We start from the raw sequence: 142777 nt of genomic DNA on the forward strand, positions 1-142777 counted from the left end.
GAAAAACAAGCTACAAATCTCTCATACTGAGAGATTTCTAGTGGTGAGGTCGTACTACAACAGACATTTTATCCAGTCATGGCCACAGTTGTAAAGAGAGAATTCAAGTTGTTTCAAACACATTGTGGTCTGGCACGACCACACAACACTTTGAGTGTTGGTGGCATTGTCTCTTCCTGATATGGTATGAATTCTGGGGCTCAAAAGCTTCATCAATGGCACATGAGAAATGGTGTGAAATGGATGGATCATACAGAATGATGTACATTTGTGCTAAAGTGTCATTTATAGTTCAGTCTCTAATTGACATGAGAAAAACCGCCCCCTCTTTCTTAACATATTAGCTGCATTTTGGTCAGAGCATCTTTGCATCCTTCCATCCCTGTGTCCTTCATAGCATACTGTGCAAATTGTTCATTACCAAATTAGGTAGTTTTGACAATCCTATATTCGTAAGTACCTTAAAGAGGGTCTTTCTTTCTTATCCTCATAGCATCAGCAGCAGAGAAGCCTACCTAAGTCACGTCCTACAGAAAGAGCTATTAACGGTTGTCTTCAAACCTAGCCTACAGGCTAACAAGCACATGTCTATTACATTTATCACTGAGCACTGTGCGTGACAATGCTCAGCTTGGTGGATGGTGTACGTTTTAACTCCAAACAATGGAAAACATGTTGAATGAGCAATGAGCGGATAGATTCCATGCAAGCATGACATCCACATACACCATGCAAATTATCCTCAAATAATACATTTGTTTTCTTTTCTTGCTGGCCTTAAATCTCATTTAAATGGCTACATTAATCCACTTTTGAGAGTGAAACTCGACCAGGAAGTTGTTACGCAGAGGTGATTGGACCACAGTCAAACCACTGATGCTGCGGCTGTGGTCAGCGCAATTGTGCAAGTGGCAAGTTAAGCAGACATTGTGCTTATGAACTCCATTTTTTGTAAAGCGATTTGAAATAATGGCTCAGCAAGACACTGTCATATACTATTATTTATTTTGGCGGCTTTGCTATACCTGCAAACTGTGCTTCCTTACTAAAGTATTATATGAAGAATAATTTTATTTGTATTGCATAAGTGGATGCAGAAAGAGTAGCTGACACCAGTTGATGTGTTTTGAATCTTTTGTTCCTTAAATACACACAGTAACACTCGCACACACATGCTTCCATTGGAATGTGTTGAGGGTATCTCACAGTTTGTGGTTTTAGTGAATGACCAGAGTTATCTTCTATTGTGTTTCAGTATCACATATTGATGTAACATGAGTCCAAAGTGTGAATATTATATTTCAAAATACCATACTTCTGTAAGAGATGCTACCTAAGTGCTTCTTATTGTCTGATACTGAGTGTGTGAAAGAGAGAGAACAGATGTACCGTGGTTTTGTATGGGGTGATGGTTACAGTAGAGTTATAATGGATTTCCTTTGGGGAACACATGTGGGGGACGAATGGGAGGAGGAAGAATAAACCCACATAAAACAAACATCCAGATCCCATACTCTACACACTCGTGGACATCCCAACACACACCAATTCAGATAGAAACCATGACGATTTTATGATGCTCGTTACAAGATTGCAAAGGCAGATCTATCATTTAAGATCCCCACAAGTGTTTAAGCATAAAGGCTCAGGGTTTGTTTTAGGATGGGAAATGAAGAGAGGTTAGGGTTTGCAGGGAAGAAGGTGAAGCTTCAGGGGTTCAAAAACAGGCTTACAGTAGGCTCTTAGTTTTTCTGATTGGTGGGAATATCGCTGGCGTCTTGCTGCTTCTCCATCTTCTTGGTGGTGACCACTGTTTCCTCATAAACTTCACGCTGGGACACCTTGGCTCCAGACTTGATCTGCTGCTGCTGCTGCTGCTCCTCGTCTTTGCCCTCCTTCTTGGAGCCCCTGCTGGAGCTGGTGTAAATGCGGGATTGGTAGTTGTAGCCTTGTCCAGCACCTGCAGTGGGGCCAGGATAGGTGATCCCGGTCCCTATGCGGGTCTCCTCGCCTTCCAGTAGTTTCCTGCAGAGGAGCAGCAGGATCAGGGGAATGGTTAAGAGAGGATGAGGTATAGGGGAGGAAATAAATGGTAATGGACAGGAACAGCAATTAAACAAGGCCCATGTGAAATCCTTCCCACTAGGAATCTGTATTCTAGTGATTTTAAATTCTGCTCTTTCTTTTCCATTATACAGAGGTTATCATAACTGAATGTGCATGAGTTATCTTTAGGGGAGGAGCTTACCTGTAAGCTGCAATTTCAATATCCAGTGCCATCTTGACATTCAGCAGGTCCTGGTATTCCCTCAGGTGACGAGCCATCTCACTCTTAGTGGTCCTCAGCTCATTCTCTAGCTCTGCCATGCTGTCCTAAAAAAAAAAAAAACAAGGAAACAATACTAGAAAAGTAGGCCAAGGTTCGAGATTTACAAAATGAGAAAATAAGTTAGAAATAGTAGTCTGTGACCACACTGCTTGCAGAAGAATAATGGCAGTGCCCAAACAAAGACCTCTGTCAGTCCTGTTCTTAACCTGTGCAATGTGTAGCTGGAGATTTGAGTGACTTATGAGCAGCACAGATTGTAATGTTTGTCCCCAAAGCATATTCTCGTGTGAGAGCTGAATCAAAAAGACCAGATGTATGAAACTACTCATTTACAGCCCATATACACTCCATGGGCGTTGTCAGATGCAGCTGCTGAGCGGACTGTCCCAGGGGAGTGAGTTTCAGCACCACGGACAGAGCCTGACACACAGCAGCTCCTGCTGATATTAATGCTGCTCTGGCATTAAAAAAAACACTGTACAGTGAATTCATTTCAGTGTATGGTTGATGAACTTCTATGAAATTATTTTCTCATATTCTATTCGTCTGCAACCCTTTTGCTAAGCAATTGACGATCATTAAAATGTGATTACCTGGTAGTTTCCAATCTCCACATTGTGCCTGTCCTCCATCTCCCTGAGCTGCTTTTCCAGGGACTCGTTGGTTCCCCTCAGACTCTCTATCTCAATGGTCTTGGACTGCAGCTGCCTCCTGAACTCATTCATCTCCTCCCTGCTGGCGCGGATGGCCTCATTACTCCGGTTGGCTTGCTCGGACAAGTCGGCAAACTTGGACTTGTACCAGTCTTCGGCGGACTGCAGGTTCTTGGACGCCATGGACTCGTACTGGCTTCGAATCTCCTTGAGGGCGGAGGTGAGGTCCGGCTTGGACACCTCCAACTCCACAGACACCTGTGCAGCCTGGATCATCTCCATCAGCTCGGCCACCTCCTCCTCGTGCACCTTCCTGAGGAAGTTGATCTCGTCCAGCAGAGATTCCACCTTTTTCTCCAGGTCCAGGCGCACCATGGTGGCATCATCCACATCTTTCTTAAAAGCCTTGAGGGTGGCCTCCGCCTCCTCCCGGGCACGGAATTCCTCTTCGTATTTCCCCCTGAGCTTCTGCAGGTCGTCTTCAATATTATCCCTCTCGATTAGTAGCTGAGACTTCTCTCCGTTGAGCTCGTCGAGTTGGGAGCGCAATTCGCGGATCTCTTGTTGGTAAAGCTCGGCCAGGCGGGACGGCTCAGTCTGCCGTTGGCGTAGCGCATTTAGCTCCGTCTCCAGCACTTTGTTGTGCTGCTCCAAGTTGCGCACTTTCTCGATAAACATCGCAAAGCGGTCATTGAGACCCTGCATTTGTTCCTTCTCATTAGTACGGATGATTTTGAACTCATTGTTGAGGACGCTGCTCTGTGTCAGGTCGAAGTTCTCCAGTGGCATGGACGAAAAGGAGCGGCCGGACTTCCTGCTGTACGAGCCCAGAGATGAAATGTTGCTCCGGGATACGGAGGAGTGCCGGTAACCTCCCCGGGAGGACATGCTCCCCGCAGTCCGCGATGGAGAGGTAGCATAGCGGGGAGAGTCCCCGAAAATTTTCCGATAGGAGGAGGAGGAAAACACTTCAGATCCGTAGCTCATCTTGGCTGGTATGGAGACAGAGCAGAGCAATGGGCGCGTCCCCTTTATATACGGGGACTAAGCCAATCACTAATTAATGCCCGGTGGCAACATCCGGAAAACATCATTCGCTCCACATGCTTTAGGTCGAGAATCAATAATGAATCTTAGATTCCTAGATTAATTTTTCTTTTCTCATAGCTGGTCCGTAATAATCCTGACATCAGTCCAGATGTGTGCAGTTGACACTGTGTGGAGCAGATGGAACTGTCCTTTTTGGCGCAGCGGTGATGCGTCAGTGTGTAATCGCTTGAGGCACATTTACACTTAAATCAGAAACTAACACTGACAGGTTCTTTCAGAAAGAAATCTTTGGTTTTTGATACTAAGGTGACCTTCAGCTACACTTCAGTGTTTCTGTAGCTGAGAGAAAACACTGTGAACTGACCTCCACCCGAAATCCAAATTCACACCAAGTGCAAAATGGTGATTTGTAGGAAGAAGGATGATGGTGTACTTTACTTCAAAACCTTTAACGCTTACATACCTACGACTGCTAGCTGAAAACTAACAGCGTAACTTTAAAACATTGCAGTGATATTGTCCACAAAATCTCTTCTACATCTGCAGATGTACTGATGAATTTAACCCATCAACCTATGTCCTGTAAACCACGTACCTTAAGTCCTCAAGTGTCCGGTTAAATTGGAACAAATCCATATGGATTAAACTGATGTGATTCTGAAGGAACATGTGTGTTCCCCTCATCTTCTTCTCAAACAGTCAAAGTTCAAACGTAGCCACAATAAACTGACAGAGAGACACTGAAAAACGCTCAGAATCAAAGGCAGACACACCAGATTCGCTTTCACTGTTGGATCTGTTTACCTACTGAGCTACCGAATGTGTAGTTTCCATTTAAAGATAGACTTGTTCATACGGATAAGTAATAAACTGTATCTTATATATCTGTTGAAGAGTTTGAAAAAGTTTTAGATTTAAAAATGACACTCAGAATTAGTCTTTTGAAGTGGTTTGATAATAATTTGTTTAGTTTAGCGTGTATTTTGTTCAACAGCTCTTGAAGACAGTATCAGACAGACAGGTCTTTGCTGCCCTCTGTTGTCAAATTAAACTACAAGCAAACAAATATTTCAAATACACTGTATAGACAAAAGTATTGGGCCACCTGGGCGTTACACAAACGGGGACTATAATTACATTACATTCGGCAGTTATAACAGCTTCCACTCTTCTGGAAAGGCTTTCTGCGGGACTTTGAAGTGTTTCTGTTTCGGGATTATTGCCCATTCATGCATTAGACCATTTGTGAGTTCAGGCACTGATATTGAACCAAGAGGCCTGGCTCACAGTCTCTGTTCCAGTTCATCCCAAAGGTGTTGGATGGGGTTGAGGTCAGGATTCTGTGTGGGCCAGTCAAGTTCTTCCACACCAAACTCATCCAACATGTCTTAATGGACTTTGGACTTGCTTTGTGCACTGGGACACAGTCATGCTGGAATAGAAAAGGACCTTCCCCAAACTGTTGCCACAAAGCTGGAAGCATAGCATTGTCCAAAATGTGTTGGTATGCTGAAGTATTAAGATTTTCCTTCATAGGAAGTAAGGGGCCGAGCCCAGCCCCTGAAAAACAGCCCCATACCAGACCTGAATTCAATAATAAAAAGGTTTGTTCCAATACTTTTGTCTATATAGTGTACAAGTTAGGATCACTTGGTGTTAAGTTGTTTGAGTGTATAAACTATAATAGTGAATGCAGCCTACTGGCTTCTGAATGTTCAGGTGAACTAATGATGGATGAATGCCCTGGAGATTATTTTTTCCCATTTTTATGAAATCTGTGCTGACGTCAAACAATGTTGTAAAGTGTGTGATAATAAAACCTGTGTGAATAAATACATCCTGTAAACCAAAGTAAACCAGCTTGTAGCTGGAGAGGCATATAGTTATAACAATGACAATGCCAATAGAAAAGCTCTCAAGTTATCTGGAGAAATGCATTTTTACTTTGTGTTGTGGGGAGGAACTGTGTGATTCTCCTCCTCCTGTTGGTCTGCGTCAAATCTTACAAAGTTAGGTTGTGCAGTTGAATTAAAAACTGCAGAAACCTTCATGCTAACCCAGATGGATGGGAGTAAAATACATTTTGCATGTCATCCTGTTATTGTATTGGTACATTTTTCTACATTTTTTTGTAATTGAATTTGGGGTATTTTTCAAAAATCCTCAGATGAGATGATACTGTTAGCTGAATGCAGCTATAAATGCCACTTTGACCTCAGAGTCATTGTTTCATTTCAGTCCCACACCAAAGAAGTGTGCTATTGTGCAAATACTCTTGGGCTTCACTGTGAATAGTCATATTCAGTTGGCTTAATGTTAGGTTACTGTTTAAGATTCAGTGGTGCAAAATATTTTTCTCAAGTAGTGTACAGAAGTACAACTTTGAAGTACTTGTTTTCCCAATCTACAGTGGTGGTCAAAAGTTTACATACACTTGTAAAGAACATAATGTCATGGCTGTCTTGAGTTTCCAGTTATTTCAACAACTCTGATTTTTCTCTGATATAGTGATTGGAACAGATCCTTCTTTGTCACAAAAAACATTCATGAAGTTTGATTCTTTTATGACTTTATTATGGGTAAACTGAAAATGTGACGAAATCAGCTGGGTCAAAAATATACATACAGCAATGCTAATATTTGGTTACATGTCCTTTGGCCATTTTTACTTCAATTAGGCGCTTTTGGTAGCCATCCACAAGCTTCTGGCAAGTTTCTGGTTGAATCTTTGACCACTCCTCTTGACAGAATTGGTGCAGTTCAGTAAAATTTGTTGGCTTTCTGACATGGACTTGTTTCTTCAGCATTATCCACATGTTCTCAATGGGACTTAAGTCAGGACTTTGGGAAGGCCATTCTAAAACCTTAATTCTAGCCTGATTTAGCCATTCCATTACCACTTTTGATGTGTGTTTGGGGTCATTGTCCTGTTGGAACACCCAACTGCGCCCAAGACCCAACCTTCGGGCTGATGACTTCAGGTTTTCTTGAAGAATTTGAAGGTAATCCTCCTTCTTCATTGTCCCATTGACTCTCTGTAAAGCACCAGTTCCATTGGCAGCAAAACAGGCCCACAGCATAATACTACCACCACCGTGCTTGATGGTAGGCATGGTGTTCTTGGGGTTAAAGGCCTCACCTTTTCTCCTCCAAACATATTGCTGGGCATTGTGGCCAAACAGCTCTATTTTTGTTTCATCTGACCACAGAACTTTCCTCCAGAAGGTCTTATCTTTGTCCATGTGATCAGCAGCAAACTTTAGTCGAGCCTTAAGGTGCCGCTTTTGGAGCAAGGGCTTCCTTCTTGCACGGCAACCTCTCAGTCCATGGCGATGCAAAACACGCTTGACTGTGGACACTGACACCTGTGTTCCAGCAGCTTCTAATTCTTGGCAGATCTGCTTTTTGGTGCTCCTGGGTTGACTCTTCACCCTCCTGACCAGTTTTCTCTCAGCAGCAGGTGACAGCTTGCATTTTCTTCCTGATCGTGGCAGTGACAAAACAGTGCCATGCACTTTATACTTACAAACAATTGTTTGCACTGTTGCTCTTGGAACCTGCAGCTGCTTTGAAATGGCTCCAAGTGACTTTCCTGACTTGTTCAAGTCAATGATTCTCTTTTTCAAATCTGTGCTGAGCTCCTTTGACTTTCCCATTGTAGCGTTTGTGGGTGTTTTTATCCAATGAGCCCTTTTTAAATGGCCTCAGAGAAGTCACCAGCTATAGTCACTCATAATCACTCACAAGAAGTTAAGAGGTCATGCTATGAAGCTCATGTCATTGACACAACTTTCTAAGTCTCCAAAATTGCTCATTCATGTTGCTGTATGTATATTTTTGACCCAGCTGATTTCGTCACATTTTCAGTTTACCCATAATAAAGTCATAAAAGAATCAAACTTCATGAATGTTTTTTGTGACAAAGAAGGATCTGTTCCAATCACTATATCAGAGAAAAATCAGAGTTGTTGAAATAACTGGAAACTCAAGACAGCCATGACATTATGTTCTTTACAAGTGTATGTAAACTTTTGACCACCACTGTATGTTACTGCTATTCCATTACATTCCAGACAGTAATATTGTACTTGTTACTTTACATTACACATTACACTTCATTTAGCAGACACTTTTATCCAAAGCGACTTACATGCCGATACTTGTTTCACAGCTCTATTTGATACTTTTTTTTTTAGAATTGACATAAAAAATTATAAACATAAAATAATTATAAGCTTGTCACAGATACAACCAGACTGTTTAAAAAAGGAGGTTACCACGTGCAGTTTGGCTTTTCATATGCCACATGGTTCCAATTAAATGTCTGAGGCCCAAAGATGTAAAACGCAACATTATTTCCCTAAAATACAAAGATTAGAGAGATTGATATAAATTTGAGCAACAGAACTTTGTTTATCCCTCATTCGGGCCCCATCAACCATCTCATGGCCCTTCAGATTTATCTGGTGACCCTTTGTAGAGGTCTGCCTCGGAGGCTGGGAACCATTGGAGCAATCCACCCAACTGTATCTGAAGTAGATAAACTAGTTCTACCTCAATCAGCTACAGCAGTGCAATATTACTTTGTGGCATCAGAACTGAGTACAAGTGTTGTCAGGTGTATCTGCACATGTGAATGCGTTTAAGTAACCAGCAAACGACACTACTTTGTGCACTTGCAATTTTCGCTGTTTTAGGTAATCCAAATGCATCAAATGCAGGTGATGTATGTCAGCCTGAATGGATCACTGAAGTACTCTTTCCACTGCTGCAGGCCGACCATAAGCAAATCAATTCGTGCTAAAACACAAATAGGTGGAATCGTGCCTCCATGAACCTCGATGCAGTCCACTGATAATAACAGATTCGGGAATCACGTGTCTTTGCCACGACGCCACATTGTCCCACCTCCATTTGATAGACAAGACTTAACGCCGCCCCCTAAATGTCTCATAACAACAGCTGGCAGCATACAGAGAGAGAGAGAGAGAGAGTGTAGCACAGAGCAGGCAGAACACGGACACTTATCTGCTGCCTGGCTTTACAGTGTAGACATCACCGCTTTGACTGCTGCTTTCTGTTAGAAAATACACACTAGCGATTTGTGCGACTTTTGCACCGCTCAAGGCGCATGCTCAGACTAAGGGACGGTGCAGTTGTTTTATCCAGGAACTCATAGGTGAGTACAGTAACGGCAGTCACAGCTAAACGCAGTGAAATCTGCTCCGGTACTTTGTGGCTTTTGTTTTTTTGCATCAGAGCAAGCTAACGCGTTAGCTTTGCCCCGAACATTTTCTGCTGTCCTTCTCATCAATGTCAGATAGGAAAAAAGCAGCAGGACAGAGGCTGTTTGTGCTGACTGTTAGCTAGCTTTTACAGTTTTAGCAAACAACAGGATATTGTTTGGTAGGCTAACCCAGCCAACAAGGCTTTTCTTTGCTCTTAGCTCGTAAAGACACTTTTACAAGAACTTAAGATAATCTCTCTCGTTGAATCGCAGTTTACGTGTTTACAGTCTTCGATGTAAGTATGGCAGTAAACGTAACGTGTGGTATTACTTAAATAAACCTCGACCCACTCCCTTAAGACTGAGCCGAGGCAACAAAGCCTGTTAGGAGTTATGTTTAGCCTTGTTTTTGTTGTGCGGGGTTGCTTATTACTTGGCTGTGAATCTGACCAAGCCAGAGCTCCCTTCAGACCCCACCGGACCGAGTTGTCACTGTGGGCCGAAGTGTCACAAAGGCATTAGCTGAAAAAAAGACATGCATTGGGATGACTGAAAAGAGGATACAGTAAGATATGTTATTTCTAACTAATTTCACTAAACTATAGCCTGCTCATACCCCCCCCAAGTCAACAGTGATGACAGTGTTTTGATACTGTAATGCAGTGTTTGTAGTCCTGTTGACAGTTTTCCTCTGCCTCAATGTGTGTGTCTCATTTGCATTTGTGCTGGCACCAAGAGCAAGAAAGCTGACCTCTGCCTTTCCTTCCTGCAGCCCAGCCTCTCCAGTGACAGTAGAATGATATGAGTGTCAGCGTGTTAGGAAAGAAACATACAGCGCTGACTATTAAAAAGACAAGGCCAAGACTAATTCTGTGTTGTTTCTGTAAATATAGCCCACAAACATGAACCCATGTTAAATCATTTTAGGGGTCTTGGACTCTCTTTGACAGTGCCTTGTGAGTGAGACAGGATGTTTGTTTGCTGGGCTGTGTGACCTGGTGCATTAGACAGACTGTATTTGATATCGTTCTTTGTTTTTTTTTTGGTCTCTTAAATGAGGACCCCATGGGTCTGACCTGTTATATAAGCCCCCTCTGTCTCATCCTCTGCTGCCTTACCATGCCATCCGTATGCAGTTTTAAAGGCCCTCATTGATTGGTGATAATCAAACTGTAAACTGATCTGTTGTGTTGTGGTTTACTTAACAGCTGCCCTTACCGTCAGTGTTGAGGACAGCACACACGTGTTTAAATTATAGGTGTAATCTCTTTGAAGTTATAAAACAGTACATAATATCACTTCAGTCACTAAAAGTGACCCTGAATTAAAATACATTATGTGTCTGACCTTATATTTTTCAATTGAGCCTCTGCATATGTGTTTTTGTGCTCCTCCTCAGACACCAGAAGACTTTAAAGATGACAACTTCATGGAGTGACAGACTGCAGAACTATGCCGACTTGCCTGCCAACATGGATGGCCTGACAATGAAAAAATACAGAAGAGAGCCATACCACAGGTAAGTGACACGTCTCTGTCACTTACCTGTAAGTGAGTGGACCCTTTGGCACCACAGCTTAAACAAAAAAACCTAATAGCTGGTATTCATGATGCAATTGTCATGCAGAGAACGAGTTTATCTAAAGCGCAACCTAAGAAAACATAACCTGGAGTAAAGGCATTAAGTAAGATCCCTAAGGAAAAAGTTGTTTGATTTGAGCAGTCCTCTTTCCATTGATACCTGGATGGAGTCAGGTCCTCTGCTCTCTGTGGCTTCCCTGATCGCTGATCCAACCATCACTGAGCAGTTCGACGTGGGAAGCCCCCTGTGTATAATTTAGTTTAACACGAAGAAGTACGTCATATGTCACATTCAGTGGGACACTATCTAAAGTGTAACAGTCAAATCCACGCTCGGGTCAGATATATGCTGGATGGTCAAATAGGCCTGTTACGATGACTGCTTTTGTCTGATGATATACTACCTCAGATCTAATTGTGGTAAATTATATTATGGTCATGTTAATACTATGCTATGCCTCTAATATAATGTTAATATAATCTAATTATAATACAGGAAAACCCATGCAAAAATCAATGAACTTTAAATTGTTAAGAATATTCAGACATTAGAGTTGGAATATGAATGACCAACCACACAACCAGAGCAAAAAATAACATGGCCTGTAGGTAATATACTGGCAGTTCAATTTTTGCCACTTTGTTGTTGCCACTGTTTCACAAAGTTGACATGCTGCCTCTTTCACATTGGAAATGTGGCACACAACCAAATCCAAAGAATTAGTCTTTCACACTTTCTGGCCAGAATTGTGAAGTCATGTGGGTGTGTGTGTATATGTGTGTGGGTTAGGGTGCGGGAGCTCTGCCCATGGTGAAACTTCAACACAGAGATCTGACGACGAGGGGACAGAAGCTGCGGTATTCTTGTGTTAAAAAAAAAAACAGGCACATAAATGAGCAATATTGAGGTCAGCAAAAATGATTTAAGTTTTGTCTTATATGGAACAATAAGTCAATAACAGAATTATTGTGACAGGCCTATGGCCAACAGAGTCGTTTCCAGTTTTAGCTCGTGCAGGTTATAAAGGATTTCTGTGACCGTGCAGTTGTGTTTACCCATTTATTTGCTGCCTTATGTCTCACATTGCGTGTGGAGCACAACCCTTACCAGGCCACGTCATATGGGTTTGTTTGTGAGCTTGAAGTGGGAGATAAATCAAGTTTTGCTTGCTTAGATTTCACATGCAAGCGTGTCTTGGGTGTGGTTTTCTGGCTATGATGTAAAATTCCTCTCTGTCTCATGACAAAATGTCCCCAGGCTGTTGAGGTCCTGGGAGTGAGTGCATGAATCTAAAGCCTATAGTTGGCTTAAGGGCAAATTATACCCACCACATTTAGTGTAAATCAGTTGTATTGTTCTGACACTAAGTTAGTTTTATTGACAGGAAGCACGCTATAGTCATACTGGCTGAAAGGCTGATGTAAGGAGGAGTTTATTCCTCGTCAGAGTAATAAAATTGTTTAACTCTGACCAAAGCAGGTGTGTCCAATGGGCACCACTGTTCTTTCACACCGTTATATAATATGCAATGCTCACAGGGTTTATGAAACCATCACTCATCTGTTATCACCGTGTGTGCTGTGCTGACTTTAAGGCCACACAGTCTGCGATCACCCCCCTTCCCTTCACCTTGTCCATGCACACACAGCAAAAAACAATCACATGCGCAAAGACAAGAAACATAACAAAGATGTTGTTGTCACCCACTAAAACAATGTGCTTGTGATAATAGATCTGTTTAATTAAATTCACCCAAGCTGCTTTGTCTGTTGAATCCTTTTTTTTTTCACTTAAGTGACCACTTCAGGACAGCTTCTGTTTATCTCACAGACAGACAAAGACCATTCCTTCAAAGCAAGAGCTCAGCTGAAATAATGCAGCCCGATAGTGCGCTGTGTGTCACATAGCAGTGGACTGACGACTCTGCCCAGTATAGATAAACTTTCTGTCTCGGGCAGTTGAATCACTGTCTTTGCGAGATTAAAGGGCAGTGGAAAAAATCTGGCAGATTGTCGCACAGCTGCGCTCAGAGTAGAAGATGTGTAGTGTTGTGGGCGTGGTGTGGCCCATGCGGGCTCTTTGAGGCAATAGATTTGTCAGCAGGGCCAAAGTCGAGGCTGACTCTCATAATCAAGCCTCCCACCCCCACCCAGTGTCAATAAGACTTATCATTCATGGCTGTCTTTTACAACACTCACCGGAAAAGGTTTCTGTTCATTCAGTGCTGATAAATACTGACAGTAATGCAGAACATATCCAGTGTACTGTGGAGGCAGATAAGGCCATAACAATTAGAGTTTTATAGTTAGCACTGAATACTTAATTTATTCAGTGTATTTTCAGTACTAGTGAAATGATAGCATGGAAATATTTCAGTATTTAAGTTGTGATATTTTTAAAACTGCATTCCTGCTGGGTATGTGAATTCAGACAGAAAATGAGACAGAAAGTGTTGAGGGTTTAAAGTGGCTCATCTGAACTTATTTTTCTTGGATCGTATGACTGACAGAACGTAACACTGTTTCTGAGCCAGACGGGATTAGTTTTTGACTTGATATTACCAAATGAATTTGAGCAACATGAAAATATTTGTTTTGTTTTTTTAATGTAGGGCACCTTTTCACTTAAATGATCTGAATTTATAAAATCTTTGGTAGTGATGATCAGATGTTCGGTTTCCTCTTTCATTCCATAGAATGCATCGATGTATCATAGAATAAGAAAAGAAAGTGAGAAAAATCTGCTGTCCAAAAATCATCTCATTCTGTGTTTACATGGGACCACATCTCAGCATGTCGCTGCTGTCCGGGGGGGTTTGCCTGATTCTGCCTGACTTGTGATTGTTCTGGATGTCTTTGAGGGCGCACAAACATCACGCTGCACAACAACAACCCTGACTCACAGCTCACAACAACAACAACAACAACAACAACAGAGAATAACGCGGAATAGCCACAATCATTTTTGCAACAAGTCAGAAAATGTCTGAATGGCAAGAAAGCAAAGAGAGAGAGAAAGAGAGAAAGAGAGAGAGAGAGAGAGGAGGGGTGGGGGTGTCATTGTTTGTGGGCCACAGCTGCCCTGTGTTACTGGAGCAGGACACATCAACAGAGAGTCAAACTAGGATTTTTTCACAGAATGCATCGCCAGTCATCTGCTGGAATAAGATCTAAATGGGAACTTGTTCACTATGGATCTGCTGCCAGGTATCTCACAAGTGATTTGATGAAGAGATGGTCATTGTCTTAGGTTAATGCCAAGATAGGTTGCCTTGCCCAGTCAATTTTTAGCTTGTGTATGAGATTAATGTGCCAGAGCGATGTGACCTAGTTTACAATTCAGTGGGATATTTTTGACTTTCCCTTTAGCTGATCGTATTTCTAGCATGACTAAGTATTGACTTGGTGTGGACATGTCTAGGAACACAGCTACACAGTGAGTTCAGATGTTGAAGATGATCTGTGTAGGTCGGTGCCAGCAGTCAGAGTTAAGTTTGTAGTTTCTGTGGAAGCTGTGTCAGCCAGGCTATGTCAACACTGTCTATCATTGTGGCCACTGTGCCCCCCCACCCATTCTACAGGCTGATTTATGAGCCACCACAGTAGAGCTGTTTCCTGGAAGATTGTCATGCTCAGTGCTAAGTGTGTAGAGTTTTATCACCCCCTGGTTTATAGTTTTGTTAACTTCCTGTTGGCCAGTCAAATATGGGGAGCCGCTTCTTGTTACCAATGGTCAGTCTTTTCTGCACTGTTGTGTGATCATATGGTGCAGTTTTAGTTTGAATTCATATTTACTGATACGTGATTCATGGAAATATTTTACTTAGAATGTGGTTACTGTATGTTGATGTAAAATGCAAAAAATATTTTGTCTGTTGAGTTGTAAAAGTACCATTGTGTCTTGTTGTATTTATTGTTTCACAGTCCTTTACGTACTAGTATTTTCAGATATTGTCATGGCTGGAGAACTTTGCCGCTATGTCTATATCTATATCATTTCACATCATGCAGGTGTCCATTCCCTAAGAGTAGGACTAAAGTTAACTGAGCTCTCTTTGTTGCTGTGAACGTTTTTACAGTGGCAAACAACCACCTTTTCTTTCTGTTTAGTGTAAAGTAGAAACGCAAAAATGCTGCCGTGTATGTTGTTCAAAAATAATGTTACAGTTAAAACATGACGAGCAAACTTTGCTTACTTGATGAAATTTGTGCAAGATGATTAATAATGTTAACATGACCTGGCAGCTTGTTGGGTTCATGTGGGCTTAACTTGTGACACATTCACACACAGTGAACATCGCTGTTTTTGTTGTTAGCAGAAAGGCGACTTGTAGACATTATTGACAAAAGCACTTAATGCTAATATTAACAGATGAATGTAAATGAGACATAGCTTGAGAACTGTTTTCACATGTCATGAGGACAACACTGTATGCACACTCAAAGTGTAGGCTCATTAATTTGCTTACCTTTACTTAAGGTACTTTTGCAACCCAAAGCCAAAATGATCAAAATTAAAAAAATAAAAAAACAAAACTTTTTTCTTTACATTTGGTTCTCATTATGTGTGCGTGTATTTGAATTATTGAGTTTTAAAAGTATTTTGGTAGATTTTCTCTGGACCCTGAATAGACCTACTACAGCCCACAGTCAGATTTATTCAGAGAGTGTAACAGCACACATTAATATTTTCAGCAGAGAATAGCGTCTTCCTTTGAGTCTGCCAGGACAAATGCTAATCGTATTATTGAATATCGCCTCCCAACTAAAACATTTCCTTTAACTTTCTTCTCTAGAGTGTTTGTCAACAGAAGTTTGGCGATGGAGAAGATTAAGTGTTTTGGCTTTGATATGGATTACACTTTAGCAGGTAAGTTGAATACACATGCAACTAATCACCACACTGAAACAAAACATTTGCTCAGTTGTTTAACTGATCTTTTTATGGAAATCAGGATTGAGGAAAAATACAAATCATTTATTGTTTACAGTGAATGTGCAGATTTAATTACTTGCTCACTTAAACTTTGTTGATTAAATGTCTGGGTTTTCAGGTTGGGCTCTGACATTTTGACAGACATTTGACAATATTTCTAATATTTAGTAGCTTTAACATTTATGTGAACCAAAAAGACAATTGACACGTTGATTGATAATTAAAATAATCATTATTGGTACTTTTAATTAGTAGTCCAAGTTGGCTAGGGGGTTGCAGCAGATCCTCAGTTTACATGGATTGTCCTTCCTGTTGTCATATTAATAATTTAACTAGTCCAAATGAGCAACTGTCACTTGATAAATCCAGACTGACAAAACACACGAAAGTTGGTCAAAAAACTGAACACTGAACAGAAAGAGAACAAAAAAACACTGTTCATGCCAGGCTAGGTTTAGTTTTTGGGGAGTATGATATGCCTTTCATGAAGAGTCATCTTTTGAATCTGAAAACAAATCCCTCAGTGTTCAATCTCATTCGGTCTTGTATGTAGGGTTTAAGGTCTACAGTATCGCCTCTTTTCATCCCCACGTTTGACTGCCTGCACCCCTCCACATCTGCATCTTGTTGTCCACATAAATATGTGGTGACAAACACTTGGTAACAGAATGTTAAACGTCGCTTCCCACAGAGGTGGTTGTGTGGAGATGTTCTTTTTCCTACTGACCAGTAACTGCGCCAAAAATATCCCACTTTTTCATGCCACTTTGTTCAGTGACTCAGCTCCAGTTTTTGGTCTCTCTGCCTCTATAAATAAACCCTCAATGACTTTGAAAAGCAGGTCACGTTCGTTTGTCGAGTTCACCAGTGATGGCTCCCTTGAGAACGGGGATCACTCGTAGTCCTTCTCTGGCTCTGTACCCCGATCCCTGTTCAGAGTGCTGGACATTTTACGGACGCTCAGCTGTTGACATGACTCTCTTTATGGGAGCCCATAACCAAGTGTTAATGTTTGCTAGAAGCTTGGCTATCATGTATCTTTGGAGGGTGTTCAGGTTTTAACCACAGACGTACTTCATCAACTCCAGGAAGCCAGTGGTGTTGCAGAACGGCTGCTACTTAACCGCAGCACCCAGGCCACCTGGAGAGTTTGTTTTCAGGGGGTGTTAAAGGCAGTTCAAATGTGCAAAGTACTTACAGTATGTGCTTTTTTGGAAAAATGTTTCCCTTCTGGAGGATACTGTCATTATTAAATGTTCACAGAGCTCCTACAAAGTCAGATGATCTGATGATTCAGTATGTTTGAAAAGTTGTGTGAGGTATAATGAAAATTCATCAGGCTGGAGTCCAAGTCGGTCATGCATCAGGACACCTCAAACGTTAAAGAACCTTTAAATGGTTAAAGAACCGCTGTAAATCAATACTCGTGTCATTTTGACCTATATTGGACTATAGGATCAATGCTAACGCTCTATGCCCTGCTGGTGCTCATGCCCGGTACGCAGTAATTCAATTCAAATTCAGTTCAAAAATACTCACTGTATTAGTCAAAAGAAAAGTTTCTCTGTGTTCCTTTGTTTCCATTGGTAACTGGTCGTGATAGAAGCATGATTATACACAAGTCCCGATAGAGAAAAATATGTGCCACATTTATTTATTTTTCACAGTATTTGTGGACATGTTGTTCAGTGGATTTGGGTAATATTATGCTAAATACTGTAAGACATGTGCCTTTTCCTTTAAAATATTGTTTTGGTTCTATTACCTTAAATCTTTATGACTGAATAAGCAACGACTTGGAAAAATTCTACTGCTCTGCCAACTGAGCTCTGGCCAGTTCAGATCCTCTTCTTCAGTTGTGATACACAGTTCATGCAGTTTTTGTCCTCATGATGAAGGTGCAATGCACACACAAAAGCAAACAAATGCGAGAGGTGAAGCTTGATAACCGTGTGGTTTCTGGTGCTGTGATACACTTCCAGTAAAATTATTGATTCAAAAGCCAAATACCTTCCCATTGTAAGTCCTCCAACTTTTACAGTGTGTGCATACACGTTGGACATTTTGCAACATCCTTCAAGGCTTTGTAAACTAAATCAGCATTGTATGAGACAGCATTGCCTCATCTGGTCTTTGTGTCCCATGTCCTCTTCTTTGAGCATGTAATAGCCTGCAGAAAATGTTGTTCAAACACACATTTGGGTCCAGATTGCACTGAGATACACGCAGTTTTGTCCCACTTTTCCAACCGACTTTTGGCTGGAAAGTAGACCCCCGAGGCTGTACTTTCTCTTTTCTTTTTTCCACAGTATGCCTTATAGTGTCGTAAATCTGTGACAAAGGCCTACATTCGTGTATTAGTGGCAGCAGATTAAGGCAGTTAAGGTGCTGGCTTCTCATATTGCTGCATGACATGGTTCTGATGAAGTCTCTGTGTGGCGCACTTTGTGTGATTGGGATTAGAGGTCTATTAGTAGAAGGGTGCAGGTTGTTTACCTTGTTTTTGAAGGGTGTAGATTACATGTAGGCCTGAGGTGACCTGGCCTATAAACTGTGGAGAGACACCACATACCACAGCAACTGGAGCAGGAATATAACTATCTGGCAACAATCTCATCAGAGACACAAAGTAACAGATCCCTAGCTAAGCTAAAGCCACTTCTCGCCTTTGCTCTTAAATAGATTGTCGTATGTGCGTGCGTCTGTGCATGTGTGTACACATGTGCATACTGACAGCATGAGAAATGTGAGATGGGGCTTTCAGCAGGGGAGCAAGGACCCCAATAAAACAGAAATGCAAGAGAGTCAAGGGAACTGCAATCAACATTAACACAACTGGTGGTCTGCACACAAATGCTGTAAACACGAGGGAATAACATCTGTTTTCTCTGGTGCTCCTTTTATCAAAATAACTTTGCATGAGTGTAGCCTCGAGTGTGCCTTTCATGGAAAAACAGATCTACAAATCATTTCACAGACTAATGCTCAAGCCTTCAAACATGTAAAGTAAGCAGGGTGTCTAGAATTACTTTTGAAAAGGATATCATGTAGGCTGTGGGTGTGGTGTGGGGTTTTAAGTGGGCACTTGTTGTTTGGATGTCATTAAAGTCACCTCTGAAGGCGTGTTTTTCTTAAAGCATGTGTTTTTAGCCTGTGGTTTTCTCACTGGTCTGAAGTGGGTGGGCCGGCGGGCGGGGCTCGGATGGAAAAAGTTAATGTTAATAATTGTGCACCAGTCAGAGTTAGAAACATTTGAATCAAAATTTGATGACATCTGGTAGGTGATTTACTGTGTAAATGAAAGCTGAAAAGGATGTGCAAAACAAAGTATTAAATGCGTAATACTTTGAAAATCTTAATAAACAACACCTAACAATTAAAAAAACTTAAACTTAAAAATATGTAGTAATATTTAATACTACTACCTAGATTTCAGGGGCTTTAATGGCTTAAGCCTACACTGTTATACTGCACTACAGTAGTGTTTTTAACAGTGGCAATCAAAGCCTGACAACTTTGTCATCCTACATGACTAGCCTGCATGACTCACCTTTATATGACCTAGACTGAGATGTGTCAAAGTAACATGCCAGTGTTTCAAGGTCGACATGTGAAAAGTGCCATCCGGTGAACTGGAGAAAGAGAGAGTGGTGATAGCAAAGGTGACAGAGGGTGACAAGTAAGCAAGGAAGAAGAGGAGGAGGAGGAGGAGGAGGAGGAGGAGCAGGAAAGGCATTTTAGTTGGTGTATGCTTCTCCTCTGGGCAGAGGGCCCAAACCCTCAGTTTGCTGGGAGACGGGAGACAGTGGGACGGGTGCACTGCAAGAGGTTACGTGATTATAATGCAGAAGCAGCCTCGTGCATACAGAGAAGGATTGTCAACAAAAGCACAAAAGCTTAACTGAACCCAAGATTTTTATGTAAGTCAGTGCATGCTCATTATGTGTAGCCCAGCATTAGGCACAGGCACACACTCATACGTTTTGCAGAGTAGGACACAGATGTTTTCCTGCTTTGTCCACTAACTGTCCTCCGGCCCAAGCATCATCACCCAATAATTCCTCCCCTCCAGGGGCCTCGCAGCGCCCCACTGTGAGTTCAGGCAACAACACAAGTACATTCTCCGTTTCGTATTTATAACATCTGACATATTCTTTTCCCAGTGTCAGATAGCATTGTAATCCTCTGCCAGCCTTTTCTTAGCCTAGCATCAATCTGTGTTTTTATTTTCAGAGCTCTCCACTCCCTAGGTTTAGGTTTGGCCCTGGGGTGAATATCTGGTGGTGACAGGGTGGTGGTGGTGGGGAGGTGTGCCTGTCGGTCTCAGCAGAGCTGCTGCTGAAAGTTGTGTGACTTTTTTTAATTCTCTCACCTGATCCTGTTTCTGTGTGGATTTGTGTGCAGAACGTGGAGGCCCTTGTTAACAAGGAGGGAGAAGGGCAATGAGTGTGTGTGAAGGAGGGGGTTTACTGCAGGTTGAGAACATGTTGTTATCAAAATGCTGAGACAACACCACAGTGGACGAGGCAGCCTCAGAAAAGTCACATGCATGTGTTGTGTAACATGAGTAAGCACCACTGACTATGTGTCGCCTCTGATGAAATGTTGCTTACTGTGTAATCACAGCTTCACCCATAGGTCAGACTCTTCAACTGTATACATACCACAGTGTTTTCTGTAAACTCTACGTGTGCGCCGCACACTTTACGAGCACTCCTGTCGGCCCCATACCGGTTTCATAGTTGATTATATTGATTATATATTATCTTCTACAGAACAAGACAGTGTGTCACTGTGGATGTGAGTTTAACTTTTGCATAAGAAGTTCAGCTGTCTGAAAAAAAAATCTGGACATATTTAGTTTGTCACGTCGACATGTATTGAATTATTTAATTATTATTGTATGTGAAAATAAATTTGCTGTTACCACAGTCTAGAGTCAAATGATGTGTGATGTTTTTTCTGAACAACAGTACAAATTTAAATATTCATTCATTCATATTCATCCATTCATAATTTTGTCTGTAAAATGTCAGAAGAGCAGAAGATGAAGTCTTCAAGCTGTTTTGTCTGACTAATAGTCTAAAGCCCAGTAACATAAACATTAAAGCAGAGGTTGGTATCACAGAATGTTTAGCACTTTTGCTTATAAATGGTCAAATTGTTGTCAAATAATTTCCGGACAATTGACTTGTCAATTAATCTGACTGTTCGAATTCAGCTTAAACCGACTTAATAACTAAGGACTCGTTGGAATTAGTCTCATTTCATTTTCTGTCATTCAACTAACTGATTCGTTGTTTCGTCACTCGTTATGAACAAACATTGACGTTGTAGGCTTATTAAGACAGGTCTAAAACAATTTAAGATCTGCACATAGCATTGTACAGTTGTTGTACAGTTGACACCACACTGCATGATGGCATCATGTGTATGGTGCTCTTTTACCTAAACTGTGTGTGTGTGTGTGTTTCATTTCCAGTGTACAAGTCACCTGAGTACGAGTCACTAGGTTTTGAGCTCACGGTGGAGAGGCTGGTTTCCATTGGTTACCCTCAGGAGCTGCTCAGCTTCGTCTATGACCCCTCTTTTCCCACCAGGTCAGACCAATCACAAACCAATACGATGATGATGATGGGTGTCAGGGTACTGGTCTATTAACTGAAACAATTAAAATGCCAGATGATATTATTTAGTTACAAACATTAATTCAGTGTTGTAGATTCACAGAAGCTTTAATTTCCTCCTGCTTTCAGAGGCCTTGTGTTTGACACTATGTATGGAAACCTGCTGAAAGTTGACGCCTATGGTAACATCCTGGTCTGTGTCCATGGATTCAACTTCCTCCGAGGGTGAGTTTTTCCAGCACTCTCCCCCCTATGATGCATGTGATCTCTGGTAAAAGATTGCATGTTATGCTGTATGTCAAAGTAGTATATTTTTCTGACATTGTCTATGTGTGAGTACAAGAAAGAAGTAATATTTGGGCGTGTGTTTTCTCTTTTCCCAGCCCTGAAATCCGTGAACGGTACCCAAACAAGTTCATCCAGAGAGATGACACAGAGCGCTTTTATATCCTTAACACACTCTTCAACCTGCCAGGTAAGATTGCTGGACACAGAAGATGACATGATGGGACTGTTGAAAATAAATAAAATGAGCAAGAAAGAGCTTGATTTTGATTTAACACTGAATATTTTTGGGGGAGGGGGGGGTCAAGCAGATGCCTTTCTGTGCAGGTTGAAGACAAGTTCGGTCAAGCTGCTTCATTGCTGATGACTTGTCGCTGTCTTTCTGTTTTTCTGCACAGAGACCTACCTCTTTGCTTGCCTCGTGGATTTCTTTTCCAACTGTGACAGATACACAAGGTAAAGAGCTGTTAGTTACATTGTCTGTCATGCAACAAGGTTCTGGGCACCACACGGTGAAACAAAGACAGTTGCAAGCCAAACTGGTTCAAGGACAGCCCTACAGCATGGGAGGGTCAAGGTGTCCCAAATGCTAATCTAAGCTAATTATCTTGAAAATGGAAATCGATTCAGTCAAAGAAGTTTTTTTTTCTTTAACAATGGTTTATTAATCACTTCTACTAATTGTAGAAAAGCATGTACTGAGATAGGAATGAAAAAAGTTCTCAACTATTACTAACTATTTACAGAGAATTAAATCTTAATATAACTACAAGATAATCTTTTTTAATGTTACTGTAAGGAGATAGAATGGCCTGTGAAAATTTGTTGAGAATGTAATCTGGAATGGCTGCATGTCCTTTGTCCTCTGAAACCTGGTTGTTGGTCTTTTAGGGGGAGAATGCTTTCCTGTTTGGCTGGGGACCCCTCCAACAAGGGAAGGCTATCCCATTTAAAAGCAAACAAAAAAAAAAAAAAGTCATGTATTTGAAAACCTTCTATAAAGATGTGGCCTGTCCGACGGCTGTGTACGTGTGTGTCTCTGCTCCTCTCCTCCAGCTGTGAAACTGGCTTCAAAAATGGCGACCTCTTCATGTCCTATAAGAGTATGTTCCAGGATGTCCGCGACGCTGTCGACTGGGTCCACTTCAAGGTAAGACACCTTTGATTTGGTTGTGATTTCAATTTCAGTTGCTTCAACTTCAGTGTGCTTTACATTCACACCTGGGCGAAACGCTCAGGTGTGAACGTAGCTCACGTCATGGGCAAACACAGCAGTTTGATGGAACTAAACCAAACAGGTGAGGTGTGAAAACACACAAGGATTTATCTGCTGAGAATGGGAATCGATTGGCTATATTTGGTGGAAATTCAGCCAATATCAAGACAAATTGTCAAGGGGAAAACTAAGCGGATGCTGGCAATACACCAAATGTCACAAAGCCATTAATAGTTGCCCTCTGGGACTGTTAACATCCATGATGCTCAAAACAGCGCTGCAAAAAATAGCTATACAAAACATCTGTCGTGGACATGTACAACAGGTTGTCACACACACATGCATGAATTCACATATGCACATACACAAATATAGTTTCCCAAATACTTCAAGTTCATGTACATATGCATACACACTCGACTAAGTAATATTAAAAACAAATAAAAAAAAATAAATTAGAAAAGGAAAGAAATGCACTAAATTTAAGAAAACAGGAAACGGGGAGAAAAATCCTGAGCTATTTCCACATGTCCTGGAGTTACACATTTTTTTCTTGCAATGAACGAAAGGTTGTGTTTAGAGTGTTCTTCTTGGTATCACAGCTGTTATCAGCGCTGTTCTTTCCAAGCACATTCTGCATGACCCTCAGCTTCAGGCCACACGTCCTCACAGGCTTTGTGTGGTGACTGTTCTCAAACTGTTACTAACTGAAGTGACTGGTATTGAGCTTGCTAATATTTGTGCAGATTGTGTACTTTTACCCATTGTGCTTTAAATCCAGTTCTCCTGCGTTTGGTCTGAACCTTGTGACTCACATTGCAGGGTACTCTGAAGGAGAAGACAGTTGAAAACCTGGAGAAGTATGTAGTGAAAGATGTAAGTAGTTGGTATTCATCAAGGGCGTTACATGCGTTCACACACACACACACAAAGCGTCCCACATTTTTGTTTTACTCTGTGAAGAGGCTGTTTGTAAAGACGCTTAGAGCTTTAGTCTCTTTCTCTCTCTGTTCCCACACCAGGGGAAGCTGCCTCTTCTCCTCAGCCGAATGAATGAAGTCGCCAAGGTTTTCTTGGCTACCAACAGTGACTACAAATACACTGATGTGAGTATAGGCATGCAGCTATGGTAGCTGCTTCATTCCCTAGGGAAAAGATAATAGAATGTTTAAAAAATTGCATTGGTGAGACAGATGATCGTGACTTATTCCTTTTCTTACAATGTCTACCGGCCTCTTGGCTACGCTTGCAGCTGTATTCACTCTAAGCACTGCTGCATTTGGTTTGACCATCTGTGTGTTGTGTTCTCACAGAAAATCATGACCTACCTGTTTGACTTCCCTCATGGCCCAAAGGTAAAATATGGCTTTTCTTTCCCTTTCCCTTTAGAATAGGAGGTGGAAGAAGAGCTTTATGTTCATATGTGTATACATGTGACCTTTTGCTTGTGTGAATCTATTGGTCTGGAGTAAAATGTTGTTCTCACTTCACCTGGTTCGCCGTCACTGTGTGTGTGTGTGTGTGTGTGTGTGTGTGTGTGTATCCACCACAGGCTGGTTCCTCCCACCGGCCCTGGCAGTCATACTTTGATCTGATCCTGGTGGACGCCAGGAAGCCGCTGTTCTTTGGCGAGGGTACGGTGCTCAGACAAGTTGATACGGTGAGTGGACGCAGAGCACACAGCTGGGGCGGAGAAGACGTTACAGATAGGTGAATGCTGATATGACTGGACATAATGCAGCCCAGCAGCACGTCAGTTTTCACTGCTGGCAGACATATGCGTACATGTAGAAGAATCAGTTTATTATGTGCACCTAAGGTGAAAAACGTAACAAGACGATGATTGTTGTAATCAGAGGACGTAGTCATCAGCACGATGTATGGCAATGGCCAAACAGGATTGCTGTTGTCTCGAAAATAAGATTGTCTGTAAATTGTGGGAACGACAGCTCTATGACTGAAACATTCACACTTTTCACATTATTTATTTATTATCGCATTTTGTAATAAAGTGATTCTTTTTTGCATTTTGTACAGACATTTTTCCTTGTGTTGTGGATCTGTTAATGTTGGCCACATAAACTTGACACCTCTTATGGAAAAGTTTGGATTCAAGACTGCACTTCACATTTGTTGGTCTTGACATATAGTTCAAATGCATATATAATAATAGCTGCCAAACCTCTTCTGTCTGACATTCAGATTTTGAGAATTCCTGCTCTGATTCAGCTTCACTTGTGATTTGATTCAGAGTGAAGAAGACTGAATTGATGTAAAATGTCAAACAATGGTTTGTTTCAAAAACATGTATGAATCATTATGGTTTGTCTTTGTTTGCAAGGACAGCACATATTTTTTAGCTTCATTGTATTTTAAAAATGACAAGAGTTTGTATTGTAAAATAATTGAATGTGGCAGGGACTAATGGACTGATACAGATGGGTTTTGACTTAATGAGAGGTGTCCTTTTAAATTAAAGATTAGCATAATTGCAGGCAGAACAGCTACACAGATTATAACCATTTGGAAAAAAACACAAAGTTTACACTGTTGACGCAGCCTTTAAGGTTTACCAAAGCAATAAACGTAAAAATGTGTTCCAGCATATGACTTTATTTATGCTCATGAAGCCTACTCTGTTAGCGGATTAGCGGTGTGAAGGTTCCAATGTGTTTTCTTAATTTCAGACAACAGGCCGTTTAAAGATAGGAACATACACAGGACCTCTGCAGCATGGCATAGTCTACTCTGGAGGTAAGATTTCTTTCAGTCATTTGACCGAGTGTTTAATTGTCTCTAGTGCCTCTAGTGTCTGTCTCTTGTTAAAATTAAGACTTTTAGGATATTTAGTCACTGTGATGCATTCATTCTCCTTTAGGTTCTTCGGACATTGTGTGTGACCTGCTGGGGGCCAAGGGGAAGGACATAGTCTACATCGGGGACCATATCTTTGGAGACATCCTCAAGTCCAAGAAACGTCAAGGCTGGAGGACGTTCCTGGTTATACCTGAGCTGGCCCAGGAGCTGCATGTGTGGACTGACAAGAGCTGTAAGTCTCCTGTATGGACACTTTTTGTGTGTAGTTGCAGTTCTCAACTGCAGTCCTACTCACATTAGGAAGCAGTCTCAACAGGGACCTAGCCTAGAACAGCAGCTGCAAAGTCAGACCTGGAAGTTTTAGTTAAAGACATGAGTAGTACCCAGTGCAGACTTGATTTTCCGCTTGGAGATTGTTGACAAAAGCCCCAGATCAGAGGCAAATCGTTGCTTGTTCACATGAGCAGCAATTGCTATGAGTGAACTGTAAAAAGATGCGATATGGGACCTCACTGTAGTCTAGCAGACAGCCAAAAGCAGGCACGTCTGGGACACTTCCTGGTGACTTAAGGTGACTTTAAGATTCCTGATTACAAGATCAATAAGCTGTGCAGTGTGAACAGTACGGCGACCCGACGACTTTGAAAGTCATGTTGTGTTATCAAGACATAAGCTAAATGTGGTAAAGATCATAATGTCAGTAGGTGCAAAGTCAACACTGTGCATAAGCACATTCCTACATTCTTACTCCAGCTGATGCTAATACAGTGGATATGTTCTGTAAATCTTGCAACGATATGCATATAAGTAGCGAGGTGACTGAGATTCACCCTCCTCTCCTGTTTTCCAGCGTTATTCGAGGAGCTGCAGGGCCTGGACGTTTTCTTGGCAGAACTCTATAAGTAAGTTATGACCTTTAGCCTCTTTTTTCACTCCTCAAACCACCACACCTCACCTCCATGAGCAGTTCTGCTGCTCTTTGCACTAATGGGGTCTGTTTGCATGTATATGAGCTTGTGTTTGAGGGGAACAAACAGGGTTAAAGTCCAAAGGGTGGGCTCTCCCTGGCTGCCTGATAACCATATTTCTTGTTATTTATAGCCTGGCACAATCTCGCTGTTGCAACCACCTCACATTACCTTTTAGCAGACTGATATCAGTATCTTCTCCTCCCTCATGTTTTCTCGTCTTCATTGTCTTTCTCCTCATCCTTCCTCAGACATCTGGACAGCAGCAGCAATGAGAGGCCAGACATCAGCACTATTCAGAGAAGAGTCAAGGTACGGTCTTCGTCACCTCCATTTATATGATAACAAGAGTCCTGTCCACGTGTGGTGTGCCACAATGCATTTACACACTGTTGGATACAGTGTCTACTATAGAGTCCATTAACAAAAGTCCTCCTCCTCATTGCACCTTCATTTTGTGGTGATCTAATGGCTGACTCGTGTCAATGAACAACCATGCCAACACCCCTGGTAAAGGTTCTTTCTAGGTTCAGGATCACAAATCTTTGTCGAAGTGGGTAAATCGTTTTTGCTGAGCATCATTGTGCAGACTCACCTGTGTCTTATCTTCTTCTTGCCTTTTAGAAAGTGACACACGACATGGACATGTGCTATGGCATGATGGGCAGCCTCTTCCGCAGTGGCTCCAGACAGACCTTGTTTGCCTCTCAAGTGATGCGTTACGCCGACTTGTATGCAGCCTCCTTCATCAACCTGCTGTACTATCCCTTCAGCTACCTCTTCAGAGCTGCACACGTGCTGGTGAGCGTCTGCATGTAATCAACAATAATTCTCTAGTAACACACCAGGATTAAACTCCATGATGACAGTAACAATGTTCAAGGCATGGCTCCTTCACTTATTTCATTCCTCTGCTTGTCCTTCCGTCTCAGATTATAGAACATTAGACTTCCCTTAAAGGGGAACTTCACTGATTTTACACATCATAGTGAAGCTCACATCTGAGGGGAGTCAATTATTTATTGTGTTCAGAAACCCACATTTTGTCCCTCCTCTTGTCCAGATGCCCCACGAGTCAACGGTTGAACACACCCATGTGGACATTGACACAGAGTCTCCACTAGCCACACGCAACCGCACCCATTGCAGCGACTGCAAGGACCTGGAGTGCAAACGCAACCAGCTGACCCGCTCTTTCAGTGAAATCAAACCTCCCAACCTGTTCCCCCAGACTCCGCAGGAGATCACTCACTGTCACGATGAGGATGACGATGAGGAAGAGGAAGAGGAGGAGGAGGAGTAATAATAAGCTGAGTCCTGCCTTTTTATGGTTCCCAGTACAGTCAAGTAGTTATTGGTCTCAAAGTGAGGCAGGGAGGAAAAACATCTCCAGTGTGTGTGTGTGGGCGTGTGTGTGTGTGTGTGTGTGTGTGTATATCAATATTATGTATACACACACACACACACACACACACACATATCTGAAGATTTCTGAGGAAAGTAAAAAAGGAACTGTTATGAGATAGATCTTATGACTGTCAGAAGACTGTGTGCATGCTCGGTCCTCTAAAACCCTGCTTTCCCTAGCTTCATTATTAATGAAAACACTTAGATTGATTTGATTTGATTTCTGTATTATTTTCACTCTTGGACACATAGAGCATCACATGTCACTCTGTGAGTTATATAAGCTGACTTTTAAGACCTGCTGATGGAGGAAATAGCTTACAATTACAGTGAAATCCATCAGATCTGGTCAGTAAACTAATCCTCACAGACGAGCCTCGCTGACACAGTATGCAAATTATAATCAAATGAAAAACACTTAGCTTTCACTGTGTCGAAAAAAGATGCACTTACAGTCCTAAAAAGCTGACAGTTTTTATGCAACATGGGATCAATATTCAGTTTTTCATCTGTTTCGTTTTGTTTGTTTTCTTGTGCTTATGGAGGAGTGCTTTGTTCTAACTTGTACGTAAGGGTTTGTGTTTCTGTGTGTCCATCTCCCAAAGTAGCATCCTGAGTGACAGTAAGCTAAGAATCCATGACTAAAATGAAGCACAGGAGCACTGGAGCACAAGTTGGCGTTTAACCAATCAATAACCAGATGCATTTTTTTCATTTGGGTTTGACTTGGAGAACGTGGTTGTGGTACACGAGTGTCTCTCGAACTGATGTCTTGTTACCAAGCAACAATGAGGACAAAGCACTGTAAACATATTTTATGCTGACAGACTCTATGACAACCCTGAACTACAGTAGTGTTTCTGTAAATAGCCATCAGGTGAATGGTTTAACACCGTAAGCAGCTAACATGCAGTATTTTCTCCACGTAATTATTTTAGAAGGTACGAGTGTTTTATTTGACTGTTTCAAAGGGTGTTTCAGAGAAGATGCACAATACAAAACAGTTTTGAGAGTTTGAGTTCAAGCAACTTGTAGATGTGTGAAATGGTCTTTGTCAAGAGTGTAACAGGAGCTCGAAAGTGGCCTCAGTATGAGATGAAATGATGCTTTTAAGGATATACGGTGTAAAGCTCAGATCAGTAAGTCAGCCTGGCTTCAAACTGTGATCAACTTGCTTTGTTTATCTTCTCGTTTTCTTTCTTTCTTTCTTTTTTTTAAATCTGCTGATCTTCAATTATTGCCGTGATCCTCTGGGGGAATGGTATCAATGGAGTGCGTATGCAGTATTCTTCTGTCGGACCTCTGAACACTGTGAAGCGACCCTTTCATCATTGTGTCGGCTGTAGGTGTGATTACTAGTTCAGAATTTAAAACTGGATGAAAATCTCTGCGTTTGTTTTGAACATTTCAGGTCAACAAAATTCTAGCTTGTTGAACTTAAAAAGCTGAAACGTTGAAGGTGACATTAATTAAGAGCTTAACTCAACTCAACAAAGCACAATGTAAACAGAAATCGAATGTGTATGAAATCACGATGTGTATGAAGCATGTGACTTACACATCCATGGGAGGCAAAAACATCAGATCTGTGTGACTGTAGTCCTCATTAAATTAATACATAAAACAGATGCAAATGCAAAAGTGTAAACGTGGGTAGAAACTTGACAAGTGACCAAACAACCCGTCGGCTGTCATCACATTTTGATTCAAATGTTGCTAAATCCTGATTGGTAAACAAAAGTATGTGACATCAGCTTTTTCCCTTGGCGCCCCGCCCACTACAAACTAGTGAGAAGAACACGGAGAAAACCAGAAATTCAGATCTCAGACCTGTTGAACACGTGTGTCGAAACACATCAGCGTTAGTATGCACAACAAGAAGAGAGCTGCTTGAATTTCAAACATGGTGACTTGATCTTTTCTTAACCTTTTTGACATGTATCCGTTATGCTAACTTTCCTCACCTTTATGTTTAGTCTTGACATGTTGTATCAATCATGCACGTGTTGGATCGGCCTGTTGACTTAGGCCACAAAAGGGAAGGAAATGCCGTCGACTTTTTGCAGTATTTGTGGTTTGGCTTGATGTGGTGTGGAGAAAGGTGGATGTGTTTAACTGCAACTTTATGTGATGATTCTTTGGTGAAACCTTGTAGGATTTTAAGAAACATATAACAGCTGTTTATCTTTTTTTCTATTCGTTTTTTTTTTTTTTCTTTTCTTTTCTTTTTACAAATGAAATATTTGTATTCACAATTTCAATTTTGTTTTGACCAGAGAATAACTGGATATGCTACTGGAGGCAGCTGCGTTGCTAGTAGGAAATAGATGACTGTCTTTTTTTGCATAATATGCATATGCATGTGAACATAACAAGCATATCCATTCTGCCAGGGTGGTTATGGTCGCATTGGTTTTATTTCTAGGTTGAACTGCATCATTTTAGGAAAAAGCTTTTTTGCCTTTTGTCATTGTAGTTTACACAGGGACAAAAACACCTGAAAACCTGTAAAAAAGGAAAACTTACAATGAAGGAAATGTGAACAGCATGTTAAGTACCATAACAAAAATGTTCCTTGTATTCAGTACCATGGGGTTATTTTTATTTTTCTAAGCTAGTGTTTTTAAATGGTCCTGGTTTACAGAACTGTAAATATACATTTCCATCTCCTTTTCTTATTGTTTTTTCCAAATAACTTTTTTTGGTTAACTTTTATACAGTACCACGTAAGTCTGTCGATCTGACTTTGAGCTAACTAAAACTACAGAGTTTTAGAAGATTTTTATCCATTGCTGTGATGCCCACAGTGCATCCACATTAAAAACAGGTGCCAAAACAGTCACCTTTCATTTTCTAAACTATAGAAATCTTTTAATGCATATCAGTTCTCGTTCTCCCAGTGTTTTGTTTGTTTTCAAAAATGGTCCTACAGACTGTACATTGAGTTAAATTACATAAAAATGTAGAATAAAGATAGTTTTTCATAATTTTCTGTTTGTACTGTTGTTTATATCTTACTAGTATGCAGGCACCTGGTTCACTTTGTGGCAGTTTGTGATAATTTAATTAACAGTCTATTTGTTTATTCACTGCTAAGACACAATATGAACTAACAAGTTATATGCTTCAGTAAATGTATGCTTGATCAAGAAACCACAAAGTGCTACTTTCTAATACATACCACATAGAAGTAGTGAGGAAACAGGGGGTCAGTGGGGGCCCACAGCTCCTTTCTACCCCACGGTTAATCCGGCCCTGCGACCATGGATTGCAAAACATTTGTAATATGGTAAAGCAGTCCAACCAAAGAAAAAAGACACGTTGTAGTCTGTGGAAATGTCTAAAAGCTGATGTTTGCATTGTCCTAAGACTAATGATTTAAGGTATACGGTACATCATTGTACATTATCGCACACCAGATGAGCTCAAGGACATTAACGACAAATCACTGCAACTCATAACAAATTTGTGCTGTGATCGTAGTACCTTTTCTTCTTCTTTTTTTCTGCAAGACACTGCAGATGTTTTAAAGCTTAAAGCTTTTTAAGTAGAAACCTGCAGATGAGTATAGGACTATGTTACTTTTTTTACCTTGTCACTGTATTAGCAATTCACGGTAAGAGGAAAGTGGTTTGCAAAAACAGATTGCTAATATGTAGCTTTACAGTGGCATCAGTGGAGTATTGAAAAGTTTTGAATATTGTCTCATGGTGTTATATGGCAACATCTGCACTATATAGTCAAAAGTATTGGAACAACTGACCATTACACCAACAGGGACTTCAATGACATCACATTCTAAATAGTTTGCTAACCACAGCCAGTACAAGCTGTAGCAGTAAAACCCACGAGGGAGTTGTGCTCAACAAGCCTCTTTTCTATCGCTTATGAGTTCGACTTCTTGTTTGTAAGAAGAACAATGTGTTATTTTTTTCTCTCAAAAGTTATATGGTGCAACTTAAAGCTGTAAGTGCTACAGCCCGCTGATTGGATCATTAGGCAGCGAGTCACAAACAAAGTGATCAGTCCCCTGGGTTCTATGTTCAGTCACTAATGTTCATGCACTACCATCAGAGCTGAAGACGTTATTGTGTAATGGTTTGTCACACTTGTCACACTACATTAACAGACCATGTTTACACATGAGGAGAGGGTGTGTGCTGCTGCAGCATTTCCTGACTCAGCAGTTTGCCTCAGTCAGTACAACAAAGTTGCTCATCTCAGTAAATGATGACCAACAAATTATAAGAAAATATACTTAGATACATGGTCTTTATATTGCATACATGGATGTTTGATTAAAAATAAGTTGATACTAGTAAATAACAGCATAAGCTATTTATATTCTCTGGCACATCAGCAGCATATTTTTGACATGGTTCACTGTGCTGTTCCTTTTTTGCATGTTTAAAGCCACACTATGGTTTAACTGAAAATCGGCCACTGTATCCAAAAGTAACAATTATTGCATTGTAATGAGTGTTTAAACATAACAGTAGCACAAGTAGAGAAGAGTCATAAAGTAAGCAAATTGATTCAGCAATAGCTATACCACAATTTGCTAATGTTAGTTAAAACCAGAATTACCACCTGTGTGCAACAGTCACGTTGCAGCTCACATCCATGTCTGTTCAGGCTCATATAATGTATGTATCGACAGAGAGAGAGCTTCATCAAATAGTGCAGCGACGATCACCTGAAGCTCAATATCATCAAAACCAGTGAGGCTGTGGTGGACTACAATACTTCAAATATAGATGTTGCTGCAAAGAAGCTACAAATTCTAAAAAGTGTCTGCTTCACACACATCTTCAACCAGCACGGAAGCACAGTTTCCAGGTGGACACCCAAGATTAGTGTCACCAGTTCAGTATCTGACCAAAAGTGAAATATGGTCACAGTCTCCCCATGTGTTCCACAGTCATGATGCTGAATAATGGACAGAAAACATTATGATGTCTCAGTGAAGTTGACCTTTGACCTTTTGTATCATTTAATCATTTTATCCATTCAGACATTTGTGTGAAATTTTGTCATAATTAAAGGATGCATTTTTGAAGCATGGCTAAAAATGTGTCTTATGAGGTCACACTGACCTTTGGGACCAAAGGGACACTTGTGCTAAATATGAAGAAATTCCCTGAAGGCGTTCCTGAGCTATCGCACTCACAAGAATGGGACAATAGATAACCCGAAAACAAAATGCCTCAGGCTGTCACCCGTGCAGAAGCACACACAGCCATCAGAAGCAGCTGGTCACACCAGGCCAAGTAAGGCTGTGGTAGCCAAACCCCTGTATATACAGTTATTTCTTCATTCAAAAGTTACAGAGTCTGTAATTACATTACTCTGGTGTGAGTAACAATAAAAAATGTGCGTACATTATTCAGAACAAACTTATATTTTGTGGAAAACATTTAGAAGCAATAGGTTGAGTACATTGAGCCAAAAACTGTCTGTCTGTTAATCATTCACTTTTTTTATTAAACCACCTGCTGGTGGAGACAGTGGGAATGTTGTCTTCAGGTAGAAGAAGCATTATGGACAGCATATGGTACAGTAGCAGCATTGGAATGGACATGACCAGTTAAACACAGGCCCGCAAAGCATTCACAAAATGGAACGATAATAATCTGTGTTCAGCAGAGGATGAAGAGTAGAAAAAAGTTGTAAGTGGTGCATCAGGGAATACTAAAATAGCGGCGTCCCAGCTGATTCTCCCACACTGTTTCCTGATGTGCGTTTGGACTTTTGCTTCTCATTCTCCTGTCAGGCACTGAGATCCACTGGCTTGTAAAGCAAAGCAGAGTATGAATGTCACAAGCACAATCATCATTTTTTGCTTTATCTGTGGGGTGATTGTCCCTGCAGGGCAGAGCAGGCCTGCTGCATAGGAGCACTTTCAAGTAAACAAAAAAAAAAACAACAGAAAACATAGCTGCAAATGATGCAGACATACTGTGTCTGGTTGTACAACCAACACACCCCTTGTGGCTGAACAGATGGAATGGCTGTCCGTGTGCTGTTTCAAGAGGCTGTTACATGTGGAAAGAGTGACCACCAGTGGTTGCAAACGGAAACTGAATATCAAAAGAAAGGCATTCAGCTTTTGGACGCTGATGCTTCCTGTAAGACGGCAAGAAAAATGCCAGCATACATTACACATAATGTTAATGAACAGGCCTGGAGGTGAAATGAAAGTAATTCCATAGTTACAAAGTTAAAATCTACACCCCTACAGATATGAAGTAAACAGAATTATTCTACACTATGACTTAAGAAGGAAAAATTTCAAGCACACGTACAGTATCTTAAAACTCATTCCTGTCTTCATGAGGTAAAACAATAAGGGCAAGAAGATACTAAAACAAAAAAGGACAAAACAAAACAAAAAAAGACATCAAGGAATAGTTCAACATTTACACTTATTTGTTTTCTTGCCGAGACAGATTTGATATCATTCTCATAAACATATGTTAAATATGAAGCTGGAGGCAGGAGACCTTAGCTTAGCTTTGTGTAAAAACTGACAGACTGCATGAAAACAGAGGGTACAGTTAGCCTTGCTCTGTCCAGAGTTAAAAAACAACATAGTGTGATCTGTAAAATCCATGAAGCAGTCACATAAATTGTTTTCTGTATGAATGTAACAAATAAATTATACTGTGCTAACTGGTATAAAGTGTAAGGTTGTGGTTTTACTGGGGCTGCATGCCAGACTATTTAGCAACTTCCAGGAATAATTAATGAGCCCTGGAGGTGGTGGCAGGCATATTTTTAACCTGGGGACAGGCTTCCAGTTTTTATGCTAGGCTAAGCGAACCAGTGTGGTTGTGGCTACGTATTTAATGTAGAGATATGAGAGTGACACAATTAGCCTTCTTGTTGACCTCGGAGCAAGGATGCAAATTAGCAAATTTCCCCAAAATGTTAAACTATTCTTTAATTCTGTGTCCTTGAAACTGTGAAAGAAATACACACATATGGCTACAGTGTTTTTAAGATAAAATCAATATAAATATCTCCTTTAATAGCAGCCACCTTGGGTGAAGTTTAGAATTTGATCTGAAATACCACAAAAATGATTAAACTTGGATTATCATCTACATTGTGTGGGGAGCCATACTAAGTCAGTCTAGCCTCTTTCACATTCACTGCTGTCATGAACTGAACCACCAGGCTGTGTTCTGTAGACTCAAGCATGCAAATACCACACATGCCAAAAAAAAAAAAAAAAATCTCATACACACACATAAACAGTGGAAAAGCATAGGTGTGTATCATTTATGGACATGTTTAATGTCGAGGTTACTTTTGTGACGTTGATGATGCTCAACATGTTAGATGAGGTCATTAATACTGTGCAATTATCAAGTTTGATTATGCATAAAATTGGCCCAAAAAAAAAAAAAAAAAAAAAAAAGACACATAACTTCTCCAGCACTGTGGTGAAGGCGTCTAGGCATCACGACTCCCATATGAACGTACAGCAGACGTTGTGTTTGAGGTCAACGGATGCAAAAACGTGAAAGAGACAAAAAGAAAGAGAGATTGACTAAGGACAGTTTTGCTTGTGGATGGCTGCAGTTTAGCATTTTTCAAAAACAAATATACATATACATACAGTACATACATACAAATATATCTGTCAATTTATAATACAGTGATTTTTTTTTTAATTCATAATCATCTCTTAAATAAATTGCGGTTCATTGCACTTTGTTAAAATAATTAATTATATGATTTCTCTTAAAGGCAATAGCGTGATTCTTTTTTAAAGGTGAAAAAGATAGAGTACCATAAGCCTGATTTAAGATAATAGTAAAAATAACAAGATCTGTAATATACATACTGTATCTGTAAAAGACCCTCACCTCCTCATATACATGAATGGATGTTCGTTTCCATATATGTAGCATGTCCTTTTTGATATGACACATGTGCCTCACGCACACTTTTGTGTACATGCTTGTACATGCTTGTATGACAATTTATGTCATATCATGTCTCCACGCATACATATATACATACAATATTATAAAATAAATAAATACAGGAAAACATTCTTGGTTCGTGGTTTAACGGTTTCTTTCAAAGCAGTTTTTGGTGCAGTCTTTGACCAACCGTTGCTCTCTGCTTGTTTGGGTTTGAATCCTTGCTGATGGGATCAACAGTCGACTGAGCCTCCCTGAAAGATGCACAGGTGGGGGAGTTGTGTGTGTGTGTGTGTGTGTGTGTGTGTGTGTGTGTGTGTACAAAAAAAACAGTCTGTCCAGTGTAATAAGGGTGGACCAAAGTCTTTGGCCTGAGGAAAAAATACACCGAGTGTTCTGTTATGTTTTATGTGTGTGTGTGTGTGTGTGTGTGTGTGTGTGTTCATGTGTGTGTGTTTGTAGGGGAAAAGAGGGATGGGGTTTGCATGCACGCTGTCATCCCCTGGTCAGAGTCATAAAAGTATCAGATTGTCCCAAAAAAGAAGCTCAGTCACAGGTACTGTCCGAGTGCACCCTCTGTTAGAAGGTGTAGCACAGCAGGGATTCTGACAGCTTTCAGGTGGGGGCATTCAGGGTGATGCAGCACCCGTCTTCCCCACTGCCCCTCCATGAAAGGGTCTGACTGACTGACTGACTGACCGACTGACTGACTGACTGACTGACTGGGGGCTACTGGTTGGAGCAGAACCCTCACTCCACCCGCCTCCATTTCCCCACTTTCCCTCATCTCCATCTACGTCACGACTGTGTGTGTGTCCACGAGACAGGGTGGAGGGTCTGGGGCTCCACCGGGCTCGGCAGGGGCTAGATGGGTCCCTCGTTGTGGGCGCTGTGGTTGCTCCTGGTGAGGCCCACACAGTTCTGCTGCTGGTTGAGCAGGTGGGACGTCTCGTTGGCCACAACTACGGACATGGCAGGGGTGGTGCTGGTGGTGCTGGCTGTGGTGGTGACGGTGGGGGTCTCCACTCCGTCATGGAGCTCCGTTAGTGTGAGCTCGATCTTGGTGAACTCGCTGTCTGTTGACTGGGGTGTTTTGTCCATCCTTGATGCCATTACAGCGTTCTGGTACTGTTGGCGTGTTACCTAGGAACCAGAAACACGATTAGGTTACAGAGGAGTGAAATACATATGTAGCATGTATGTTATTAATGTTATTAGGTCAGTCCGTAAACAATTTCATCTATTGCTAAAATATAATGAGTGACCTGATCAATTTCGTACTCCCTGAACATACCTACATAAAATATTTTTTAGAAACTGAAACTGAAATTTTAATTTGTAAAGAATTTAACTGCAATTACCAAACTGCTTTCAAAAGTCAATCTGTTCTCCGTCTTTATTTCAGTCCTCCTATTTCACATTTTCCCCTTTTCAACGGTCTAATTAATCTGTTAGTAACTGGCCTAATACCTATTTGCAACAATCTTGAACACCTCAATAACCGGTATCTTCAATACCAGCTTCTATGTGTTGCGATAAAAATACATATTGGTCAAACTAATGAGATTATACGTCCATATAAGAGCTTCGGTGTCCCTTTCTTGCTCACCAGTGCCTATTCTCACCTTTATAAACTGCAGGTCTGAGCGTGCTCTGACTGAGTAGTCAGGTACGTAGATCTGCAGGAAGGAATTGAGCTGGTTGTTGCTGCTGCCGAGGGTTGGGGTGATGGCGTCTATACGATCACTTCTGTTCAGAGAGTCTGAGTGGTTGAGTCCAAATGGTCTTGGAGGAGATTTATTTTCTGTAAGGAGGTGATGTGAAAGGAAAATACATTTAAATAAACCAAAGCTGTGAAAAAACACCTGAACGTCTGACTAAAGAGCAACTTCAGATATCCTGCATAGTGTTACTCCTTGAAGAGAAACCAAAGGGAAATGAAAAATGAAATTAAATGTAACACACAAAATTCCACAGATATTTTTAACCTGTCTTGCTGCCGTTTATTTCTCTTTATTTCTCTAAATGAAATGAATAACATGAGTTAACTGTAAGAACTCTTTCTTGCACTATCGTCAGGTCTGAATTTCCATGTGTTCAGTTTGGTTTATGATCAAATACCTGTGAAACTAATAAAATCAGTCTCAGTTGTACTTTGAGTTTAGTGCTAATTAACTAATGTTAGTATGCTAACGTGCTAAAAGTCCATCACCACAGTCGTACGGAAAGTAAGCACAGAAAATTGTCTGTTTGGACACATTTTGCAGATTTTTGTAGCTAAAATACAAAAACTTTTGTGATGTACCTGCTCTAACTCTGTTTTCTGAAACTACTTGAGCTGCTCAGGAGCTTCACCAGCACGTAGGATCCTGTTTACTGGTGACGTTTTTCCAGGTCAAGTGTTAGATGTTAGCACAGATGCTTGTTGTGATGTTTGGAAATCTAACTTCTACATAAGTCTTTAGGTGAGGGGAGTTTCATACAGCAGGTATTGTGTCGGTGGTCTCCAGTGATGCTGCTCCCTTCTATGTGCCAACACACCTTGACTTGTTCTGTTTTTTTCTTCTTATTTATTTATTTTTTTTTTAAATTTAATTAAAGCCAGATTATGTTTTCCACTTCTTAAAGAAGCCTAGTGAAAATCACACACAACAAAGTGGAAACGGCTTGGCCAACGCTAATGCTACTACGCTGACTGGAATGTATGTAATCCCATGTAGGAATATGTGTGTGTGTGTGTGTGTGTGTGTGTGTGTGTGTGTGTATGTGTGGGTGCGCGCAGGCAGACCAAGCACAGTGGGCCAAAAACCTGGCATGTGAACCTCTGTGGATTAGTACTCCACTTTTTAGGGGCAGCAGGGGCCAGGTCAATACAGAAAAGGGCAGTGTGTGTGTGTGTGTGTGTGTGTCAAGAATACACACACAGTGCATTTACATATGTTCAGACACATTCAAACGTGTGTGTAGCAAGGTGCCAAACTGGGTGAAAAAAACGTGTTAAGAGGTGCACTATAGGTCACCGCTTAAGAGAGGAAGAGAGCGTATGAGAGTGTATTTGTTCAACTGCATTTCCGGATGTGGGTGTGTTTGTGTTCCCGGCAACGTGTCCATAGTTATGCGTAGTGTGTGTGTGCGCTCTGTGTACATGTGCCTGTGCATGTGAACATATGTGTGCGTGCATGTCTTTGTATGTGTGCTCAGTGCAGTCCGGCAGGGGGCTATAGCTGTAGGTCTTGTTTATGTAGTTGGAAGGTTAAAGGTTAGGGGCGAGCGGGGCGGAGCCTGGGTCCGCTCTGGGGCCTCCAGTCTCCAACACCATTCAGCCACTTGACTAATGGCTCAAGGGATGAGGGTGTTAAGATTCAATCTGAATCTGTTTTCCTCACTCCTTCTAACTCTTTCACTTATACAGTACATGTGTCATTCAGACGCCCATGGGGTTCTAACAGCCCTCTATGCCATCACATCTAATTGGTTGACAGGATGATAACACAGTGGTGTTAGAAGCGAAGATGTGTTTATGTGTAGACAGAAAAGACCACTGTACCTGGAGATCCTGCTAGTGATTCAGCCCTACTGACCACAAATGTACGGGACAGGGACAGAGGCACTTGGGGGAGAGAGAGGAAAGATAGAAGAGAAGAGAAAACGTAGAAGAAAAGAAAGACGAGAGAGTGTCAAAGTTAAGCTTTAATCATTGCATATACAACAACAGTAATTAAACAGATTAAACAGGAGCTAACTAACAGCAACAACTAACCATGGTGTCTAATCATAAAGTTTCTGATTTCTCACTGCTCGGCGTCTGCACACATGCCAAGAAGGTTATTCTGCTACTTCACCAGTAGATGTCTCTCAGATCCCACTACCCATGTGGATCAAATTAATTGGAAAAGACAGAGAATAGTACTGAAGTTTATGAATGAACTGAGAGGACTTAGCAGATCGGTAGGTGACACTTTCTCACGATGTCACTGCAGGACAGCCTCATCAGTCTTACAATAAGTTCATAAACATTTATCGAAGGAAATCTTAAAATGACCTGTACTTAGGTTATGAGCCTGAGCAAGAGTTCAACATCAGCTTTTAGTACTTGGTGACACATTTGACACAAATGACACATTTCAGTCATTTAAAGTTCGGTGCCCAGTCCTATTTGTGACTAATATTTATTGGATATAAACTGCAGTAGATCCTGAATGGCCTAAATAAGAAAAATACCTGCACAAAAAGACACATTTTTAGAGTTTTTATTTTACTTTGGACAAAGATGCGTCGGTCAGAGATCTTACCTGGCGAAGCTGTCAGAGCCATCATCCCATAGAAGGAGAATGGTCCCGCTTCGAACTTCATCCCCTCTTTTCCCGCCTCCACCTCCACTTTCCCCTGAGAAGGTAAAAGATGACAAAGTGTTACTTCGACAAACTACAATGCATCATATTTCAAATATAGCTTCGCCCGCATGTTATACCAAGCATGACAAGTTTGGCTCCTCATCTTAGACTGTTCGCATATGTTACTACACTTATTTGCAACTGACTCTAACTTGCACATTTTCTGTACAGAGGATTAGTGCTTTCAGTTTCCCTTTCTATCAAGGATTTCTGCTGCAGCTTTGAAGTTATACTTCGACGCTATTCAAAACCGGCCACTTTCCTGCTCAAATATTTTTATTCACCCTGCCTTAGTTTTGAACAAATCCACCTCCCTCTTTCTTTTTTTTTCTACTTATAGAAAATGCATGCCCTGTGTAAACCGTCCCAATCTGCTCCTAAAACACAGTCTCAAGGGCAGTGACCCCACACCTGTCCTACCTGAAACTCATTCTATCCATTACTAATACACATACTGAATTAGTGGGCTAATAGAGGAAAAATACAAAGTGTCAATATTGATATGTATGAATGTTAACTACATGTTTTACTTTCACAGTGAAAAAGGGCTCCACTTTAGCACCTGTGATTTGGGACGTCACTTGATCAATTCTCTGCCTAACACTGAAGAGGAAGACTTTATGTTGACACCAGCGACATATTCACAGACACAGCAGACTGTATGACTGACTGAAGGTCAGCAGCACTTGATTTGATCTGCTTTTGAATAAATAATTGTAACAAAAGAGGAGGATTTCCTTTAGGCAGCTTGGCAAAGAGAAAAGAAGAGGGATGTCTAAGCAGTACTACTACCAATTTACTGCAGTAGCATGACCTCTGGCTCATTTATGACTAGAAAATTTGTTTCTACATCAGTGTTCAGACAATACAATATATAATCTTCCTCCTACTTTTTACTATGCTTTAAAGTGTTGTATCTCTTAGGCCAGACATTTGTACTACTAATGAGCTGTTTATCTATGGTATTTTTTACTGCTTTAGTGCCCAAAGTGCCCTGCAGTACAATCATACCATGCATACCTTTTTAAAATGCATGGCCCCTGTGGGAACAAACCTGCAGCACAACTCCGTTAGATGGATGGCTATACTGTGAAAGAGGACCAGGGAAAACAATAGCTTGTAGTCCTAACGGCAGCAAGTCCCTGTATTAAATGTGTTCATTGTCATGTGTAGTGTACTTTGGTTAGGCTACAAACACCGCCCTTATTGCTCTTTAGTAAGTGATATAAAATAATAGTAATATACAATATGTGCTGTAAACCGTTATAAATGTTGGCAGCAGAGTCGAGTAGTGGGTCCACACACCTGCAGTATGAGGATGAAATAATCCACGGGCTTGTTCCTGTGGAAGAGGTAGTGCTCTGCCGCCCGCTTGTTCTTCTCATCATATTTCAGCTCCTGGATGACATTGGGGTGCTTCAGCAAGCGCAACAGAATCTTTTCAGACATTTGCACTGGTCCAAAAGGCTCGACCTCTGAAGAAACAGAGAGAGACAGACAGGGAGACGTAAGTTGCGGTTTGAAAAAGTCCAATGATATATTGACCTAAAATCATTTTATAGATTTTATAGACCTAAAATTATTTTATAGACTAAATATATAATCAACTAAAATATACCTCATGCACTTGTACAAACAGATTTGTTCTTAAGTGTCACATATGAGCCAAACTAAGTTCTAACTTTTAAACAGTGTACCCAGATCGTGAGTGGTCTGCTTCAGCAACCCAGTGGGCCAATCAGCTCCTTCAACTCAGTGGCGGTGATATGTGTCAGCTGGCTGCTGGCTCCACCACCAGGAACTAAACTCCCTAATAGCCTTTAGAGGAACTTAATCAATGCTTAGCTGCTAGGTCAAAGTTCTAAAGCAAATCCATCTGCAGTGAGGCTACAGTCAACTGCTGCTGCTGTAGTAGTACTTGGATATTTTGCAGCCTGTTCAGAAATCCATTTCCCAAGGGAAAGCGGGTGAAATATTTCACATTTTACACTAAGTATGCCGACTTGTGTGAGAACCCCGATCACAGGCCAAAAATGCTGGACGTGATGTCACTGAGGAACGCGTGTAAGCAAACAGGGTGGTGTTTTTAAAGCTGTGAGCTAAGATCCCAACACGTAACCTTCAGTGCATGACACGCAAGCAAATAGATGCCTGCACTCTTTTTTTTCTTTTTTTTGGATGGGTGCACAGTCTGCACAGACATCCCGTGCCGCGCTGCCGAGAGGCCTTCCACCTCTTCACAAACACACACACACCCAAACCGACATCCTTGTTGTGAGTCCTCACACAACTCATTCCCTCACACACACAAACAACAGATACTCATTCTATACACATACTCACTCCTCCCTACACCCACTTGCCCAAAACTCAAAGCCTGTACGGGCACATGCACACACAAACAGCTCCCACACACATGCACGCACGCACGCACACACACACACTTTACCCACAGTGAGGGGCTGAGGGCACACTGGGGGAAGTCAAGCAGCAACGCAGCCCACTTGCCTGTTGCTAGGAAACGCAGGGTAGCCAGCAGAAGCTGAGGTGATATTTTAACCTTCATTTCATTGTCGGTAGGCTTGAAGGCCGAGAAATCCTGCTTCCTTTCCCGATGGGTGATTTTCTTCTTCGTCTTGTTGTCAGCTGAGGAGGTAAAATGTAAAGCTGAGCGTAAGGCACAAACTGAAACTTTATGTGCAACAGGAAGAGGATGATCCACGCCCCTCCACAGATACTGAGCGAGTTCTCCCGGGTCATAGGGTGACTAAACTTGAGTTACCCAAAGCTTATTGCTTTTTCCCGAAATGTAGCTGCGGCGTTCTTCTCAGAACTAAAAGGGAGCTATAGGGGGCTACATTGTTAGCTTACCACATTCTTTGCATTACTTAAAGCCATATGCATTAGGGCAACAAATAGACTGGCAGGTACTCCATGTCTGCAGGCCTTTACTGATACCATTAGTGGTTTAACAGTACAGTCAGCTCATGGTTTCGTAGGCTTACAGTTTGACAGGGAAGAAACCTTTAAGAAAACTGGAAGCAAAACAATTCCTCATTAGATGTAAAATGTGAACAGTTTGTGAACATGAAATTTAAACCACTGTAATGTTTTTTGAAATAGCATTATGTTGTAGGTTATGGTGCACAACTCAAATAAGATCTTTTAAATGAAAAACATAAAGCAGTTCTTTTCTTTTCTAAATACAACTGAAAAAAAATCATCATCAAGATTTTGAGCTTAGCTGGAACGTTATTTTTAGCTGACCTCAAACCATTCCTGTGGCAGGATGATTTTTAAAATTTCCCCACTAAAGATTTTTACATCAAAAATGATCTACATGTAATGTCAAAGAGGTCAGTCGTAGTGACAAACCAAGTGTCCCCTTAAGCTCTTCTTCTCCTCATTTAGCATCTTTCAGCTCTTTGTTTTGTTTCTTCAGTCTAGTAACTTTACTGTTTTGGTTCACTCTCACAGCAGGTGGCTGTTTTCAGTGACAAATCTAGAAAAACCAACTGTACGCTACGTGCTCAGTTCCAAACAGCAGACGGGCAAAGTTAGCGACCAGTTGGTGAACATTTAGTTGCTAAAGAGGCAAATATTTTCTCAGCAGCTGGTGGAGGGAAGAGGAGAGCTACAAAAAGATAACATTGGTGGACACAAACTCAAAATGAATGCTAATATCTCAGGGGGGGTTCAAAGACAATAAGCACAATTTAAACTAGCATTTATTGATGGTCTTTTTGCATACTTTGGGCAACGGAACACCCTTAAAATGTAAGTTATTAATGCCCATGTGTTAGCAGTTGGTTTTCTTTTTACACTTCCAACAGACTCAAAGCAACACTAACAGTAATTTGCTAAACGCTACACTATGTTTACCAGCTAGTTGTAAACTTTGTCTGCTGTTTGGTGCTGATTCTGTAATATACAGTTTTTTTCTCTGAAAACAGCTGTGCGATGCAGCTAGAAATGGACACTAATGAAGGCAAAATTTGAGAGCAGTAAAACCAAAAAATGTCCTGAAAGAAGCTAAAAAAAACCAAAAGTCCACAGAGCTCAGGGAAACTACGGACTTCATCACTACGAGCAACACCTTTCCCATTTTGTGCAGACATTTCATCCTTTGCTAATGTAAAAATATTGATTTGTGCAGCTTTAATTTGCATTTTATATGTGCAAACATCACTCAGAATAAAAAACAGATCAAAGTAAAATTTAGATACATCAACAGTCTTTTTTTCACATTTTTGTATCATAATACATTGTGCCATAATATACTGTTATCCTGCTACATCCCCTCAATGGCAAGTGTGTTAATGGCCTAGTAACACTAATGCTTATTGTGAAAGCCCATGCATGTTTACAAAATGTATATTCAGAAAGTAATGCTGCAAGAGTTGGACCCAAATTAAGTTGGTTTAAATGGTAACAGTGTAACAGAACCATTAAATAAACCCTAACTGCTGGGTGCTCTTCCTGTAACAGGCAGGAGAATGGAACCTACTGTACAAGTCTGTTTCGTCCAGGATCTCTGACTTGATGATTTCTTCAATAACGTCCTCCAGGGTGACAATACCCAGAACCTCGTAGAAAGGGTCTCCCTCACCCTCATTGTTCACCCTCTGAACTATGGCCAGGTGGGATTTTCCTAACAAAACATACACAAACACAGGTGGTAAAGTTAGGGTTCTATACTAATAAATAAAGTTAAAAATAGGTCAGGCAGTGATCAAACAGACATGGACAAACATGTCTACTTCAAACATGTCAGGTGGTGTTGTAGGCTGTTGTAAGACTGAGGCTGCAGCACCAATTACAGCAGTCTGACGATTAAAATTATACACAGAGCAGGTGACACAAAATGATATGAAGGAGTAACTGTTCTGCAGATCCGGCAGAGAATCAAACAGTCAGAGACAGACAGACAGACAGACAGTCAAACAATCCGAAATTTCATCATGAGTCCCATTAGCCCTCCCTCCCTCCTGTGTTCCCAGGACCCTCCTGTGAGATGTACCATCTGAAAAAAAAAAAAAAGAAACAAACCGTGCCGTGTATGCAGAGAATACTGTCAAGCAAAACGCTAAACAAATTCTTTGCCTTTTCTCAGCTTGTGATCATTTAAAAGGAATTTTCCAGAGGCCCAGGCTAATATTAGCCCCTGCAAAATGAAGTTTCCATTCCGCCCCAGCGATATTCTCACCGAGCAAAGGAACAGACCGGGCGAAGCCTCCGCTGTGTGATCAGATTGTCTCAAAATGGGCCATTTACATGCAGATACACCTGGGTGTAAATAATGGAGGACATCAGTGTGCTTGTGTGAACATGTGCACGCTCGTTTGTTAGAGTGCACAGGTGTATGGGTGCACGAGTGTGTGTGTGTGTGTATGTTCGTTTCTGAACAAGACTGGTGCATCACTGAGTCAGTGCTCTGATGCTGTTTCAGCTAATGTTGTTTGGTGCAGGCAAGCACAGACTGAAAGGACTGAGGGCTAATCACCAAGAGTGTTTTATTGCACTGCAGCTCATTGCTTCCTCGCAACGCTATGACAGCAAAATGATGTGAAGCGTACAGAGCCACAGAGTCTCAATGTGAGAATGTTGTGAGCATTAGATGCAGAATTGATGCTTTCAAGAAATATACTCAGGTTACACCTAAAAGGCTGGCAGGGTAAGATCCCCAAAGAGAGGTATTAATAATGTAAACACCAGAACTCCATGGTTACAGAGTCTTGAAAATGACAAGCAATTTTTTTCAGTGATATTTTTTTAAGTTAAACAGCAGAGTCTTCATATTACTAATTAAGGTGTCAACGATGTCTTAAGCATGTCTTTTTTATCACTGAGGGATGGGTTTAACTAGGACAAACAAGACAATCAGGTCTCAGAAGTCCTTGAGCAAGCAATTATTCTGAACTGGCCAGAGGGGGAAAGGCAAATAGAATGGCTAACACAGCACAGTGAAACAGATCAATGCTCCCTTCCTTTTCTTTAATGGCATCCGGTGCACTCGTGTCAGATTTCTAAACCAAATTTAAGTTTCTAGGAGAATAATGTCAGTGCAAATGTTGCTTTATTATTGAAAATGTGAACTGAAACGAGCTGACAATGAAAACTCAGGAAATGGGTCAGTGAAGTGAAATTGAATTTATTTTAAAATGATTTCATTTCACTCACAAGTCTACTTATTTTAAGATTATCATTACTTTTCATTAATTTTGCATTTTGCGAAATTCAAAAATTATCTTTCCTATCTAGATCAGATCTATATCACTTTCATTCCAGCACAATAGCTAATGTCAGATGCTGGTTAGCTTAGTTTAGCATAAAGACAGTCTTTATGCTAAACCAAACTAACCAGCTAAGCATCTGGGAGGGAGAATTAACAAAATCCACCTATTAGCTCCTCGCTAACTCGCTTAATGTTACATTATGTTTCTTTGTTTCCAGGCAGCCAGGCAGGCTGATCTCCACTGTTTCATGTCTTTATTCTAAGCTAAGTTAACCAGCTGCTGGCGGCAGATGTGAGAGTGGTGTCGATTATCTCATTAAACTCAGCAGACACATAAAGTTAACATTTTGTCCAATCAATCTTAAAACAAGGTCAATTACTTCATTAGGAGTTTTCACTCTCATCCATGTACATATTATGAATATTACTTCTAGTTAGGATCTCCCTCCATATACACCCACATGCTATGAGTGAAGTCTCAGACTTTGGTTATGGGATGACAAGTAAGCAACTATTATGAGATGTGATTGAAAGCTCCAAGAAGAGCTAGTAAGTAGACCCTGGGTAATCCAAGGTCAAGAACGAGCTTTCACACTCAAGAAAGAAGCATTTTTAAACAATGTCTATATTATGTCCAAGAGATTTCATAAATTAATATAAAAACTGTAATGGTCCAAACAAAAAGTGACGTTATTTAAGTATTTCTTTGAGCAGATGTATTATACAGGAATGTATGCGTCCAACCCACGTGTATGGGAATGACAGGTTCGGTTTTATCAGAGGAAAGGGACTGACCAATGGGAATGTGTGTCAACATAACCTCACCTTTCTGACACTTAAATGAGCTCCAACCTCCGACCTTTATGTGAGCCAATTGATAAGAGGCGGAGGACATTGCTGAGATCAACAGGCAATCTGTTCTGCTCTTCAAGCCACCATGCGCTTGCACACACTAAACACACAAATGTAACGGCACAATTCGCTTGTTTGACAAGCTAAACTAATCCCATCACCATGTTTGCTCACATCAAGAACACTTTCCACCACCACCATCTACAGAGGAGTTTGCTTGGGGTTAACTATTAGAGATGCCCCATTGTAAGAGCTTTAACAGAGGCTACATAGGTCATGAGTTAAAAAAAAAAAGAAAAGAAAAAAAGAAGGCATGTTTATGTAAGTTTAATAGTTTATTCTAGTGTCCCATGGGCTACAATGTAAGGAGAAAGAAATTTCATCAGTTCCACAGAATAGATGGAAAGAGAAAAACTTAAAACCACTGCTCCCTTATTCTGTTTATTTTTTATAAAAATGGTTAGGCTACACGTACATATTTAACTAGTGAGCAGAGATGTTCTGAGTATGTTGCTACACTAGTGCTGTGACTCCACGGATAGCAACGTCAGCCTCTTAGTTGGTTAAACGACCACACTGTTCCAGAGTGAAATATCTTAACAATCATTAAATAGATTAAATTATATCATTCCTTTTTGTACAGACATTCCTTCATAATGTCCAGAGGATCAAGCTTATGAACTTAGTTGATTCCTTGACTTTTCTTCTAGCACCACCATGAGGTCAAATGTATTACTTTCTGTGGAGTATATTCACAGTTTCTACACGGATTGGCACATTCGGTGCAGACATTCAAGGCTACCTTATGATGAGTCCTAATCTCTAACAAGAGGTTCTTTCATTTTCTGTATGGCGTCGATTGTAATCACTTTAGTGATCAACTGAGACTGGCACAAAAATTTGTACAGACATTCATGTTTACCAGAGGATGAATCCTAATGACGCTGGTGATCCCCTCACTTTTTCCCTGGTGCCTTGGTGAGGTTGGCACTTTATTCAGAGTGCAATGGCGAAAACAACTATTGGATGGATCTCTGTGAAATATTTTACACATCATGTCCTTTTTCATCTAATGCCATCATCACGTCAAACGTTAGCCAAAAACCTGCAATTTTTCTTATGCTAAACTAAGATGGTAAACATAGGAAATATTACCTGCTTACCATCACCATGTTAACACTGTCATTGTGAACATGCTGGCAAGCTGACATTAACATTTAATTCAAAGTGCCACAGACACTCTTGTTCATAGTAAGAGCTCACAGCCATGCTTGCTAGCAGCTCTGTGATTCATTCTCTGGGGACTACAAATGTCTGTACAAAATTTCATGGAAATCCATTCAACAGTCGTTCAGACATTTCAGTCTGAAACAAAGTGGTGCACTGATTGACAAAAATGCCATCCCCAGAGCCATACTACTAGCATGAGTAAGTACATGCAGACTGAAAGATAGGCAAACATCCAAATACATAAACAACTTCTGTAACTGATTTGTCCATTTCTGTTTTTATGTTATGACTGGACTGTGTAAATGATCTAATAGAGGGCAATTAAAAATGTTGTACCCACTTCTGTCTATCTAAAGTCTATTTCTCTCTGTCAATGTTACACACATGCACACACACATACACACACACGTCTGTCGCACAGTAGCTTCTCTCCACATCGTTTTGTCTTGCTGTCCCACAAGATGAGTGCATATTTTCCACTTTCCCACAAAGACAAAATACCACACAAGCGACAGAAAAAAATGCAGCTTCTGTCTTCCATAAATATATTACGAGACAATGACAGCCTGTTTATTCATAGCTCTTTAGCTGCTGTTATGGCAGTGGGTTTTGTGGGGGGAGGCTGGAGGTAGAGTGGGGAGGCTGACCCTCTGGAGCCTGGAACTTGGAAACGGGCCACGTGGAGAGCGTGTCCTTGCGAAGACCAGTCGTCTGGGGTCCTATGAGCCACCACTGCAGCCTGACATCTGGGGCTGTCTAGCTGGGCTGAGGCTGAATGCATGCTGGGTAGTGCAGCACACAGACACACTGCACACATCAGGGTCAAGGGTCAATTCACTTTCAAATCCATCCTTTAAGGGAGCATGTTTTCTCGAGTCAAACACTGAAATGGTTTAGTCACTAAAATGCTCGTGTGTAATTTCTAAAACATTTCTGAGAATGGTGGTTGTGTCATTAGACCTGTAAATGCCAGTTTTAGTTTACATTTGTAATTAGGTGAAGTAAACAAACTCACACACACACGCACACACACACAGGATTATTTTGTTTCCCTGAACAACAAAGCAGCAGATGACTAAGGTACCAGGAAGTGCTTAATCTCACTGAGGAGAGAGTCAGGAACTACGGCACATTTGTTCAGTTGTGTGCATTAAAACACTGGCTGTGAAAGCATGAAGATACACGGCAATAGATCTACTCCACAGGGCCATAACCCTTTTAGTTTGATGTTCTGTTTTTGATTTATTAAAAACTGCATGTCCCAGAGTTTCCCTGTATGATTCCTTCAGCCAGGATAGATTTTAGTGGGGATATTTCTGGAATTGTTTTGTTGATTCCTTTGCGCATCTCTTTATTTTCTTTTTGTAATTACTTTTTTGGGCATTTGTGCCTTTATTAGATAGGATAACTGAAGGTGTGACAGGAAAGGGAGTGAGAGAGGGTGACACAGCAAAGGGCTGTGAGTCAGAAACATGGGGGACACACACCTTTCCCGGTAAGCAACAAGGGCATTCTTCTTTAATATGTCTTGGCCTGAAAATGATGCTGGTCGCTGTGTGAGGCTGTACCTAATCCCAGTGGTGCAACATGTCTACGTGCTCCCAGTGACAATGATAAAATACTGGTGTTAACCAGATATAATGTTTACTATGTTCATCATCTTAATCTAAAATGTCAGCATGCTAACCCTACTTAAGATTTAACAAAAAGGAGAACTGAGTTTTCAGGGAATGTCAGTAGTTTATAAGCTGTAAAGTGAATTTCTGAACTGATAATGGTGAAAAAGGTAAGGGTTCAACACTTCATAATGTGGGGAACACAACATGACATGTGTCCCAAGTTTTATGGAAATCTATTCGATGATCGTTGATACGTTTCACCAAAAATCATAAATCTAAACCTGCTGGTGGTGCCACATGAAACCTTAGGGGGTGTCTTCCACTGGGGAACATGAATATCTGTACAAAATTTCATGGAAATGGCTAAAAATATAGGTGTAATATAGGTGTAACTTTAAAGTCCTGCGATGTATAACCAAATTATTAAATTTAAACTAAACTAAGAAAAAAAAAGATCTTACTATAGTCCTCCTACTCCGGTTTAGGAAGCACACAGCATACAGACACATGCTGATACAGATTTAATATGTGGCACCTTATTGTTGCAGAAGAAATAAGAACCAAGGGCAAATAATACCAAATGAGCATAACTACTTTTAACAACCAGTGTGCCAAAGAATCGAATCATCAAAGTTATAACTAATGTGGAAAATACTCAACTGAGTAGACTGACAAAGGTGCAAATTAAAAGCACTCCAACCTTTGTTAGCTGCACCAGGCCAAACCAACAATCAATCAATCAACCAATCATGTATATCTATCTGTCTCTGTCTGTCTATCTATTCAGCTATCTATCTATAATCCAAAGCCAAGCCTGAGAACCTCAACTCAGGCCTTCAGAGACCAAGCTGTGTGCTCTTTTCCACCATTCCCAGCTTATTTATGGAATGCAGCTTTGTCATATTTTTCCATAGCGCAATTTTCCTCTATAAATAGGCATGTAAGGCTCAGAGAGTTGGGTGGGAGTATGAGGGGTCAGTATCTGTTGTGGACACTCATCATTGCCCCCCTCCCTGTCTTACTCTCCCCTATTTTTCCAAATATTTGAGCACTGACAAATATAGTGCAATGTTAGGGTGATGGGAACCCATTGGATAGTTTTCCTTCTAAATCTACCTCCGGTGAAAGTTTCCAGCCATTTTGACCCATTTTTCCATTGACATGAACAAAACTTTTAGCCTGATGCAGATAGCATATTGACTATTTAAAGCTTCATTTACATAAACATTTAGTCTGAATACACATGATTCTCGCCATGTATTATCTGGAGACATGAGTGGAATGTTTGTCTGTCTGTATGTTTGTGTGTTTAAGTGTCTGTATTTCCTCCACATGTACTGTAGATGACACAGATAAATGAAATGCCTTGAGAGACGTACACAGTATTAATAGAAATAAGAGAATAAAATCATCTTTATCAGGCACTTAAAGGGGAAGTACAGCTACTACTATGTAGAGGTTTTGTAAAATTCTGAGGAAATCCTAACAGTGACGTCACTCAAACAATTTAAGGGATTTAAAGGATTCTTTGGTTCCCTTTTGGTCACAGTTTTTAAGCCTTAATTGTGTGTGAGAATTGTGTTGAAACTGCTACCTTTAGAGATTACATCTATGATGGAAAAAGCCCAAATATTCAATGGAGTCCAGGGTTTAGGAGAAGTGGTGGTGTTTACCTGTCTGACTGCTCCAAGTACTCATTCAAACACAGGTAGCTAATGTCTGAATATGCTAATGAAAATACTGCCTGACATATATTTAAACATTACAATTCAGCTTAATTTAGAAATCTTACAAAATATTTTTCAAACACATTAATACTGAAACATGACTCTGCACAACTCTGTCTTCCTGCAAGCAAACATAAGGCCCAAATGTTGTTCACATTGCTGTTTGTAATTTTACATTGCATTTTTAAGTGAAATGAACCATTCAGCGTGTTTGACATAGCATGCCAACACACGTGTATGTGAGTGTTTACATATGGTTGCGCATATCTATAAATCCTATCTTAGTTGTTTGTTGGCATCCCTCAAAAACACTGCATGATAGCAACATGATGTGCATTAACAGCAGCTTAGCAGCAACAGATGGCATTATTCTGACAGCACTACACAGAAGAGGAAATCGGACAACAATCTCAGCATCGTCTCACCGGATCCCTTTAAAAATGCAAAGACACACCTCATGAAATCACCTGATTCCAAGATATCAGCATATTTAAGGTCAGAAAAACGAACAACAAAATATTCTTCCTGTTTCCCTAAGTTTGTATTCAAAGGTTTTTGGTTTGATGTTTGATGTACAATAATTTACCACATGTGTGAATGTACAGCGTGGACACTGAAATAACTTATAACAGTCTGAGAGGTCTTGTCTGTGAATCTGAAATGGTCTATGCCCTAAGTGTTGTAACGACAAGCCAAAATCATATTACATTTAGCAAAGATTTAAACAGTGTACTACCATAAACAAGGAACACTGATATTAGATAGTCAGGTTTCTATAAGACAATTCAGCTGCAGTTATTAATGTCAAAAAGGAAGTTTGCTTCATGGCACAAAAGTAAGCATTGTTTTTAAAGAGAGGGGTTATGGGAAATGTAGCCTGTTGCATATAGTGAGACATGGTGATCGAGTGGATACAGACACTGTCCTATGCACATAAAGTCATAAGTTTTATAAACTCAGAGAGAACAGAAATCATCTAGCTCACAGTGTGTGGTCCCTGCTCATTTATTTTAACCTGTTCATTTTAACTCTGGGCAGCTGAAATACACTATAAAACATAATGCAGGCTTATTTCTGTGTAGCCTGTGGTTTGAGTTCAGTCACTCACGCTTTGGTCCCTTTGCCTTGGTTGGCCTCTGGGTCAAACCATACAGTTAGCAAGAAATGGACTAATCAGGGTAATGCAGAGAAGTTAAGTCTGCTCACAGCTCCCAACCATAATTAAGGGGCCTTGGTCACAAGATCACTCTCCTGCTACTAGCCAGTGGTGTACCAATACACACACAAACACACATACAGTACAGTCACACACACACACACATGCACACTGCTGGAATGACATTGTTGTTCATTCAGAGAAGCAGCTTGCTGTCGTAGCTGGCTGCGTTTGTTGTTAAAAGGTCCCCTGGGTGGAGATTCCTTTGGGCCTCAGTCATAAGGAGAGGCATCAATGGGAAAGCAGTGGGGATAAATGAATGGGCCTGTGGTCAGGTGCTGCTCTGTTATGTGAGTGTTGCAACTGCTGAATGGTCAGCACATCACACAACGATGACAAGAACTGGGGGTGTTTTAAAGTAGCAAAACACATTGAAGTAGAACTGTGTCCATCAGATTTTTTTTTTAATTTTAAGATTCTGAGTAAAACAAAATTCTGTTCTTAAAATAAATATTGGATTTGGATTTGGACTAGTTTGCCAGAGCTAAAATCAACAAACAAAATGTTTAAATTACTAGGTTTTATCAGAAGATTGATTTCCAGTTCTTTCATTTGGTCCAGGTTAAGAACACAAGTTTGGCTGCTCACATGTTATTTAGGATCTATCTCTACTAGCAGACGTTAGCATGCTTTCTTTGTCAGTGACATATTTACAGCTCTCTTCACTAACTTGGTCCAACAGCCCAGACAGCCTGGAAGCTCAATTACGCTGCATTGTGAATAACAAATCTGTGTTGAAGTGGGAGGGAGGATAGTTAGTTAGGTGCTAGCTGTTAGCAGCCAGTGGGCAACAGAGTCCTGCAGTGTGGTTAATGGAACTAACAGCTACTAGAGCTAAGTGCTTAGCGCTAACAGAGCTAATAGAGCTAACAGTTAATAAAGCCAAACACACAGCCGAAAAGAGAATTTCTGATCAGAAGAACATGACACATTATAGTGAGCTATAGTATAATGTGACAACTTAGCTTAGTTAGAATTAATTAATGTATCTAAAATGTACTTCAGCTGAGTACAGCTTGGAGGTAAAAGTACATACAGTTAACAATATCTGCATAAAATAATTATGATCAAAGAAGGAAACAACAGTTTGAGTTTTGAGTGGTTTATATTCACATTCTGGATGGTTATTTATTTATTTATTTAATTTTTTTTGGAAAAGTTCAAGGACAGTTGAAAAAAAGTTATCTTGGAGCATGACTAACAAATTTTTGAAAGAAGAAATAAAATAGAATAAAGCAAATATCAGTGCTGTAACCTCATTATCTGAATGAAACTAAGCACAGTCTTCAAAATGTTTAACTATTTCTTTAAAGACATGAAATACAATAAATACTGTACAGCTGCAATCCTGTGTCCCATGTAATAATGATCTTTTTTTGCCCTGGAAAATATTAAAATATTTCTGATGACCCATGAATGAGAGACAATTTTTAAAACGCTTCTTCACAAAAAAGCTATAGAAAATGCAACCATTAACTGTATAACTAAAGTCACTTCTTCACAAGCTGATACACTAAGGCATGATGTATGAAAACAAGGGTACAATAAACCATTGCCATGTTCTGTTTTTTTAAACACATCCAAAAATAAACTTTAAGAGTGTATATAAACAAAATCAGCAGCAATAATATGTCACATAGCACCCTCACTACTGGGACCGAATCACTTGATGAACTTCTCACTTGTGACACAGAAAGAGCGAACCAATTAAACACCTGAAAACGCGCATTTTTGGCACAGAGTACTTGGAGCTTTAAAACTCATAATTAATACCTCAATAAAAACAATTAGCCAGTGCGAAATCCTTAAAGCTACATTGAGCTAAGTACTCAATAAAAAGCTCCTGCGCTTTGTGCAATAAGCTTTGAGAATGTGGGTTGTTGAAGAAAACATGGAACCTGCAAGAATGTAATGCATCCTGAGTTGTTATTACATGACCCATCCACACAGAATCATCAGTCTGTAGCCAACACAGATTATTGACATTTATTCTCAAATCTTCAGGATAAGAACAATATATCCATTTGTTTTTAGAAATATGCACTCCAGTGGAAGGTTCTAACAATTGATTTCAGCTCTGGTTAATAGTATCCTGGTTAGATCCCTTGCTCTCCCTGATCAAATGATGACTCAGTTATGACATTTAACAACTACAGCTTAAAGCCATATTCATGCTCAAATTGAGAGCTACAGGAACATGAACATTGTTTCTCTAAAAATTAAGTCCCTACTGATTCCTAATTTACTATTTCTCACAAAAATAACATGTTGCCTCAAATGTAGTACAATTCTTTTCCCCAAAGGGTAAATCCACCCCAGAATAAAACTGCTATAACAATGACTTTGAACAGCAAAGTGAATATCTACCAAAACTGATGTCTCCTGAAGCAAGAAATCAGAGCATTGAGAATTTAATTCACAAAAAGCCTACAAAAGCAAAATCACACAGCAAAACCACCATCTGCAGTGGATGCAAACAGGACAGGAATAATAATTCAAGCTGCAAGGTCAGCTGTGCTTCGATCTGGGTCGTCTGGAGGGTCAGCTGGAGCAGTGGCAGGGGCCTACAGAGTGCAGACCGTAGTGGGGCTCTACTAGCAGTTTCAGCCCCCTTACTGTTAGTTGGGAGACACCAGAGAGGGAAAAAGTGCAGGCATACTAAGAAAACAGAATGACTGAATGACAACAAAGCTGACAGGTATCTGGTTTCTATCTGGTTTATTTTCTTTTTTTACACTAATACCTGTCACATCTGTGTCATATCACATGGAAGACAAGCATCTTGGGTCTTTTTTTGACCAGGTGTTATAAAAGATGCTATGGTCACACTAAACACCAGTTTTACATGGTGACTGATGTCCTGCGCCACAGTTTTCACATGAGCTGATACATCCAAATTGGCTTAATGTAAAACAAGTGCAGAAATCAAGATCAAGATGTGTGAAAGGTGTGTTGCAGGGGTGTTTATTTTTAATATAAAGATGTTTTAATTGTCACTTGTGGCCTGTTTTAACTAGATTTTTTCCTTTAATATTAGTTTGCGTGCGAGGAAACGAAATGGTCACATGCACTTTTGAGAATGGCACTTCATGGCCCATTGGTTTTGCTCATAAATGCCTACAGGTGGCTGGTGCCAATTTCTCAGAAACCAGAACAGTGCTGTCACAATTTCCCTCAAAGTCCCCCACAGTGACTTTGATTAGGTTCTCATAGACAACTAAAATCCATAAACTTTCATGAATAATTAAATCATAAGACATCATACAAGAGTAAGTATAAAGTCTAGATGCTCAATCCTTTTTGTTGTTTTATTCATTATTAATGTGTTTTACATGGCCAGCTGAAATGAAACACTACCGCTACTGAAGTAGCAGAGAGGTAGGTTCCATCAGCTGATTGTAAAAAGTGCTGGTGTCTTTCGGGCCTGTGAAGGGCCTGTCTTGGGCTTTTCCTCCTGCCAGCAAATGGAGAGATGGACAGTGTGCCCGGTGTTATCAATGAAGCCAGCCTCTTGGCTCTCCAAAAAGTGCAGCTTGGAAGGCGTCCATGGCAGGGCATTAGGCCTGGAGGTTTGTGTCGTTTGTAATTTATAACACTGAGGGAAATGGGCAAGAGGACAATATGGAGAGAAGAGGGAGAGAGGGAATGTGGGAGGAGGGGGATGGGACTTGCTGCAGAAAGCAAGTGGCTCTGCTTCCCTGAGTGTGCTGCACAGATCCTGGTTACTAGGCTGACCAAGCTGGAGGGCTTTCTCTCTCGCTCTCTGAGGCACAACTTGAATGGGCCTTATTTTTCCTTTTGCTCAATTCAAAGTTAGACAGCATAAACAATAAATGACATAAAGATGTAGTTGTTCATATATGCATATAAGTGCAAATACGGAGACAGCTAACTGTGGGAGGAGATAAGTACTTGGTTTAAAAAGAGAAATGAAATATGGACAGCTCTGAACTGTACAAGACACGATGTGTTTGACAGCAGCGAGCGGCAGCTTTACTGCTCGGTGGATGTGAAAGAGAAGCCAGTAAATCAAAATGGATGACTCTGATTAAGTATGACTATCGCACTCTGGAGCTCAGTAGCTTAACCAATGCAACAGACTGCTACTGGGGGGAAATGGGCCTGATCCTCACAGCTTACAGATCTTAACATTTCAGCCTCTGCTAACAAGACAAGATGATCGCTTCAACACATCATCATTCATCTCCTCCTCCAAATAGCAGCAATTTCCCTTCATTTCATCAGAATGACATAACGCACAACACCCAAATTACCATGATAATATCTTAAAGACATAACTGCAGTCAAAACAAACATGATGTCTATGATGTTTTCTTCTCGCCAGAGACAAAAAGAACATAACTTTTTACTTGGGACAACATCAAAGATTTCCAAAAACAATCCAAATTACTTTTTTATTTTATTTCCTCTAGCAAGATGAGATCTGAATGCAAAATGAGCATCGCCTGTCTTGTTTTGATGACATAATCAACTTTGAGAGAGGATTTTTGGTTTTCACAACATTGATTGAATGCTCTTCAATTCACTCACAAACACTGCACCCATCAATGAATCAGACCACAAAACCGAGAACTGAATCTGTACCGTGATGATCAAAATGGACCACTCACGCTCATTAAATTAGACACTGGTAGGATAAGTGAGTCTTTTACTTTAAAATGCAGTTACTTGTCTCAAATTTAGCTCTAACCTGTTGCACTGCAAGCATATGCAGGGTTTCTCAGTCTTAGCTTGTTCTCCTATCATGTCAGTTCTAAAATAATCTGATAACATCTCGGCCCTTCAAAATGAAAAAACACACACAGGTCTCTGTTTTGGGAAAGAGCTTATTAAAAGGAACGTGGGGGTGGCTGCATTCTGAATTGCGTAATAACAAATTTTCCTCAGTAGTGCATGGATACAGATCCCTGGTAACGTGCAGGAAGCAGACTCAGCTCCTTAACTACATCCACAACACAAAACTCCCAAAGCCTTTCTGCAGAAAACAGCCATCTATCAGAAGTGACATATTCTAGATTTTAGGAAGAAAAAATACCACCTGAAGCCTTTCAAATTTGTGCTGTGTCCACATGTTGATTACTTGTTACGATTTTGAGGGAAAGAATTCTTACCAATACAGACAGTAATAATACTGTACTCATTGCCCAAGTGGAACACAGGACTTGTTCTTTAACTGGCTCTATCTTAGTAGACAGTCATAATATCCCATTGTCCCACAGCTTTAAGCTGTCTTTTGATACATCACATAAATCAGTCATCTAGAAGTGAGGAGGCCAGATCACAGAGGTTTAGATCAAAAGTCTTCCATAAAAGAAATTCACACAATTTGCTCTTCAAAGTGAGGTTTCATAAAAGGTCATCTTCAAGGCAACGAGGTGCTCGTTGTAATTTTTTTTTTTTTTAAGAAAAGCACCTTCAACTTTCTATTTCAGCTTTCATAGGTTCCACATGTTTGCCAAGTGGGGCGAATTTGAAGGCTGAAGCATTTTCCAACTAATGCCAAATATAGAGCAGCAAGCAGACGCTGCCATAGGTGTTTGTTTGCTGAACAACAACAACAACAGGAGTTGTGGGGCAGTATAGCAAAACAGCATAGCCTACGTGAAGACTTAACTACAGGCAAAGCAAACATTTTACCTTCTCCCCTTACGATACACATCTTTGAGCAGCCAATCCACACTGCTGCAGACAGACTGCACTGGAGCTTTTGTGTTAAACACGTAGTATGGAGTGCCCAGTCAAAAATAAATGTAAAGTAAAAGTCATAATGCCAGATCAGACAGGCTTTGGGAATGCACTGCGCCCAGATTCACACTCCTCAACTCTTGTACTAATCGGGTCTTAAAGGCCTACACCCCTTGTTGTACCAGAATCTGAAGAATGTAGGCCATTTCAAAAGCCAGTCTTTTAACACAACAGACTCAAAAGTTCAATCCAGACAATGTCTAAATCACCAGAAGTCAATTGTGTATTCATTCATTTACATTTTACATTGCAATTAACAACTCACATTATCAAGCAAATATTACATCACATGTGGAATTTTTATAATGTCGCTATGTTCAACACATCTGCATGCTATTGCCCTACTGTATTAATGGAATTCGTTGATTAAACACCGTCAGCATATCCTTCGCATTCTACAAATGCACCAGTGGTACCATTCCCTTGAGTATAAAAATGACAAAATCTATCACAGTAAACGTTTTATATTGTTTTGTCAAAATTATGTTATTGTTGGGTTCAAATTAACTTTGCTAAATAATTCTGAAATCCAGGAACACCCAGCACATGCTTAAAGCTCAGCTTTTCAATACATTATTATATAAATGATCAATCAAATGACTTTTAGCAACTTGTTTTGATTTTCTAGACTGCAAACTCAGCCCTCATCAGCTGACAGATGACTGGTTTTAGGGGAAAAGCTCAGATAAAGCCAACATTAAAGAGCAGACAGACAATGTTAGTGACTATCTGGAGAACATAGTGGAGCATTTAGCAGGTAAAGAGCCAGATATTTTCTTCAGGGTTTGGTGGAGACAAAAGAGTTTCAGAAGAGCGACTGAATATCGACTTACATTTGCCAGGTGGCTGAAAAACTGACTCCAGATGAATTCTAATGTCACTACATGTTTTTGGATGTGTAAAGAGGAAACCTTTTGCTAATACAGTTGGCCAAACAGCTTTATAGGGTGATTATATGTCCAGCTGCTTTCAACTGGTTTAACTACTGCCAAGGAACAAATACATTACCATATGAAGTTAGTTCAACAGCGACAAAAAGTGAAGACAATGAAATGTTGAAACCGTGATGGATCACCAACAAGTCTCTGCAAAACTCTGCCTTTTAGAAACTGTTGGCAGTAATATAGAGTCTTCATGAGTTGTGGAATAATTAGTTGAAACATGCAAAACAGCTCATGGTTCCTCAAACTTAAAGAGAAAATTGTAACAGAGAAAAAGTTACCATTCGGCTGGTCTCTACAACAGCAGTTTTCACTTTCAGTTTTAAAGTGTTGCCAGCCGGGTTGAATTAGTGCATATGAAAACTCACACTTCCTTAAACAATAAGAAAGATAAGAAAACAAAACTTTTCTAACTGCTATGGACAAATGAGCAGGAAACATTACAGTATTTATATAAACATATAATGTTATGCCTTTTAAATTAACAACATGGCAATGTGCTAACTCACTATGCTATACTGCTTGTAACATATACTTGGCACGTGCATGTCCAAAACTTTACATGAAAATTACATTCCATGCAAGAAAAAAAATCTGCTACTAATGCCGTCCCCAGTAACACAAAGTCTTGTGAAATGCAGACAACCTTTGATTCGAGGTAATTAGTACTGATAAAGTGAGCGGCTGGCTGGAGAAGTCTTGCTGAGTTCAAAGGGGTGTCCCTCATCAGGAAACATTAAGTGTTCTTACCAACATGATGCCATTTAATCCCAACACTTGGTGCAGCATTAACACCAAGGGTTACCAAGCAAACACACACTTTTCCTGGACATTTGCTATGATACACTCCACACAAACACCCAGGAAGAATAAAAGCATGTGAAGCAACCTACAAAACTCCCGTCAGTTTTTCAACAAGTCCAACAGAGAGAGTGAGAGAGAGAATAGAAAGAGTTTCACTTCAAGACAAAGTAGGGAGCGAATAGACGGCGAAGGCTTCTGAATCTGAATTAAGCATAGATTGGCCTATATTGCAGCAATCGGGGACCTAGTGCAAGACGTGCCAGGCCTCATGTAGGCTCCGTCACATTGGGGAAGCATATACACCCAGAGCTATGAAACATTATGGGATAACAAAGCAGACAGAGGGCTGAAATACTGATCACTTACCATTATGATACTCAATGAGAGGTTTTCAAATGTAGTGGGAGCATATCAGATATATGCAAAATTTATAGCTTTAACAGAAAAACTATGGGGAATTTTCTTCACTATATCAATGATAAGCAGTGGAATAAGTAAATAAAAATGTTCAGGTCAGATATTAGAAGAACTGGGAGCAAGTGTGCTGCCTTCCCCAGGGGCAGAAGGCACAGTGCGGTGGAGTCAAATACCTGTGAATAACCTGAACTGAGCTTTTCAAACATCCATACAGTAGATCCCCTCCTTGTCTCGCAAGACTGGTTACACTGCATATGAGCAAGTGAAAAACTTTCGGGAATATCACACGCAACTCAAAAGTCAGAAGGGCAGCTAAATTCCTGTTTCTGACTCAACTACTTGGTTTGGTCCCAAATGGCACACAGTGACCCACTCATTAGCCGGTAAACCTGCAGCTTGACAAGCAGCCTCTGGATGACAGTAATTGTTGCAATCGCAGACGGAGAGCAATTAATGAAAGGGTCAGGAGTTTCCAGAGGGGTGTCTGCCTGAATTAAAAAGCTTCCACATGAATCTGACAGTAACCCTTAACCTCGGGAGCCTGGATCGAGGCGGGTAAAACATGAGCATGTGCGCATGGGACTTTAGGTTCACCACCAAGAAAAGCAAAGTTAGTATTTAAAGCAATAGCTTCACCATTCTTATCAGGATTCTTTCACATTTGGTTGTTTTTAGAGAAGCATTAATTCACTACAACCTGTAAGTAAGAAAAATGATTATGACAGAGAGAAGGTGAGCAAAAAGGCATCTCATCCAAATGCACAACTGCAAAGAGAAAGCACTCGGCCACAAAGTTTATATCCAATGCTGTAACACAGTCTCTAATATGAGCGTGTTTTTTTTTTTTTGTTCTCGTAACAGACTTCAGACGACTATGCAGCTCTGCAAGCGGCTTCAAATTAATTAACAATGACTTACAATACAAAGCATTTTGAACTGAGTGTGCGCTGAGAACAGAGCCAGATTGACGGGAAACTTTGACCTTGCAGCTCTCCCTACAACAGTTTCTTATGACTTCTATGCAGGGCCGAAGGCAAATTCCCTCTGGCGCAGGGCCAGGTGCAGAAACATAGCCACGAGCCACCAGAACAGGACCTATATGATGAACATAAAGCAAGCATGCTGTGTTTGGTCTTTTAGTGGGTGGAAACAAACGCAATTCACTAAAAGACCAAAAACCAGAGGCAGCAACAGAAGCTATAAAATACATTCCTGTAGTATTACTACATGTACTATGCGTTTTACATGAACAAAATGCAGATTTATACCAATTTCAGCTATTTTTCAAAAAGTGACGGACTACTATTAGAGATAAAATGTTAGATCAAAACTGATTTGACATTTCTGAGTGTCAGTGATTCTGGCCAAAGAAGCTGATTGTTGAGTCTCATTTCCAGATCATCAGATACTGAGGTTTTGGACTGAATATTTGCCAACACGGTCAAAAATAATGCTAAACTCCCGAATCTCACATCACAGAAGTGATGATGATGATTTGATTTCAAACATGAGTTCACAAAGTGGGTTGAATGATAACATTAACTCTAATTTAGACATGTAACACATGCCTGAATTACTTCATCCTGTGCCAGCCATGCCAACTAAAGGAAATATCAATGTCAGGAATGTAGCTGGCTAAAGGGGACAGGATCTGAATGCACCTGCCGCATGGTGAGGACAGAAGGAGCACATACATCAAACCAAAACAACAACTTGGATACAAACTGAGGACCATGCCTAAAACACTGATACTGTCAATGAAGTTTATTACATAGGTGAGTGGTAGTACTAGTTTTACCCCAAAGTCTATGTGACTATTCTCAGATATTAATCATTATACATTACCCTACTTTATTTAATATTTAATTTAATAAAAAGCCTATTAATTCAGAAAACAGAACTACGTATGGTGGCAGATCTTTTAAGGATAATTAAGTTAAACTTCAATATTGATGTGTCACCACAATACAATTCTATACCAGTATCAGGTGACGAAGATGTAGCAAACCGTGGTCACTGATCAGTACAGCAAAGCACTGATTTTGATTTATGTGAGAGCAGCACACTGCAACACTGCAGCTGACATACAGTCATCATTCAATTCGGTGACGTTGGATTTCAGTTGCTGGGTGTCTGCTGATACATGCAACATAATTCCTGTTTGTCGTACCCACTTTAGTCCATACACAGAGTCACAGGTAAAGAACAATCCCAATACTTTAAAAAGAACATCAAATGTTCACAGTCCAATTGGACTAGGGTAGTAAGAGAAGGTGAGAGATACTGGGAAGGTTATTATTATCTGGTGCTAATGTTATGGTAATGAAGCAGAACATGGCATGATGCTACACTGACACTTGTGCTCTGCTGAAACTCACATTTACAGAAAAATGATCATCAAGGTCAAGGGAACTGATGTTTTCTGCTGTTAGTCCACGTCTGCAAATAGTGAGCAGTGATGAAAACAAACAAACCCCCCCTCCACCACCACCACCTACTCTATTATGTAATGCTAATTTGGCATGGAAAGCTACACCTAATTTCTGGTAATGGAGCTCAATGATTTGTTCTGTTTTTCCTCCCAATTAATCCTCTTAAAGTAAAGTGAATACTCTAATGAGCACGCAATACATCAATTACACTTTTTTCACATTTGAAGAATTCATAAATCAGTTGCTTAACAGACGTGCCCATGTATCACTTGGTCACTCGTATACCTGCAGATTTGGGCATAAAGAAGGAACAGACTAGTACCAAATCTACAAATAGTGACAAGGATATCTTAGTCAGGAGGCAACAACAGAGAGCGGGGTGGCTATGCAAAACAGGTAAACAGGTAAACTGCAGGTGAGGTAAACATCTTTCTTAAATGCCATGCGCATACACACACACGCACACAAAACGCATGGGGGGCTCGAGGGTGTTAGAAGCTGTTATTCATTATCCACACGACTGCATTCCAGGGCTGGACAAAAGGAGTTATCGCCACCATCATTCAGAGGCAAGCACACGAGAGGTAGAGAGGGTTTTAAGCAGGTTCTCAAACAAGATGCCCCCACCTGATAACCTTAGTACTGCCGTTGCACCATTCCCACATGTCCTAATGCATTCACAAATCAGAGAGAAAAAGAGAGAGAGGGAGGGGAAGGAGTGAAAAAAAAACTGAATGAGAGGGCAAGGTAAGAGGAAGAAAGCAAGACAAAGAGCTGGAGGAGAGAGAGAGAGAGAGAGAGAGAAAGAAACCGTGTGAACATTAACAGTGAATGGAAGCGATGGAGAAAGATAAGGACACCTCCTCCTCCTCCTCCTCCCCTTTACAGGAAGTGACCAGTGAAGCTGTGGCAAGTGCACCTCACTACTGATGTGGCTGCTTCAATGTTTGGTGGGCAGTAAGAAGTATCAAACCAGCCCCATCCCCTTCCTCCCGCTTTACCTTACTCCTTCCACTGGCTGGAAGTTCTTGTGAAATCTTTTAGGGGGGGAAACATTCGTCCCACCCTGGTTCCTGAAAATCAGGTTTTAAACATAGGATTCACCCACACACATTGACCTAATGGACAGAGCAGCACAGGGATTGTGCTGTGGCTCCTTGTATTACGCTACCTGACATTATACTATTACATAACTCACCTGTACTCCCTCCCTTGTCCTAGAGGCGTGGGGTGGAGGGGAGACAGGTGAAAGACCAACCTACTTGTGCTGTGACCTTTGTCACTTAAGGGTCAAGAGAGACTAAAGTGAAAATGAAGAAGCTCTTTGACACATTTTATCTAATGTGATTTTCATTTGGCATCAGAATAAGTTAGAAATAAGTTGTTAAGTGCTTAATCTTTCAAGCCATCTCACCTTTTTTAAACTCCTCCAGCATTGCGTCCAGCTTGGTGTCATTGAACACAAAATGTAATGGGTGGCTGTAAAACTTTGTGATTGTTTTGAGTGGGGTGCAATCATCCGGGTCCACAAACGCCAGGTCCTTGACAAAGAGCAGATCCACTATGTTGGACCTCTCGCCCTCGTAGACCGGGATGCGGGTGTAGCCGCTCTTCATGATCTCGGACATGGTGTTGAAGTCGAGGGTAGCATCCCCGGGGATCATAAAGCAATCTCTCAGCGGCGTCATCACGTCCTCCACGGTCTTAGTCCTGAGCTCCAGCGCACCCTGGATGATGTTCAGCTCCTCCTTCACCAGGTCGTTGTAGGGGTCCGTGACGCGCAGCATCTCCAGAAGCTTCTCCCGGTTGTACACAGTTCCTATCTCCTGGCCCAACAGGTAGTCCAGCAGCTTGCTCACCGGGTAGGATGCAGGGAAGGTGAGCAGCATGAAGAACTTGGTGAGGAATATGGTGTTGGCGCCCACAGCGAGGCCGTGTCGAGAGCAGATAGCCTGCGGCACGATTTCTCCAAAAATGACTATTCCAATGGTGGACATGACCACCGCGATCAACCCCGAGCCGGCGATATCATCCAGGAGGATGGTCAGCGTGGTGTTCACCAACACGTTCCCGAGCAGAAGCGAGCAAAGCAAGTAATTCCCTTGGCTCCTGACCGGCTCTATTTTTTTGGCATAATTCTTTTCCTTTTCTGTGCCGCAGTTCTGGACTATCTGGAGCTCCATGGGGTCCAGAGCCATGAGCCCCAGGTTCAACCCGCTGAACATACCCGACAGGCAAAGCAGCATGGAGATGAAGATGACCTGGAGCCAGAAAGGCAGCAGAAACTTTTTCTCCTCCACCACTATCACTTTGGTGTCATCCCCATCGTGGTAGATCCAGGTGTTCTCCGTCCACGGGTCGTGCATCCCGGGCACCGCCGGTGTCGCCGTGGCGATGCAAAGGTAATACGCCTTACTCCTCTCCGTCTTTCGCAGAGGTTTGACCTCAATTTCAACTATTCCAGACGTCTTTCGATTCAGGATGATGTTGGGTAATATAATTATATCCGAAGTCCTGATACCGCAGGGATGCAAGCCGGACGAGTCTTCTTGACTCTGGTTATCCCCCGAGGAGCTGTCAAGGCTCCCTACCGTCCGGCTCCGCTCGTGTTCCGTGAAAGCAATTTTGGACCACGTCTCGTTGTTGATGTTCTGCCCGTACACCCTTAATTTCACCCGAGACCGTTCACTCACCCGCAGGTAGCCCTTATCCATGAAGGAAATGTCGTCCGTGTCCTCCAGTCGGAGCCCTATGATGACGGTCTCCTCGGACCCTTCCTTGCCACTTGTCGGGGTGACACAACAGCCAGTGACAGTTAAAAAAATCATCGCCAAAGCTCGGACCCGGTTAAGTGACGCCATTTTTGCAGCGGTGGGTGCTTGGGATAACGGCTCTGCCATATTGATAACCATTGGCAACCAACCTCCTGAATGAAAAAGGCTTTTAAAAGTCAGAGCCAGTCGGAGTCCGCCTTCATCTCCGCCGAGGGTTGCCGTGACTTGTGCATCGGGACCTGCTCGTTCCCACTACGTGTCCGACACTGATGACTCGCGAGCGCAGGCTTATGGGCCAACTCGTGCCTCCCCTGATGTCCCCGAGACAGGCGACGGCGGCGACCAATCAAGAGGGGCCGCTGGCCGAGGGGCGGGGCGTCCGCAGCCTCCTTGGCGAATCGCATTCCAAAACAAGTGTACCTCATGTTAAGAGACAGACAGGACTCTACTCGTGACTTTTTTAACATATATCTTACTACAGGAGGATATCCTACTGCGTGTGATTAAATGGATTTGTTAAAAATGACCTATCGATAACGAAATATAAACAACGGCAGTAATATAAAGCAAAGCAATATAACAGAAATAAATACTTTACCATGTTCAATTGATACTGAGATTGCCACAGGTGTTGAGTCGTCACCACGGTCAGTTTTGAGGTACTTTATTTGTACAGCATCGTATTACAGTTTTTATATCGAGCAGTGCTGATGTCTCTTATTTCCTACAGTAGTGGCTTCCAAACTTTTTGAAGAGTGTTGCCTTACAATGAAACACTATTGGTGACCTTCCATTAGATCTTTAATTTAGATGTTTGTTGCAGGCAGGTCAGCTAAAGTATAGGTTTTCCTCCTCAGATTGATTTATTTGAAAGTGAAGTTCTGTTCTTTATTCAACAGGAAAAAGAAAAATGAGAGAAATGCTGTAAAAAAAAAAAAAAAAAACAAAAACACAATTTTGTGCATTGGACTTGTGCATGCATTTTTTCCTCTTCTCCTTTTGATCCCTCAGATTAGACCTCATGAAGTGTTACGAGATTTGTTTCATTGATGACCCTGTTTTAAAGGCTGATATCAAATCAATTGTGCACCTTTCATTCCTTTAATGACTTCTTCCTGGCTTAATAGCACCTCATGCTGGTGTAATGAACCCAATGTGATATGTGCAAAAATGAAAATAGGACACAAATTGATTTAAATGCCAGTATTTATTGATCTATGGCAGAAATAACACATGACCACTAACATAATGATACTTGTTATGATAATGTTACTGATTAATACTATTCAAAACTCACTGGTGCAAAAACTCTCAACGAGTTCAACAAGTTAACTGTCAAAGAAAACAATAAACTCAGAGGAACTAAAACAAAAGTAGTACCCTTTGTTAAGACAAAGGAGGGAAAAGATCTGATGAAGGTGTGAGTGGCAGGGGTATGAAATCTGGAACTGGACAAATGGCAAATAGCCTTGCAAGAACTGACTGAATGAAATAAATGTGGGCAATAACATCAACACGGCAAATGTTGTTGTACAATGTGGAATTAAGGATTGATTTGCAGGAAATCTCATCTAAAACATTAAAAAGAGACAAATAATAACACAGCATAAGGCACAATCAAGTAAGCAAATTTGAATATGCATACACAGTGTGATGCTGGATCTGCATTTTGCAGTGCTTTCATCATTATTTGCAGCAGGAAGCAGACTGTGTGCTGCAGCATCCCCCAGTGGTTGAACCTGGACCTTGTTTCTCCAGCTGAAGGGCTAGCTCAATAGGATCCACAACGCCTGCCTGCAGAGTTTGAAGTGTTGGAAATCATTACAATGTACAACCAGTTCCATTTAGGTATGACATAAAACTGTTTTTCGTGCAAGACAACTGAAAGGAATGTAAGAAAGTTTGAAAAATTCATTCTCAACTTTCATACTTTTCTAGCAGTGAACACTAATTACTATGCTGTACATTCTGTACAACAGCAGAATTAAACGCTGCTGTACACTGAGCTTTGAAATACGTGTTAACTAATGGCATGTGATGCAGTGTCTCTTTTATCAGACACTGGTTGTTCATTAAATCAACATTTCACAGTAGCTGTGCTTTCAAGAACAAGACCAAAGGGTTTTTATTACTATTATCACCAACTAGCTGACTAGTTGATTAGAGAAAAGTATTTTGGACACAATTTCACTTCAGAGGGCCAGTCCAAAGGTTAAACCAAGGGACAGCGTTTTCAATAAAACACTGAGATGTTCAATTTAATTTTTTACTGCTCAAAAACAAAAACCTAAATAACTCAAAAGCAGAATTAAATGTGTAAAGTGAGTGATCAAAGGATTAGGGTAGTCATTTAAAAAAATGTATAAAGGTATTTGTATGTGAGTGTGTGTGTTCACAGAATGACCATGTGAGCTGATAAGATGGTATTCCATTAGCTGAGAAGAGAACATTCCTTCCTGTTCAAGGTTCCCCAGCATGAGTCCACAGTCTGGTTATGACTCAAAGACAGCTGCTTGACCTTGTGCGTGTGAACGTGTGCGTATGTATGTCTGCGTGTGAATGTGAGAGTGTGTGTGTAAAAGAACTTGTGTCCTAGTGCACACATGCATGTGTGACTATGTACACTGCTGGGGCCCTCAGGGTGTGTCACACACTTGAAACTGATGTCACAAACATACTGACCTCTAGTGCCCAAAGACAAAAGAGACAAAGACAGCTACACATCCAGGACTTTAGTTGTGACGCTGACCTTCGGTTTGACTCCACAGGGTTCACATGGGCCTCCTGGTTGCTGAAAGGTGAAGTCTTCTGAAAATCTGGAATGAGTCAGGATGGCGGCCACCTCTCCATCAACCTCCATCGCTTCATTGGCCTGTGAAATACATCACCACCTGACATCATTTCCATACTCAGCATGAACAGGACACACTGAGCTGTTCCTGTACTGCAGCATCTACGGACCTTGAATGTGTAGTGACAGTCAAACTGGAAGCTGTCCTCTACTCCAGTAATGCCCCCATTATACATGACCCGACAGGGCTTAGTGTTGCCTTTAGGCACCTTGAACAGGCGGTAAGTGGCAGAGACAAACTTGAAGTCACCTATATCATCAGAGCAGGTAAGAGAGAGTCAGTAAACACATCGCAATAAACCTGATATCCAACAATATAATGTCTTGTGTAATGTATAATTTGACCTATTAACAACTGACCCTTGAGTTGCCATAGCCATAACAACACTGCTGGTTAAATATTAACCAGAGCTGCGCAACACAAATTAAATCCTCCCCTCGCATTGTAAATTTAAATTATGAAACCCTAAATCACTAGCACAGTCACTAACTTAATAAGTTAAAGACACCAACAAACCTAACACGATTTAGTATTTTGTATTATTTTTTCAATACACTGAAAAAAGTTTTTAAAAGATATTAAAAATATCGGAAAGAATACTGAAATTGCATAATTTTTGCATCTAATGCTGACAATGCCGTCCCATAATCCAGCAAACAATACAAATGTTATGATTATATCTGCCTTTGAAAAATGCCTTTGAAATGCATTATACTGCTGGGGCAACAGGATTCATTTCATACAGTTTGAAAATTACTGTAATAAATGTTCATGCAACTCAAGTCGAATCATATTTTAGAAACAAATAAACAAGGCAATACATAAAAAGAAATAAATAACAATGAAAAAAACAGTCTCAAACCCAGAACATCCTGCAGTTCTTTGTTGTCAACAGTGATGATCGTGGCTGTAACCAGTCGTGGTGTGGTGAAACCCACTTCTTCAGCCAAGTGCACCAGATCCTTCCACCAGAGTGCTCCGCCAAGACACTCACCTGCCAAGGTAAACTATAATGTGATATTCCGGCACGTGTCTGTGAGATTTTAAGGCAAGAGGATATCAATTTGACGCACCCCACAGGACTTTATGATTTTTAATTTCCTCTGTTAGTCTTGCACTGCTGTAGACGTCACTGAAGTACAGCTCACCACCATCCTAAAATCAATAGCCAAGCCATATGTAGTGAATATTAGTGCAAATCCCACAAACTAATAGGATTAAGCTTAAATTTATGTGTTTTTGTTCAAGTATTTTGTCATGTTTTGTAATTGGAAAGTAGGGTCAACTCGAAATTAGCGTACCTTGAGCACACCATAGGCTTCAGCCAGTACTTGCTTCTTGTCTGGAGAGAGATTCACCACACAGTTGGAACTATGGCAGAAAATCAACATTTCAACACAGTTTTTACAGAATTCCAAAGCATTTAAATACAAAACAAGAGAGAGAGAGAGAGGAAGATTTCTTACATGATTATATCAAATGAGTTCTTTTCCAGACCTGCTTCTGTTAGGGTCTCAATGAAACCCTGGACAAAATTGACATTGGGCTTTTTGTAGCCAAACTCTTTCATGTGATAGTTCACATGTTGCCTGGCCACTTCAAGCTGGAAGAGAGCACAGACCGGCATTCAATCTTACTCTCAGGTGCTCCTTTCACTTAGTCAACAGTGCTCGAAGCTGATTTCGCAGTATGAGTCTTAAGCTGTACATAAAAACTGGTGGGCAGAATGTGACACTGTGAGCCTCATGTACAGTACCTGGTCCTCAGTCATGTCAATGCCAGTGACATGACCCTTCTCGCCCACCAGCTGACTCAGCATATAGCAGTCTCTGCCACTTCCACTGCCCAGGTCCAGTATCCTGCAGCCCTCCAAGCTCTCAGGTACCACCAGGCCACAGCCATAGTACCTGAGGGACGAGGACACCAGCACTGTGAGTATCTCTCTGCCAGTTTAAGTACATCTGAAGCAACAACGGAAAGTAACAAAAACAACAACTAGTGACCTGGCACTGACTTCAGGGTGCACTTTCTTCAGAGCCTGGCGGATGAAGGCAGGGTAGGGCTTGGCTGGAGTCACACAGGCATTGGTATTCAGGTCTGAGGACTTCTTCAGCACATTGCCATAATATTCCTGTTTGAGCGCAGAAAAGCTGGTTGCAGTCGCTTCACGTCATACAACACATTGTTCTCCGTAAATACATGGTGGGCTGGTAAACAGTGACTGTCGACTACAGGCCACGTCAGCTCCACTTTGAACCTTGAGACTGAAGCATTGCTGAAGAACAGCACTGAACGACTAAACTGTGTTCAGTGAAGCATTTTCGGTGTTTCGGCAAATAAACGCAGTTTGGCGAAACCATAACGGCTAACCGACAGTATACGGGAAGCACGTTTTATTACCTTGACATCCACGTGAATGGCGGTCTCGTGGAAGCCTTTGGCACAGGCACTTAAAAAAGGAGATTTTTTTTTACACGTTAACGATTGTGTTTAATAGTCACTAACTTATTATGTAAAATAACTGTTGACTCAAATAGCTAGTTAGCTACTACAAATTAAGTCATATTACACAAGTTTAGAGTTAGCTACAAGTTATTATTAATATTAATATTAATATTAATGGGACTAGGCTATATGTTATGAATATTACGTAGGTTAATTTTTGTTACAATAAAACTACTGTGGTGATATGTCATTTTTACTTTCTATGTAAAGGCCCAAATCTGACACATGCCACTCGCTCAGTTCATGGCGCTACATGAATATGAGAGAAGATACAAGGCTTGTTCTTACCTCTTCTCTTCAGCCATTGTCTCAGGTGTTACAGTCCAGATGTCCACTATCTGAAGAGCGAAAGCTTCTGCAGTCTCTGAACAAAAACAGCACGACGGTGTGTACAGTGGACTTCCGGCTCAACAGCACACCCTGTCCCTCACTGCCTGGAACTACAGCTGAACCCTAAAGCACTCAGTCAAGTCCAAAATATACGTTGTATGTCGTGTTTCCTGTTTGTTTGTTTATTTATCTAAAGTCTTGAGAGGTACAAGTATAGTTTTCCAACAACAAAAGAGGCAGACTGGATTTAAGCGGACATGTTTATTGAACATACATCCATTTCGGTTGTTGTAATAAATGGCTTATGATCAGAACATTCAAATGTGTACCAAACCTCCTGGCACACATTGGTGAACAAACAAACGTGTCTTTGGCGAGAGGGCCCCGATGTTGACAAGCTGTCTACTGTCAAACGTACCCTTCATACAACTATAGGATAAGTCAAAGCAAAAGTTAAATCCTTTCTCAACAGAAAAAATAATACCCATAATGAGAACAACATAAAGCCAATGATTTCATAAAAATTATGAAAGCAAATCTTGGTTCACAAACATGCTACAGAAGATTATACACAATTTGAAAAGTGGTTCTGAAAATGTATACATTACCAATAATTTTTTAAAGGATTCACCTGATATGAAAAATAACTCATATTGGTACTACATGTACCACCATTACACAATATTACTTTCTAGCTCACAAAAAGTATAAGCATATAAAGCTCTTTAGAGTATCTTTAGGCATTGGTAGTTAAGAATCGTTAGTACGGAAACTCCACGTTACAATTTAACTTGTGCTAGAAATTTTGGGAGACATCTTTGATTAAATTGTTTCCAGGGGCAAATATAAATCCGTAAGACTGAAACATTTGTGCTTTGCAAACAATGCAGTGTGCGCATGTTTGAGGAAGCTCCAAGGAAAACCTGGGAAAAAAAATAATAAAAATAGAATTTACATGACACAATGACATCACCGGTTCCAGTTCATTACAGAGTGTGGGCAAACAAAAAAAAATGACTGAACTCAATTTGGAAAGGTTTTACACAGCATGTTCATTATATAATCAGTGGCATTTTTCAATTTCATCATCAGTCAATCTCTGTATTACTGCTTGATTACTGCTAGATTTGGACTCAAAGCTCAGATTTAAAACATTCAAACTCTTAAAGGCAGTTCAAACCCATGAATTTTCCAGAGAAGATAGATTAACAGAACTGATAACTCGCCTGTTGGGTACTTGTACTACAAATACTTTGTGTGCAGACTCTTGCTGTTTGTCCACAACCATGACAATAATGGGTTTTATTGACTTTATATGAAGTTGAGTAAGGGAGGAATTCTCAATTTACTTTACACAGAATTTTTTTTGTTTGTTTTTTTCCCTAAAAGAAGCATTTCCTCTCAAATAGCACAAACGGATTTTCAGCATCAAGCCATATGAAAATCACATTAAGTCCAGTTGAATGAAACCAACATTAACAGATAATTCAAGAAGCTGTAATAAATGTTTAATCAATGAATATCACAGCAAATGCACTGTGCTAATACGAAAATCCAATACAAAGGGCATTTGTAGCTGGTGATGATGGTGATCTACCGAAGTGACTGACAAAAAAGTTTGAGGTCTAGCATTTCCCATCTCAGCTGTAATCTCAGAGAAGCTTAATATTCTTTTCTTGTTTTTTGGTACCTGCTTTCTCATGGTCTCTCAGCTTCACTGAAGCTTATCATTGTTCATCGAAAAAAATGACTGTGTACAAAGTGAATCTGTTGCATTCCCTACTAGTAATTCACAAAGGTCCATTTCTTACAGATGTTGCAACAAAATCCTACAAAATTAATCACGTATTGCAATTTAAGACTGAATTACTGAAACTAAGCATTTCTGTTTTGATTTTTTTTTGGGCTAAAAGCTTCATTTATAAAGATAAATACATTTTGTGCAAAATAGAAACTGCTCACATGAAGATTTATTAATGCACTTATACTTCTCTATCACTAGTTAGAGCAGATAGAGAGCAACACAAACAGACACAAGGCAGAGCGGTTTTCAATGGCTGAAAAAGTACTTTGAAGCTAATGAATCTAATGGAACGTCCAACACAGTCAGTCTTGTTCTAGCGTCCCTGTACAGTATCAGTTTAACAAGCACACGCTGTGGTAATTCCACATTGCACATACAAAATGCTCCTGGTGTGTTGTTTTGTTTTTTTGTTTTTGTTTTGTCTTCACTACGTGGTGTCCTGCCTGCAGAGAACAGCTTTGCACAATTGTTGCAAGCACCTGGTGAGGAGAGCTGCGTTCATCCTGGGCAGTGAATCTGTCCATCTATCAAGTCTTTGATTGTGTGTCAGTAGCTTCTGTTGGACAACTGAAGAACTGTGTGCGTGTGTGTGCACGTGCATGTGTGTGTGAGAAGTCTCACTTGCCACAGGCTGTTAAAAGGGCTTGTACTGCCCAAATATATCCCAAAATACACAGGTTAAGGCCACTGTTCCAGTGTTGGGAGGAGCAGGCTTTCTCAACCTTGGGATGTCAATCACTGGTCGTTGAGATTGCACTTCCTGCTCCCACACTTGTTTTTATCTAATATGCACACATTCATAAAAATACTAGATACCTAGAAAATATTTAGACATAAAACACGTCGTCTGTTACAAACACACATGCCTCCATGCTCTGTATCAAGTGCTCTCTCTCCTTCCCTCTATGACACAAATATGTGTTAAACGGGTTTCAGCCCTGCGGCTCAGTGCTGGTGCTGTGGTGCGGCCCCTCCTGCTCATTTATGGTGTGGAGGAGGAGGCACACTGGTGGGTGGACTGAGGCACTGCCTATCTGGCTAGCCGGCTGAGGAGGTCCTGACGGCCCATGCGTCGCTCGCCTCTCCAGCCCACCCAGCGTCTGCTCCTCCTCCACACTAAAGGAGGCTTGATGACCGCAGCTGTCGCAGAAGTCACCCACTTCTACCTCTACTTCCTGCTCGTCACCTCCATCGCGCCCCAGCAGGCTCTCCAGCTCCCTAAACTCCTTGCCCTCCTGGCCTGTCCCTCCAGCTCCACTAAAACCACTACTCCCACGTGTGCCACACACACACACTTCAATCCCAGAGTCCCCTGTGAATCGCCTCCTCCTTCCATTGGGGAGTCGGTCTTTGTCATCAGCACAACACTCTGATAGGTCCTTCAGCAGGGGGTCCTTGCAGGAGTCATCTCCACATTCACTTCGTTTCTCCTCGCTGTTAAGTTCCTCGCCATTTAGCCCATCTGACAGCAGTATCACGCTTGACTCTTGTGCAGTGTGCATTGGTTTGTTATCAGGCTTTGGCCTAATGTCTAAAATGGCGGGTTGTGATTCTTCTATGCTGGGTCTGCAACACAGACTGTCAGAGGGCAGGGGCACCGGAGCAGGCTGGATGGTTGGACAGCGTCCCTCCTGCTGCTCAGGAGTCAGTGGACTAGCAGCCTCTGAGGTTGGGCCTGTGTGTAAGGCACTGTAGGGAGGTGGAGGAGTTGGTGGCCGGTTGACCACCTCTTCATAGTCAGGCAAGAGGTAGTTTGGCAGAAACCCTGAAGAGAAGAAGTTAAAGAAGAAAAACAATTTTGAGTAGAATAAAGCACAAATTAGCAAATGCACTGAACAAAGCAGCACACTCAGGTAAGTTTTTCCTTTAAATAAGAAAAAAAAGACACCGTCTGACCCCTTAACATTTCAGTGTGACCTTGGTGTACTTCCCACATTACTATTCAAGCAATCCAAAAGCAGTAGGGAGAGGAATGTGACTAAACAAGCTAATTTCTGGGTCAATTCTGTGCTGAGGGCTGTTGCAACACTGGCAAGGCACCAAGAGAGCAATGTTGGCCATTTCCTGAAAACTGGGACATGTAAACAGAGAGGGTTCTGAAGCTGTGTGAAACCAGGGATACTTCTCAGTGCAAACATTACATCTGAGCACACAGTGGGTTTATCAGAACTCTTTGCTTGCTGCAGCTGGAAACACAGCAGATGAGAAAGGTGAGACTGAACCAACTCAGTAAAGTTATGGGCTTCCAAACCAAAACAATGAACTGTAAGTCATTAGCAAAGCAGCAATGCAGATTAGAGAGATAATTGTCCGTGGGTGTGTCACTCCGAACAACTGTGAAACACCATGTATTGTTCATATGAAAACAATGCAGCGTGAAGTACTGTTCGAATGAGAGCTCTTACTGAAGTAGAAGGGCACAGAGGGGTAGTTGTGTGCTTCACGGTAAGCGATGAGGTTGATCTCATGCTGCCGTTGTTGCTGCTGCAGCCGGTGTTTGGTGCGGCGGTGGTGACACACGCAGCAGCAGCTCAAAATGAAGATGATCGCCCAAACCAGCCAAAACCCTACAGTGAGAAGAAGATTGACTCTGTCATGTTAATTTTACAGTGGGACTTCAACAAAATCAGTTGATTGCTTGGTATTATCAAACAAAATTGCATTGTGTTGCACTATAAATTGTATGGCACAGTCTCAATTCAGTCATCGTTGAGATGTCCAAGTCTGTTCTTATTTCTATGACAAAGCACTGACCCATGTCAAAGTCTTTCTCAATTCAAACCCATATGTGACACCACAGCTGTATCACATACTGAACTCTAACTTCAGCGGTTTCTGACTTTGAGCAGAAACCAGGCAGACATATTTGTACATGATGCCTGAAATGGTCCAACCTTGTAGAAAAAGGCAAATCTCATTTGTTCTTCTATGGCATAAACACTGTGACAAAACAAAACAACAACAGCCTCTTTTCAGCTTTGTGACAGTCCATTTTCCAGCTGATCCAAGATTTCAAGTAGCTTTTAGCGAAGGTAGGAGCATTTTCTTACCACATGGACAATAAAAAGTAACTAAAAAGCTTTTTGACAAACATAGTTGGATAAAAGGTACAATATCTGACCCTGAGAGGTGGAGCAGAAGCATAAAACGGCATAAACAGGGAATAGTTGACTAAAGTACAAGTAGCTCAAATTTGTACTGAATAACAGTATTAATACACCAGTGCACACTGTACATAAGCTGTTCATTACCAGTCTTTTTCAGGTCAAGATGCCTACATATATTCCTATCTGAATATGGACTGATATGAAAGATTTATTTTTCTCTTCTAGACCCTTAATAATTTTAGTTGATTTTTGCAACATTTCTTGGCCACGAGGTTTCCCTTCTACCACTGTACAAATCCTGAAAAACCAGCATTCCATCTGAACCAGAAGTAAAGACAGCAGTGTTGTGTTCTTAATTAGGTTATCAATCTACAGTTAATATTGTACTGTGAATCCATGTATGTTGATCAAGGGTAGTACCACAGCTAGACCGATCAATCATCCCATATTTGTTTAATGCAGATTTTGTATTGTCAATAAATGACAGAAAAGCCAAACTACGTTCTAAGATATTTAGAAACCCTATTAGACAGTTATTTTAAAAAATGTTTGTGTATATTATTTGATCAGCCAATATACTAATAGCAGATTTTTTTAAAATCTCACACATTGCTATCAGCATGAACCTCAAAAACCTTCTATTGATCAACCTATACTTTGTACAAAGTGTAGTGCTCAGAAACTGGCAACAGGCAAGTTTTCTGCTTTACTGTATCATTATGAAGTAAATGCAGATTGACTATATAATAATGACATCATCTAGGTTTAGATCTAGGTTCCCTATAAACCTGGCCTTCCCTATATAATAAAGGTTGACTGGAAATCCATTCAGCCTGGCACCGTTTTTATTTCCGTTCATGTCTCAATTATAGACCAAATGAAAGAATAAGTTCACATTTCTGTCTTCTGTTGTTGGTAGTTGCTACTCTGAGGAAAATGGAAAGCGAATCTCAACTGTCTCTGTGATAGCAGTGCGAGCATATAATAGCATTTGAAAATGCCTCTTCTTCAGAAAACCCCATTATATTGAAACAGATCTTCAACAAGCTAATACAGGTGGTAACTAATCACATTATCACTTACTGACTTGTTGGAGCAACTGGAATTTATTAGGCACACTTTCTGCATTAAATCATCCCAAATTTCACATCTCTTAAGTTTGTGTTTTGCACCCTTATTTTAAAGTACTACCTTATAAGGTAAGTAAGCTTATCTGCGTGTTGAAAAAGCCTAAGAAAACGTACCACTGGAGTTTCATTTATCCACCAAATCTTTGATAAACAGTCACAGAAAATTAAGATAAAATACTTATCATTAAAACTACAGAGCTGGCCGTTCAATCAAACAATTTTAAACCAAAGCTGTGATAATACAATTTCTGCCAATGTTAACTGTGCTTGATGTGACTGATGTAAGCAAAGATACAAAAACCTACTGCTGCTAAAGCAACGTGGTTGAAGCCAAGAAAGGCAGGGCCACAACAACTCCGGTCAAACACATGTAGCACAGCTACTGCACTATGTTCACACCCTGTTGCAGACAGCTTTTTGGAAAATGATACACACTTCCTCTTGTTGTTATACTGAGATTCCACACCATGACTTAAACAGGCTTGTTTCCATTGTGTCCTGTTTTTCAGAAAGCCAGAGAATCACCAGCAATACACCTCCAAATATTCTGTGGCAATTTCTACCTCTGGAATCATAGTGTTCATTTTAGATACTTTGGTGATAAGTGTAATGACAGGTACATTAGACAGAACTCTACTTTCTGGACTATCTGCATGTTGGAGGTGAAGTGATGGGCCTTCACAGTTTAAAATTCTTGCTCAAGAGGAGTAAGGTAAACTTCATCATGCCAGATGACCAATAAGAAGGTCACTCACACACAGGGCATGGTTCACATCCACATTCATGTCGCACAGTAATAAGACACCTGAAGATGTACAAGACTCTTTATCAAGCAGTGCCATTAGCTTAGTCCCAGAGATTTATAAGATCTGTGCTGGTTTAGTGAAATTAAGAGGTGAACATACAGCAACTCAAGGGAAAAGTAAGACACTATATATGTATATATACAATATTACACTTAAAATTTTGTGTTTAAAAGTGGGAACGAGCATATACAGAAAGTAACTGTACTATATGGATCCTTAAACATGTAAACAAGTCCCCCTCCACTAAAAAGTGATTGATTTGAACATTTTCAAAGACTAGAATGAGGTCACTTAACTGTTAACAAGTTAAGTGGTGTGTTTAGTTTTACAGCAGAGATGTAGTTTGTTTTCTGAGGTGAAAAAGCCTCTGTAGTGGTATTTAAACCACCGTTAAACAGTGACTGGGTCACTAAGAACTCAGCAAAATGCATCATAGCTCAACGAGGCCTACAAACACTCCAGAGGATGATTAAAATTACGGGATTTGTTGCATTTCATGTTTAAGGCTTATTTTTAACCAATTCAGAAAAGGAAATAAGTGTGGAGCAGAGCTTCATCCTCACTGCAACAAAATCATTCGCTCATCTAGAAGGCATTCATTCAAAATAAACTTAATGAAGATGTTTCATGCATAAAATGTACACAATCCTTGTAAAATAAAATGTCCAGTCATGGTGCTCAGATGATGTGCAGATGACCAGCTTGCAGTTCAGCTGGATCTGAAAAAAAACAAGAGATGTAAGATGACATGGTTTGCATTTGGCTTAAATTGAGGTTGATAAAAAAAATGTCGCAATGGTTCAAATACTACTACTTTATGAAACTACATATTTCTCACCCACCTGGAAGTAGTACCCAGTCTGCATGCTGGAAAACGTGACATAGTGCCCATCACTCCCAAGTGTCTTACATCAGCATTTGGATGCCCAAGAAACTCTTCAGCTGACATTGCTCCCTTGATTGGTTTAAATTCCTCTAAGTGCAAGTTTTAGAAATATTTGAAAAATATTTGTGGGTTAGTAGTGCAGGTCCTTGTTGCTGTGCTGGCAGTCAGTGGCTGTTTCGTGCATCATGTCGCAGCTGTGATGCAATTTCCATCACAGTATCCTCAGTCAACCTGGACAGGACTTGGTTTAACACAGGTCTCAGTCAGACACTTCCTACTGGTTAGTTAGAGTTCTGTGTGGAATACAAAATCATCTGACATAACATCTGACAAATTCTGTGCAATCTGCCCCGCCCCGTCTGATTGCATTCTTAACCTATTTAAAAAACTGTCAATCATAAACTACACTCAGTAGTTGAATGGATGAATATGAAACAAAAACAAACACAGAATCGAAAGAGACACCATTTCTACCTTCCACAAGGCAAGGCACGTTTATTTATAAAGCCCCATTTGAACACAAGGCAACTCTACAGGGGCATAGAAATCCATCTTACAAAACTGCATTTAAAAAACAATAAAAACCAGCAGATACATAACATTAAAAAAATACATAAAAAAACAAATTAGATTAAAAATTAGTTCTGTACAAGACAAGACTGCAGCAGTCTTGGCAGCAAGACTCTTGTGGTCCTGCAATACACAAGCACCCTACCTGCCTGTACTTCACCTCATACTGAAACTAAAACCCATGTCCCATGATGAGGGACAATGTGAGCTTTTATACAGGCAAGGTTGTTTCCCATCTCCTTCAAGAAAACATATCCAGTTTCATTATATATAAGTAAGTACTGATAAGGATCAGAGCTTTTCAGATGTTCATCCTCCCATCCTTACACAATAGAAGGCAGAGGCAGGGTGACAATATCCCCTTTAATGTAGTGTTTTCACTTCATTTACTTTCAAACAGTTTCGAAGAAAACAGAACAAAGCTGTAGTACACTTTTATGGGGCTATGAATATTGTGGAAACACAGAAAACAAGAAGGGCTAAAGAGAAAAGAAAAATGAAGGAAAAGCAAAGTACTTACACCAGAGCTCATAGTAGTAGCTGCAGCACTGAGACTCCCCGCAGCAGTGTCCAGTCTCACAGATGTAGCTCTGGTTGTTGACGCCTTCACAGTGCAGTAGGCTCTGCAAGAAAGGAGCGGGGAAACTTTCAAAGGAATGTATTTTCAACATCTCAGCTTTCAAAAAAACAAAACACCATCTTGAGGCATCTGGTCAGGCTGTACAGTGCCAATGAAAAAAACACAATGGAGCCCCCCTCCGCCATCATGTTTCATGTTTTATTTTTTGACTCACACGGTGAAATTACACGAGTTCAGCGTTTTTTAACAGAATTTTTATTTTAGTGCAACTACTCAACAAGATACATTAAGATCACCATTGTGTAATGAATGAGTGAAAAGTGATTTTAGGTTAAATACAGCACATGACATTACTTTCAGTTACTAACTATGCATACCAGTCAATCATTCAGAGTGCCAGTAAACAATAAAGCTCTCTGAAGAAATTGGGGGTGTGAAGGGGATGATGAGGGGATGATGATGCTTAAGGTTAACAATCCAATAATGTATGACAGAAGCTGAATATTTTTATGTTGAAAAGCATTGAAAAGCTGATGCTGAGATGAACTGCTGTCTTTGACTTGCATTTTTTTTATATTGCCTTGTATATATATTTTATATTGCCACTTTTATTTAGCTATTTTTAACATTTTGTTTAGCTTGTTGTGTGTATTGCTGCTGCTACACTGCAAGTTCCCACCCTGGGTTCAATAAAGTACATCTATCTATGTATCTATCTATCTATCTATCTATCTATCTATCTATCTCTGAAGAAACAGCTGAATGACTGAATAGCTGGAAAGGTGGGAATAGTCTAATTAGCATGAACAGGATTTCAAAGTTGAATAACTCTCATAATGTTTCAAATATGTGGAGCATTGTAAGGTCTGGAAGCAGTTTTTGGTTTTTGAATGTGAGGAGATAACAGTTGTGCGCAAGTTGGGTTGTTTTTATTAGACATGAATGCTCTCAGCTTACACATTCAGTTTTGTTGATCCTGTTAACAAGCTGTTGTCACTTTAGCAGAGCACCATTAAGCATACCTGTGTTGCACTGGATGCCACACTAGATGCCCTTAGGATTTACAAACTTTTGCAATTTGTCTACCAGGGTCTCACAAGTGGGGATAAAAGTGCAGCCAAATCTTGTTAAAAGAAATCTCACAAATCCTGGCAGTTTCGTCAGTCATTTCTAGATTGCCCCCTCTTTTGCTAGCATTTTGTCATAGTACAAAGAGCACGTTATTGATAACATTGCCAATGGCTATTTTTTTCTTCTGACAGTATGAAAGAGAGTCAGTATACTCAATACCAAAGGACACCCTAAAAATGACATGCATTGAGTCCCATTTCCATACATAAAAGCAATTTCTAAACAGGTTTCCAGAAGCATGGTATGCAGCAGGGTTGGGCACTGTACTCAATAACTTCAGGGTTTGGACCAAAATAATCCAGCACCAAGTAGTACTGAGCCTTCTACCTGCATTCAATTATTTTTGTACACAGAGCTTTGAAAAAAAAGACTATATGTACTGTTTTCATTTCAAGCATTCTTCTTACTAACACAACCATGACTGGTCCACTATTGCAGCAGCTGTGACCCAGTCTGTATTGTTCAGTAAGCTGCTAGACTTTCATCAGTAGTTAAGGAACATATCAAGCCCAGATTTTTGTAACGCAGCTGGCATAAAACCACTCAGTGTATCACCCAAGATCTATTTCAGCTGGAAAGTTTAGCTGAGGCCGAGTCAGAACTTGGAAAATCTCTGGTGCTTGACACAACAGTCTACTTTCATCCAAAATGTTGATGTTTGTCTCCACTGCAACAGCCTGTTGCATATTTAGACTGTCAATGTCACAAAATAACAGTTTTGCCTGATCAAAATTGAAGCTAAGCATATCCATCTCAATGGTGAAAAGTTAAGTTGTGAAAGGACAAACACAATGATAATCACATCAGATAAAACCAAAAGACAAGGGGGGACTGTAATCAAAATCCTCTCATGAGAAAGGTCTATGGATTTTTCCAGGAATTATCCCTCAGATGTTTTCTTCTAGATTAGCTTAATGATTAGCTAGTCAAAGGACAGTTTTTCTCTCTATAGTTTACTGGTGCAGGTCCCAGATTTCAAGGCATGACGATCCAGGGTTCAAAAATCCCAGACATGTCCCTCCACCTCATGGGTCATTATCCCACAGAAGATAAAAAGATAAAAAGTCAAACATACTCTCACTCTCTTTCTCTGTCCACTCTCTCTCTCTCTCTCTCTCTCTCACCCCACTCCAATCCAGGCCCAAACAGTGAACAAGGATTGCTCTACGGAAATTTCCAAGCAGCAGCATAGAGTGAGCTCCTAGTTGGGTCGCTGCATGATAATAACGCATATAGAAGGGGAAGAGGTGTGCTTGCATGTGTGTGTGTGTGTGTGTGCGTCAGGGAGAGAATGGCCAGAAAAGCACTGAGAAAGCCAGTAACACAGGAATGATTGGTGACACACAACACACCAGATCAGCACAAACCAAACTGTTGACATTAAAATGTGACCTCAAACACATGATGTCCTGTTCCTCCACTTTGTCTCTGATAACTTCAGCTGCATTAACTGACTCACAAACTATGCCCCAATAAATGCTGTCCACTTGGCAGGCTGAGCACTTTTTGCAACTCGATACCAATAACCACTAGCCTTGAGTCTGTGCTGCATAAAGATACATTATATAGACAAAAGTATTGGGCCACATGACCATTACACCAACAGGGGCTCCACACCAAACTCATCCAACATGTCTTTATGGACTTTGCTTTGTGCACTGGGGCACAGTCATGCTGGGATAGAAAAGGGCCTTCCTCAAACTGTTGCCACAAAGTGAAAGCAAAACATTGTCCAAAATGTTTTGGCATGCTAAAGCATTAAGATTTACTTTCACTGGAAGTAAGCAGCCGAGCCAAACCCTGAAAAACAGCCCCCATCAAAATACTTCTGCCTATATAATGTAGATACTATTGAAGGGGGTCGGGATATCACAAACAGGCCTTTATGAAAAAAACATGCTTCATCTAATCTTTGACATACATTCAAACTCCACCAATTAAAACAAAATTTTGTGACAAGAAAAATGAGGTGATGTCAATCAAACCAGCTTAACAAGTAATTGAAAATCGAGGTCACAACATTCCTGAGTAAATATTGTTTATCACCGATTCTGTGAGGCAGACAGTGAGCAAGCACAGAATCTGTACAGACTAGATCCCTCTGTCCTCCATTGGAGCAGGCAACAAACAATCTAACTCTCTCATGCTGTACCACCAGATTAAAGGGGGATTTGGTTACCGTCCTAGAAATTATTGCTGCATTGGAAAAAAATCAACCTTAATAATGAGAAGCTGCTGAAATGAGCAGACAACGAGAACTGTTCAAAAAAATCCCCTATGAATATCAAATGCTGCTCCTGGAGATAAGTGGCTGCTGTTCTTAGGTAATTCTTGACTGCACAGTCAGAGCTGATCCCCTATCACAGGCCTGAAGGACTTGGCAGGTCTGCCAATGCACGTTAAGACCTTGCTGACCCCTTATTCATTATTCTGTCTTGCAACAAAGAAAAGTGCTCTTTCATAGTCATCAAGGTTATGCAGAACCGAACGATGCTGACGCATTTCTATCAACTATTACCACCAAACATTCCCCCAAAGATCACTTCCAAATTTCAACAGCTAAGGAGACTCAGTTCAACAAACTTTAGATACCTGGTTTTATCTGAGTCAGACCAGGCGGTATGTTTGCCAGTACTTATACATACAAGATGCAGACAAACTCTGTTACTGTTTAATAATTACCACCAAGCTTTGATACAGAACTGTTAAATGCTAAGTAAAATTTAAAGGGGAATATTTGTGATTAATTTATTATCAATACTTAAATTTCACAAATGCAAATATTGTTTTTGTCACTGATGTATTATGAACATTGAGTTTTGATGCATTTAACATGCTGATACTTGAAGAAGGTTTCTACGATGAAGGGAGACTTTCTGAACTTTTTTACGACTGCACTAAGGAGCACTGTATAAAAGTACAGATGTATAAACATGAAATTTTGAAATGGCTGGATACTATTACTGTGAGGAAACAATAGCCCAAAACACAGCATTACTGCATTTACAGTCTGTGTGTATGTATGAGGGTGCGTGCGTGAGTGGTGGAGGGTGACCAGGGTTCCTGGCTTTCAACCTATCTTTATTTTATCCCATGATGTCATGTGATTGTGGTAGTTAACTCAGCTTTACAAGCGCTTAGTCAAAGTATTAAGTAAAAAGACAAACCATCAAGTATTTACCTTTATAGTCTTTTGGTTCTTACTGCTACTGAAAGGAACTGTGTAAAGAAAACAAAGAAGCCGCAAAAGTCTTGTATGTATATATACTGTGAACTGCTGATAGGGTCAATAAAAAAAAGAAAAGAAAAAAAGTTAAATCATGTCAGTAAATATAAGTCCGTGTTGTATGAGGAGTTAGAATACAAAAAATATAACTCAGGGTCAATAACCACAGGGCATCAACTTCGCATGCAACAACAAAAGACATGCTGCTGTTCCCACACACTATATTACCACTTAAGTTCTTGAAATAATATGAATGACATAATATTAAATAACTGCCTGCACGTGTCATAACTCTATGGTTTATGCACACGTGTGCACAGATAACAGATACAGACACTGCACATGATACCACATGTGATAACAATAGTACGGTAAATGGACTTTTATTGTGCAGAAAAAAAAGCAGAAACCCAACTAAGTCCATTAGTTTGTGACCCCTGTACTTTGATGTATTAGCAGGATCCTCACACAGCAGAGTACTTAAACTTTCAGCACTTATGTGAACCTTCTGAGATATTTTAGCACATTACCAGCTGTTAAAATAAAGAGGCTGATATCTTACATGAAAGGAATGGCCAGAGCCTGATATGTGTCATAATGACACATTTTCCATGCAACAGATAGAATTAAAAATGGCTAATATTTACAGTATGACAACACAAGGTCCATAGCATATTGATCAGTGCTTTGCATACATACTCTCTGTTGGTCAAACAAAAGCAGCAGCAATAGAAATACCAATGGTTGTCTAAATCCCAGCAATTTTAAAAATCCTAAAGTTTATTTCATCAGATGAAAAATCTTGAAGCATTCCATTCTTTACTCAAACTACTGTTAAATCAAAAGCGACTGATGAAATATACAAGAAAAGGAAAAAAAAAAGTCACAGCGATGAAGTCGCTCTATTCTTTGTTTTGTATTTTCAATAAAGGCATCAAGCACCATTAGTACATCAAAAAAGCAATATACCTAATTTTTAACACATCTCAGTGCACTGTGCTTCATCTTAAATGTTTCACCTCACAAGAACACTGGACACATCTCCTAAACATGTAGCATCAAATGAACAATACTGTCTAGAGTATTAAAAATCCTCTTTGAATGTGCAGTTATTGTTGAGAATGTACATTTTTTAAGCAGACTTATCATTTCTATCTCCTCGGAGGTATTCATACAAATTGGAACAATGAATTAAACGGTGAATTGGGAGTTTTGACTATATTATAGAATGACCTTGGTACAGATAATTCTAATTTGTTTTTTTCTGATTTACAAACAACATGACTGCTCTTACTGTTACATTTACAACACCCTATAATTATCTCTGGGGGTGTATATCAAGAGTAAAAGTAGAAATCCAGAGACTGTACTTAAGATGCACTTCAGTGCGCCCTCAGAAAACACATCAGCACACAGTAATAACGTAATAATTACCTTTAAAACCCATAAATTTCTATAAAACTGCCAGATGACAGGGTCTACACATAGAATATTGTAACGATGCCACTGTCAACATTGTCAGAGGCTGTTTTTTATTTTCAATTCCGCTAGCAAATAAAAAAATAAGTGCTAGCTATTGTGTCTACTTGTGTGGCTGCTCATACCTGAAGAACTGCTTTAGCTATGCTACTCACTTTTGGCTAAAATGTCAACCTCCAACCATAAACACAACAGAGCGAGGCCCTGACTCTCCAGTGTCCCTTACTCCTTTACATCAGCAATGCTAATTACATTAGCTATCGCATCTAGCAACAGTTAGCAAGCATGCTAACATCTCCTTGACAGCACAAGTTAAAGCTATCCGATATCTACACATAAAGCATGCTGTCACAGAGATTGACATTCTTGTTTAATAACACATTTTTTTATATAACTGGGCAGTTTGCTAACTTAGCAGGGTAGATCTAGCTAGCTAACAGCCCTGTGAGAGAGAGCCTTGTTTTTGACTGCTCAACCTTACCCTTTCTGCTGCGGACTCGGTTGGGGGGACAGAGCCAACAGCGTGTAAAAACAATCCCATTTTAAGAGCCGAACACACGCCTCTCATTCCTCCAAAAAGTGGCTGCGGCTACGGCAAAAACATACGCATCAAACACCGTTGTTAGCAAACTCTGCCCGAATATCCTCAACTATTTCTCGCCCCCCGTCGCGCTGAGAGGCCGCTGTATGCGCCGCCTCTTCTGCGTTCTGGACATTTCAACAAGGCACGGTACTGGCGCAACTGGTTGCTGTCGGTGCCACTGGCCGATACAGCTGTTACACAAGCTGCTCCTCCAGCTCAGGCACTCTGCTTCGGTATACTGGGTGTGGCGTGGTCACCTCGACCCGATCCATGTGCGCAACGTGATGGGCGTTCAGTTGAGTGGCTCGCCAGTAGTTTTGCGGACTGGCCTGCGATTGGACAGTCCGTGTCAGCTGGAACTGGCGGTCCAATCAGTGACCGGTGCGTCTCCAGTGCATGGCCTTGTTGTCATCCTGAGTTGCTCTTCTCTGGTTTACGGGAACACATCTTCGAAAGTCTTTCTCGTCATGATCCAATTTCAACAACCCTGTAAGTTTGTTATCCACCCATATTGTGCTGTGTTCAAAGTAAAAAGTGATGAAAAAAATATGGGAGAGGTTCTACACTGTACCAAAGGCCAGTCAAAACCAACCCAGTATGTCTGAGTATGCTAGTCTTCAAGCCAGTTTATGCGACTAACATAAAAAGTCGAAATAAAATTCGTATGCAGTTCTGAAAAATAAAGGAAGACACACAAAGAGAGCTGCTATTACCCTCCCTTTAGTATGTTTTATTATAATTACTTCTCTTTTATACAATATAGTGTCAAACATCTTCTATATGAACAGATTTTAAAGGGCTCGGTCACCTAATTTCTAAAATAACATTTTTTTTCCCATTCCTCTGTTGTTATCCTGCCCTGTAGATAATTTAAGTTTTGAGATGTTTGCCAATGATTTTTTTTTGTTTGTTTGTTTTGCCGGCAGTCTTGTATAATGGGTATTTCGCAAATTGGAATTGGCTGTTAAGTTTAACAAAGTTCAAGTTTAACTAATCAACATTTAACAGAAGTTTATCTTTTTATATTGTTATTCAGTGTAATTCAACTACCTTCTGCTAAAGAAACTGTCCCTAAAATTAATGTAAATTGAAAGGCACTAGGCCTCCCAACAAAATTCCCTTCATTGCATTGTATTGCAGGCAGACATTTCATTAGGACGTCTCAAAACCTGAGCACATAAGACTTCGTCTGGATGGGCTGATATAATTGAAATATATATAATATAATTAAAATATGTTGTTTGTGAGATTTGCGAGATACTTGAACAAACCCTTTAATCTGTGGAATAAAATTAACATTCAAGTCTAATCGGGCTCTTACATGATCAGTTAATTTAACATAATTACAGTTTCTATTGTCACCATCATTTTCTTAAGGATTTTGCAATAAAACCAGACAGGGCATCCTCATTGACTTAGTGACTGGTAAATCACCAGTCTCTTTCATGAGGCTTTCGATATGGTATGCCTAACAAACTAAAAACATCCTTCTCTGTCGGTGTTGCAAGTGGAGTGCCACCATACACCTTCAAGCTACCCTGACGCACCACATTTTCATTCAGAGAGTGCTCTGATAAGCTCATGTTTCTTGTTTTTGCCAGGGCTCTCATTGAGCGGTTGAAGTGTGCCGACCCGGTGAAATACATGAGTGCGCAAGCAAACTCATTGTATGGCACCACTATGATGTCCAGCCTGCGATGGCGGTGCCCGGGTCCTGGTAAACGGCACACACCCATGTATTTCTTCTGCTCTCCATTCTCCTCATGGCTCACCAGGTCATCTGTCAAAAAACCTTACAGATAAATAGTTAATTCAGTTTCTCAGAAGGAAAACAAACCTATGGGTAAGAAAAAATCTTCAATACCTAAAGAAGATGGAGCTTACCACTGTCATGGAGGATTTGTAACACTTTGCTGAAAATGCCCTTGTGGGACTTGCCATCAGGATGAGATATAAGCACGTCAACATCTCCACATGTGGCCTTTCCACGACGGTAGGAGCCACATGCTATCGCTACCAAGTGCGAGTCTATGGCTTGGACGGCATCCCTCACCTGCATTAAATAGAGGCTATTATCTATCCTAGAATCATGGAACTTTTTTCTTTTAAATCCTTGGCTTCTCAGTAATAGAAAACCATTCTTTCTTTGTATGTTCTCTCATTTTTACTATGCCCTCCCCCACTGGCAAACAAGTAAGCTTTTACTTGTTTCCAGCCAAATACTAGGGGGTAGGCTCACGAAAGCATCACATATTATTTTGACAAGCCTGAGGGAGTACACATGCTTTAGTCATCTATCTCATGTGCACTTTTTTATCTGGCAGCTCTAGAGGAAAAAGAAAATCTAAGTAATACAATATGAAAACAACTAGCGTTGTATTCAGTGCTCTGGAGTGAACAGGTATCTGGCTAACTTAAGATACAGCAACTTTCAAGAATTAGTTTTCCCCCTTTGGGATGCCCCACTTTGTGAGAACACAGTCTGTTTTTCCCATTATCAAGTTGTAAAGGAAAGCTGACACAAACATTTTCCTACTTTAAGGCTTTTGCTTCCAAATTTTTGTGGGTTTGAGGGGGGGATCTTTTTCAAAGATATCTTACTTCCATGTAAACTTGTACAATCTATTAAAGCGTGAAAGATGCAAACATATTTCAGTCGTCATCACAGAATGATGCATCAGATATTGAGACAAATGAGGCCACAGTACCACTGTCTCTATGGCTGCTGCTTCTTCTCTGGGCATTCGGTCCAGAAAGTCATCGTAGTGCTTGAGTCCTATTTTCTGAGTATTGCTTAGGTGGACCTTTGTACGGATGTCTTCCAATGTGCGATATCCCTACAAGAAAAAACATTTTTTTTCTTTTCCAAAGAATACAGAATGTCATACATCAGACATTTGCTTCCTGTTTCCTTCTTGCCCTAGTTAATAATTTATTTAGTATTTTATTTATTTCCCACACATTACCTATTCTTCCTTAAAGGTTCTAATGAAGCACACATTCTAAATTTTGTCATGCTTTGACAAGGCATTATTTTACAGAAATTTAAAAAGGATTTTGATGAGGGAGCTCCTAATTAAAGGGGTTCCATAGCCCAACAGATAATAAATCATTGAGGATAATACTTGAATCAATATATACCCACCCCAGCCACAGCCCTGAAGCCAAACCTTCACTTTGAAAAGTTGATTTTTCCACACTTATTATTTATTCATTAGGTTGTATAGTTTTTGCTTTTTGTGTGTAAATTATACATTTAAATGACATTATAATTACTCCCTCATGGTTGTATGATTCCATCAACCAGTTAGGTTACAGCTTACATACATGTCTGTCCTTACTCACATAATAAATAAAGCCAAGACATCAAATATGGATATTTCTGCAAAGAAGCTACAAATTCTAAAATATTCCTGCTTCCCACACATCTTCAGTCTGGCAGCACAGAAGATTTCTATAATCAGCACGGTTTCAAGGTGGACACTCAGGATTAGTGTCACGAATTCAGTATCTGATAAAATCTGCTCTTCTGCTCCTGAGTTAAGGTGTTGAATACAGGAAAGGAAACATTCTGATGTCCCAGTGAAGCTGACCTTTGACCTTTTGGATATAAAATGCCATCACTGTGTTGAAATTTTGTCATGATTAGCCAATGAATTCTTGAGTCATTTTTAAGTCCAAGTGGACATTTGTGCCAGTGCCTTCAAGGTATTCCTGAGAAATCATGTTCATGGACAGATAGACACAATGCGCCCAGCTAGACACTGAGGCATACAAACAGCAAACAGCTTTGTCATAAAAGAGAGAGCATACAAGTTTGAAGTCCTTCATCTTCAAGATTTCATATTAAATTCAAGTATGCCTGTAATGTTTTGATTCAGTGTGTGTGGGTGCCTTACCTGTTGGTACCACAACTGTGCAGTCTTAGTTCCAGCACCCCATATGTTAGTAAAAAGCTCCAAAACTGGTACAGCCTCCCCGATGTGATCTAGCTTCCGCAGGTGACCGCTCTCCATGATCTCATCAATTTTGTCTGCCATGCGTTTTCCAATTCCTGGGATCTGACAAGCCTCCTGAAACAAACAAAACAACAAAAAAGCTTCTGATTAAAGAGGAATATATGCAAGTAATCCCTGTATTTGGGATTAAATATAGTCAACCAAAAAAGGATTTGCTACTGTATATCCAACAACTGTATACAATACCAACAATATAATACTGAAAGCATCTGCAATAGGCTACCTGGTGCGATGTAACAGGCTTGTGGTAACTCTTCAGGGCGTTGACAGCCTTAGAGTAGCTCAGTGCCCGCCACTTGTCCCCCTGGTGTGTGTAGGCCTTGGCCAGCACTTCTAGTTTGTCTGTGATGTGTTTGTTGAAGTTATTGGTTTTGGACTCAGAGGACCTGGCACAGACCCACTTCCCTGAGACCACCTTTGGAGCAGAAGAGTCTGAAACTGGGTCGGGGCTGGAGCCAGAAGTCTCATCTTTGGGATGCTGGCCGGTGATGAGAGCTTCCAGGTCATTCTGAGAGACCCTGTCTTCCTCTCCTTGTACTTCCTCTTTGGTGTCTGGGACCGTCTGAGAATAAAATGTAATGTAAAAATATAATAACAATCCAACACACACAGACTTGTTGCTTTTATGTGTTCAAGGTCCACCTTGCAAACATACCATGTCTATGGCCTCTTCTTTCTTGGTTTGATCAGACACTGATTCTACAGTAGCTTCAGCAGCAGGCGAGACATTTGGCAACTCCTGCCAATTATTACTATGCGTTATTTCAGATTCCCTAAGTGGACAGAACAGTTTTGTAGATATTTAAATTTTAAGTGATAAATGTAATGTACAAGTTAAGAGTTTGGGCGTACTTTCACCATGCACAATTCTTTGTATGCGATTAACTAGGAACACTGTGAGCTTCAGATACAGGTAACAACAGATTTCAGACATTTGCATTATATTAATTGGCTCAATCACCTCTTAGGTGAAAGAAGGCTGTATTCAGTAACATCGAGCAGTTGTCTGTCACTGATGCACAGGCTCAACCAAGCGCATTTCACCAGTTGGACTCCAGGGGGCACACAATCAAGTTTCAGTAGGCGCAGAGCCCTGTCTATGTCCATGTGGTCATCTACAACAACATGAGTGACACTGGGACACAGTGAACTCTCCGTCTGTCCTCCATTCTGCTGAATCTGTCGTTGAAAGATCTGGTACCTGGCATTTCCTATTCCAGCAGGCAGGATGTATACTGTGACCCCACTGAAAGTGCTTCCTGAGCCAGAAGAGAGAAATGTGTTACAACGAACAGATATGGTGCTATCCTTTTTCCCCCTTAATCAATTTCTGTAACACAACTTTCTGTATATTTTTTGTAGCCCTATTCAGTTACACACACATAGTAACAACCTGTGACTTCACATTCATCGTGTGTCTTCTTTGCTGGGGGTGCATCTTTTCCATGTAAAACTTTAGCTCTTTTAACTTTGGGAAAGGCTTTCACAATCCCATGGCGAGGCTCCATCCTGACTCTTCAAGGGGGACGCCAGTGTTCTGTGACATGAGGCAAAATTGTGAAATGACAGTAAAACCCTTCCACTAATCTGTAACACTAGCTGTGTAATACTACTTATTATACCACTTATTTCTGACAGTAGTTTCCATGTGAAGTGTGGCGTAAATGTAAGTAAAATACGGGTAGGCAACAGTGCAACACTAAAGTAAATGCACTTTTTGCCTTTTTGCCACAACTGCAATTTGACTGACGTCTGCTATCTCGAAAAACTTAGGGTTAGTTCATAAAATTAAAACACATTTCTCGCACAAATGCCGTGCTTTGTCAACATAAGTGGATACTTTATAGTATCAGTAGTATGAAATTAGGACACAGGAATCGCAAAATGTTGCAGCTGTCCAGACTTGTACTCAATGCAGATATCTAGCTATAGTTTAACTAGCTGACACAGTGGTCGATCTAATGCAGTTCAAATCAATCTTTGTTATCAAAATGTTGTGTTAGCCAACTACCTTTAGCTTATGCTAACGTCAGAAACAGCAAACACTCTGGCTTTCAGTTGTCTTTAACGGTCAATATTCAAATTACGCTTTAATTAACTCCAACATGTTCAAATATAATTGTACATTTGAAGCAAATAAACTCTTTAAACTGCAATGTTTTGGCTCTTACCCTGTTTAAATGGAACCATAGAAAACGCGTAATAAGGGCGACACAGGTTTCACTTCCGGGTCACTTTGAAAGCCAGGTTTTGGTTAAAAATTATCTAAATTATAGTATATAGCTATATAATACATTATTGTTTGTACTAACTCTTTCTATGATAAAAATTGATTAATTCTATGAATATTTTTCAGTTTAGTTTGTACAATCTATTTCGGTTGCTGTGGTTACCAGCTAAATCCGGAAGTGGTCTGAGCAGCAGAAACATTTCTAGAAACATGGCTGTGCAAAGCTGGGTTGATATCTTAAAATTATCAAAGAAAACCGCTTTGATACACGATGGTGAGTAAATGACAAAAAAGAAAAGCAAATCTGACGAATAGGAAGATTTGCTTGTGTCTACTGGCCAGATATACTGTGGTCTTGCCTAAGGTTAGTTATTTTCATCATGTGAACTCAGACTGTTAGCTAACGAGCTTTCCAGCTAACCTTAATGTTACTAGGCAACAGGCAGGTGGCACGACTGCCCTGAAGGATATCACACACGTTGATTCAGCATAAATAGATAGTAAAATAGTTTTAATAAAAGGCGTTATCAACAACCCGTCGCCAATGTACGGTAGCACAGTATCTGAAAAATTTAAATCCTAAAGTACAATCTGACTGTCCCCTTGGTGTCGTCACGGCATCTTAGCCAAATAGTAAATCTCTCTAATCAAAGGGTCTGTTAGCATATATGCTTACTTTACACTAATCCCCGAATACCTTTTATCCATCGATGCTGATCTGTTTTCAGCAATTACACATTTATTTGATATAAAATGAATTCAATACTGTACTGTAGTTTTACAGAATGAAAGAAATATTCAGCATATTGCTTACTATCTTAAGAATGATCACCTCTAATGCTGCTTTAGTTCTGAATCTACAGTAGTTGGATTGTTTGAGTTAAACTAGAGTGTTTTGTTTTTTGTTTGTATGTTCGTTTGGTTTGTCTAGTTTGTGTGATGAATCTTTACAAATTCCACCTCCAGGAAAAAGGAAGATTCACTACCTCTTTACAGATGGAAAAGAAATGGCCGAAGAGTATGACTTGAAAACAGATGAGCTCATTGGTAAGCAACAGGTGTTGAGCTCTACACAGATCCCTGTAGCTGTTGGCGTTCTGAATTTCAATGTCATGAGTCTGTGTATCTAATAAAACATTTTGCAATTTTCAGTTCGAAAGTGGCGACATAAAAGTGCACTTGGAGCTCAGGGCCAATGGCAGGTAGAGGTTGGGGAGCCGCTTGTGGTGCCTGGCCATTCTGTGGATTCGGAGGTGATCAAGGAGAACTGCTCCAATGTGGGTTTTCTTCTATGCTCTCTATGACTTTGACTTTTGAATTACATTTGAACTACTTCATTTTCTAGTGTGCATTTTTCTCTGTTTTAGTTCATTTTGATGAATGTCAGGTCTGTCAAAATGGATTGGAATGATTTCTGTTTCCACAGCCTGTGTTCACACGTAAAGACACAAAGACCAGCTTTCAGTGGAGGATCCGGAACCTTCCCTACCCCAAAGATGTCTTCAGTGTTACTGTGGAGGCTTCTGAGAGATGCATCATTGTAAAAACCTCAAACAAGAAGTAAATATGAATGAGAACGCTGGGTCCTTTTATTCGTGCTGTGTTGTACACTTGTTGCATGTAACCCTTGTGTCCTCCCTATAGATGGCACTGTTTACAACGCATTTGTCTATATGGTGTTGCGATATAAACCTATGACATCTGCTCCATGTCTTCCCCAGGTATTATAAGAAGTTCAGCATTGTTGATTTGGATCGCAGTCAGCTGCCCTTGGACAGCTCCGCCCTCAGTTTCTCTCATGTCAACAACACTTTAATTGTCAGCGTGAGTCCTACACATCAATACAAAATAAATTAATCCAAACTAAACTCTAATGTTTTTTTGTATCTAGTGTTTTAAATGTAAAGCACTAAAAGCTGTTTTGTGCATTCCACCATAAAGTGTTAAATGCAGGGGCACATTTGCGCAATCTGAATAAATGCAAAATCTTAAACAATATATAATAAAAAAATCTTATTCTTACTTTCATTAAGATGTTACTTGCATTAGAAAAGTTTAACTTTGTTTATGGAAGCATTTTATACAGAGATGCTGGTGTTTTTTCTTAGATTTTGTACTCCGGTTTTATCTTTGTGCACCTGATTTTTGACATGACAGCAGTATTTTTATGCCTTAAATAGCTGCTCTTCTTGTGATATTTGTTTTGCACACTCTTTGATTGCATTGGAGGATTTGCAGGAAGGAAGTGACAAGAATGATGAGGTGATTCTTTTCCTTCTCTCTTATCCAGTACAAGAAACCCAAGGAAATCTTAACCCTTGAACAGGAGCTACTGAAGGAGCTGAAGAAACTGAAGGGGACCAGTGAAGGGGATGTCGACTGCAAAACTCAGTGAATTCTGAGTGTGGGAGCAAGAGAAACATTCTGTGTTGCATTTAAAGCATTTAAAGCTACGTCATCTTCAGTTCACATGTGCGCTTGTGTATTTTCTGTAGTGGATCCGTGTATTAAGAAGACCTTTGCACAGTGCCTTATCAATGGTTTAATGCTTCTAACTGTGTTAATTAATTGGGGCTCTATTAGAGCTGTTAGTGTTGAAGTTTCTTCTTCCATTCGTATTTGATACAGACATATTCAGTAAAAACTGTTTTTCAACCAGATAAACTAAGTTTGTAACGGAGACTTGAGCGTTTCCCAAATTATTTGATAGAACAACAGTTTAACAATTTACAGAAGTTATTTGTTGGGACATTTAAAATTCTATCACATCTGTCTATTTTTGCAGATCTACTGGGGAGCAATTTTGTTTGGGGGGTCACATAACCTACCACCCTCCTTGCATTGATGTCCTTGTAAAACACTCAAAACGCACAATGCCTCATCCCTGTTCGTTCCGGGGTCACTGTTACAAGCACATCCCATTTGTGTTAACTGAATACCCTCATGTTCCTTGCATGTAGTGGGCCACCCTGAAAGCCATTACTGAAACTCAGGTCTGTGAGCAAGCTAGTGTTACTGTTTTCCTCTACAACAGAGTGTCACTTTGACCCTGTGCTGTCCAGCTAAAATTCCATAGACACAAGTGAGAAACAGATGCCTCTGTTTCAGAGATTTGTTTTAAATGGATTTCATATTACTGTCTAAAAGGACAAACACAAAGATCATATGTAACACTCTTGGATTTTTGATATCAATGTGTGCATGGCATTTACAGAACAAAAAGGATTATATTGATCCATGCTTCCAAATAGGATATTTGTCTACTTTTATACCAAGTTCAATTAAGTAAAATCACTGTCCCGTCAGAAACACTTAGACATGTATAAAAAAGGATCAGTGCTGTTTAAAAGAGACAATGGCATTTAAATATAGATTGTTTCAACCTTGTGATTCCTTGCATTTTTTCCCACTTGTCCAAACCCAGAGAGCAAGTGCAAAAAGCAGAGACAAAACCACAGGTCCCTGACTATTGTGCTTTGTCTTCTTCCAGATGGAAAGAATAGGAATACAAGAAAACATTTTAAACCCAGCCTCTCATGTTGTTTTGCAAATTTTTGTGAGGGTCTAGATTTTTTTGTTTGTTTGTTTTTAACTTTTGTCAAAACTGCATTCATACATGATGGTTAGGTACTTTTTGCCTAAATGTTTTTGTCTTGTTTTTTGAAGAGGTGTGATGTTATTACTACATCAATACATAATGTGAGAAGTTTACAAGCATCCTTTCTGAGTTCTTGATTTTTGTATTTTAGTTTAATGCCTTGTAATCTTCTGTGTTTGAGTTGCTGTCAAAACAAATTCCTTCAGCAGCAAACACCAAATAACAAATTGGACATCCAGCTCCTGCACTGTGAAAGCAGCTGAGTCCCTCTGTTCAGGCTCTTCTTCTTCCCCTGTCGTTTGGCCTCTGATGGTCATGCTCAACTGCTTCTGGGAAGAGGGTTTCTTTTCTGCCCCCCTTTCATTCCCGAATGCCTCTTCCCAGCCATTCCCCCTCTTTCAGCCGATGCCACATTTTGCCACACAGGCCTTGATGCTTTTTCTGCAACCCCTCTCCCTCCAACCCCTTACCCCTCCCTGTGTGACTGGCTTCTTTTTGATAACTGACCCCTCCTCGTGTTATTATTCGAACCCACTATTGTATAACATGCCCTTTTATATGAGGTTTCACAAAGGGCCCATTTGATCAGAGGGTTACGGTGTGCGATCGTGAGAAATGCAACTACATGGTGGTAACCTTTGTTTGGGCCAAAATGGTGGGCTGACCTCATCGCTTTTAATGCATAGCTCAGGCCATTCAGGCCCAAGTCTCACTTGCTGAGCACATTGAATTCAGTAGCCTGTCACAGATATTGCTCCTCAGTTATCTGGGTCTCCAGCTTGGAAAACAAAAAAAAAAAAACAAGTTTTTGGGGGCAACCAACGATGTATGCTAGCTTTCTGTCCTAAAACAACCACACAAGAGAAAAGCCAAGCCGCTTGTGAACTGATTCTTTAGTGGTTTTAATATACACTCTACAATAAATATTTCCATCATTTGACATCATTTACATTTTTACAGTAAAAATATATTCATATATGTAGAAAAAACAGGTTAAAAAACTCAGAGGTGGCCTCCTTAAGGCATGATAGCCTGTCAGCTGAGACTCAGATGTTGTAACCACAAGAAAATCCACAGATAGCTGCCGCGTCTAGCTTCATTGTACTCATCTCTCTTTTAAACATTCTTTGTTGCTGAGTTGGCTAACTTCTAACCAAAGGTTTTCAGTCATGACAATATTGAGCAATTTTGTACTTTTATTGCCCTCTGATTTAATAAGTAAAAATCTCTCCTAAAGTCTGTCTGAATTGGAAATAACTAACAGATTAGATAATCAATGTTTATACAATCCAGTACAAAGAATTACATAAATCCACAAAATGAGGCAAAAAAAAGTGTATGGGCACTTGACTGTAACAGTTAATTTCTCTGGGAGCACTTGTTTTCTCTTGTAGTGGTTTTTCTGTGCTGGTTCGTCCACAGTTCTCCCTCTGTGGTTTCAGTCCTCAGCGGCCCCCTGAGCGCTGGTGATGGGAAAATTTAGTCCGCTTGCTCAAAGGGTGTACGGGCACAGCGAGAGGAAGGACATCAAACGGTCTCCTCTCACTCAGCAAGTGCCCCCTGGGTAGACGCTTCATGAAGTGGGCCTCCCTCTGGTGCTGTTTGGTCTTGGAGGCCTTCCTTGGACGGCCCTTGCGTGTGAAAGCCATGTACCAGCCCTCGTACTTGGCGTTCTGGAGTGCCGTGTAGTTGTTTTCCAGAACAATCTCAGTGAAGATGCAGTCTTTGCCTCGTCCTTTCCGCTGGGCAAAGAAAAAAAGGGGGGAGAAGTTGAGGTATTTTGGAGAATTTCCAGAAAGCGGAAAGCGGATCGTCTGTATTTCCAGACAATCAAATACCCTTTGAAACCTTCAGAGGGCTGCTCAGACAAATCTGAAAATCAAATTTGTTCTGGCTTTGAATGCGTCTCAACAATGTGTTGCCATAAGGTGTAAATCTGGAATAACATTTCCAAGAAACAAACAAACGTCAAGATGTTCCTGTGGACATATGAAGCCACAAAACTATGAATTCCAGATTACCTTGCCGATCAGCTTCCCTCTTTTGTTCATACATATGTAGTATCCTGTCTTCACCCCTTTAATACGAATACGACTTCCAAAAGAGTCCGTCTCCACCTCCAGTTTAGCTGCACAGACAAAACAGATCACAGATAATGAGATGACATGGTGCGGGCATGCACATTTTGATGTCACAGTGTGTGAGACAAATGGCCTCAGCACATCTTTCCTCTACATGTATTATGACAGACACTGTAATAAACTGGAAGTACATCATGTCATCCTTAAATGACATAAAATTGTTTTGAAACAATCACACCCGGTGAACCAGAATCATCAGATGGCATACACATTTGCTCTTATCCCTTTTATGATCCAGTAGCTACCTTTCACAATGGCATGCAAGCCTTCCAATATGGCACCAAATGATAGTTATTTTCGCACGGCTCGATTGTTGTCGAATGCCTGTGAACGCTGTGCTGTGATGCAGTTCAGACTTGGGATAAAGGATAGTGAGAATACTGCGGCCAGGGACACAGCCACAAGCACAGAGCAGCGGTCAGATTTGGGCCGGTTACAAAAGTGACACCCACTTATGTTGTGTAGCCAAGGCGTGCATGACTGACTCTCTCTCTCCCCCTCTGATGCAAATGTGTGTGTAGGCTGAGAAATTTAACAGACAAAAGAGCACACAGGAGAGGCAAGGAGAGCAAAAGGTATAACGTGAAGATGCTGACTTCACCGCTCCTTATAAATTGAGTCATACATTGAGTTGTTATTCAATGAAAATTCCTCATAAAGTGAGCCTCCAAAAAGCAGCCAGCAGGCATTGAGGAGCAGATGGATGGTGGTGGCTGTGGTGGGAAGATGGCTAGACACACCAAAATCCTTTGGTGACAGGAATTCTGTGTGCTTTAAGTTCAAGACAGTTTTCCCCTGCTCGAATAAGAGCCTCTTCCTGAAGTCCATCGTAACAGGTGTCAAGGACCTTATAGATGAGCGCAGAAATAAATCATCTTCATAAGGCTGTAAAAGATGGCAACACTGATGCCACAAGCAGTCTTTGCAACTTCTACTACTGTTTCTCCTGGCTCAGACATTTTCCTAATTGTTGCCAAAGAGCGACATAATTTATACTGCTTTTCAACACTGCTCTGCGCACCAATGAATTTAAACAATTCCCACGTCAGTGAAAGTGAGCATGTTCCCCATTTTATTGTTTTCCTGAAGACTGAACGCACTGAAATCTAAGAAACAATGGCCTTTAACTGTCATCGGTTTTCATTCATCTGGTCATGACACGCAGGGGTAAAGTGAAGCTTCTTCATCATTTCACAGGATTCATGGATTAATGTTTAAATATGTCAATATACAAGTCGCCCCCGGTAATAGTTTTGTCCTATGGCTATTTAGCAAATTGTTCAAAAGCTACAAATTACATGAAAGTATTCTCGCGATACTTTGTATGTTTCTCATGAACTGCGCATGACCTGGCGCTGACGATTACGTTTAGTGATTAAATAGACACTTAATTGCGTTTTTTTTTCCAATTTCAATTGGTATCATTATTACCGACACACGTTGCTCTCTGCTAGCCCTATTCTCGGGTCATTATTTTTGTTAGATTTTGTTGTTAATATTTTCTTTACCGTGCACTGCTCCGTCGTCCCCGTTAGCGTTGACCCTCTTGTTGGCCAGGACCTGGACGTGTTTCCCGCTGGTGCGGCTGTACAGCTGGTAGGTTCGTGTCAAACGGCGGCTCATCCGGTCCGACAGCCGGCTCTGCTCGGTGACGTGGTGCTTGAAATTAGGAGGAGACTGCACAGTGTTCTGTCGGTCAATAGGAAACACATGTCATGAAAGATTAAATTACTTTTTAATGTCGCAGAATTTTTACTTTGCTACTCGGGAAAGCCTAAAAAATGTTAACTGTTAGGAGACTAATGCTTGCCAGTTAAATAGCCAGGGCCCAGGCCCACAGTTCATTATGTCATTTATCACGTTTAAATAGATCATCCTGCTTTTTCTTCTCTCATTTATTTGTACACGTAAAGTATCTTTTTGGAGATGCTTTCATGGACCCTCGGGGAAGATATTTCCCTCTGATGGGTTGTTTTTACCACCGATGATCTTTCACCCCTTCTTGACTTCCTTTTTTTCTCATTTCAGCCTTTCTCCATCCACATGTGTTTTAACAATCACTTTTTAGGCCGGAGCTTACCTCTTTTCAAGATGTTTGAATTGTTGCCAATTGCCATTGCACTCATAATAAAATGTTTTCATTGTTATTGCAGCCAGTTGCAGATGTAGACACTGAACTCTAAGCCGCTAAGTAAGGCGCCTGCGTACCTGTTAAGTTTTACTTACTTAATTACAGAGCTTTACGCAACATTAATGCTTTTTATTGAAGTGAAAATGTGAGTTACCTGTGCGTAAAAGCAAAGCGCCGTGAACTGAATTAACCTGAAGGGAAAGAGAAAAAAGAATAAATTAAGAAGTCTAACCTGTTGCTCGAATTCAGTGAGTCCCATATGAAAGTATATTATCTGGTCAGCTCTTTACTTACAAATAACCTAACCTCGATGTTCTCAGCCTCATCTTGTAATAGTTCAAATATTGCTTCATGAATACTCCACTGATTCGGCGCTGAAAGCTCTTGAAAATAAAGTTCCTCCTGACGGGGATTTCAGCTCACTTTTGTTGTTACACATAGAAGGCGCTATCCGTGACAATTGAGAGATCCAAAACTGTCAGGGTCCCATGCAGGTAGAGGATCCACTCTTCACTTTACTGATATATATTTTGTAAGAAAAAAAAAAAGGCCAGGAGATTTAAAGGCGATGCTGTGCCAATCCCAACTGAAAGTCCGGAGAAAGTGTCGCTGTCACCGAACTACCTCCATCAAATCCTGTTCGTGTCAATCACTGTCTAGATTAAGGTTTCAAGTCGAATAAATCCTCTCTGACTTTCTGTGACAGCGCAGTGGCGATTATTTTTAGTCTTACGCGCAAATCTTTACGCATAGGCGGTCACATGCGCGCTGTGAATTTGTTAAAAATGAGTGATTCGGTTAAAAGAAAGTTTGAGTCCCACGAGTAGCAACTCGGCTTTACTCGTTTTGTGTGCAGTTACAGCACTGATGCTACAGCTGTCCTTCTATATGATGCACACACAGTAAAACTCCAACGTCAACCTTCCTCCCACACGTGTATTTCTTGTGGTCGCCTCCAGTCCACATAACCAACAGCATCTGTCTTCCTCTGCATTTAAATACTTTAACTTGCGGGAAAGTCAATATCCTCGGCGAGAGCAGGCGGAGCGTTCAAGCTGGAGCCAGTTTGAAACTGAATACTTATTAAAACACTTTGCCTGCACCTATTTGCTTACAAGTCCTTAAACACAGCATTCATCAGCGCGTTGGATGTATGCAATTAAACAACCTATAAGGAGAAAGATGAATATGCAAACTATAGTGCATCACAAAGAGAGGGTTTATTAACATGCACGTTACACCCACATGCAACATACATGATATCAGCCTGTCTTATTCAGTGTATTTCACTAAGCATTTATTCACAGTCACACACATTCATCTCATTTAGGCACATGTCAGAATATTGCTGTATCTTCATCCATGTCAAATCACAGTGCACTTGGTTTTCTATAAGCACAATTGTCCACATGGAAAAATTCCCTGGCATGTACTTAAGAAAATCTACAGTTACATTAACTTATTCCCTGACTGCAGGTTAGAGGTTGCTTGGTGGTCCCTCAGGACAGACCTTGATGTACTTTTTCATCCTACATATGTAAGTAATATGTATTCCATGTGAACACATGACACAGAATGGTTTTCACATAACATCTAAAGCTTTTGCCTTGGATACAAATGCTCTCTCGCTCACAATCATTCTTCCATAACTTTTCACAATCCTGGTTTGATTTTCTAAAGTGTGTCCTGGGCCTGGCCTGTTAGTTTCACAGCGTGGTTTCATACACTACATCATGCAATCATATTGTAATTATTCTTTGTGACAACAAAGCGGTAGGGTTTCCTTGAAGAGGACGAGACTGCTACACGTTCACCTGAGGAAAGGAGGTTGTTGTAACGTGGGATATTTTGAACTCTTCCTGTCAGGAGGCAAATCTAACCTTAATTACTTGTGTGAAAGCCTTTTCCAGTCCAACACTATAGGAAAATGTGAATAAAGATTTTGAAGTAGATTTTTTTAAAAACTAAATTAAGTGCGCATACTCTTGAAGCTGATAGGTAAATCATTTGAAATGTCCGCAGTATATTTTATAATATATTTAATCCAGATTATTCCTTTCGCTAAAATGCAAGATTTTACTCCACTTGTGTGTCTTTCTATTTGACTTGTAGAGAAGATATTTGCGCTTGATTTTAAAAGTTAAACTTCAGTTACAAATAAATGAGGAGATAAGGATGGGACTGTGAAACAAATGTTAACTTGCTGTCTTTTCTCGTGCGTACGGGTGAAATAAACATTAACAACGTCATTGGTGTCATTCACGAATGGTGAAAACTGTGACTGTATTATAGGCAAAAGCGGGACATAAAATTGTGCAAAAAACATCAGGCAACATTTTACAGTAAATTGCTAGAGTAACCTCATGGCGCCATGAATAAAGCAAATTTTATGTGAAATCAGTGTCAGAAGGGCTCATCTACACTACAGGTTTACTGACTTCAAGCCTCAAATCGGATTATTGTCCTAATGAGCCAGAACCAACTTTTGGACATTGACTCTCAAGTGTTCATAAATACAGGCCCATGTTCTCCATATGAACAGTATGGGAAACTTTTAACCCCTTCACATAGAGCAGCTGTAGAAAAGTATCATATATATAATTGTGTGAGTTTGGTCAATGTCTTAGCTGTAAATCACTCAATTCAGCCAATGCAGGGGATTTAGAGGGTGAAAATGGACCTGCCTTATTAGTTCCAGCGGGACACTGCAACAAGTGATTTTGCCACCTGGAACAATTCAGCTTTGTTCTTTCTTATTTTGACCCCAATGAAGCAATGATCACACATCCAAATACAAAATCCATGTGCATGGTAATTAAAAATATTGAGTTTTATGAAGGCCACACAATGGCTCATCAAAAGGACACGTTTGACTGTCTGAACCCGCAGATTAGTTCTGTCACGAGCCATTTCAAGAAAATTTGATTAAGAAGAGGGAACCTGGAATGCTCCAGATGGTGGCTCAGTATATATGTAAAAACTACTCTAACAGACCTCAGTGCATAACTCAAACTTAAGTTAAATACACATATTATTCTAGAGAAGGAATATTTCTTTTTTATTTAAGTCCCATAGCATGCTGTAGCTCGTATCGGATTCAAATTGGATGAGTGCATTTGTTATGACATTAAGTGTTGGTTATCAGCACAGTGATTAGATGGAAATGATATTCCAGTTTTCTGTCATTTTGAGAACATGGATGTCATCAGTGAGAACCTTCTTCTTACTGAAACTTCCTTCAGTCTTGCCACTTGGAATATACAGAATAATGAATAAATTCTATCCACTAAAGTGCTCATATGTGTCAACTTTTCCCCTTCAAACAGGCAGCTGAGACTCATATGCTGGAAAGCACAACACTATTTCATTGCAAGATGGCTTTTATTCTCTCTTAAGGTGCTTGCCAGCTTGCTTCCTTGTTTACTCTTGTCATGGCCTTGGGTCAGCCAAGACCAGACAATGACACCAAGTCCTGTGTCTTGATTGCTAGGCAGGCTGTCTATTTCCCACATTCTCAGTGATAGTTGACAACAACAGCCAGTGGGAAGAATTCAAATACCTAGAAAAAATGTGCAGGATATTACTGCAGTTGTTGTTAAATATGTATGATGATGAAAAAAAATGCATCCATTAGACTTTTTCAGCTGTTTGTTCAGACTAAATAGTCAGAGTTTGCTGCAGATTAGTTTTTTTCTCTTATGTAATCATTATATAGTGCAGTCAGTCATGTGAAGCTTTCATAAAAGTTCTGTAGGAAAGATATGTTTTTCTAAGTAAGTAAGTTTTTCTTTTTTCTTTTTTTTTTTTTAAACTGCCACTTGTACTCATACAGAAAATCTGAATCTAACCTGATCTACAAGTGCATGTTCTTCAAGAAATAGTTTGACATTTTAGGAAATATGCATATTTGCTTTCTTTGTGAGAGTTAGACGAGAAGATTGATTCCACTCTCATATCTGTACTGCAGTTGTTGTTAAATATGCAGTCACTATAAGTGTACACCCACTGCCTGGCAACCTCACAGTGACTCCGGGAACTCACGGCACCCAGCCAAGAAATAGTCATCTCAGTAAAACCCTTCACACCTCAGTTTTTGTGTGTATTAAAAGAAACAGGATATAACATGTTAATTAGTGCGCATTAGAGGTATTGGTATATTTATATGTTTTGAAACCTTTTAATCAGTGTTGAAAGTTTGCACCTTCCAAATGGGACTGATTGTGTGTAGTGGGGGGTGCAGTTTGTTCAACCTAGCAGCCACAGTGACAGGTAAATAAAAGTAGCATTACAGAGCGATTTTGTGACAGACCGCAATGCAGACAGAGCCTTCGCGTCAGAGCGAGTGTCAGTGTTTACGGCTTTGATGAGAGAATGAAGTGCAAAACACCACGAGAGTGCATTATGGGAACAGCACTTGAAGCTAAACTTGGGTTCTCTCCTCTCCAAGTCTGATGTCAACGAATATGAGAACAGTAACTTTGGTGTAGTGCTTCGCTCTCTGTCTTGCTAACCTGTAGCTAGCTAGTGCATCTCTCCTTCTGTCTGTGTCTCGTTTGCATCCCAGCTTCTTTATACGCTGACTTTATGCCTAGCAAAAATAAGGGGGAAATTCAGCTATTTATTTCATTTGAAAATTGTCAACAATGCTTGTAATCTGCAGTAAAGATTGTGCAGCAAACAGCGGTAAAGATAACCATATCACACTCAGGCATGTTCATATGCATGTGCACGAAATAAACTATGCTTTAAAACAGCAACCTCTGTGGGGACTGGGGCAGATGCTGATAGGCACACATAATTTTATGTCTATCATAACAATGATTATTTCATGTCTGAGTCAAGGTTTAAAAGCAGTAGTTTGCGGATCAGGAAAGAAATTTAATTAATGGGAGATGTGTGTGGGTGGCACAGTGGTGCAGTGGTTAGCGCTGTTGCCTCTGAGCAAAAGGGTTCCATGTTCGAATCCCGGTCTGGGCCCTTCTGTGTGGAGTTTGCATGTTCTCCCTGTGCCTGTGTGGGTTTTGTCCGGGTACTCCGGCTTTCTTCCACAATTCCAAAAACATGCATATTTGGTTAACTGGCCCTGCGACCGACTGGCGACCAGTCCAGGGTGAACCCTGCCTCTCGCCCGTAGTCTGCTGGGGTAGGCTTCAGCCTTCCTGTGACCCTGACGGATAGGCGGTTATAGAAAATGGTTGGGAGATGTGTAAACTTTAAATATAGAAAATCTTGTTCAACGTCATTTTTTCACAACCTGATTTGTTATTAACATACAACCGAAATCACAATCTTTTCCTAACCTTAAAGTACAGACAGGAATCAAACTCTGGATTCTTGTGTGAGAGTCCTGCACTTGAAGTGTTTCAGTCAGTCAAAGATATGATTTGTGGGCACAAAAGACAGTTATACTGAGAGTCATGAAAGAAATTGAAAATTCATGTCTATGTATACAAATCCTATGTTTCATATTCTGTGATTATTAAACAAACTGCAGTGATACCATATTGTTTCGTTACAATTAAATTAGCTAGCACAGCCCAGCGAGATGGAGGGCATATGAAGATGGAGCCACACAATCACAGTTAGTGTGTGCTAGGTGTGTGTATAAAAAGAAAATGTCAGTATTTCCACAAGAGTTTTAATATACGGTACACCTTATGAAATACAATAACCTGTTGCTTGAATATTTTTTACATGCAAGTGGCTGGTGAAAAGATTTAGTGACAATTTGAATTTTGAATCCACCAGCCACAGCAACGGGTGGACTAAAAAGTTAATTTTCCACCCTGTTACAGCCAAAGTCAGGGTACCTGCCTCCCCCTTGTTTCCAGTCTTTATGCTAAGCTAAGCTAACTTGTTGCTGTCTGTTGCTGTAGTGGACAAACATAAGAATGGTATCAATCCTCTCATTTGACTCTGGGCAAGAAAGCAAATGAATGGATTCCCCAAAATGGTGAATTATTCCTATTAACTTCTTAGTCTTAGCTAGTTATTTTTACATTTGGTATCTGTCCCAAAAGACTTTCCAGCTTTAAAAACTTGACTAAGAACACTTGGTCCAGTACTGTACAGTCCATCCATCTCTTTGACTTCACTCCAGTCCACAGCAGCCACTTACAATTCAGAAACAATTCTGTCTCTGCAAACTTAAGTGACTTTTGGTTAAGGTGACCTGTCAGACAGGATTGGCTAAAATTCTCCAGACTGTACATGAAAGGTTCCTCTGAAACACGATCAAAAGCTATCATTTTTTATTCTCATTTTTTACATACCAAACTGTCTGCTGCCTCACTCCTGAGATTCTCTAGTGACCAGCTCCTCTGGCCCCTTAATGAGTTTGAGAAGAGTTGACACGGGTCCAAGTTTTGCCCAGATCCCGATTCTTTTGCCTTTTCTCTTAGTGTCCCAATGCTGCTTTTCTCATTTGGATCACAGTTTGCTAACTAAAGCAAGGCCCTGGTATCAGCGAATGAGGTACAAAAACAGCAATCATTGGATGCTGTGAAAAAGAAATCCCAGTGAGGAACTTTTTGGCAAAGATGCACATTGGTTATTCTTAGAAGAGGAGTGACTGAATGTCTGAAAAGACCTCAGAGCAGACTAACATTCAGTGAGAGGTATTATTCCCCCAAGCTAATGTGAGACATAAAAATACATACTCTCGCATAAGGCAGAGCCAATGGAAAGGTAGACACCATGGAGGAAGAGAAAAAACAGACCCAGAGAGGAAGATGGACAGAATAAGAGAGAGAATGTGTGTGTGTGTGTGTGTGTGTGTGTGTGTTTGGGTGGAAAGAATATGTGGGATGTTGTGGATCTCAGTGTCATCTGGTAGCAGTGTCGCTCACCGCCCAAACCTCAGTGGCTTTTCAGAAGACAAACTCCTCAATCAACCTGTTGTAATTATGTACTGCTGCTTTGTTGGAACAACGTGAACCACATAATGAGTCTGTGACCACATCACCACACAGACATCACTAACTTACCTTGAACTGGCTCGAGATTGTGCCGGCTCACAAATTCAACATCGCTGAAAGCTCTGGTTTGTTCTTGGTGCAGGACGACACTGGCGTACGTGGTACTAGTGGATATAAAATGATGTTTTAATGCTATTTTTAATAATAGTTGAAAGTGTGAATGACAACTGATATAAAAAGGGTGTCATCATTGATTAGTTACCTTTTAGAAATGGTTTGATTAAAGCAACATGCTGGAACTTTCTGAGGAAAGATAGATGATTGCTGAGTCTCATTTCCAGTCAAATCTAACACTTTGGATTAGTGGCTCAGGTCTGACATCAGCCCAGGGCGTCACTGGCATTTACAACTGTAGATTACTGCAGTAAACCTTTTATTAAAACATATTACAGTTTGAACTTATACGTGACGTAGTCACGTTTACAACTTGTTAATATTTATAACTGCTGACTGGTTTAAACTACTAATGACTCACTGACATGGCTGGAATTAACCTCTTGGGGGCCACAGAGCTAAAATTTGCTGTTAGGTCCCTACTGACCTACCACCTGCCACCTTCTGTGCAATGTGTATGTCCAGGAAACCAGTATCCTATGCTGATCAATGCTTAATTTCTGTCCATTTGTGCTAATATCGTCAACTTACCAAGCAGCTATTGTTATAACACTGAGGCTCTTGAATCTAGATTTTGATTGAGGGTCCTTCTGCAAGATTGGACAACAAGATTACCTCATAATAATAATATATCATAGTGGTGCGAAATCTATAATTAATTAGAAATTAATTAAAATACATGAACCAGAAAAAAAAGCTTTTTACTAAGTTCTTTTGTATGATATGTTTTTCTGTTATTAACTTAAGAGCCTGATTTTTTTCTGAGCTTCACCAAGTAGTTTTTATTCATAAACCTAACCAAACTGTGACCATTATGTGAAAAGTCAGCAAGCTTTATTTTGAAAGTTTAACTGGATTATTGCATATTTTGCTAAGGTAAAAAAGCGAAGTTAGAGACATAGGAAGAGTGACATGGTTCACTTAGCTTAGGCTTTGGTCCACTGACCAGGCTGCTTTATCTGAGTTGAGAGTGAGAACGTGTTGTACTAACATTAGTGCTGGTGACTTATTAGAAAAGCTAATGAGAAATTCCTGACCCTTTATTAATGACTTGATTCAACAGTCAGTCCAGCAATCTGACAGCCTGGAACTGAAGTCTGTGTCTGAAGAGACATTTAGTTATGCAGACATATTTTAAACTCAGTGAATTTGAGTTTTTGTTGCTTAGTGGTGTATCTCACATACAGAGCTGTTTATGACATGTTTTTAGGATGATTTTGTTTTTATTCAAATGAGGATAGCCAATGAAAACAAGCAATCCAAAGAAAACAAGCAGTTTCTAAGTCGGTGCCTTGTCAAATTCCCTTCACTGAACAATTCTTCTTGAGTTCCTTCTGGACTCTTATTTTTTCTTGCTTGTCATCAGTCATCGAGGGGCACAGTAATTGTCCTGTTCTGTCAATTAAAATGAGGTAACCATGATGGGGTGGGGGGGGGCTGGAGGTTCTGTGTACCCTTCAGTCTGTTGGAGCAGTTCGGTCACATAGTGATGACTTGCTGAGTGCACTGCGCTTATGAGTGACTGTATTTAGTGGTGTCATGCCAGCCCCTGAGAAAACTGTTACTGTGAGAAAATTTGGAAAATCGAGACAAAGTTCTTGCCACTGAATGACGTTTGAAGTACTTCCTTGTGTTTGAGCGGAGCAGAGAGCTTAAATGACTTTTTAACTGGATGAAACGACTGTCTGGGAATGACCCCGGTGTGTAGAAGTGATTAAGGGGAACCAAATGTGTTTGCATAACGACTTTGAGTGGTGTTCCTAGTGATATTAAATAAGGCTCTCTGTTGAAGCCTTTAACAACTGTTGAGTATAGCAGTCCTGTTTGGCTGTTTCTCTTGGTAGACTTTTTTTCAAGTATCTCAACCACAGTTTTATTGTTCAGTAAATTACTCATTTGCTCTTGTCAGAACAAATGAAAACGAAAGCAATGAAGACAAACAGGCCCGCAGTGGCATCCCCATCAATTCCCTATGAGGAAAGGTGTGTGGCAGTGAGGTAGAAAGCTGCAAAGTTGCCGTTGGCTCTGTTGCAGTGGTCTTCCTTCCCAGTGACTTAGATGTTTTCCCCCGTATTTCACCCCATAACCCCCCACCCTGAATGGAGCGTGATTTACTGTCTTGTAAACACATAGGAAGTAGCATTGAAAATGGTTTAACAAAGTCAATAAAAGCAGACATCATTCCTGGTATCAGGGGGTGCTGAGGGGGAGGAGGAGGAGGAGACCTGGGGTGGTTGAGGGCAGGTATCCTCCCCTCCCTCTCTGGTTTCTCCTCCATCTCCATCTTTTCTCCTTGTCTGTCATCTATGTCATCTGCCCCCCCCCCTTCTTTGAATGTCTCTCTATCCATCCTTATTTTCATATCCTCTTTTTCCCTTCTCAGCCTCCTAAACTCCCTCCTCTTTCTTTCTCTCTCTCTCTCTCTCTCTCTGCCTTTTTTTATTTCATGTGTCGGGCAGTGGACAGCCTGAGCAATGGTTTTAACAGACCTACCTGCAGGGCTGCTTAGGGCTGCTCTTTCATCTGGGCTCTGGAGAAAGAAGCCCCCAGCCCTGAAACAGCTGCGTAGACCTGGGAGTGAGAGGACCATGAAAAACGCAGAGAAGAAAGAAAGGAAATTCAGTGGTCCTCTGGGAATTGTTCCTCCCCATGCCTCTCTCTTGCTCTTTTTCTCTTTCCCTCTTGCTCTCTACCTTTATCGCCCTCTCTTTTTGTAATCTCTCTCTTTCGCGTGCTCTTTATCTTACGAAGCTTAGCCGTTTGTAGGCGATACCATTTTGATACCTTTCAGTCTGTCCCTCTGTTTTCTGAATGACTTATCTCCATAATGTTTTCTTGCATTTTGCAGCTTTTCTCCCTCAAACTGAAAACAACTCTGATTTAGATTCACATGTCCATCAGATAGATAGATAGATCCCGGGAGAAATTCTGTATCCAGTAGAATCAGTACAAAAACAAAAAAACACAAGCCAGCATGCATTTTAGCATTAAGTAGAAAAAAATACTATATATATATATATATATATATATATATATATATATGCACAGAACAGTAATAATAAAAGGTACTATTATACAAGATATAAACAATAATAGAGTAAAAACAGTCCAAGTGTGCAAACGATTATTGAATGAGAAGAAATTGTGTAATGAGAGCGTGCAATTTCACAGCATCTCCTCTGCAATAGTTTTTCCAAGAAAACTCCTAGGCATCACTGAAGATCAGTGATGGACTGAAAGAAGGCTAGGAGCAGTGAGAAATTTCATTCAGAAAATTAAACCTTAATACTCCAATAATAAGCAGCACTGGTGGGGGGTAGGCCATTTTCATTATTGGTTATGTTCTGTTTTAAGACATCCTAAAAGGTTTGGATTGACGGACTCTGCAATATTTCCATCTTCAGGGCTAACACTACACAGATAGAGTAATAAAATCTAAACGATGTTATGGTTTGAGATGTGAATCGACATTGTCTTCCATCAGTGAAGTACAATATATCAGGAACCTGTAAAACTTTGTGCAATCTCAGAAGACATACAGCACATGCATAAAAATGGAATCCATTATGTATTGTCCCTTTCAAATGTAATTGTAAAATATAGTGTGTATAATCAATGCAAAACAACAGGTTAAACAAACAGGCACTGTGCGTTTGTTTACTTCTGACAGAAGGTTATGCCTGCACCACAAATACTCGAAAAACCCAAAGAAACACAAATTGTACAGGTCACAGCTGAATCTTATTTAGGTGCTTGCTTGGTTACTTCCTCTCCAAGTTACATCCAACATATTGTCTACATACAGCATTACTAATTCTAATATGTGCAGCAAGAAAGCTGCCAAATAGTGGACTTTGTTCACAAAGTCACAGAAACACTGAACCATCGGCTTATCAAGTTGCTTTGGCTAATGTGCCAGTAAACAGTTTCCTACTTAGGACTATATATGCAATCAGCATAAACACTGTTGTACTGTCCCACTGGAGACATGTCCATGACCCTGAAAATAACAGCACCAATATCTGAATGCTGTTCGTTGATTTCAGCTTAGCATTCGATTTAATCTCTCCCATGAAAAGAAAACACTCTTGGCTTGGGTGTTGCACTCTGCAATAGAGGTTATGCACATAATATGACGGTAGGTGGAAGACACCATGGTGACAGAATGCCACAGAAACATAAAAAAATGCATCTAAAAATGGGAAAAGGCTATTGTGCAATTGACTGTGCAAATAGATTTAACAAGGCACTGGTGCTATTGGGTATGTATAAACGTCAGGAAACCCATGCAGGTGTCAATTGGGACTTTACCATACACACATGCTGGTTTGACTTGATTCGGTTTGACTCGGCACATCAGCCCAGCATGACGGGGATTTCCTGCCTCCGAGACTCCTTGCTGCTCCACTGTCCGATTGCTACTGCACAGACTCTAGCTCCAAATGATGATGTCAGTGCAAGATGGCGGTGCTCGTATCCGAGATATTTTGGCTTCACTTGTATACAGTGGGAGTAAATGGAAACACTTCATCCACGGTAATGTATGTCAGTGGATTGACTCTTCACAGTTTATCCTTTCACGCTCCACTTTTATTTCCATGTTAATAGATCACCTAACGAAAGATTAAAGCTTTAGTAAGAATAACAGCATCATAATTTTATTTTCTGCTGTTGCACCACTGAGAAATCATTCACAGCTCTAAAATAATTAGGATCTAAATATTTATGTATGTATAATATACAGTGTAGTACTTGTTTTGCTGCTTAATAAAGTCATTTAGGATTTTTGCAGCTTGAAACAAAGACAAATGGACAAATATCTGATTTCTGGCATAATGTATTTCCTCCAAGAAAGAGGAGCTGGAGTTTTGGAGCTGAACGTAATGTCCCTCATGCATCATCACCATCAGTCCACTCTGTGGTGAGATCACCGTCCTGGTTTTAAAATTCCTCACACTCCTCCAAGAGGTGGGATATAATAAAAAAGTGAGCATTTGGTGACAATCCATACCATCCCCATGGGTACTGCTCAAATAGCCTCTCTGTTTTATAACTACTCTGTTTCAGCCTTTTTAATCCTATTGTTGCCATTCTGTGCAAACCAGCCACATTGTGCACTGTACCTATTATTTAACTGGTTTGTGTTGGACAGCTTTATGCTTGCTGGGAAGTGTAGTGTATCAGTGCACTGCAGATTGCTTCAGATTGCCATAAGTGTGCACTTATAACAATCTTAAATTTTTAGGGTGTATATCTTAGCGTGTGTGTGTGTGTGTGTGTGGAGGGGGAGGATAAGAGCAAGCAACTACACAGATGCTCAATTTGATGTAATTGACTTTCCTCAGTGTGCTGGACCTCCAAGCTAACAAGTGCCATGTGTGTGATTTTTGACAGGATTTATACCAGTTAATATCACGTGTGAGCTATGTATGCTGTCCCTTAGGAAAGGTTAGCATAGCATGAAGGCTGGAAGCTGGAGGAAACAGCTACCATGTTACATATAACATATTTGGAACAAGCCAGGCTAGTTGTTTCCCCCTTGCTTTCAGTCTTCAGGTTAATTAGCAGCATAGTGTAGATTCATATTTAGCATACAGGGTGCTCTCAGTCTTCTCATTTAACTCTTAGCAAGGAAACAAATACTTAAATAACTTAAATAAGTTGCAGTGACCATGACCATGCACCATGGGTGCACAGGGACTGTACAGTACCTAATAAGCAGATACATGGTGATAGACCATCATTTAGAACTGCTGTGAATTATATATAAAAAGCCATGAATACACAATAGTAATAATCTGTTTCTTCATGCATAGAAAACTGTATGAAAACACTAGTGGATAGCAGGGAAGTTCAGACTCTGTCATGTTAAAACATAAACAGAACCTACAATACCAAGAAGAGCCTGATCATATGTTTTCCATTCCCTTACTGTCAAGTGTTTCAAAGGCCACTTAACAGAGAAGACTTGAATACTATTATAACACTTATGGATTACTGGTTAAGTATTTCACCAGCTCTGTTTCCCCCCTCAGTTTAAAGCCAACTGTAGAAGATGTAAAAAACTGACCTGCGAATCACCTGGCCCTTCTCTCTTTTCCCTCCTTCCTACTCCCCACCCTTCTTCCCCAGGAGAATCTGCACAGAGCGCGAGATCGCAAAATGTGAAACTAAAAAGATGAAGGGATGAGAAATATGGATGGGAGGGCAGCCGGTCAACACAAGGGGCTAAGTATGGTAGGTAACAGAGTGAGAAAGCAGAGAAGGAAAGTCCAGTCCACTTAAAGGCAGGGAAGAAAAAAGTATAGAGAGTGGACAGGGTTGGTGATGAGTGCTGTTGTGTTTGTTTAGTCCCCTTCAAAGGCAAGCTTAATTATTTTACCATGCTGTGCCTGTAGGGACTGCAGGATTCATGGGCTGCTCTTAGACCCTATCTTCTCCATCCAACTGAGGGCTTAACCCTTGAAACACTTCAAACATTCACATTCAAGAGAATATCTGGATTGAAGTTTTAGATGAGTGTCTGTGACAACAAAGATTATCCTAAAATATATGACTAAAATACAACCTTTTCTTAATTTGGTATGATTTTTCTTCTCTGGAATCCACTTTTGACTGATAAAATGTCTCAGTGTTACACAGAGCCAACTGATGACTATGCACACATTTCCTGTCCAAACCAGCAAAACATCTTCACGAAGATGAATCTCTTGGGCTGGATTGGCGTTTGCAGCCTGCAGAATAGTTTCCTTTTCACTAGTGGGTGCAACAGCTTTGAACTGGAAACAGGTCAGTGCTGGTGTCACAGTATGTAAAAGTGTAAATTACTTGCGCAGAAGCAGTGTAGTTAAAGGAAGAGACATTTTGGGAAAAAGATGAGAAGATTGATACCACTCTCATGTTTGCAGCTAATGTTGCTGTGAAAAGAGGAACAAGTTAGTGAGTGTCAAGCGAGATGCTTGCCCAGGTTTGCCATGTTTTTTTGACTATTTTTTCTTGTAATGGCCTTGTTTGCTTATGACGTGTGCTTTTTCTGTTGACCCATCTTTCCTTTAAAATGCAAGCTTTTTTTTAAAAAGTCAAATCTCAAAGATGATATGGATCAATGTTTCTACTTCACATTGATCGTACTTGATCACTGATCGTTGAATCAATGTATCAATCAAAATGGATGACTGATTACATCACTAGAAACACGGGGAATCAGTTTGACTGGCAGGGTAACAAAAAATCACCACCTCTAAAGCTCGCTAATTAACATGTGATATATTGTTTTTGTGAATTCTTCATAAAATCCTGAGGTATAAAGACCGACAGGTTGCCTAAAACCACATGCTGCAGCAATTCTGTCCCAGCCAAGAAACAAATAAGAGACGATGTGTTTGGCAGGTCCACTTTGTTTAAAGCTATCATGATAAGCTAAGAAAACTGGCCACTGGTTGTAGCTTCATATTTTTTGTACAGACATGACAGTCTTAATCCTTTAATGACCAAGTACTATAACATTTCATTCATTTATTTCTTTTTTTTTTTAGTTCAACCGACAGACTGACTTTCCTTCAGGCGTCCTTTCTAGACTTTCTACAGTTTACGTTAAAGTCCCAGCGTCATGCAGCGGTATTGCTAGCCAACCCAGCTGCGCTGTTACTCTCCTTACGTTGTTGAAAAAAAAAAAAAACGTGTGGGGATAGAAGTCCAATAACCCATTTAAAGTCCTGACACATAGTTGAGAAACCAGATTTTGCAATATTTCACGTTTTTCTCAATTTAAAAGATGTGGTAAAGGCTTAGATTTACTAGATATTTGACAGGTTAATAACACATTTATGAATACACAATTTCACATCTGTAATACATACTTTTCAATACATCTGGACAGTAATAGCTTATTAATACTTGACTGCAGCTGTGCTGTATAGGCTGAAGGAGTGCACGGCCTATTTCACACCTCCAGGGATAACAAAATGACAAAACAAAAGTTTAAATTGGTTGTCTGTTGATGGGATGTTTTAGAATATAAAAGCTGGAAACAAGCAGCTTCTTAGATGATTTTAAGTTTACATGACAAAAGTGCTTTTCACTCTATTTTTATAGGTGCAGTATCGTCCTCAAAGGCACAAGGATTTCAAACATTTAAGTTTAGTGACTCTTTCATATGAATTGCGTAACAGGAACAGTGATCTTGTTCACTCAGTCCTGGCAAGCACACAGCGGATCGCTTTACATCAAATGGGAATGCCAGTCACTTTTGGAATTTATATGTGTTGTTATTATAGTCTAGACAGTCTTGGACAGATATCATGGAGATGTGAAACTGGACCTGCTCCAGAAACGAAATGAATTATGCAAAACAGTGAAGGTGTCTACAATCACAACAAGGAATTCAGACTCTTCTTAAAACATGTGATAAAATCAGGTTATTCTGCTCATTCCCATCTTAGTATCAGGTATCTCACAATAGTTACCTGAGATAAGTAACAAAATTATACTGTAAAATATGAGAGATCGCTCCAGTAATACCATAAGGGTGTTCAGTTAAGAAAATTAATTTTTTCATTCTTTAAAAAAAATTTACATATTTTCTGTTTGTATTTCTCAACAAAAATAAGTTAAATTACTCCTCCCCATCAGTGGGTTTTTTCCAACCTTCCTTTTAAGAAAAAAGTATTTTAAGAGCCCTAACTAGATTAAATGACTTGTAAGATTTCCTGCGGTGTGACAGCACCCAGGGTGATTTTTCTGGGAATACCATTTTCTGCTCCATAACTGCCAATAATACAGACTAAAGCTCATTGGGGTATAAAAAGAAATAAATACTCTGAGGACTCACAAAGTCACTCCTTCATCTGCTGAACAGTTCCAGATTTTACTTCTCGATGGCATCACAGCTTTGTGGCTTTAGGCTGTGGTTTTGTGGCCACTGAATTGGCTAGATCATCGCCACATAGACTGAAAATCAACAAAAATATATTCTCAAATGAAATGATAAAATGATATAGTGATAATAGCCAAAATAAATAAGAATCTCACACATGGGTTTTGCCTCATACAGTGTATTTGCTCTTTACACTTTGTATCTCCTAATTAAAACAAAATTAATTTTAAAACATAATGTGCCAAATTTGTCATGTTAGGTTGACACTAAATCTCAAAATCATCCCTCTAAGCAACAGAACTTTTTTGAAGAAGAAGAAGTCCGAGTCCAATTAGGTAAAATATATTTTCATGCAGTGCTACATTCAGTCCAGAGGCCCACGTTCAAGCATCCATGAATGACAAGTAATTGCCCTGCAGAGGGGCTGCTAGCTCCAGGGATGCCGCTCTGTTTCTGACCCCCTGCTCTCTGACCTCCCAGCAGAGGGGAGCAAGTTAAAAAAACAATTTCCCCTTTTGGGACTGACATGCGACACAAGAAACCTCATAAGTTCACTCTTTGTAATTAGACAACATACAAGCATCTACAGGACAAGGAGCATAAAGAAGATCATATCAAACAATTGCCTATTCGTGTTCTTTATGCTTTTTTTGTGTGACTCCACTCAGGTGAGTTAGGTCAGTCCACCAACAGCCTGATGAAGCCTACACACTCTGGTGATACCTTGACCACCATGTGTATCTGTGTTTGTGTATGTGTGTGTGTGTGTGTTTATTTCATTTTATTTTGTGATTGCAATAAAATTTGGTGCAGATAGTCCTGCCCTTCTCAGGGTGAACTGTAATAACTTTGTTGACCCCCTAACATTTCATCCAGCCTCCATTATCATCAGGTCAAAATGGTAATTTGTCCAAAACTTTAGTTTATGACCAAATGTAATCTACCCGCATTACATAATATTTTATCTATCTAAAATATTATGTTATATGATCACTCTTTTAGTAATGCACCTGGGACTGAAAGCTGCCATCTTCATCCACTTCTCTCTCTCTGATGAAACCAGTCTCAATACTGCAGTAAAAGTCACTGTAAAACCCAAGTGTTACGTCATGGAAACAGGACCCCTCCGTTCCTCTCCCTGTCTTCCTATTTCACTTCTCCATCTCTCCCTTCCTCTTCATCCCTCCCTACCCCTTCTTACTTTGTCTTTTTTATCTCTTTTCCATTTATCTATTTATCTATCTCTTCTGTTCGCCCCCCTGCCCAGCTTGCTGTGCTATCCATGCAGCTATTGCCTGATCCCTCCTTCCTCCTCTATCTCTCTTTCTCTCCTCCTACCATTTATCTGTCTCTAACTCCCTGCTGTTTGCCTCCCCCCCCACCGAGTCTCACCCTCCCCTACTTCCCCGTTTCCCTCTTTCCTCTCTTGTCTGCAACCTGTGGAACCAATTAGACCTTGTAAGCGGGAGCCTTTTGCCACTGTCGTGTGGTCGGTTTAACCTGCTGCTCCAAAAGGACCTCGACTCATAGCACCACCAAACCACCTCGCATGCCTCGGTGGGTGGGTTTGGGATGGTGGAGTGGGGGAGTATGTTGCCATAGGACCACCAAGCCTCTTTTGAACCCCCGTCCTCAGTAAAATCCCAAATGTGGGGCTGACTTGCTTTAACAGAGAAAGGATGAAAGGCAGCGGAAGCTACAATATTTGTGTTTTTAGAAATGAAAATTCATCTTGTGCTTATGTTGCTGGCCTGTTAGGATACAGATCATCCTCTTTAAGGGTAAACAAACTCCTCTTTTAGCAGCAGTCCCTCTCCTTTCACCCTCTTTTCACCCTCACCACAACTGCCAGGAATGCTTTTAACAATTCACAGTCCGACGCAGAGCAACATGGGATGCTGGGAGATTGTCGCATTCCAAAGGGGAGCATTTTTTAGTCGCTCTTCACGTGTCAATCAGCGACAGTATCTCCTTGTCGCCCCTTTAAACCCCCTCCATCTAAGACACACACAAACCCACACACACCAACTCTGTGAGCCTGCAGCCTGCTTTGCTGTGTCTCAGTTTAAGGACATAGTCGTCGATGTGTTAAGCACCGAAGAATGCAGGCCTTATGGCGGTTGTAGGACACACAAACACAGCTTCCTCAGACTTCACACAAAGGACTCTCCCACCTCCAACATCTGTGATGTGGGTCACTGAGGAGCACCTCTGGTGAAATGCGGAGAGCAGCAGGTCTCTTTTAACAAGAAGTCACTGAAAAAAACTGAAAGTATAGGTTTCCAGCCTCATAACTCATCTCAACCAGTTAGTTTTTTCCATATATGATGATTTCTTGCAGGTTTGCATTCAGACTTTTAACTTTCTGGGCACTGTTGTCCACAGAAAACATACTGTAACATCGATCAAAACATGAAATCCTATCCTTTTGTAGCTTGATCTGAAATGATAAGCAGAAAATCGGGTCAGGGAGGTCACGCATATACACACTCTCACACAATACAGGCCAGCTTTCAACGCCTCTGCTCCTAACACACACATTCATCCCCTTACAGTTGGGATAACAGTCCTGGCGAAATTCCTTGGCACATTATCAGTGTGTTGAAAGCACCTGACTGGTATGTGACAGTGGCAGTTAGTGACACTTCTCCTTTAAAGTGGGGGGCAGGCAGTGGCGGGTGGTTAAAGGGTTGATCCATTTGATACGAGCCCTGCTGGATACTTGACAGGAGCTGTCAGTGAGCCGAGGGGAGGGTGGTGCTTATCGATCAAACACCCCTCCAATCCGCCACTCTGACCTTCATGTCCTGAGGAGGCCTGTTTGGCTGGGGAGACTCTAATGGGAGACACAGAGTGGGTGGGGGTGGGTGGGTTGTCTCGTGACTGTGAAAGTAAATTCATTACAATATCAGAGTTTACATGCAAAAAAAAAAAATGGCCATCAGTGGATTTATGTGAATGTGTCTTCTTAACGCAAACTTTTCTCAGTAAAATCATCTTATGATCCAAACAAATTTACAGAAATGAATCCTGCATCTGATTTTACATATTCAAAAATGAACATTAGAGGAGGATTTATCTGTAAAACAAGTCACACTTTATTTAAAGTAAAACGTTCTGCAGTAGACTGTGCTAGTACCAAAACTGAAAGTAGTGAAGTTTTGTGTTTCCCATATGGAAACTGAATGCATTATAAAACTTAATTACTATTCCTACCAATGAAGCTAATTATTATTTTTATGACTGATTATTTTTGAACAATTAATTTAGTCTCTAAAATGTGATTTAAAAAAACAAACTGTTTTCCAGAGTTCAAGCAGGCTCTTCATATCTTCAAATGGCTTGCTGTCAAAATTCCACAGTATTCAGACTGCAGTGATAAAACGAGGAGAAAATAAACAAATCCCCCTCACATCTGAGGAGCTTAACCAGCAAATATTATGCATCCTCCCCACGCTATTCAAATGAATAACCAATCACAATCCTCATCCACTCATTTTCGGCCAGCTGACTAATCAATTAATCAAATAATTAATGCACAACTACTAGCGTACTTGCTGAGAACATAGTCTTTTTAAAACAAATGAGCCTTCATATTTGTCAGTTGTTTAAGCTCTACATGAGCTAATGTCGTGCTAATGTTGTACTCCTTAAACAAACTTCTTAGAGCAATCAGTGCAGTTTGTTGGAGTTGAAATGTTCCACAGAGATCTCGTAGCATTATTTGAATATTTTGCAGTATCTAAGCAAATGTAATCAGCGCCCCCACCACCCAGACCTCCAGGCTACTGCTGCCCCTGTTCTCTCTGGAAACCTCTAAAACGATTCTTTCTGCAAAATCGGACGAGGTGTCACAGTTTATTGTTGCTGGAGAGGTGGACACCGTGTAGCATGCAAAGACTGAAGAGAGGAAAAAAAAAGTGAGAGTGAGGGACAACCAGTCATCTTGTGGTCCACCATAAGCAGTGCTTAGCCTGCACAGGCTTTGGCCGCTGGTCATTACGGCACCATGCTGGGCCCGCCGTCCTGTTGTCACAACACTGTCCTTGGCAGGGTCTGCGTGCGACAGAATGAGACTGCACAAAATACGTGTGAGATTAAAACTAAATTTGAATTTCTGGTCATTTGTGTGTGTCATGGGGCAAGGTTTCTACTTATCTTTTTGGGTTGTGTGCTGTAACGAGGACGAGGAGCAGCTCTGCTGTTCAAAGCAAAGCGTGTCAGAGTGACGCAGGCAGCTAACGCCTCTGATGTGTGGTTAGTGAGCGCCCCCTACTGTCTCCTGAGTTCTTCACAACTCTGAGACACCTCTGCACCACCTGACTTTACTTTAACACAGAACAGCTAAGGTGCCAAAGCGTGACTCGCAATTAAAACTAAAGCACAAGTGAATTTTATTACATTTAGTTACATTTGTATTCTGTCATATCTGTATTTGTTGTATGGGCATTTCTTCACAAGCCACTTAGACTCTGCTTCTTCCTTCCTTCCTCTCTTTCCTCCTTCTCTCTCTCTCCTTCCTGATCTATAAATACTCTCTCATCAGCAGAGCTTGGCTACGAGAGGCGTCGACCCCCGGCCTCTCTCCGTCCACCAGAGCCGTGATTTATGGGGGCTCAGACTGGCGCTAACCTTGCACTTGGGCCCTGGCAGTATAAATGATGGCAGGTCAGTGGCACCGTGGATGGAGGGCAGAGACTTTCTTTCTCCACCCCCGTCTCTCTCTCTCGTCTCTCTGTCCTGTTATCATCAATGTGATGGAGACATCATCATCATCTCCTGGGAGTATAAATAGTGCTGGATCAGGTGACAGTGCTGGCCCTGGCCTTTGATGGGAGCTTTAATTTCATGCCTAATTTCTCTCGGCACAGAGAGGATCGATGCTGCCCTGCCTGTGCTCCCCATCCCTCTGCTTCCCTCTGCTGCAGAGACAGAGAGAGCAAAGAAGGACAAATGTTTGCTGCTGAGTGATGTGCATGCGCCAAGACATTTAACTTACCAGTAAACACACACACGTATACGGACATCTCTCATGGGGGGGGGGGCAAACGTGTTGACAAATAAATACCAAGTCAAGACACACATGCAGAGGTCCATTTCTGCACCCGCAGATGACCTGAACAATCGATACAGGCAGGGACAGATGGCTTTGGAAATAAGAGCAACAAGCAAAATATAACTACACAGCTATACCCACCTGTGTGGTGTGTTGTGTGTGTTACACATTGCCATGGTGATAAATAAAAGCCCTCTGTCCCCCGCTCGTATCCCCAGGGAGGCATTGAACTCTAGCCCCTCCATAATGACTTTGTCTACCTATCGATCCGGCTATGATCCATGTACTGTAATTCTTATATCATCAGCCCGGGTCCCGGCAATAACTCCAAGTCATATTTCGGGGCCTCCCGTCCACTTGACAACTTAATGATGCGGGGGTCCTTGCCGAGTTGCCCCCCCCCCCCCCCCCCCCCCAACTCCTGCAGGGCTCTAATTTCTCCTTGTTCTTTCAGACTAATATCAGCAAAGGCACATAGATGCTGTTCTCTCTGAGGACTGCTCGCTCTAAAACCACATATCTTCTCCTCTTCACCTCTGTGCGCTTGCAGTAGAGCACAGGGTTAGTGTCCTGGACTGCCGTGCATCTGTCTCCGATTTGGAGCACAGCCCCTGCAGGCTCCCGAGGAGACTCAGCCGTCCCTCTTTAGACCCTGTTCTTTTTCTCCCTTTGAGCCGGAGCTATATTTCATTGTCATTTCAAGCCTCTCTTCCTAGCCTAGATGTAATAGCGGAAGATATATGGCCCCGCACTTCTGCAGCCTTCTGAGCTTCCTCAGCCTTTTATAAAACACTGTCAGAGTGACAAAACAGCAGCCCTTGGGTATTCTGGCACAGATGCCCCTCTCATCCCGAGGCAATTTCTCAATATCCTGCGCTGATCCTTTTAGCAAAGAGATAACATCTGGGTCCTTGGTCTGGATGAGTTTGAACAGTCATCCTGGACGGAATCGTAGCTCATCTCTATAGCTCTGTCTGCCTGAAAGCTATAGGCTGTCTGTCAGCTGTGTTTTTATAAGAGCTGATTTAGGGAGCAGCCCTTGAATCCTGAGCCAATAGAGAACGCGGGAGCATGCAGGACATGCTGACACACCCGACGAGCTTCAGCCTGTCTGAGGAGGAGTATGAGGGGTTTTGTTCATTGCTGTCTCTGTTTAAAAGGCTCTAATGGTGTTCCACCTGGCCGCAGAGACACATAACAACCTATACCTCTGAGACAGGGCCCTGATTGAGATGTGAGTAAAGGGATGGGGGAGAATGTGTGTGTGTGTGGGGGGGGGGGGCAATTAAAGCTGCATGTTCTATTGTGCTTGCTCCACTTTGCTCCTGCCACTCGCCTCATCCTTAGTGACAGCTGTCCTCTTCACATGGCACTGAATCTCTGCCTAGCCTCACCTTTCCTTCCTGCCCTCACAGTTCTACCCCTTCCTCCCTCACACCTTACTCACCTCTTCTTCATCCTCTCACACTCTCATCCGCAAGACACACAGTCTGTGTCTGTTCTCTGCTGCGCCCCCCCCCCCCCCCAGCCTTAATTGGGAGTCAGGGAGAGCAGTGGAAATCGCATTAACGCGGGCCCTGCCTGGGTGTGCCATCCATCTTCTTTTTTATTACGCCGCGCCGGGGCTGCCTGGGCTCTGCCGTTCGATTTGTCACCGGCCTCGTTCGCTGATAACAGGCATTTGTCATCGCCTTGCCTCCCTGTTAATGTTATCATCTCCTCCCTGACAGCCGCCCTCCGCCGGGGAGCGCCGGCGACAAAGCACATCCGTCAAGCGAATATTTCCACGGCTAAGGGGACCGCACACTGCAATAAGCCACATTAAAGCACTTATGAAGGGTGCAGGCCGAGTGTGTGTGTGTGTGTGTGTGTGTGTGCGGTGCCTTGATGCGCGCAGGAATGTGCGCTGCGTGCGCATACACACCCGTGAACACACGCGCGCAGGATCGTGTAGTGTGCTTGTCAGTGCAGTAAAAGAGGCGAGGTGGGGGCCGACAGGGAGAGGAAGAGGTAATTTGTTGCAATTAATTACGCAGTGAGTGTGGCTTTGTTGTGTGGGAGAGCATTTTATCTGTTGGAATGCTTCCTTCGCCAGCCTGTGATGCTATTTGTTTGATTTATAGCTTCTGCCTGCCCAAGGCGGAATGAGCCCGCGTGTGCGACTGTCTGTGTTTTCACATGTGCACAGTGCTGTGGCATTATCCACAGAAATATACTGTAGTCTCCGTGACAAGGAGCCCTTTGTTTGGGACTGACGTTACATATGATCAGCCACACTGCCCCTGTTTGTCCTCTCTCAGGACTGAGACGCTTCTGTTCATTTGTCATTCAGCAGCAAATCAACAACTCCAAAGGTTGACTCTCAATCACCCAGCCCCCCCCCCCCGTTCCCGTGACAGGAAGCCATGTCTGAAAGTGCTGTGACACTCAGATTTACCGTATCAAACAATCCAGATATGCTGATACTTCTCACGTGGGCCTGGTCGACCCCCTTCTTTCCATCTTCCCTCCCTGATGTCAGGACAGGCAGGGATGTGACAACATTTATCCATTCTGGCTCAGCTGGGGGCTTGCATGGCCCTTGTGCTGGGGGTGACAGATGGATCAGTCAGCCTAAAGGCAGGGGGAAGAGATGAGAGAGAGAAAAACGCCACTTCTCATCCTTCAACAAACTGCATGACTCCCAAATTTGCAGTGCAACGTAACATGGAAAGGGAAATTTGCGGGCTTATCTTGCAGATAACGGTAGTCTGAACGATGGCGGCTTTACATATTGAGAAAACGCTGCACTGACAAGCACATTACACGATCCTGCGCGCGTGTGTTCAGTAGGGGTGAAAACTATCAGGTGTCAGGGTCACTTCCAACTTGAAATGTGTCATTTACATGTTGAGGACAGAATTGCAGCTAATCAACTGAGCATGTACTGTTATATTTGTTGTCTGAGGCAGAGGGTAAAACAAGATTATGCGAAAGCGATACTTCACCCCAAAATCAAAAGCATACTTTCCCTCTTACATATGCTACTATTTATACATCTACATTGTTTTGGTGTGAGTTGCACATGTTGGCTGTGGAGACATCTGCCTTCTCTTGAGTATAATCAAAGTAGACAACACTTTTTAAACACTCAACAGCAATGTCTCTTTCCATCCTTTGACCTCTGACCTTCTACAGAAGAACAGCAGTACAAATGGACTGAAATCTAAGTAAACTAAAACTGGTATCTAACATTTGGTTTCTCACACATTTAGCAGTTGCAGAGCAACAATCTAATTCTTTTGGTGTCCTGTAAGTTCAATATTTACTCCTCCTTTTTCTGCTTTTGTTTAGGCCAGTTCCTGAACCAAATATCTGTCCCTTTGGCTGCTTAATGCTCCACTATGCATACCAACTAGTCACTCGCTGTGTCTGTCTGCTGTTTGGGCAGACAGGTCACACAGGTGAAAATTCTCTGTGGATTCGTCACTGTGAGTGAAACTTTTTCACATTATCTTTCAGGAGATTGTTTTTCCAAGGCCAAAACTTAACTTTAAATCTGACTTGTAAACAATGTATTTATTATTAATGAACCATTAATAATAAAGCCATTAGTTGCAACTGATAAACTACTTATACAGTAAAATGTGCCTTATTAGTTCCTTACAGTCTACAGATTTGGTCTCAGTCTTGCCCTTGGCTTAGATACTCCTTAGATACCTAAGAGACACTGGGAAGATTCTGTGACTCTGGGGCTTGGATCTGAAAGAAGAAGTCACTTCTATTGTTACAAGTTTTAAAAAAAAATAGCAATGAGTAAAGAGAAAATGCATGTATTATCCATTTTCGACCTTTCTAATTCATACAGTTCTGTATGCAGGAACAACATAGTTGTGTGTATGTACGTGCATGTCTGGTGGAAAAACTTGCTGGGAGCACCCATCATTATGGAATGATGTCATCAGGAGATGACCCTTTGTTAGGAACACGTTCTTATGAATAGTACTGTGCCCTGTACTTAAAGTATTCACACTCTTTGTCTACCAAAACAAAGACAGGTTCTGCTGTCTAAGCTGTATTTACTATTTTAAGCCCACTGATATCTGGAATCATCTCCTCAGAATGGAAATATATTTAAATGCGCTCATTACAAACATCCCTCATTAGGGAATGAAGTCATCAGGAAAGTTTAAAAATTTGAGATAATGACATCAAAAAGATGACCATTTGTTAGGGACAAATCCTTATGAACAGCATCCATCATTAGGGAATGATGCCTCATGTCAACACCCCCAACAGTCAAAAGGACATCCATCAGCATTTTACAGAATGTATCCTTACACTTTCTTTGATTGGGTAAACCCCGAATATGGCTTACTTTACATGAAAATATATTTGATTTTTTTGCTGTTACTTTTGTATGTTTGTTTGTGAGGGTTAATCAGCAAAGCAGTTTACAGTTCAGTTCAGAGTAACAAAGAAAGTGACAAATTTTCATGTTCAAACGTGTATGTTTCTGAACAGATTTCACTTTATTTTATATCTCACATTGTCTCTGACTCCACCACAGACACTGCAAAACACAGGATAGTTTAAAAAAATGACTCAATAAGCTTGTACAGCTATTCTGATGTGATATATTGATAAAATATAACTCTTTAACAAGCTACATACATGGGCATATTCATATTTGGACAGTTTTGTATGAAATGACTACTACAGTAGCCACGATATCCAGCTCTCTTGCGTAAAAAGAGAAACAAAGAGAATGAAAGATAAATGAGACAAAACAAACACAAGCTTAAGTTGGTCAAGAAGAACAAACAAAAGAATGGCAGTCAGCACTGAATATGAACAATAAAGCGATTGTGGGGAATGTTCAAAAAGAAGTGAAGGTAATGCGGAGATTAAAACATAAGAGCACTGTGAGAAACCAACCCAGTTCGCATAAAATGCTTTAAGATACCGAGAAAGGGATTAAAACGTCACTGATGGTTGATGTGAAATGCATGACCGTGTGAACTCTGTCTTACATAACGTACAGGAGCTATACTTTGATGGAACCGTTAAAACAGCAATCGTGCATGTAGAAAGTGTCAACTGTCCCATGAGACAAACATATTTTTCTCGTTGTGCGTAGGATTGTCGGCAAGGATCGATCTTAATAGTTTTCACATGGAGTCGAAGATCTCCTCGAGTCCACAGAGGTTCCTCCTTTTATCTTTGCTACGGCTACTTTAGACCGAGAGAGGAAACCATTGTGTACATGGGGATCTAAATGCTCCCTCCTTATTTTACTTGGTCAAGAGTTCCATAGCCGTTCATCATAGTCATTTTGAGGTGACCTTTAGGTGTTAGCTCTTCTTTGAGGACGCTGTTCTTGGCAGCAAACATTTGGCTGATCTCCATAAAGGTTTTGTTCTTGGTCTCAGGAATAATGAAGAAGGTGTAGACGGCCACTCCGAAGCAGATTGTACAGAAGATCAGGTAACAGTAAGGACCTGTCGCGATCTGTGGCGGGAAGAAACAAGGTATCACTTTGGCTAGAAAAATACACAGACATGGTCAAAGAAAAAACTACTGGTCTGACTTTTCCAGAAATTGTCCAGTGTAACCAAAAGAAGACAAATTTGAAGCCATACTGTCATATACCAACAATTTCTGCTTCAAACCAACTGTTGCTGCAAAGCGACATGAGATTCAACTCCTTATGAAGTTGTTGTGGTGAACATTTTACCAAATAGTTGATTATTGACACATCCAGCAGATACAGAAAGACAAGCCTCTATTCAAACAAAACCAGAGAGTCAAGAGATGCTCTTTTACAATGAACCTAGCTGGATTTTTGGCCAGGGAAACGCAGAATCCACCCGTGACATCTGCTACACATTCTGGTCATTTTAGGATGAGAATTTCAAAATCAACTGCCAGCATACAATCAAAATGAGCAGAAAGTAATCTGAATTTGATTTGAGTTTGCTCTGACCTCCAAGAAGGGAAAAACGAAGCCGATGGTGAAGTTGGACAGCCAGTTGAGGCAACCGGCCACAGTGTAGGCAGCCGGTCGGTGAGACTGCTTGAAGAGCTCCGCGGTGATCAGGAAAGGCACACCAGCTACACACAAGAGACAAACATTTTGTTATTTTACAGAAGCAAACCTCTCAGTCAGTCATGGTTCACTCCACATACAGTTCATCTTAGTCTGATGTAACGAGGTATCGAGCTGTCATGACACAAATCACCACTCAGTACTGCTGTATGAATCTATTGGGTGTTGTGAAATAAACACCAGCGTCTCCATTCATCAATTAGTTTATCAATACTCCGACTCAGGACTATTGTTTGGCAGTCATTCAAAATAAACAACATGACATAACAAATGATGAACATTCCTCAAACCCCACTGCTATTGTATTACGCTCCTTTTTTTCCTGCATGTACTTCATTATGCGTTCATTATTGCCCAGTGATCGTGGACTGACAAGAGATGATGTTTGCTAACTTGGCCAAAGTCCAACTCCGAACCAAAAGAAACAGAATTGCTTAGCCAGGACAATAGCAATTCATTAGTTTGATATGCAGGATCTACGAGATGTTGTCTTAGCTTTAAACACATAATTCTTCATTGTTAGAAGTGAAAGCTATGAAGGAGAAATATGCATTAATATGCTCTAATGATGAGCTTTCCAAATGACGTCCCCATTATCTGTGCATGATAATTGCATAGAGGAAGGTTTAATATTGTCAAACCAATAACTATGCCATAATTTGTCAACATCTGTGGTATGTATGGGTTTGGAGGGGGGTCATTGTGCATGCAAGGTTTCATCTGAAGGAAACCGTATTCATCATGGCTAGCTTATGAACAATGAGCCATTAAAAGTCTAATTGCAGCAACAGAAATCCTCGTCCGAGTGCCGAGGTATAGATTTTGCTGGCTTGACGAATGATGCTATGTAAACCAGATTCGTTCTAATTCATCATCCCCGCAGGTCCACTCAACGTGGCTCCCAAAGTTGTAAACTATTGCCTCTTAATTCACTTCACTCAACCCATCCAGCGTACAAATGGCTGTGGGAATGGATGTAGTGTGGCAGTTATGATTTCCTAATTTACAAGACTAATGAAATACAATATCTCTTCACAGTCAGAGGAGGAGCAGTGAGGGAATGTTGCTGGTTTTTAGATTTGGTTCCTGCTGTTGTGCAAGCCTCCAGCAGGGAGCAGTGTTATCTTGCTCACAGGGCAGCCCAAAATCTAGTGCAATATGAATAGACTGCAAATGTTCATTTAAAGTTTTGAAAGTGAGATGCAGAGATAGCAGATTTGCATACCTGGACCTATGCAGAAGCCAGCAATAATCCCAACAACACAGCCCACGCTGATGTAACGCAGGAAGGACAGCTGTGCCTGTGATTTTTCAAACACAAGTCATGAGTTCAAAGTGATGAGCTGTAGACATTAAACAATTTGTACATTTTATCATAATCATTTATTTGACTCTACTTAATCATTGTGATTATGTTGCGTAGTATATTAGGACTATGATTTGTGCCATGCAGGACTCCTGACATTTACTTTATCATTGCTTTCTTGTTTGTTCTGTTATTTGTAAGTAATCAGAGGCTTTCCAAAGACAGTTCACAACAGGTTGTTAAAGAGAACAAACATATAGTGTTACTAATGTCAATGTCATGCCAAGCTTGAATGAGGAGTATGGATTTTGCCCTGTACTGGATAAAACATTACGTCAAGCAAAACCAGCTTCTTTGTTTGCCTATTCTATGCTTTCATGCAAAAAAGCAAACCAAGCATAAATTAGCCACATATTTAAGTTTATGTAAATAATTATGTCAATTTGCTAAATGCCCTTAGCTCCATTTAAAACAATGTACTGTATGCCCTACACCACTGATCTGAAAGTTAATGTAATATTTTTCTAGATGAGCAGAGCATCACATGACACTGTACCTGGAAAAGGACAGACACTGTGATCCCAACACAACACACTCCCATGAAGAAGAAGCCACCAATCATCAGAGGTCTTCTGCCCAGACGCTCGATAGTAAAACACTGCAAAACACATGGAAAAGGCAGGAACAGCTGTGATTGCTTCATGATCATCAGGAAACAAAAACAGTTGACTTTTTATCCTCTGATTTGATCTGGTGGAGTATTCCATGTTTTTCACGTAACACAAAGGACAACAATAATTAGACCTTTGGCTAAATTCTGGCTAATTAATGTGCGTGATTTCCCCTTATAAATAAACAAGTAAAAGTAGAAAAATGGATATTTAAAAAAAAACATATGCATTTTTATTGGGACAAGTATAGTAAAATGGACTGGTGCCACATACTACGGTGTTAATAGACCTTTTTTTCATGACACACATTTTGCACGGGTGTCTGTAAGTTACAATAGCGAGACAGCATGTACAATGCCAATACATACATACAGACCAATAAAAAAATAAACAAACAATGATACAGTGAAATACCATTAAAGCTTGATGAAGACTATCTGATTATTCAGGAGTGATCCATCTTTTAAAACTGTTTCAATTAGAGTTAAAAATCCCCCTCATGTTATGTTTTCTTTTTAAGTTGAAGTTGAACATACTCATCTACCAAACAGATCAGTTCATAGGAGGACTGAAATAAATGAAGTCAATATATGAGACAAAATTTCATTTTCACTTTGAACACCCAATAAAAATGATTATTACACAGTGTATCAGTAGAGCAACAATCATATATTATTATAATGATAAAAATGGACACAATGACAAATCCCCAGTCCACTGATTAAGTCCACTAATCAATCAGTTGTTTAAGCACAATGTAAAATAATGCTATGCTATAATAATAATAATAAGAATAAGAATAATAATATAATCTTGCGATAAGTGCGATACTCACCCCAAGCATCCCAGAGATGACCTCAATGGCACCAGTTCCCACTGTGGTGTACTGAATGTACGGTTGTGGGATTCCTGCATTCTTAAATATGTCATTTGTGTAGAACCAGATCTGAAATTGACAGAGACGTGAAGTTTATTAATGTGATGAATATATCGGATTACACACAGACACACACACACACAGATGCTTTGAAACTCAAAAGTTTGTCTTTTACCCCCATAAGGAGCCAAAAAGTCACTCTGCTTATTTGGTGTTTCCACGTGATTCATCAAAGTGATCATTATCATCACGCCAGCCATCACTCATGCATTAGAGATACAGCGTTTCATCAGTGTGGACTTCTGACAAGTGTTCCCCTTGAAATTAATTTGTGTATTCTCATTAATCACACTTGCTGATGCAACATCCATCATTGATGAGGTGTGGATGAGATTGCAGTTGGTGCAGTTAAATGCTGTCTTGTTGATTTAGTAACCATACATACTCTGTTCTATCACCACTGCATCACTGAAGTACGCATATGCGTGTTCGCCTATACAAAAGTAAAAAAACATACACAAAAAAATTGGAAAAAGTTTAAGAGCAGGGACCACTTATATTGTTCTGAACACATGAACTGCCTAATGGGCTACAATCCATCCTCACTGTACTGAAGTCGGTGTTTGTCAGATCAGACATTTTGCTTTTGTACACATGAACAGTTCTTCGCAACCTCTAAGGATGCAAAGCACTGCTGTTTGGCTATATAAACATACTAGGAAAAATGATTTTACTTTTTCAACAGCTTTCTTAATTCTTCCATCCAGAGTCATATTCTAGATAAAACATGTAAGCAGAGCAACCCTGGCATTTCCCTCTGAGACTTGTTCGGCTATTCCAGGCCAAAGCCAAGCTGTTCCTGGACCAGCTGACTGATGAAATCCCTCTGGTGCATCTGGGTGTACATCAAGGTCTTCTCCCAATTACACAGCCAGAGGGAGGTACTTGAAGGGCTCTCTGCACCTGTCTGAACCGACTAATCTAAATCCTCTAAACTCCAAGGCCTTAATGGACCATTTAGTTCCCGTTTGAGAGTAGGGCTGCAACTACTGCAGTTATTTTCATTATTGATTAACTTGCAGATTATTTTCATGATTAAGCAATTGATCTTTTTCTTTTTGATAAAGTTTATAGTTAGGGCCATCTTACGGTGGCCCCTACTTATGCTACTATAGGCTTTAACTCCCGGGGATCGTGTCTGTGGGCTGTGGTCTTGCTTGACACTGATGACTGTTATTACCACCTGTTATATTTCTATTCATTCTTATTGTTAACACTGTTTTTTATTGTTCCAATGTTATTTTTGCTGTTGCTTCGCATCTCTGAGACACTGTCTCTGATCATGTCACATTCCACTACAAAATTTCACTGATTTATATCACAGTGCATTAAAAGACAAAAGGGCTACATCGTCTGCAAAAGTGATTAAAGAGATACTGCTTTAAAGACAGCTGTCCTGATAAACTATCCTTGAAATAAGCGACCAAGTGCAATGAACCTCTCACTTTCAGTGTTTTGGAATAAAAAGGCCTGTAACATCGGGTCAATGCACTCTCTTTCTCTGGATAAGAGAAGGATTCTGTTCTTGGTTTACAGATGGTTTATTCATTTTTTTATTTATTTATTACTGCGAATGTATGTATTTGCTATAATATGTCTTAGTGTCTGAATCAAAATGAAAAGAAAACCTGTGCAACTGTTGTCTATTAATAAAAAAGACCTTGATCAAGACATAAAAAAATGCAATGTGGAGCATCTGTAGTATCAACTTAAAGACTGATGCCCTTGGTCAAGTGGTTCCAGATGCCCATAACTTCACAAAATCACAAAAAGTGTTACACATACTGTGAAAGACCTCTTGTTGATGTGTGACCGGACGTCACGTAACACAGAGTTTAGGCACATGGATTCATCTGCATGTTGAATCCTTCCACTGTTCCCATCTGAAACAGCTGGGACAGTGGGACTCAGTGGGGTGTACCCCTGCTGCTTAATGGCATTAGCATGTGAGCAAGCATGCATGGAGCTTCCATCCACATGGAGCAAAGGGAGAACAAAGATGTGTTCGACTTTGTGTGTGGATGGGTGGACCGTCTTATGTGGAGTAACACTAACACAGAGGACCAGGAGATAATGAAGCGTGGTCTTGTTGCCCCCTGCTTAGTCACTCAGTGGCTGCGTGTGGGACTGTGATGTATAGACAGGAGGAGATAGGTGGAGCACAGCTGGGAACTATAGCAATATGAGCTCTCACTTTCATTATAACTGCACAGTCTTTGCACATCCAACATGTGAGCACACACACATACAAAGACAGAGAGGACAACAGGCCCACAATGCTTTTCACACTTACTGCATCAATTCCGGACAGCTGCATGCCAATGTTGACCACCGCGATTGTGATGACCTGCCAGCGCACACAGCGGTCCGTGAGCAATCCGCAGATCGAGATGGTCTGGATGGAGGACAAAGAGCGCTGTTCCTCCTGCATCTCCTCAACCTCCGCCTGGATGTCTCCTTTAGTGCGGTACCACTTCAGGGCTAAAAGGGCAGAAAGAAAAGCTCTTACAAACCTGCAGAAACATCGGTCTTCACATCAACTTAAAACTTATGAGGGAACAGAAAATTTGATATGAAAATGCTGAAAAGGTGTTTAGTCAGTAACAATAACGATGGAATTTTAGGTAAAGATTTTGAATGATGATTATTTTAAAAGAAGAAACAAGAACGACAGGTTGTTAAGAGAAGAATTTAACTTTGAACCTGCGATGGTTGCGTGAACATTTCCCTTCTCTATTAACAAGTACCGCGGACTCTCTGGAAACCATGGCAACAGCACCAGCTGGATCATGGTGGGAAACACCACCAGGGACAGGAGCAAAGGCCAGTGCTCTTCCTGTGTGGAAATTTAAAACCTTAGTAAATGCAACAATTAGTAGCTTTTACTGGTCAACATAATACCTCTAATAAGTTTGTATTGTATGTGATGTGGGATGGCAGTAAAAGCAAAAAAAAAATTTTTTAGTTTGATTTTTCTGTGAAGCTGCATATCATATTGGATCTGTGTGAATCTTACACTTGGCTCTGGTACAGCTTCAGTCCAGGGAGAGCGTAACTAATAAAGCATTTCCTTCAAAGCGTTATACAACCACCCACATGACGTGTGAGTGGTGATCTGTGTAGTGTGAGAACGCTATGATGCTAGTACCTTTCCCAGCAGTTCAGAAAGTCCCAGGACCTGAGCGCTGAAGACACCGAGACAAATGTGAATGCTGGGAACAAGGCCCAGAAAGCCTCGCAGGTTCTTGGGAGCGATCTCACCGAGGTACATCGGCACCACACTGAGAGAGATACCTGTGGGGAAAAAAAGGAGTGTGATTATCATGGAAGTTAATGATTGTTTAATATTATGTAAATCAATGTTTAATTTACATGAAAATCTCATTTAAGCACTAGCCAGTGTTTGTTTTTGCCTAAGATATGCGATAAGTGTCTAACATATTTTCTAGCTTGTCTACTTCCTGAAAATAAAAATTAGATGTTCTAGTTTTTAGTTCCAGTTCTGCACTTTATATTAGCAGACAGGAAACACAAGGGCAAAGATGCACATAAGTCCAGGTACTTAAGACACAGGGATCAGGGATCACTGGGAACAGGAGTTTAGAAGCTTTATTTGTTTATAGTTTGGTTTCTTAGTATGCTCAGCTTAGCATTTAGTTGTTAAACAGTGAATGTAAATCCATTGACTATCAGAATGAAATGGTGCAATGATCCCAAAAAGACCTAATGAACAAAATCATTAGGAGACATTAGAAGCACTTTCAAAATAAAGGATGACTAATTCCAAATGAAACAACTGCAAATCAACAAAAGCACATTAAGGAGCTCTGCATTAGGCTATAAGACATAAAACATGCAGCTATTTATTTATCTCTGTGATGTTCGATTGTAGTTCTATTCAACGGCAAAACTAGAATTAATGCCATTATATTGACATGTATGATTTCAATGAATAATTTCCAGTGAGAAACACGCTGTCTTCACTTAGAGACTGTTTTTACAGCAGAGTACAGAGGACTGATAGGAGAGTTTCATCACACAGTGCAAAGACAATCACCTGAAGCTCAAGATCATCAAAACCAATGAGCTCATGGTGAACTCCTGCTGTGTGTCTATTAGTGTGTGAGTTCTGAAACACAAACCGGTCAATTTTCTTGGATGTGTTCACATTTTTGGAGAATAAAGCTGATTCTTACAAAACATGAAGAAGTTACAAATTCTAAAACACAGAAGCTCCACGCACATCTTCAACCCAGCAGCACAGAAGATCTTTACAATAAGCACAGTTTTAAGATGGACGCCCATAAGTGTCACCAATTGAGTATCTGGTCCCAATCTTCCCTTCTGTCTGAGTTATGGTGTTGAATAATGGACAGATAGCATTATGATGTCACAGTGAAGTTGACCTTTGACCTTTTGGATATAAAATGTCCTCACATCATCCTTTCATTTTAATAGATATTTCTGTGTTATTTTTTCTCCAGCCGTAGCAGTCGCCAGCTTGGAGGCTTAAAAATATCCCTTTTTATATTTGCGTAGTTTCTATTTTATGTCAAGGATGAATGTGACATGTTGTAATTAATTCAGAAAACAAACAGGCCTACCTGAGTGTATTCCTGTAATGAAGCGTCCAATGACGACCATCACAGGCATTCTGCAGGCTCTGCTGAAGCCCATGAGAGCTCCTCCTATAAACACCAGCACAGTGGTTCTCACCAGGGTCCCTTTCCTGTTCGGACACATAGTGAGCCCTTATTACTCAACTTTCTTCATGATTAAAAACTGTCAGAAGCATAGGCTGATGGTATTTTACACATACGTGTGCACTGAGCATGTGTTTTCTCTCTCTCTCTCTCTCTCTCTCTCTCCCTCTCTCTCTCTCTCTCTCACACACACACACACACACACACGCACACACACAAACCTTCCATATTTGGTGACAAGTCTGCCAACCAACAGGGACCCGAACATCCCTCCAATGGCAAAGATCGACACAGTGAGGGAGTACAAGACGGTGAGGAGTTCCTCATCTGGAGTCCAGTTGTAATTTTCTGACAGAGTCTCATTGTAGAAGTTTTTAATGTACTGGTGAAAGAAAAAATAAATTCACAATATGCATAGAACAGGCAGAATTACAAGATGCTGTCCCCTTTCCCCAAATACACTTCAACAAATTCCATTTTATTTTATTTTTGTTACACTATATAGCCAAAAGTAGTAGGGCAAGTGACCATTACATCAACAGAAAGAAGGAAACTGAATTAAATTTAACTAGGTAGTTAGTTAATTGATTTATTTTGTATAATCTCATATCAAATAGACCCAAAGCAAATAAATGGTCACCATAATATCACTGAAAATTATCACTTGACTAACTGTTCTGTTAACCCAAAGTGCCACACACGCAAACATCAACATTAGTCTTGCAATATCCACCAAGCTGGGTGCTACTCTGTGCTGGGCGACAGAAGGAAGAGATGTGATGTGAGGTGGCCATATTGATTTTTTTTTAGACAGGAAGTTCCTCAAGCCCACACAGTCAAAGTCATATCAAATTTCACGAGAAAGGGATGACAAAATGCAAATCTGATAAAATATCAGTGGTTCTTCTTGTAGTGTGACTGCAAGGGTGGACAACATTCCTCAGATTTAATTTAGGTTTATCTGACAAAAGTGTAGATTCTACTGCAATCAAGCAGTCCTGGAGAATCCATTAGATTAAACTTTATTTGTCTCAAGAGGAACGATTCTTCACTCTCTGAGAAATGAAAAACCAGAAAACTGAAACGGAAGACAGAAAAAAGGACTTCATTTTAATTTGTATTTTTTAACACTGATCAATGGATTGAACTAACTGTCTTTGTTAAAAAGTGAGTGATAGAGTGAAAGAGTGATAATTTGGAGGATTGAGTGTTCATAGGGGAGTTCAGTGATGAGAACAGGGGAAAGAGATTGTAATTTGTCAATGTGTTAAGGAATTCTTAACATTGTGTGTCCAACTGTCCAATTTGTCCCAACAATGTCCTGGCCACCTCCACCATGTCTGGAGAACTGTATGAACTGTCAGTCTGTGTACAGTTCTGAAAACAAAACTACTGTCTAAAAGGAAAGGCCTACACACAACATGCAGACGGCTGTAACTGACAGCTGCTGGTAATAATGATACGAGGATCTTTATTCAGCCTTGATGGCCTTAGTGCCAAATATTTCTTAATTTGTCCATTTAGATGGGTTAACTGGCTGAACAACAAAGCAAAGTGAAACTGAAAGAAGCACAGGAACCTAAAAGCACGTGCACCTTTGATATGGACAGTGGAAAAACCCTAAAATTGCAGTCTACTACCACAATCCCTGGAAATAATGATCCAAAATGCTGGATGGATCGATGTTATCATTAGTAAGTAGATTAGGTATCAACAAGTAGACTGCATGATCCTCATGAAAAAAATGTTTCTTAGTCACTTATAACTTCAGTGATTCCACCTTTAATCAGTCACACTGGGCCTTGCAATGTAGTGCTGTCTTACTCCTGCCAGCAGTTGTTACCCTGTCAGTTGAACTGCATTCTCACAGCAGGAGCACCCATTGTTTTCTGTCCGGGCTCTGTCACTGTGGTGACTTAATTTCACTATGTAAAACTTGCAGCTTCCACTTATGGTTGACAAGTGATGTGTAGTTACAATCTCATGTTACCTTCCCCAAAGATAAAATCAGTTCCACACAGTGAGGGACAAACTGCATGAAAAAAGGAGCCCTGGTCAGACTGTTACTCTGCACCAGTCTGTACCTGAGTTCAGTTACTGGAATCAGTAAATAAAAATAATAACGAAAAAGAAAGTCAGTTTAGTGCATCCTAAACTGGACTGTCAGTGTCAGCGGCCCTCTTTCAATGAAGACATTTTGAAGACAAAATGAAAAATCTACAGAGAATGAGAAGGGCACTTACAGAGCACAGTCCTCTGCCAAGGTCAATTTTCCACTACTACAATATGCACATATGCCAGTACAAATACGTCTGGATATATTTCCAAAACTATCAGAATTATATCCACTTGAGAAAAACTGGGATCATTTTGATGTAGCCTACGTCTTCTATAGCTGCTGCATTTGGTTCTACAGTGATGTTTGATTATGTTGTGTGTTTCATTGCATCACACCATTCACTTTAATTACAACAAGTTCTCACATGCACAGCGAATTCATTTCTGTTTGCCATGGACACCAGTGTTAGAACTGACAAGTAGCAAACACTTTTCTATGGTTTGGTTAAAACGTTCCCTGGATTCGTTTGAGCTGGTGTGAAAACTGTCAGTGGAAACGTGGTGTTGAGTGAACAACTGTATACATGTGCTGAGTGGGCCCAAAGGTGTAGCTCTTTTAACATAACTCCCTCCTAAGAATAAGCACGAGATGTTGCACTGAGACTCACATGGTTAACGAGGGTAGTTCACAGCTAAGTCATTTCACCACGGCTAAAGCCACATCGAGGGAACAGAACGCATGATGAATAAAAATGACAGAACATTGATGATACGGTGAGGTTAGATTGGATACACAAGCCCGCATGACCTCACATGACAGTGAAATACAATCTGACTTTTATTATGTCTATGACATCTGAAAGTCATCCACTATCACCCGACTGTGTGGTGAGCTTCTTTCATTCATTCTGAGAAGATTCCTGAGGTTCTCAGGAAAAGTGTGAAAACCATTTTAATACTCTTGTCAACGACGAGGTCAGCAATAAGAATGGCAGTTATCGTGATGGCAATGTTGATGAAGTCAAAGTGACACAAACCAGTGCAGGAGAGTTGACGACTGCCAAATTGTAGCCATAGAGCATGGAGCTGCCGAATGAAGCCAGAAAAGCCGCCGCCAGCAGAGACTTCGTAAGGTGCTGAGGAAAATACAGACAACAGAAACAAATCAGAAACCAACAAAGACTACACTGTACAATGTCCAGAGGCCTGGAAGAAGCATTTAAAGCAATTCAAGAAAAGTACCTGAGGTCAAATTTAATGTGAGCTGACAAAAAGTAGTTATTAACATGATGTAACATAACCTTGTCTTTGAATTTGAATATCACACCCGTTTCAGCCTCCTTTTGCTGGTGTCTTCTTAAATTGCTTTTAAAATCTTATTGATCATCTTTAAGGTTCTTCCTGACCTGAAGTGTTCCTGAGTCTGTGTGCTTTGAAATCCTCAGGCAGCAGTCTCCTGTCTCCTCTAATCTGAAGAGGACAGATCCTTTGCCATTGAGGGCCTGAGGCTCTACTGTCCGAGCAAACAAGGCTGTCTGAGTCAGCTTCTTCTTTTAGGTCTTGTATAAAAAACAAGAAGTATGCCCTATGTATGCATCTATGTATGAGATTACAGCTGAATTTGTTTTGCTAATCTCTCTTGTACAAACGCAATTTTCCTTATGTTGTTAATTTCAGTGGTTCAACACTGTAACATGGATTTATCACAATGTGTAAAAGTTACTGTGCAAAAACCTGCTGGTTGTAAACCCTACCAGAAATGTACTTAATCTTTTAACTTTACTATTTATTTACTCCTTACCATGTATCCTTTGCTTAGTTGCAAATTTTGTAACAAAATTCAATCAGGCAATTTAAAATGTACTAATAAAGAATATGCTTAAAAACTAGTTATGCAAATATTATATTAGTTCAAGTATTTTAGCATAAAAACCAGTATCCTGTTTTACAAATAATATCTGGCATTTGTAACAAAGCAAAGAGCTTGAAAATCAGTTGAAAATGAAGTGAGTTATGATGATGTACCTGTAGATGAACCTGCTGCCTCCACAGAGCCAGGAGCGGGACTGGAGGATGAGTAATGACCTGAAGCCACAGGGGGCCTGTGGCTTCAGGTCATTACTCATCCTTTCATATTCACCCTTGCATCTATTGAGTCAACTACTGCCATTGAATACAATTGAATATATGGATAATGAACTGCTTGTTTCAAACTATTTGATTAGTTAATTACTCATCCTGTAATGTTACTCCCTTCACGGATGTGACCCACAACAAGCATCTCACAAATTTTCATTTGGCCAGTTTTAAGCGCTTTGACCCTGGTGATGGTGTAAATGTACAGTTTCCACTGTAGTGGTTGGAAAATAATGCTCCTCTGTATGAACATGAACCTGAACAGCTCACTCCATTTTAACAACTTGTGCATGAAAGGATTCAGTGATTACGATCCATCATTAATCTTTATTGAGTCATGGCTGCCTTTCAGTATTCATAACACAAAAGAATCTCAGTGATTATTGGATATCTTGGTTCAACTTTAACAATACCAGCACCAACTACCCAAAAACAACATGTGGCCTCGATCAGACCGGACCAGACTGGACCAGAAAGAAGGACAGAAACTTCAGAAAAGCCTGAACAACTCTGCAAGTTTAATTTTATTCAACGAAGATGGAAAGATGTTGTACTCAGACAAAGTGAAACAAACCAGCACCTGGATTCATGCCAGATTTGACTGGTCCGTTCGCATCTAGATATCGGAGAGGCACTTTGAATGAGCTGAACAAGTCTACACAGTTTGTAGAAAACTAAAAATGTAGTATAAGGACAGCAGGTCTACTTCTCAAGCTGGACTTGTATTTTCGTTTGAGAAAAGTCTGCAACTAAAGCTTCTAGGATCAGGGGCGCATTTGATGTTACAAATGTTGTGTTGACCACCCAAGTCACAGGAGCCCCACTCTGTCTTCAAAGGGACGAGTGCAGCCTACTGTATTTTCATCAGGAGTGGCCTGCGGCTACCCTCTGGGCAGCCATCCAAGATTCCAGCACACAGAGCTTAGCTGACCTTCAAGGAAGAAGGTCAGTGGGATTATAATGTGTTTTTGACTGTTCATACTGTTGGATTGAGCAAGGAGAAGATTAGCGGCAGCACAAACGACCATACAGCAGCCCCATCCATTATAACTGTGAGTGAAATATGTTTTTATGAAAACAAACTATTCTTACACATCAACCACAGCCAAAGGAATGCCCTAATGTGAACATATAGGATGTGAGTACAGAGGGTGGACAGGAAAGGATCCTTCAGCTCTGACTGAACAATAACACCATAGATGCCTTAAAAAAAACCTAATTAAGCCTGTAATAACCTGACGGACAGAGTTAGACATCTTCACGTGAAAGCAGGTCACGGCAGACAAGGCTGGCCAGTCTGCAGCCAATTTAGGCTGATTGTGTCAGACGTGCGGCTCTTTACATGCTGCATCACTTTGGTCAAAGCAATGGACAACTATCATGTTTAAGACAATTTTATAATCTATTGTTGGCTTTTTAAAATTGATTTAGGTCCAGTTAAATATATATGTCTGACTTAAGATAGAGAAATCCCACCATGTTGGAGTGAAATCCTTCAACTTTTCAGCTGGTGAGAAATCACAGTCATGAGCCATGATCCTCAACCATTTTTTGGTCATAAGCAAAAACAAACCATATGTCGATGCTTGATGGTTTCAATCTGACAACACCAATCAAACTTTGTGTGACTAAAAAAATATGATATTGACTTTAAGTGAAAAAAACAGCAACCGAATGCAGAGACTTGGTCTGCATGTCATTCATCTCTGCAGATCATTTTCAAACTCTTAAATAAACACTCACCGTGCTGATCTTTGCTTGGTTTTCCAGTAGAAGTTCCTCCGCCATTTAAGTAATGAATAGATACTCACTGTATATTCTGCGGGTTCGAGATGAGAAACAGCTTATCTGCACAACTTTCCAAACTTTTCTCTCTCTGAACATCCACGCTTGTAGTTTTCAGCCATGCTCGTGTGACAGAGAGGAGGTGCGTCGTGTTGATGGGCGGAATTAACAAGCTTGTCAAACTCCCAATCTCCAATCACCGGAGCGCATCGCAGAGCAAGCCCATCCCGTGAATCGTTTTTTCCCGGTCCATCAGCCCTCACATGAGCCAAGCGGATGATCCTACGTTCCAAAGTGCCCGCAGTTGTTATCAAATAGCCTATGACTAACTGTATCCAGAGGCGCTTTCAGGATTAGTGAACGTTAGGGGCTTGGCAAAGACCCAGGGGCACCTTCACCGCAGTGGTGGGTGACCTCAACACAAAAACACCTTTTTTTTTTGCTTTTGTAGATTTTGATGATGATGAACTTTGAGATCATAATTACATTTCATGACTGTGCACATTATGATAAGAATATAACTGAT

The 142777-nt window shown here is 40.7% G+C and overlaps 9 protein-coding genes across 14 annotated transcripts; 2 read left to right on the plus strand and 7 right to left on the minus strand.

Annotated features, from left to right (window-relative positions):
* Positions 1 to 1116: 1116 nt before the first annotated feature.
* On the minus strand, positions 1117 to 5117 carry inab (internexin neuronal intermediate filament protein, alpha b). The gene is made up of 3 exons (XM_046405201.1): positions 2923 to 5117; positions 2249 to 2373; positions 1117 to 2025 (listed from the first exon to the last, which is right to left on the minus strand). The coding sequence occupies exons 1-3, from the start codon at positions 3967 to 3969 to the stop codon at positions 1743 to 1745; spliced, it is 1455 nt and encodes a 484-aa protein (XP_046261157.1). The 5' UTR covers positions 3970 to 5117; the 3' UTR covers positions 1117 to 1742.
* A 3880-nt stretch (positions 5118 to 8997) lies between these two features.
* Positions 8998 to 31083, plus strand: nt5c2b (5'-nucleotidase, cytosolic IIb). Of its 3 annotated transcripts, none has more exons than XM_046405235.1 (18): positions 8998 to 9211; positions 10659 to 10778; positions 15637 to 15710; positions 21259 to 21376; positions 21533 to 21628; positions 21787 to 21878; positions 22087 to 22144; positions 22745 to 22838; positions 23727 to 23780; positions 23927 to 24010; positions 24218 to 24259; positions 24457 to 24564; positions 25592 to 25658; positions 25783 to 25953; positions 26572 to 26623; positions 26941 to 27001; positions 27314 to 27490; positions 27753 to 31083. In XM_046405235.1, exons 2-18 carry the CDS (start codon positions 10678 to 10680, stop codon positions 27990 to 27992), a joined length of 1689 nt encoding a protein of 562 aa, XP_046261191.1. In that variant the 5' UTR covers positions 8998 to 9211; positions 10659 to 10677; the 3' UTR covers positions 27993 to 31083. The 3 variants fall into 3 exon arrangements, with proteins under 3 accessions (XP_046261191.1, XP_046261183.1, XP_046261200.1); XM_046405227.1 differs by lacking the exon at positions 8998 to 9211 and adding an exon at positions 9237 to 9824; XM_046405244.1 differs by lacking the exons at positions 8998 to 9211; positions 10659 to 10778; positions 15637 to 15710; ... (1 more) ...; positions 21533 to 21628; positions 21787 to 21878 and having other exon boundaries at positions 22088 to 22144; positions 22580 to 22838.
* Positions 31084 to 36327: 5244 nt separating this feature from the next.
* On the minus strand, positions 36328 to 66766 carry cnnm2b (cyclin and CBS domain divalent metal cation transport mediator 2b). The gene is made up of 8 exons (XM_046405257.1): positions 65078 to 66766; positions 44932 to 45075; positions 42933 to 43070; positions 41730 to 41899; positions 40323 to 40416; positions 39578 to 39640; positions 37656 to 37834; positions 36328 to 37173 (listed from the first exon to the last, which is right to left on the minus strand). Exons 1-8 carry the CDS (start codon positions 66573 to 66575, stop codon positions 36895 to 36897), a joined length of 2565 nt encoding a protein of 854 aa, XP_046261213.1. The 5' UTR covers positions 66576 to 66766; the 3' UTR covers positions 36328 to 36894.
* An 859-nt stretch (positions 66767 to 67625) lies between these two features.
* as3mt (arsenite methyltransferase) lies at positions 67626 to 72208 on the minus strand. Its single transcript, XM_046405279.1, has 11 exons — positions 72083 to 72208; positions 71690 to 71738; positions 71293 to 71420; positions 71046 to 71196; positions 70756 to 70892; positions 70591 to 70660; positions 70363 to 70444; positions 70152 to 70283; positions 69399 to 69538; positions 69187 to 69309; positions 67626 to 68231 (listed from the first exon to the last, which is right to left on the minus strand). The coding sequence occupies exons 1-11, from the start codon at positions 72097 to 72099 to the stop codon at positions 68124 to 68126; spliced, it is 1137 nt and encodes a 378-aa protein (XP_046261235.1). The 5' UTR covers positions 72100 to 72208; the 3' UTR covers positions 67626 to 68123.
* A 158-nt stretch (positions 72209 to 72366) lies between these two features.
* On the minus strand, positions 72367 to 87985 carry wbp1lb (WW domain binding protein 1-like b). Its single transcript, XM_046405265.1, has 4 exons — positions 87325 to 87985; positions 80948 to 81050; positions 76334 to 76495; positions 72367 to 75693 (listed from the first exon to the last, which is right to left on the minus strand). Exons 1-4 carry the CDS (start codon positions 87409 to 87411, stop codon positions 74861 to 74863), a joined length of 1185 nt encoding a protein of 394 aa, XP_046261221.1. The 5' UTR covers positions 87412 to 87985; the 3' UTR covers positions 72367 to 74860.
* Positions 87986 to 88130: 145 nt separating this feature from the next.
* Positions 88131 to 93752, minus strand: poll (polymerase (DNA directed), lambda). Of its 2 annotated transcripts, none has more exons than XM_046405258.1 (9): positions 93617 to 93752; positions 92839 to 92982; positions 92407 to 92704; positions 92101 to 92218; positions 91669 to 92007; positions 91326 to 91499; positions 90135 to 90263; positions 89311 to 89479; positions 88131 to 89218 (listed from the first exon to the last, which is right to left on the minus strand). In XM_046405258.1, exons 2-9 carry the CDS (start codon positions 92951 to 92953, stop codon positions 88857 to 88859), a joined length of 1704 nt encoding a protein of 567 aa, XP_046261214.1. In that variant the 5' UTR covers positions 92954 to 92982; positions 93617 to 93752; the 3' UTR covers positions 88131 to 88856. The 2 variants fall into 2 exon arrangements, with proteins under 2 accessions (XP_046261214.1, XP_046261215.1); XM_046405259.1 differs by lacking the exon at positions 93617 to 93752 and adding an exon at positions 93457 to 93610.
* Positions 93753 to 93804: 52 nt separating this feature from the next.
* dpcd (deleted in primary ciliary dyskinesia homolog (mouse)) lies at positions 93805 to 97062 on the plus strand. Its single transcript, XM_046405293.1, has 6 exons — positions 93805 to 93949; positions 94642 to 94722; positions 94828 to 94952; positions 95102 to 95235; positions 95397 to 95499; positions 95966 to 97062. The coding sequence occupies exons 1-6, from the start codon at positions 93886 to 93888 to the stop codon at positions 96068 to 96070; spliced, it is 612 nt and encodes a 203-aa protein (XP_046261249.1). The 5' UTR covers positions 93805 to 93885; the 3' UTR covers positions 96071 to 97062.
* Positions 97063 to 98049: 987 nt separating this feature from the next.
* Positions 98050 to 102598, minus strand: fgf8b (fibroblast growth factor 8b). 2 transcript variants are annotated; one of them, XM_046405314.1, is made up of 5 exons: positions 101840 to 102596; positions 101700 to 101736; positions 100923 to 101103; positions 99295 to 99401; positions 98052 to 99015 (listed from the first exon to the last, which is right to left on the minus strand). In XM_046405314.1, exons 1-5 carry the CDS (start codon positions 101896 to 101898, stop codon positions 98719 to 98721), a joined length of 681 nt encoding a protein of 226 aa, XP_046261270.1. In that variant the 5' UTR covers positions 101899 to 102596; the 3' UTR covers positions 98052 to 98718. The 2 variants fall into 2 exon arrangements, with proteins under 2 accessions (XP_046261260.1, XP_046261270.1); XM_046405304.1 differs by having other exon boundaries at positions 98050 to 99015; positions 101700 to 102598.
* A 24466-nt stretch (positions 102599 to 127064) lies between these two features.
* On the minus strand, positions 127065 to 142527 carry slc2a15b (solute carrier family 2 member 15b). Of its 2 annotated transcripts, XM_046405332.1 has the most exons (13): positions 142210 to 142527; positions 139737 to 139840; positions 139368 to 139466; positions 136494 to 136654; positions 136174 to 136298; positions 134718 to 134863; positions 134273 to 134405; positions 133863 to 134050; positions 131468 to 131578; positions 130518 to 130619; positions 129881 to 129956; positions 128533 to 128660; positions 127065 to 128057 (listed from the first exon to the last, which is right to left on the minus strand). In XM_046405332.1, exons 3-13 carry the CDS (start codon positions 139410 to 139412, stop codon positions 127836 to 127838), a joined length of 1437 nt encoding a protein of 478 aa, XP_046261288.1. In that variant the 5' UTR covers positions 139413 to 139466; positions 139737 to 139840; positions 142210 to 142527; the 3' UTR covers positions 127065 to 127835. The 2 variants fall into 2 exon arrangements, with proteins under 2 accessions (XP_046261288.1, XP_046261280.1); XM_046405324.1 differs by lacking the exon at positions 139737 to 139840 and having other exon boundaries at positions 142210 to 142526.
* Between the last annotated feature and the right edge of the window lie 250 nt (positions 142528 to 142777).

This window comes from Scatophagus argus, chromosome 2 (assembly GCF_020382885.2).
Source record: "Scatophagus argus isolate fScaArg1 chromosome 2, fScaArg1.pri, whole genome shotgun sequence".
NCBI lineage: Eukaryota > Metazoa > Chordata > Actinopteri > Scatophagidae > Scatophagus > Scatophagus argus.

Coding starts and splice junctions, on each gene's coding strand:
- as3mt (XM_046405279.1), bottom strand. Junction 70,893..71,045: donor TTGACATGACTGAGGACCAG/GTACTGTACATG, acceptor GCTCTCTTCCAG/CTTGAAGTGGCCAGGCAACA. Junction 69,310..69,398: donor ACTGTCACTACACATTCAAG/GTCCGTAGATGC, acceptor TGTATTTCACAG/GCCAATGAAGCGATGGAGGT.
- fgf8b (XM_046405304.1), bottom strand. CDS start 101,804: ATGGGACTCACTGAATTCGAGCAACAGGTTAGACTTCTTAATTTATTC. Junction 101,104..101,699: donor CGCTTTGCTTTTACGCACAG/GTAACTCACATT, acceptor ATTGACCGACAG/AACACTGTGCAGTCTCCTCC. Junction 99,016..99,294: donor GAGGGAAGCTGATCGGCAAG/GTAATCTGGAAT, acceptor TTCTTTGCCCAG/CGGAAAGGACGAGGCAAAGA.
- slc2a15b (XM_046405324.1), bottom strand. CDS start 142,254: ATGGCGGAGGAACTTCTACTGGAAAACCAAGCAAAGATCAGCACG. Junction 139,467..142,209: donor ACCAAGCAAAGATCAGCACG/GTGAGTGTTTAT, acceptor TATTTTCCTCAG/CACCTTACGAAGTCTCTGCT. Junction 130,620..131,467: donor TCATCTCTGGGATGCTTGGG/GTGAGTATCGCA, acceptor TGTGTTTTGCAG/TGTTTTACTATCGAGCGTCT.
- nt5c2b (XM_046405227.1), top strand. CDS start 9,805: ATGACTGAAAAGAGGATACA. Junction 21,377..21,532: donor GACCCCTCTTTTCCCACCAG/GTCAGACCAATC, acceptor TCCTGCTTTCAG/AGGCCTTGTGTTTGACACTA. Junction 27,002..27,313: donor CTATTCAGAGAAGAGTCAAG/GTACGGTCTTCG, acceptor CTTGCCTTTTAG/AAAGTGACACACGACATGGA.
- cnnm2b (XM_046405257.1), bottom strand. CDS start 66,575: ATGGTTATCAATATGGCAGAGCCGTTATCCCAAGCACCCACCGCTGCA. Junction 41,900..42,932: donor CCTGCGTTTCCTAGCAACAG/GCAAGTGGGCTG, acceptor CTGTTTCTTCAG/AGGTCGAGCCTTTTGGACCA. Junction 37,835..39,577: donor ATCACTAGCAGGATCTCCAG/GTACAGTGGTCT, acceptor ACCTCCTTACAG/AAAATAAATCTCCTCCAAGA.
- dpcd (XM_046405293.1), top strand. CDS start 93,886: ATGGCTGTGCAAAGCTGGGTTGATATCTTAAAATTATCAAAGAAAACC. Junction 94,953..95,101: donor TCAAGGAGAACTGCTCCAAT/GTGGGTTTTCTT, acceptor CTGTTTCCACAG/CCTGTGTTCACACGTAAAGA. Junction 95,500..95,965: donor ACAACACTTTAATTGTCAGC/GTGAGTCCTACA, acceptor TCTCTTATCCAG/TACAAGAAACCCAAGGAAAT.
- inab (XM_046405201.1), bottom strand. CDS start 3,969: ATGAGCTACGGATCTGAAGTGTTTTCCTCCTCCTCCTATCGGAAAATT. Junction 2,374..2,922: donor TGGAGATTGGAAACTACCAG/GTAATCACATTT, acceptor TTTTTTTTTTAG/GACAGCATGGCAGAGCTAGA. Junction 2,026..2,248: donor ATTGAAATTGCAGCTTACAG/GTAAGCTCCTCC, acceptor GCTCCTCTGCAG/GAAACTACTGGAAGGCGAGG.
- poll (XM_046405258.1), bottom strand. CDS start 92,953: ATGGAGCCTCGCCATGGGATTGTGAAAGCCTTTCCCAAAGTTAAAAGA. Junction 91,500..91,668: donor AGCCTGTTACATCGCACCAG/GTAGCCTATTGC, acceptor TGTTTGTTTCAG/GAGGCTTGTCAGATCCCAGG. Junction 89,480..90,134: donor CAGCAGCCATAGAGACAGTG/GTACTGTGGCCT, acceptor TATTTAATGCAG/GTGAGGGATGCCGTCCAAGC.
- wbp1lb (XM_046405265.1), bottom strand. CDS start 87,411: ATGAGAGGCGTGTGTTCGGCTCTTAAAATGGGATTGTTTTTACACGCT. Junction 81,051..87,324: donor CCGAGTCCGCAGCAGAAAGG/GTAAGGTTGAGC, acceptor CCTTTCTTGCAG/AGCCTACTGCACTGTGAAGG. Junction 75,694..76,333: donor CTCTGTGCCCTTCTACTTCA/GTAAGAGCTCTC, acceptor TCTTCTCTTCAG/GGTTTCTGCCAAACTACCTC.